Source organism: Panthera leo, chromosome D3 (genome assembly GCF_018350215.1).
Source record: "Panthera leo isolate Ple1 chromosome D3, P.leo_Ple1_pat1.1, whole genome shotgun sequence".
Classification (NCBI taxonomy): Eukaryota; Metazoa; Chordata; class Mammalia; order Carnivora; family Felidae; genus Panthera; species Panthera leo.
Genome location: NC_056690.1, coordinates 13,388,919 through 13,530,896, shown reverse-complemented (window position 1 = coordinate 13,530,896; position 141,978 = coordinate 13,388,919). Strand labels below are relative to the sequence as shown.

The 141,978-nt window shown below is 49.7% G+C and overlaps 3 protein-coding genes across 9 annotated transcripts; 2 read left to right on the top strand and 1 right to left on the bottom strand.

Annotated features, from left to right (window-relative positions):
• Nucleotides 1-2,749: 2,749 nt before the first annotated feature.
• On the top strand, nucleotides 2,750-3,025 carry HRK (harakiri, BCL2 interacting protein). The gene has a single exon (XM_042910293.1). It carries the CDS (start codon nucleotides 2,750-2,752, stop codon nucleotides 3,023-3,025), a length of 276 nt encoding a protein of 91 aa, XP_042766227.1.
• Nucleotides 3,026-26,728: 23,703 nt separating this feature from the next.
• On the bottom strand, nucleotides 26,729-96,764 carry RNFT2 (ring finger protein, transmembrane 2). Of its 2 annotated transcripts, none has more exons than XM_042910834.1 (11): nucleotides 96,706-96,764; nucleotides 94,893-95,071; nucleotides 94,294-94,352; nucleotides 88,904-89,382; nucleotides 88,433-88,509; nucleotides 84,685-84,785; nucleotides 80,969-81,122; nucleotides 41,536-41,685; nucleotides 40,165-40,230; nucleotides 39,935-40,036; nucleotides 26,729-29,168 (listed from the first exon to the last, which is right to left on the bottom strand). In XM_042910834.1, exons 2-11 carry the CDS (start codon nucleotides 94,914-94,916, stop codon nucleotides 29,034-29,036), a joined length of 1,347 nt encoding a protein of 448 aa, XP_042766768.1. In that variant the 5' UTR covers nucleotides 94,917-95,071; nucleotides 96,706-96,764; the 3' UTR covers nucleotides 26,729-29,033. The 2 variants fall into 2 exon arrangements, with proteins under 2 accessions (XP_042766768.1, XP_042766769.1); XM_042910835.1 differs by lacking the exon at nucleotides 26,729-29,168 and adding an exon at nucleotides 32,456-32,583.
• Nucleotides 96,765-97,032: 268 nt separating this feature from the next.
• SPRING1 (SREBF pathway regulator in golgi 1) lies at nucleotides 97,033-125,853 on the top strand. 6 transcript variants are annotated; one of them, XM_042910564.1, is made up of 5 exons: nucleotides 97,033-97,229; nucleotides 105,726-105,882; nucleotides 109,418-109,569; nucleotides 110,180-110,293; nucleotides 125,688-125,853. In XM_042910564.1, exons 1-5 carry the CDS (start codon nucleotides 97,116-97,118, stop codon nucleotides 125,760-125,762), a joined length of 612 nt encoding a protein of 203 aa, XP_042766498.1. In that variant the 5' UTR covers nucleotides 97,033-97,115; the 3' UTR covers nucleotides 125,763-125,853. The 6 variants fall into 6 exon arrangements, with proteins under 6 accessions (XP_042766498.1, XP_042766494.1, XP_042766495.1 ...); XM_042910560.1 differs by lacking the exon at nucleotides 125,688-125,853 and adding an exon at nucleotides 114,258-114,865; XM_042910561.1 differs by lacking the exon at nucleotides 125,688-125,853 and adding an exon at nucleotides 114,258-114,865 and having other exon boundaries at nucleotides 97,033-97,293.
• Nucleotides 125,854-141,978: the final 16,125 nt, after the last annotated feature.

Sequence of the window (141,978 nt, the reverse complement as noted above, 5' to 3'; positions counted from 1 at the left end):
GTGTTATTTACTCTCCCCAAGGCTTTGCTTTTTCTGGACAACACTTAACATCAGCGATGGAACAGCCAACTCACAATAGGGGAATCATGTATCATTGAGGGTGTGGGCCCTCCAACATTCTTCAAAGCACACTGTTTAGCTTACAAGATCTACTTTAGAATATTAGTAGTCAACATTTTTTCTTAAGTAGGCTTCATGCCCAGCGTGGAGTCCGACGTGGGGCTTGAACTCATGACCTGGAGGTCAAGACCTGAGCTGAGCAGGTCAAGGTCTTGAGCAAGGTCAAGACCTTGCTGAGCTGAGCTCAAGCAACTGAACCGCCCAGGCACCCCCAGTAGCCTGTATTTATTAGATGCGAACAATATGCCAGACACTATGCTCAGGGCATTACAGTACGGTCTTATTTAATTCTATAAGGTAGGTACTATTACTGTTGCCACTTTACAGATGGGGAAAACGGAGGCTCCGAAAAGCCTTATCTCAAGGCTAAGATCTCCAGTTGGCGCCAAACAACTCCAGCATGAACAAATCAGGGGCTGTCAGATGCGGAGTGCGCGGGTGTGTGTGACTTCTCTTTTCTCCCACTCTCCATCACCCTTCTCTTTTCCCTCTGTTGAGTGACACATCCCCACGGCCAAGGCTGCCCTCTCTTCGCTACAGAAAACATCCAAGCGGCTGGGACCCAACCCAGCGCCACCTCGCGAGCCTAGCATTTCGAGGGGCAGGCTTCCAAACAGGGTAATAATCGTCCCATTAAAATTAATGTCCATGAAGTGAGCCGTTAAAAGCGTGCAGATTACAAAGGGGGGGAGGGAATTGTTCAGTTTAAATCCAAAAGGCTTTTCAAATAGACACTGTATCTTCATTCTTGGAATGCTACACCGGGCGCTGGATCAGGTCCCCTCTGCACAGACTAGGGGGGATTAAGGAGGTGAGTCCCCAGAGAACGAGAAAGTGGTTCTGGCCAGGAGCAAAGGGAACCAAGGTTTATCCAGGGCCCACTGCATGCCAGGTGCTTGGCATACATTTCTCTCATTTAATCTCTGCCCCAGTCCTGGGAGGGAGGTATTATTATTCCCAGATTACAGGGGGCAGTATAAAACCATGGTTGAGCGCTTAGAGCCTGCAGCATGCCGGCCTAATTTAGATCCGGGTTCACTCTTCACCAACTCTGTGAACTTGGGCAAGAGGCCTTGACTCCCCGTGCCTCAGTTTCTCCATCTGCAAAGTAGGCCAGTAAGAGCACCCCTCCGACCCCAGAAGTGTTAGGGGATTTACTTTAGGCAGCCAGGCAGGGACCTTACCCCAGTAACCTGCACAGAAGGCGCTCAGAAGGTACATTTCGGCCCTTACTAAGTGTAGCAAAACGCACTGGGCGAGGGCAGCGCCCGCCAAGATCACACCGCGGAGCTGGGATCTGAGCCCCGACCACGCTGGAGGCCAAGGGGAAATCTCTCCTCGTGATAAATGCAGACCCAAACGTGTTCATGGTCTTGAGACTCTTTTCCAAAAGACCCAAGGACTTGGGCCTGGGCGACACTCTGCCCGAGGGAAGGAGAGACTCAAAGTTTTTTCATCAGGTTCCAGAGAGCCGGCTTGGAGACGCCTCTGGCGCCTCCAGTTTTCTGAATCCCAAAGTTATCCGAATCCCATTAAATTTAAGAAGGACTCATTATCTCCCCCCAAAATCCTGAGTGTCCCTCGCCCATCTGTATCTTCAGTAGCAGGGACAACTCCAGCCTCTCCAGTCTAAAGGCTCCTGAGCCCCTCCCCCTCGTCGGCCCCAGAGGGTCTGTGTCTCCACTGCCCATTAAATCGGGATCGCCGCTAGAAACTGGAGCCCCGGCAGGAAAACAATATTCACAAGGAAGCAGACAAAAATAAGTTACCTTCTAGAAAGCCCTTTGCGAGGGTCTTTTCGGGTGCGGTGCGTCGCGAATGCGCGCCTCTGCGCCCCTCCCAGGCTAAGGATCGACCCCTCTCACCCCACCACCCCCCCCCCCACCTCCATCAAGCGCTCTAGAGGCGGTGGGGGCGCTTAAGGGTCTGGCCGGGAAGCTCAGAGCGGGGTGGGGGCGTGTGTTGGGTGTATTCAAATCCGAAGCCTATAGGTGCCGAGTCAGACCTGAAAGTGGGCAAGTTGGGTCGCATCTGGCTCTCTCGGGAGATTTTGAATCAACCCACCTCCCCAAAACAAAACAATAGCCTCGGAATATTTTTGAATAATGCAGCCGAATTCGACACCAGCTCCATCCAAAACGGCAAACCAGCCTGCTTCCCTCGCCAAATCGGAACCGGAGCTTTATTCAGGAGAAAGGGAAGGAGAAGGCCTTCCCGCGCGCTCTCCGCCTCCGCGGGGCCCCACGCGACCCCCCAAGCCCGAGACCTCCCCGGCGGGGGCCTCGCCGCGTCCCCGCGCGCCGCGCTCCTCCTCTCCCAAACGCGCGCCCTCTCGCTGCCGGCGCCGCTAGGGTTAAAAGTTACCTCTCGGTTTCTTCTGCCTGCAGCCCCCCCCCCCCGGGGGCCGGATGATGTAACCCCCCTCCCCGCGCCCTCCCCGCCCCCCTCCACCATGTGACACTTTAATTAATAATAGCGCCGTCAGCACAACAAACGCACAACACAAGGAGAAACTTGGTGTCCAGGGGAGGCCCCCGGCGGCTGCAGCGCGGCGGAGGCAGGCGCAGAGGCCGGAGGGAGCGGAGGCGAGGGGCGGCCCGAGCGCGGGGAGGGAGAGAGGCGAGCGGTCATGTGCCCGTGCCCCCTGCACCGCGGCCGCGGCCCCCCGGCCGTGTGCGCCTGCAGCGCGGGCCGCCTGGGTCTGCGCTCGTCCGCCGCGCAGCTCACGGCCGCTCGGCTCAAGGCGCTCGGCGACGAGCTGCACCAGCGCACCATGTGGCGGCGCCGCGCGCGGAGCCGGAGGGCGCCGGCGCCCGGCGCGCTCCCCACCTACTGGCCCTGGCTGTGCGCGGCCGCGCAGGTGGCGGCGCTGGCGGCCTGGCTGCTCGGCAGGCGGAACTTGTAGGAACGCGGGGCTTCTTGGTGGGGCCGGAGCCGAGACCCAGCCGGAGAGAGCAACAGGTACGCGAGCGAGCGCCAGGGCGCGGTGGCTGGAGACTGGTCACGCAGGGCAGGCCGGGAGCGGGAGAGCGACAAGTTTGCTTTCTTCTCTTCCCATCCCTTTCTTCCTCTGCTCCCTTCTCGCGCCAGGATCGCCGCCCCCCTCGCCTCCAGCTCCCATCTCTCCTTCCAAGTGTCAGCTCAGCTATTCCCGTCCTCCTCTCTCGACTCCTTAAGCGCATCTTGCCACTCTCTCCAGTGGGATGGCTTTGGGAGGACTTTGCCCCCCCCCCCCCCCCCCGCCCCGTAATGCCCACCGGCGCCGCAAGTAAACACACAATGCAAGTAAAAAGCGTGCTTGCTAGGAGTGCGTAGTTGCAAGCTACGCCAAAGAATTCTAACCTATCGCGGGTTCAGGGCAGGTCTCCCGTCCTCTTCCAAGCCGTCTGCTGCTCCTAAGTCGCCACTGTCTCCAAACCCTCTTAAGTGGCACTTCCCTCGTTTCTGTTCCTCGTTCTCTGGCGCCGGGAGCGCCTCTCTGGACTGCCTCCCCCTCCAGGTTTCCGCTGGAGCTGTCTTTCCCCTGCGGCCCGCGCACTTTGCAGTTTTCCTCTGCTTTGCCAACTTTTTCACTCCTTCTGCAGCGAGGTGTCCCGTTGAAGGAACTGGGCCTCCGCTTCACCAGAACGTTGGAGCTGAGACGAAGCAGGAGGTGCCCCCAAAGTGGGCTGGGATCTGAGGCTGTTAGGGAAACTCCAAGGGGAAACCTTACTAGAAGAGCATTTATTGAGCTCCTTCTGGGTGCTAGGCCCTAAAATGTTTAGGGGGGGAATGTTTGAAAGCTTGCGGTATGCTAGGCACTGCGTGCTGGTGGGCGTGGGGAGTATCGAACGCCCAGTGTGTTCGCTACCAGTGGGAGAAAGGCACTGAGCATCTTCTGTGCCCTAGGCCCTTGGGGTTGGGGACTTACTGAGCACCAGCTGTGCGCCTAGGGGAGCAGCCGTGTAAGGGACTGTCTTCTCAGATTCTGGAACAGAGCAGAACTGCAGAGAATGGGGAAGGAGAGAAAATCAGCCCGAGCCCACCATAGGTGGGTCTAGGGCTGGAAGGTGAAGGTCGAAGCTGAGAAAGCCAGCTGCCCCGGGTGCCACGACCCCACAGATGCCGAGCGCTCGGCCCTGGCCGAGTCCTGGCCGAGCCCCGCCGTGCGCCGACACCCTGGGAAGCTGGCGCGGCGCCCGCGGAGAGAGGCGGCAGCCGGAGCGTGGGGGGTGACAGCGCCAGGGGAGCTGCGGGGGTGCGCAGGGTGTGAGCCGGGAGCGCGGGCGACAGATGTCGCGTGGGCCGGCGCAGCCCTGGCGCTGGCGAAGAGAGGTGCGTGCTTCGGGACGCTCTCTGCCCGGCCCCTGGAGGTCCCATCCGGGGCAGGTCGAATCCCAGGGGCAGGAGCCACCTTCTGGACGGGGCGCGTGGGATGGGGGTGGGGCAGAAAAAGGGAGTCGAGCGAGAGGCGCGAAGCCCAAAGCGTGGAATTTACGCAAGGGCAGACAGAAAGCGGAAGGAGAGGGAAATAAAAAGCGGGCGGCGAGACCAGGATAGAAAGATGAGGGAGCCGGAGAAAAAGAGAAACGGCTTGGAAAACAAATTGCAAGATAGTGGGGATGTGAATTAGAAGCAAGGTGCGAGCAAGAGGAACCCAGTCAGAGGACTGGGACGCGGCTTCCCACGGTCTTGGGGTCCAGGCGGGGCTGGGAGAGCGCTCCCTTCCCAGGACGGGGCGGTGCGGGCTGCTGAGCGCCCACCCCGGGGTGGGGGGCGGAGAACGGGCCGTGCGCGCGTCGGGGCTGGGGGTGCTCCCGGGGCCCGCGGTGGAGGCGGCCCCGGGAGGTGGCGGGAGACCTCCGAGAGGGCGCGCGGTGAGGACGGAGTGCGCCCCTGTGCGCCCAGGCCGGGAACAGGGGGCGGGGGTTGGAGCTGGGAGACCCGGGTCCACGCAGCTGGGGAGGGGGCCCGACGGGAGCTTCGCGGCGGCGGCAGATAGATAATTGCCGGTGTAGGATGTATTGCCCCCTCCTCCCTTCGCTTCTGCCCCAGAGTTCCGGGCCGCTTCTCGACTCCAGATCATCCCTGGGTTCTTCTTTCCCCTCCTGAGTCCCGCCCGGCCTCCCCGGCAGCCACACCCTCCCGAGTTCTCCCTCCTCGCCCGCCCTGACCCCAGAATGCCGTGGGCTTCCCCGCGGCGCCGCGCCTCCCTCCGTCGGGACACCAGCGCTCGTGTCCTGGGGTTCGCCAGGCGTGGGCTCCCGGCCTCCGTCCCCCTGTCCGAGGAACTCGCGTTCCCGGCCCCGCCGCCTACCAGCCTGCAGCTCGCTCGGGCCTTTCGTGCGCGTTTGGCTTACCTGGGGGGACACCCGTCTTTTCCAGGCCTCTCCGGCAAGTTGGGAAGAAGTGAAAGACGATCCATTGGAGAAAGACAATTTGTTGAGTTCTGTCTGTGGTCCTCTCGGCTCTTCCTACCCGAGAGGGAAAGTGGGAATGCTCACGGGATGGCTTAGGAATTTCAGGGAGGCCTGAGTCAGCCCTGTGGGGCAGGCCCTTCTTTTAGGCGCTAAGGGTGACCTTGGCAACGATTTCAACAAGCTTATTTTGAGCTGCTGCTGTGAGCGGGCGGTACTTTTCTCAGACGCCATCATTAAACAAACAAACAAACACCCCAGACTCAGTTTTCCCCATATGTAAAATGGGGACCATGATAGTCCTTGGTGGCAAAGGTGTTGTCAAGAGGGTAAAATGAATTCACCTACAGAGGGTTCTAGAACAGTGCCAGAGGCATGAGAAGTAGATATAAAGGTAAGCTGTCATGCTTATGATTGTGCATTTAATACCTTTCTTTCCCCAAAGAGACCACTTTCTATTGTTGGCAATTGCTGGCAATTCCCCACCATCCCTACATGCCCTCTTGGGGACTCAGAGCCAGATAGGCCATGATAGTACAACGGTAAAGAGCATGGGTTTAGGGACCGGATGGGACTGGACTGAAGTCCCGGCCCAGGAACTTGCGGCCCAGGAACTTGCCGGCACTGTGACCTTGGGCAAGAATCATAACCTTTCTGAGCCTTTATCTGTAAACCGGAGCTGTGGCTCTTCTAGAGTTGTTGAGGAGGCTGATGGGGGGAGCATCCATTTAAAGTACCCGAGGCAGCGCCTGGAACTTAGTTCACTCATCAGAGGCCGTTATGAAACGGGTCATGCCATTCTGATGATTTCAAAGGGGAAACTGAGGCAGAGAGGGTTCACTGAGTCCCAAAGGGTTGGTGGCAACATCAGAAATGGAATTGGGAGTTTCTGTCTCTGAGCACACAGTGCCCCGGCCTCAACCCCGCCCGGCCCAGATGACTTGGGGGTGCAGGGGAGAAGACGCTGGCAGAAAGCAGAGGGGGGTGAAGAGTCGTGAATTCCTGCGCTAGCCAGATTCCCTTTCTCTGAGAGCCTCAGGGGAGTCTCCTTGGAGGCTGAGGAGGCCAAGGGGAGATGGGTGTGATTGAAGCAGTCACTGCAAAAGGTTCCAGAGAGAACAAAAGATGCTTTCTGGTGAGCACTGGCTGGTGGAGGAGGGGAGGGAGGCAGAACTGTGCCCTGGGAGGGGGCAGGGAGGGAGAGAGAAAGCAGCTGGGGAGCCTGGCTGGGAGAAGGGGCCAAAGGTGGGCAGCCCCTTGCCTTGGGATGAAGAAGAAGGGGAGAAAGAGGACTCCGCAGGCCCAAGAGGCAACACGGTTGGGGACAAGGAAGATAATGGGCCAGCAGCAGCCTGCTTTAATGAATTAAAGCCTGGCCTGCCAGACGGGACGTGCTCACTGGTTCTTGGCAGGTACTTTGGGGACTAAGTGGTTAAACCTGGAGGCGCCTCCCTGCAGCCTCCCGCCCAGCCGCTGCACCCCTGCCAGGATTACTTCTAGAGCCTGAAAGCCTAGGCCAGGGGAGGGAGCAACCCATAGGGAAGGAGACAGCTGTTGGGGAGGTACCCCCCGGGAAGGGGCCAGATGTGCAGGACCTTGGCAGCCTTCCCACCACATGGTCCCTGTCTGGAGTCACCCGCTTGCCTAGGGACAGGCCAGGGCACAAGTGGCTGAGCTGTCGTGTAAAAACAGCCGTACCCCGGGATAATTAAATACACCCCCAGAGGTGGGCAGGGTGGATATGGCAGTTTCTGGCTTTTGACAGTCGGCTTTTCAGACCTACACTGGGGGTAGGGAGGGAGCAAAGCGGGGGCTTCTCTTTCCCCTCTGGTCATCCCCAGTGTGACGTGTGATAGGATTTCATGGGAACAATGGGATGCCCCACAGTCCATGACTTGCTTGTCACATAGTAGGCATACGATAGCTGTGTGATGAATAAATGAATCAACCCGAAACTATTCAAGGTAGGTATTCCCCAATTCAGCTGCTTTCACTTACTCAACAATTTGTTACTATGTACCTACTGTCTGAAGGGCGTGGTGGACACAGGGAGGACACGGACAAAGAAGTCCCGGCCCTTTAGGGGCAAGAGACAGATGATAAGTTAGATGACAGAAAGATTGTTGTGGTTATTATAGCTGTGTAACTACTCCAAAGCTCAGTGGCTTAAAACAATTGTCTGACTATGCTTATACATCCTGTGGGCTAGGGATTCGGATACGGCATAGCAGGGGCGACCAGCTCCAGGCTGGTTGGGGGCTGGAATCACGGTGGGCATGGGGAGGAGGTAGTGGGGATCTTCGCTGCGTCTCCTTTGTGGCCTGGGCTTTTCCAGAGCCTGGCAGCCTCACGGTGGTTGGATTCTGACGTGGTGACTCAGAGCTCCAAGAGCGAGTTTCCAGGGGACCCAGGAGAAGCTGCTTTGCCTTTTTCTGACCCAACTTCAGAAGTCACTTAAGTTAGAAGTAAGTCACAAGCCAGCCCATATTCAAGGGGAGTGGAATTAGACACCACCCCACGGGGGAGTGGCAAGGTTCTAGAATAGCATGTGGGACTGGAGATAATGTGGCCATTTTTGGATTATGCAATCTCACACAGATAATTTCAGAAAGTGCCAAGGACTCTGATGGTGTTACAGGAAGGTCATGTAATAGAGAGCCCAGGGGACTCCTTACCTGCCGTGGTTAGGGATGGCCACTTTCAAAAGGAGCCAGGGGACCGGTGACTGGAATGACAAGAAGGAGCCAGCCATGTGAAGGCCTGCAAGAAAGCTGTTCCGGGGAGGGAACAGCAAGTCCAGTGGCCCGGGAAGGGAGACTTTGCACGGTGTGTTTGAGGAAGAAACAAAACCTGAGTAGTGTGGCTAATGCCATATGAACTTGGGGAAGGAAGGGCTGGCTAATAATCAGGCCATGGTGGGACGGCCAAGTTTGGTTCTAAGGTCAATAGGGAGAAGGGGGTGAGAAAATCAAGCTCGGAGACTCTTTTATCGGTAATGGCGCACGGGCAGGTGCGTCGTAAGGTGGGGATTAGACGTGACTCAGGAAAGAGGGCAACATTCCATCACCAGCTACAACAACATGCACACTGGGATGCAGGGAGGAACGAGTCCCAGCTCCTGGCCTCAGATGCTCCTAGACTTCAGGGGCTGGAGATCCTGGCTCTCTCACCGCAGCAGCCTCTCGGTGGAAATGAGCTCGTTCACCTTCTGCCAGGGTCTGAGAGGTCCTGATTCCTCTACCAGCTCACTGATGCCCATCCTTTGGTGCCCTCAGAACGCTGTGGCTCCTGGCTGGATTTCCATTACGTAAGAAATGCCACCAATCAACTCAGGATCATCTCCCTGCCTCCTTCCTGCCCTACAATGATGTCCCTGCTATTGGGTGGGGGAACATGAAATGAAGTTACTTTGGGAAACTTTATGTAATATCCCCATTAAAAAATATCTTGGGGTGCCTGGGTGGCTCAATCGGTTAAGCGTCTCGCTCTTGATTTTGGCTCAGGTTGTGATCTCCCAGTCTGTGAGTTCAAGCCCCGTGTCTGGCTCCTCACTGACCACCAACATTGTGGAGCCTTCTTGGGATTCTCTCTCTCTGTCCCTGCCTCTCTCTCTGCCCCTCCCCCACATTCTCTCTCTCTCTCAAAATGAATAAACTTTTAAAAAGTCGTAAAAATAGCTTTTTCTTGATTACAAAAAATATTACAAATTCATTAACAAATATTTGGAAAACGCTGAATAAAAGACAGTTTTTGTTGATTATTTCCATCTCACTACCCACTGTTCATATTTTCTTCTTTCTTTATTTAAAAAAATTTTTTTTAATGTTTATTCATTTCTGAGAGACAGAGACAGAGCACACGTGTGGGAGGGGCAGAGAGAGACAGACAGACACAGAATCCAAAGCAGGCTCCAGGCTCTGAGCTCTCAGCACAGAGCCCCACGCAGGGCTCTAACACATGAACTGCAAGATCATGACCTGAGCTGAAGTCAGACGCTTAACCCACTGAGCCCCCCCAGGCACTCCCCACTGTTAATATTTTCAATAGACTTCTTTCCATTTTCAAAAGGACATTGATGGGTACTTTCACAAAGGGAATCACTTGCTCTAAATATATTCTCTGTAATCTGACTTTTCCATCATAGCACAGACACGTCTCCATGCCTTGAAATATTTTCTACGACACACTTAGAGGTCACTTACTGTTTCATCATTCTGCTGTCCTGCCATTTATGTTCCCAATCCACTATTGTTGGGCATTTAGGTTGTTTCCAACATGATGATGAAGCATCCTTGTATATTACTCTTAGGGCACATCACAGATGATTTTCTTAAAAATGCCTACAAGTGGAACTTTGATATCAAAGCATATGTAAACATTCATTACAACAGTTGTCTAAAGGGTATAAAACCTTTTTTTTTCCTTTAATGTTTAGTTTTGAGAGAGATAGAGAGTGCGAGTGGGGAGGGGTAGAGAGAGAGAGAGAGGGGGAGAAGCAGAATCTGAAGCAGGCTCCAGGCTCCAAGCTGTCAGCACAGAGCCAGACACAGGGCTCGAACCCATGAACTGCGAGATCATGACCTGAGCTGAAGTCGGACGCTTAACCAACTGAGCCACCCAGGCGCCCCCTTTTTTTTTAAAATAGGCTTCATGCTCAGTATAGAGCCCAATTCGGGGCTTGAACTCACAACCCTGAGATCAAGACCTAAGCTGAGAGCCACACAGGTGCCCTGGGGGGATAAAATCTTGTGGTTAAGGTCCAGAGGGTTTTCTAGACAAACACTGCCATTTGTTCCCATATGTCATTCATGTCACTGGCTTCTATATACAAGATGGGTTTAAGCTTGGCTCTTGAGGTGGCTGTTTCCATCCTCAGCTAAATCTATGTTGTTTTTTTGTGGAATGTTCTTCGTGGACCACACCTCTAGCTATTGTTGGAGTGCCCAAGAGTAGGGATGACTCCTTACATGTCCATCCCAACGTTGGGAAAGAGCTCCAAGTCTGAGCAATGTTCCTAAGGGTTTGGAGAGCTTCCCTGCCTGCCTGGCTCTACCTATCACCATGGTACAGCCATGTAACATGTACATCTGATATTCTTGGATCTAGCACATGGTGCTTAATAAATACTGAAGGATGCTAATATACACTGATGATGGGGAAACTTAGCTTTTGGTAGGGGGAGGTCTTCAGAGAGTGGGAATGTGTCAGGGGCAACGGGATGGATTTAAGAAGAGGTCACTTTCAAAGACAGCCCAGATTTGAAATGTTTTAGTTGGCACACCACGGGCTCCAAGTCTTGATTCTGAAATTTTAACCACTGGTAACTGTTCATCCTGTTCACCCAGATTTTTATGCGGAGGCAGGACAGCTTGGTGGAAAGTGACACGAACTTTGGAGTCAGGCTGACTTTTGGATCAGGTCCGAATCTGCCATTTACCAAACGTCCCTTTACCTTCTGAGCAGAATGAGGCATGTCACTATGTTGAGAAAATGGTAGAGAATGGTCAACGGTAGTGCGGGATATGTGTCGTTCTTATTTGGGATAAAATTCAGTCCTTGGGTCCGTATTCAGAGTATGGTGGGGAACTCATACTGGACTTTTGCAAGCCTTTTGTTTAAAGCCATTGCCAGTCTTGCCTCCCCCACTCTGTGGCTCACCAGCAGCCTGCTTAAGCCGCTGTGCCAGGGCTGGGAGAACCTCCAGAACAGGACTTCCCAACCTGGGCAACGCTGGCTTCTAGGTCTTCTGAGAGCACCAATCAGGTCTATTTTGCCCACCATTGTATCCCAGCCCCCAGCATGGTGACTAGCACAGAGCAGGCATCCAGTAACTACTGAATGAATGAATGGATAAATGGATGAATGGATGGGTGGATGGATAAATGAATGAATTGGGGGGACACCTCAAGGAATTTGGGAACTCTCCAAAATTCCACATGGAATTGGCTGACTTCATACTCCTCTGTTTCTCCCTAGTTGAGAGGGAAACCAAGGCTTTGATCCAATTCTCCTAAGATCTATGACCATAAAAGGTCACCATTCTAGAAATATAGCCAGAGCTAGACAGGACTTTAGAGACCACCTGGCCCAACTCCCTCACTTTCCAGACAGGGACACTGAGGCACAAAGATGGCTGCTGAGGGTTAAGATGAGGTGGCCTTCAATGCCAGCTGACTCTAAGAGTTTGAACAAGTTTTCACACCTGGTGGTCTCCCAGCTGAATCTGACCTGCAGTTGCTTTTTCTTTCTTTTCTTTTTTTTTTTTTTTTTGACTACCGTGTCTTCCCCCACCCCCACCCCAGCACTGAAAAATCAGGCACTTTCTTACAGAAGTCTGTACTTCCAGTTTTTCTTGAAAAAAAAAAAAAAATGGAAAGGTCTGACAAGACTGAGTCTGTATTCCCACGTGGCAGCAAAAGCCTGGATGAATATCAGAAGCCCCTTTAGATGGGATACAGACTCTCGGGATACCCCGACCCCTCCCGGGCACACTTCGCCGGTCCCAGGCAAGCATTTAAATTTGCAAGGCCTGCTTTAGGGACCACCTTGTCAGACATCCCAGGATGCATACACCCACCCACCCACATACCCTATTTTAAATAAGTGAGATCATCTGTTCATGTTGCTCTGTAATCCGCTTTTTCCCCCCACTAAAAATAGACTGCCGAGCTCTTCCTGTGTCAACAAAGAAAGGTTTCATCACCCTTTTGAATGGCTGTATGATGCTCCATTGTTGGATGAGCCATGATTCACTTACTCGGTCAACCCCCACCCCCCGCCCCCCAGGACATGTACGCCGTTTCTCATTGTCTGATAGCATGAACAAGGTATATTCTGGTTTGGACAATTTTGCAAAAAAAAAAAAAAGGGGGGGGGGTAGTTCCTAGGGGTGAAATTATTGGGTCAAGGAATGTGCGTGTTATAACAGGTGACTCATCTGGGGAGACACTCTAAGGAGGGTCTGCCCATTTGGTGTCATTTCTCTGCTGCGTCGCTACCTCCCCACCCTCAGGGCCACCCGTCCGGATGTCTGGTTAGCGTGCATACAGTCCACCTGCCGTCACTCGTAGTGGACAGAAGCTCCCAGTTCTCTGCTCTCTCCTCACAGGCTTTACGTAATCAATAACGACTCGCCGAAGCACTGGTAACTGCCCGGTGATAGCCGTGGTATTCACTGGTGGCCCTGATAACTAGTCCCTGAGAGCAGGGTGCCAGCGGCTTCCAGAGGCTGCCGGGTGGCCTCTTCCTCTCTCACGTCGTGCCTCAGAGCCAGCCTCCTGCCTTTTTGATCCCTTCACCCTCCCATCTCCTTGGCACCCACCGCCCTAAGTGGGCAGCATGAACTACAGGGATGGAGGCTGAAGTGAAGACACAGACCAGAGCAGGCGTCCCTCCAGGAGAATTCTGCACGGAGACCTTTGTCCCCATGATTCTTAGGCGCTGGGACTGACCGCGGGGACCATCGGAACTCCGCGGTCAAAATAAGCGCCCTGAAACCAAAGGCGGAGAGTGGGGAAGTTGCCACCCTTATTCCCTCGTTCACGTACCCACGGTCCCCCGGCAGGTTGAAATGGGCCCCTATTCTGTGTAGGACATCGTGCTGGGCTCTGGGCATCCAAGGACGAAGGGGAGAGACACGGTGTCTGTTAACGCACAGAGAATATTCTGGGAGGTGTAGCCGTGGAGTGAAGGGGGCTTTCCTTTCATTTCTTCATCCTTCTCTGCGGTTTGAATTTGTAACTTAACGTGTGTGCAAACAGCAAGAGCAAAAAAAGATGTTTTTAAAAATGAAATATTGGGACCTCCTAGGAGGGAAGCCAAGAGTCTTCATCTCCGATATAGGAAGAAGGGGTGAGCCTCCCGCTTGCTCTCCTGCGTCAGTGGAGCTGGCCGTTCACCGCTTCCTCACTTCACGCCCACAACAGGGTGACAGGACCATGGCCCAGGGAGGCAGGACCCTGAGGGGCCATGTTCTCCCCTCTCCCCGCCTGCCCCCTCCATTCGGTGGGTGCAAAGGGGAAACAGGGACATTTTTTTAAAGGCAAAGTTTCATGTATCTCTTCAGCTGTGAGCTTTGGTTGTGAGTCAGCATTTGAGAAGGTGTTTTATGAGCCAAGTTTGAGGAAAAACATCTCAGGGAGTAGGACAGTGGGTCGCAGGGGATGACAGACTTTGTTTTTTTACAAATACAGCTGAGGGGCACCTGGGTGGCTCAGCTGGTTGAGCGTTCAACTCTTCATTTTGGCTCAGGTCGTGATCTCACCGGTCGTGAGATCGGGCCCCGGGTCGGATTCTGCGCTGACAGCAGGGAGCCTGCTTGGGATTCTCTCTCTCTCTGCCCCTCCCCCACTCACACTCTCTCTCTCAAAATAAATAAACGTTTAAAAAAATAAAATAAAAATACAGCTGACTCTTGAATAACATGGGTTTGAACTGCACAGGCCCAGTTATATGCAGATTTTTGGGGATAAATTCAGTCTAGTACTGTCAATGTATTTTCTCTTCCTTACGATGTTCTTAATATATTTTCTTTCCTCTGGATTGCTTTATTCTAAGAATGTGGCAAATATGACACATATAACACACAAAATAGGTGCTAATTAACTGTTTATGTTATGAACAAGGCTTCCAGTCAACATATGAGTAGTTAAGTTTTAGGGGAGTCAAAAGTTATATGGGGATTTTCAACTACGTGGGGCGGAGGGGGGGTGGGGTCAGCGCCCCTCACCCCTGCATTGTGCAAGTGTCAACTGTAGTTTTATTTTATTTTCATTTTTTATTTTTTAAATTTTTTCTAACATTTATTTTTGAGAGACGGAGTGAGACAGAGCACGAATGGGGGAGGGTTGGGGGTGGGGGACACAGAATCCAAAGCAGGCTCCAGGCTCTGAGCTGTCAGCACAGACTTGAACTCATGGACTGTGAGATCATGACCTGAGCCAAAGTCGGCCACCCAACCGACTGAGCCACCCAGCGCCCCTGTAGTTTTAAATTATACAATTACTACTTGTTCCTTGAGAGGAAACAAAAAAGAAAGAAAAATAACAAATGATACAGAAGTGTATAAAGTGCTCTTTCACTCTGTCCCCAAAGTCACTCTCCTGTGTAACTTTCAGTCTGGAGTACATCGCAACAATCATAATAGCAGACCTTACTATGCGCTGAACTTCTAAGTGCCTCACATATGTTAGTAACTTTTAGTCTTCACATTGACACGGTGAAATTCACTGTTCCTCCCCCTACTTCCATATAGGGCACCTCGGGGCCCAGAGAGGTTAATAACTGGCCCAAGGTCACACAGCTTTTAAGTGTCTGAATCAGGATTCCCACTCAGGTGTTGGGCTCCAGAGTCTTTGCTCTTAACCATTATGCTATTTTGCATATCTGTGCACTTTTTTTATATGGATATATAGAGATATATAGATATCTGTACATATGTATAGACACATACACGTATACATATTCATTAAAGGGAAGAAGATCTGAGATCATACTATTTGGCCATTTGCTCTTTTCAATTAAGAATCATAACATGGGAATGCGAACTGGTGCAGCCACTCTGGAAAACAGTACGGAGGTTCCTCAAAAAAAATTAAAAATAGAACTGCTCTATGACCGAGCAATTGTGCTGCTAGGTATCTATCCAAGGGATACAGGTGTGCTGTTTCGAAGGGACACATGCACCCCCATGTTTAGAGCAGCACTTTCAACAATAGCCAAAGTATGGAAAGAGCCCAAACGTCCATTGATTGATGAATAGATAAAAAATTTGTGGTATCTATATACAATGGAGTATATAGCAATCAAAAAGAATGAAATCTTGCCATTTGCAACTACGTGGATGGAACTGGAGGGTGTTATGCTAAGTGAAATTAGTCAGAGAAAGACAAATATCATATGACTTCACTCAGAGGAGGACTTTAAGACAGAACAGATGAACACAAGGGAAGAGAAGCAAAAATAACACAAAAACAGGGAGGGGGACAAAACAGAAGAGACTCTTAAATATGGAGAACAAACAGGGTTACTGGAGGGGTGTTGGTGGTGGGGGGGATGGGCTTAATGGGTAAGGGGGATTAAGGAATCTACTCCATCGTTGCACTATATGCTAACTAACTTGGATGTAAATTTAAAAAACAAAAAACAAAAAAGAATCATAATATACTTTGGGGCCCCTGGGTGGCTCAGTCAGTTAAATGTCTGACTCTAAGTTTTGGCTTGGGTCATGATCTCGCGGTTTTGTGAGTTTGAGCCCCATGTGCTTGGGATTCTCTCTCTCTCTCTCTCTCCCTCTGTCTCTGGCCCTTCCCTGCTCATACTGTCTCTGTCTCTCTCAAAAATAAACTTAAATTAAAAAAAAAAAAAGAATCGATCCACCTCCTTCTCATTTGCATGTAGCTTAATGTATTCATCCAGTCTCCTGCTGATGGACATATGGGTTGTTTCCAAACTGCTGCTCTTATCGACAAGCTGGAGGGAACACCCTTGACCATATTTAGGTGACTACTTCTGTGCGCTAGGTCCCTAGGCTACCGTGTTCCCTTTAAGATCCCCAGAAGTGTAGGCACAGGCCCCCTCTCTGGGTGTAGGATGTGGTTACATGGCACCACTGGCCACACAGAGGCGTCCTCCTGACGTCCATCTGTCACTACCGACACCAACCTGCAACCAGGACATAACAGGCGTGGCAATTTGTCCATTTAAGTGCGCCGGGAGGCCCTTAGGAAAACACGTTATAGGCTTAATGATTTACAGGTAGGAAAAGTGAAAATCCTTTGCTGGGCCTACCTAGTCTTGCAAGAAGATGCCATTCCTTCTGTGGATGGAGCAGATTAGTGCTGTAAAAATAGAGGTTCCTTACCTCTCCTGATGCCATTGTTATTTTCCCTTCATCGCTTTCAGTGGACATATCTATGCAGCCTCACTCTGCACAGCTTTGGGGTGCAGGTCCCTGCTCATCACGGTCCCCGGATTGAGCCATATGTGTCTTGACCTCGTGCTCTGCTCTGGCCCTTTCCCCACATAAATGATACTTCCTTCTTCCAATTAGTATTATTTTAAGAGAGCTCGAGCAGAGGAGGGGCAGAGGAAGAGGGAGAGAGAATCTCAGGCAGGCTTCATGCCCAGCACGGAGCCCAACATGGGGCTTGATCTCACGACCGTGAGATCATGACCTGAGCCAAAATCAAGAGTCAGACGCTTAACCGACTGAGCCACCCGGGCGCCCTCCTTCTTCCAATTATTGAGAAAATATGAATGCATATCTTAAAGGTCCAGTTCAAATCTTGCTTCCGGTCTGAAGCCTTCCCGGTGAGCACAGCCACATCCTGACTTCTGATAGTGGTAGACAATGGTCTTCCACAGTTCTGGCCTCTGACATATCCTGTCTCCCAGAAAAAGACTGGAGGCAAATCGAGGACAGGTACCGGCCTCATCCAGTGCCCAGAACGATGCTTAGCAGAAAGTCAACATGCTCAGTAGCACGTAGATGTGGTTCCTCTCTCTCCCTCCGTCCTTCCTTTTTGTGTGTGCTGAAGGCAGTGTCATCCTCTTAAGCTAATGCTGCAAGGTTCCACTGATTTTTTGAAGATCGGTGTGAGTACGAGCCAACAAAGCGAGCTTTTGTGAATTGAGCGTGTTTATCAACTGAGTTGGTGGACGACTGATTGATTCGGCATCCCCTGAACGCATAGGGTGGCAACACGGTAATACAGAAGTCCTGCTGTGCTCTGCCCTCATGGGATGAAAGGGGAAACGGCGTTCGTGGTGACAGGGGTCCTCTGCCTCCACCTGAGCAGGTCGGGGCAAAAAGGACCGAGGTCACTGATTTGGATGACCGTCCGCTAATGTAGACTGTCGGGTCCATGGGATTAGGACTCCCTTCGTTCGTGCAGACATATATATTGGGTAAGGGTCCAAGTAAGAGGCAGAGAGTACCCCAGGCTGGTAACCAGAGAAGAAGTTAGTGAAGGTTCGGGGACAGAGTGTAGACAGGGTTTAGGAAACTAAGGAGGAGTAACGCAGTACTACAGGGCTGGCCACAGAGGAGAGCCGTCCTTCCCGGCCTGAAGGGCTGAGGTGAGGCACTAGGGCCTGGAGTCCAGCCGGGGAGCCGAGCCCAGCGGGCGCTGTGGCCCGACAGGGTGGGAGCCAGGGGAATACATGCCCAGGTCTTGGGCCCCATTAGGGCCTTCTGTTGAGTAGACCCAGCGGGAAAACCTATGGGTGCAGTTCGTACAGGTCAATATGCCAGGTTCTTGCCAACGTAGAAAGTGGTCTCTCTCCCACCTTGTCTCCTACGCCGCTGGATTTGCACTGAGTGAGGTGCTGTCGTCTGTGAACTTACAGCCCCTGCTAACTCTCCAGCCTCACCCCTCCCTGGCCCCGTGGCCCAGGCTGTGCTGACACCTCATCAGGCGCCTTGACCTCGTCAGGGCATTTCGCTGCTGTGTTCTCTCCCTTGTCCTGCTTCTTCCCTTCTTCCCGGCCACCTCTCCGTCCCCTTCCTCTGCTCCCTCTTCCTCCTTCTTCTGACATAATTCCCCTGCCAGAAAAATCCATCCTTTTGAAGTGCACAACTCAGTGTTTTTTATTTTAGTTTGTACTTCCAGAGTTGTGCAACCAATCCCACCATCGATCTTAGAATGTTTTCGTTTCCCCAACGCAAACCCTGTCCCCATTAGTAGTGATGTCCTAATTCCCTCCTCCTCCTCCTCACAGCCCTGGACACCCACCAATCTACTTCTGTCTCTAAAGACTCGTCCCTTGTGGACATGTCCTATACGTGGCATCATACAATCTGTGATCTTTTGTGCCCGGCTTCTTTCATTTAGCATAATGACCTCAAGGTTCATCCAGGTCTCGTGCGAGTCCTTTTTATGGCTGAATAATACTCTGTTGTGTGGAAATACCCCGCCGTATTTATCGGTTGATGGACACATGGGTTGTTTCCGCTTTTTGGCTATCAAGAATAATGCTGCGGTGAACACTGATGCCCAAGTTTTTGGATGAAAATGTTTTTCGATTCTCTGGCGTATGTACTATTTGGGTGGCCCTTCCTGGAATGCCTCATCTCATCCTGGCTAATTCCCTAGCATCCTTCAGTGCTCAGTAAGGGTCTCTGCCTCCTTCTCCCAAGAGCTCTCTCTGACTCCCCCTTTCGCTTCTGGGCTCCCCTAGCTCGTGTCTATCCAGATTGTGCTTCACACGACACTGCCATTGATACCGATTTCTTCTCATCTCTTTCTGGTGGCTTCAGGGCTCCTGAAGGGCAAGAACTATGTCACTGGATTTATAACACCTAGCATAGTTCTTGGTATGTTTGGCAATGAACAAAGGAATCAATGAGAATAAAGACTGTCCTACAAGTCTGCCTTGAATATGAGTCTATGAAATGAATAGATGAAGGAGGAAAAAAGGCAGCATGGTTCTGTATTCTCTCTCTTTTTTAAACGTTTATTTATTTTTTTGAGACAGAGAGAGAGATGGAGCATGAGCGGGGAAGAGGCAGAGAGAGAGAGGGAGACACAGAATCAGAAGCAGGCTCCAGGCTCTGAGCTGTCAGCACAGAACCTGACACAGGGCTCGAACTCATGAACCGTGAGATCATGACCTAAGCCGAAGTCGGATGCTTAACCGACTGAGCCACCCAGGAGCCCCTATATTCTCTTTTTTAATCACAGAAGATGCTTATGTCCAAAAACAAATGTGTGTGTGTGTGTGTGTGTGTGTGTGTGTGTGTGTGTGTTTTCAAATGTTTGTTTAGGGAATGCGGCTGGATGGATGGGGCTTTGGCTGGGGTGGGGGCGGGGATGGCCACTAAATCTAGCTTCTGGGGGAACCTTTCCTCCAAATCAAAGCTCTGTCTCTCGCAGCTCTCTCCCATCCCCCTCCACCTTCCAACATCCAGGGCTGGCTGTGCAGAGGCCCAAGGCACTGACGTCATCCCCAGCAGCTGTCTGCACGTGCCTACTGACCGAAATACAAATCTTTATTTCTGCAGGTTGGTGAAAACCCTGTGTCCTTGGAGAAAGCTGGTTCCCATTTTCCTGAGGGGGAGCCCAGAGCTTGAAAGGCCGCAGTTGGCGCTTCGAGAAGGAAGTGGAGAGGCGTCTGGAGCCATAGTAGCAACGGCGGAAAGGGACTGGGGAAGCCCTTTGCATATCCAGCTGCAGAAACAGACACCCCAATGCTATTTACATACAGCTCTATATATAAAAAAAGAAAATATGAATATTACTACTCAGTGCATGTCTTGTCGAGGACACGGTCCCCTCCCTTTTCTGCACCTTCCCGTGTGAACTTTGATGCTTCCGTGTCTGGGGCACCAGAAGTGAGGTGCGTACTGTGTACCTGGAAAATCTGCAAAGACTGGTGGGAATCAGCCCCAGAGTCGACCAACCACCTGGGGAGGGATGCTGGCGGAGCGAGGGGGAAATTGCAAAAGGCAAAATAGAAAGAAATGAGGAAAGTAAGGGGGGGGGGGGGGGGGGGGGGGGCGGGGCGGGGGCAGCTCTGTTAGAGGCAGTCTGGGATTCCTCCGTTTGTAAGTCTTGACAAGTCCCCGCCTCTCTGTACCTACCCAGGTAGATAGCCTGTCCCGCTAGCACATCAAGACAGATGGGATTTATTTCCCTACCAATCTGGTGTCTGGTCCTTCACTTAGATTTTGCTGGTGCTAAGTGTGTTCTTGCTGGCACTGCTATGGAGTTCTGCGGCCAGACTGCAAGGCCAGGGGACAAGAGAGATGTCTATTTTGCTGTTTCAGATTCATTTTTTTTTAAAGGGACAAGTCGCAAAAGTGCCACTTGGGAGTCTCTTCTCTTTCTCTGTGGGGATGAAAACCCAGAGGTGTTTTGGAGCAAACCTTGGGGCCTGGGAGGGAGGAAGGGAAGGCATGGTATTGAGTGGCTCCCTGGTGGAGGCCTTTCTACCGAGGTGGAAAGCTGACCTCATATGTGACTTGTCTGCTCTGTCCTCTACCCCCACAAAAGTGTCCTGGGAGTTCAGCCCACAGCCTCCCCCACTCCCCAAGGGGATTTCAGGGCTTAGGTTTTATGGATTAAAGAGCCAAGAAATGGCTATGTTCCGGTCAAGGGTGATTTATAAGCAAGAGGCACTGGGGGAGGGAGCGGGTCATTTAACCGAAATGCACCAGCATCTCAGTGACTGACAGAGGATCTGATTTTGTTTTCCAGGATAAGCTCCTATTTTCAGAAGTTTCTAGAAGGGCTAAAAAAAGATGTGTGCTGGACTGAGACTTGGCTGCAAAGACTCTTCAGGGAGCAATGATTATTTTTTTGCTTTCATTAAAAAAAAAAAACAAAAACCCAGGTATTATTCCTCTGTGCTGAGTCTCCCACACTGCCATGTGCAAAGCTGAGATGGTGGGGCACCAGGATGCAGGTCACAACCCAGTCCCTATGGACAGGGGGTCCGCTGGGCTGGTTAGCAGACACCCTTGCAGTTCTAAGAGGCCAGCAGGGGGATCAGCCGTTGTTAAGGTTGACATGGGGCTGAATTATTCCCCACAGGCTTTGTTGAAAATTACCAGGTCCTTTAGAACGTAGGACCTTTTAGTGCTGTTGCAAGCTGGGAGCTGTCTTTCTTTCTTTCTTTTATCCATGCCTTATGTTTTCCTAAATGGCCCTTTAAAGAAAAATGTAACCCAAAGCTGCTGCAGGTGAGGGCGGCCCCCCCACCCCCACCCCCAGACAGCTTGTTGAGAAGGAAAGCTTGTTGATAGAGAACTTGCTTCCTTTCCTCGAGGGAGCCCTCCCCACAGTTATGTTTCCAGGGGATGGGTGTGCAGGCAGCGTCTGCCCAGAGCAGCACGCGACATCCCCACCAAGCCGCGAACTTAGAGAAGGCAAATTAATTAGAATGATACGAAACACAGTCTCTGCTTCTGTATCATCACTTTCCAAGCCAGACACTAGAGTCTTTCCAACTCACCCCATTTTCTGGGGAGGGGGTTTCCATTCCTATAATGATATGCGGTCACGGCTCTCTGCTGCTGTAAGCCTCTACCTTCCACGTGGCAGTGGGGCCATGCTGCCCATCTAGACACAGGGGAAAGGGGGAAGGTCAGAGAATCCCTTTTTCAACCCTGACTTGCCTACTAGCTCATGACATTTCCACTGGAGGATCCAAACTCCAAATGCCGGGGTTGGTATTTGGGGCAATTTTCATTTCAATGAAGCCGCACTGCTGAGAGACCTGGGCACCCATGACCCTCCTGGTGGAGCTTTACAGCCAAGTCCCTTGTACATAGTCTCTTGTATTAATAGAAACTGTGTATTTACCTAATCCCGGCTTTTTTCTTGCACATCATTAATTTGAGTGCACTTCTCGACTGCCCCGATTTTTGACAAGGGGTTGTTTTTAATGCTTGTTTTTATATGAGATTTGACTTCTTGATGGACATTTGTATTAGGAAATTGAAGCATGATATATATGTCTATATTGTCTCCACCGTCTCTGAGGCTGCATTACTTGGATTGCATGAGATAGTGGGGTGGTGTATTTTTTTTTTAAATATTTCCACAGTGTGCAAAGTGCTGGCACCATCCCTCCCTCTCTCCCCCGCTTTTCTCCGGCTGCCAAGGAGTCATTGATTTTGATTAGCTTCACTGCAGAGCGTCTGTGAAGAGAGGGAGAGGGAGGGAGGCTTTGAAATAAATTTTAAAAAAGACCTCATATCGGGTTTCAGCAGACAGCAGAGTGTGTGTGTGTGTGTGTGTGTGTGTGTGCGCGCGCATGTGTGTCAGTGCAAAGCAGAGGGAGGCCTCTGAGATCATCGTTTAGGTAGGTTGCTGCATAATGAGGTGAGGAGCAAACAGAAGGGCCTCCTTCCTGATGGTGCTCGTTTGCTCTCAGAGGGTGGGGGGTCCAGGAGCCACAGGGACTGGAGCCTCCTGGGGCTTCAACATTCCCACTCCAAATTAGATCCATTCCCTCCTGGAAGCTTCTCTCCCCTACCCCAGCCCCCATTAGCAAATAAGATCTCTTATCCCCATTTCAAATTTAGGGTTCCACTTCACGTTCCTTCTGGCACAGACATAGCCTGAGTAGCAGGTTTCTGGGGGGGAAGCCCAGTTGCCTCTAGCTGCTGTCCATGGTCCTAGGCCACGAGCATCTCCTGGAACCCAGTCTCCCCCTTCCCGCCACCTTTCATTGGGATACTGGAGACTTCTTTTCCACTTCTTCCAGTGTCTCATTTAAGAAATTCTTTCCTCTTTTAACAAGAAGGTGGTGATTTAAACAATACTGTCACAGAACGATGGAACTGTGACTTTGGTTTCATAATTTATGTAGCTGATCTCATGTACTATTATCACGTTTCTGACAGTGATAAAATATCACTTCCCCTAGCTGGGAAATTGGAGGAGTCTTCTTCTGATCCCACACAGGTATCTTTTGGGGACACTGGTTTGCCACTGTGGGCGTTTTGAGTGTCCGCCTGGTATCAGAAGCTGCAGTGACCAGAACACAGGTTTTGCTGTTCTGTGTTGATTCCATTTCTTTTTCTGGATCTTCCCTTAAGTCAGCCTGGGCCAACTGCAGAGTCAGAAGCTGCCTGGGAGGTGCGGGGGCGGGGGAGGGGGGACAGGCTAGACACCCTGGCCTAGTCCCGTAGGAGCTGATGGAGGATATGGGTGTCAAAGGTACCATTTTAAAGCTCAAACCAAAAGGTTCTTTTTAAAATACTAATACCTACTTATCGAGCACCTGCAGCGTGCCCAGTTGTAGAATCCGGTCTGGGAAGAAACTCCGGTACGCAGCGTGGAGGGACAGCTCTGCTTGGCACCAATGTTAACTGTCCCTTTCCAGTCTGGTTCACAGTCAGTTCTGTCAGGTCATACCCGTGACCCCAAGCCTTGCTGGCAGATTGTTCTATAGTATTTATATTTACTGAGCATCATACTATCATGAAGGCAATTAAAAAGCCTGTGATCTTAACTCACTCCCAGCACACGAAGACTGGTTCTTGCTGCTTCACAGAGTAATGAAAGCCACCGTCAACGGCGTGCTCACCACCCCTGAGCACTGTGCTGAGTGTTTTACGTGTTTCCCCTCAGTTATTCCTCACACCCACTCTGGACGACAGTAGTTATGATTCCCATTTTACAGTTGAGGAAGCTGAGACTCAGGGAGGTTTTGCAACTTAGCCTAAGGCCACACACAGAGAGTGAGGTGGCTGAGCCAAGATTTGGACTCAGGTGTGTGTGACCGCCCCCCCCAACCCCCCCCCCCCCCCCCCCCCCCCCCCCCCCCCCCCCCCGCGCTCATGAGCTAACTGCCCTGCCACACTGGATTCCCTCCTGAGCTGGCCTTACTAGTTCAAGGACAAGTACAGCCTGGGGTCCAGCAGGGAGCAAGGGAGCCTGACTTAGGTCCACCGTAAGGAGTGTTGCATTTGGGGGATGTTCCAGGACAGGCTGGATGGTTTAGGTGGGGGTTTTATGTATTTGTTCCCTGCCTTTTGTGTCCTTAATATCTATAGGTCCCTGGGAGAAGCATCTAATTGGCAAACAGGGCCTGTTTAGCTGACTTCCCAGGACATGGGAAGCTTTTCTTACCTCCCCTACCTGAACGCTTAAGTTCCTCCCCCCAAGTTGTTTGCACTGTAAGTGCCCAGGAGCCTGTGTGTGTATGTGGCAGGGATGGTCATGGGGGTGTCTGGAACCTCGGTAAGGCCTCTGGCTCAGCCAGAGAGGCAATAAGTTTGGGAGCATTCCGTTCTGGGCTCTAACCTTGCTGGTTTGTTGTGCTCTTTTGTAAGAGGAATTTCATACCTTGGAGACGCTTTGTACATATTTGTAATGACTTTATTAAAAAACTGTTTGTGCACTTCCAGCCAAAGTCCTTTGCGTTTTCATTTCCTTTTGAAAGGTTGGTCCCCAAAGATTATGGGAGGATCTGGCTGTGCACCCCAACCTTCCCTGGGGCAGAAGGCCACACATCTCCCTTCTCTGCTGTATTTCTGAGAACTCCCCAAGGGGAGGGTTGGCCCAAACAGTACCCTTGGGTTGGGTGAGAGGTTGAGGGAACTTGCCTGTCGGTTCAAGATCAATGGCACCATGCAGACAAGCTGATGGCTGTGCAGACTGATGTCTCCTACTATGGGCACATGGGCCTCTCTGGGTTACTTTCACCTCTGGTCTAAGATGCTCTGAGCGATCAGGTTGTGGTTTCTTCCTAAGAATGGTGGGTTGAGGACAGGTTGCCTTTCTAGATAACAGGCGCCTTCATTTTCCCTGGGGGACCCACCCCTTCCCCACTCTCAGGCCATGCGACTCAGAGGAGTAGACCCTATCCTCCCACCCACCTGTGCCCCACAGTTAGGGCTCTACACCTGATGCAGGCCTGGCCAGCAGTGTTCCAGGTCCCAAAGGCCAAAAGGGATTGGTGTGGGGACAAATTAACAAGTCAACCTCAGGACTCCTGCTAGAGCTTTGGGGAATCAGAAGCTCTTTGCTGGGGTTGTTAAGCTGGTAGAACATAGGCATATACATATACATATACATATACATATACATACATACATAGCTTCTGGAGGCCATCTTACTGCTGCATGGGATCTGTCTGGAAATCAAACTGTCTCAGAGGAAAACAGAATGGAGGGATGGAAAGACAGGGTTCTAATATCACTGGAGCCATTGAATCCAGTGATACCCAAGGCCCATATGGTTACATGAGCCAAAGAAAGCCTTTCTCTTATTTAAGCCATATTTGAGTTGGTTTTCAAATGATGGCAACCAAAAAGGTCTGCCTGATGATGTTTTTGTGACTGGTTTCATAATGTTGTCCTGAGAGGCATGAATTGTCACCTAATGCTATTAATTTCCAGGGTGCCTGGGCAGCTCAGTCGGTTAAGCTATTAATTTGCATTTTAAATATCCATCATAAGCTGGCATCCAGGCAAACTCTTCTTGAATCATCAGCTCATGCGTTCCGGGTCCATCCTCTGGTTAACCACTGTGGTGGGCCCTGTGGGTGCCCTGTCCAGATCCCTCCTGACCGGATCTCCCAGTTCTGTGTCCTGTCCTGCACCTTTGTGTGTTCTGTGACACCTGACACCTGACACCCTCAGGGGCTTGGGGCCTCCTCAATGGAGAGCTTAAGTACCTGAGAAGCACCCCCCACCCCCACCCCCGCCAACAACCCATAGCCAAGAATTGACAGTGTGCCAGAAAAAACCTCAGGGTGGGACAATCTCTGAAATGTAGCTGAATTCTCCAGAACTCTGTGGGACCACCCTGAGCTGGGACTTCTCTGACAGCCACCCTCTTGTTTGGCTTCTTCCCCCTCCCTTACTGGCTTCTCCTGAGAGCGCGTCCTTAATAAATCACGTGCAACTCCACGGATCTGCTTTGGACAGATCCAGACAACCACCCACTGCATGAATTGCTTGTCCCCATTTCTCCTCAAAACAGTCCACCTGGGTTCAAGAGGCAACTGGAGACTCAAGACCACGAACCTAAGTTTCATCGACAGAGGATATTTATTGGCGGAAGGGAACTTAAGGGGACATTAAAAACACCGAAGGTGGCTCTGTTCAGCCCAGAGCAAAATTACTAAGAGATTCTGGGACTCGCTTTACATTTCTTCTTTCCAACCCCAAGTCTTAGCCGCCCGGTGTCTCCAAGCATGTCTCCCATTCTCCCGTTATGAAGGTAATGAGCCTGTCACATCCAGGTCCAAAGCTCGCCTTCCTATTCTCACATTCATTATGCTCAAGATCTTTTACATTAAGACGGCCATTTCCAAGAGTGTCAGAAACCTCAGTCAGTGGGTCACAAAATATTAAAAGCAGGATACCCAACCTGCTACTCGGTTAATCCTGCTTCTAACCAATGAGTGCAGAGCCAGGATGGGCCATGGAGAGTGGAGCTGTTCTTTCCCAACAACGACTTTTGGCTGCTTTTACCCCATAGTGGGGAATATAGGCAGCCTGATGTTTGGACAACTCCTCACTGGCTGCTGTTTCTCCTTAGGGTAGAAGTGAGATCCTCCCATCCAAAAGAAAACCTCCAGGGCGCCTGGGTGGCTCAGTCAGTTAAGCGTCCGGCTCCGGCTCAGGTCATGATCTCGCCATTTGTGAGTCCGAGCCCCATGTCGGGCTCTGTGCGGACAGCTCAGAGCCTGGAGCCTGCTTCGGATTCAGTGTCTCTCTCTCTCTCTCTCTCTCTCTGCCCTGCCCCCGCTTGCTCTCTGTCTCTCAAAAATGAATAAACGTTAAAAAAGAAAAGTAAAAAAAGAAAACCTCCAGAACAGAACTTTTCCCCAGAGGGTAGGGAATGAAGAAGTAAAATCCTAAACGAAGTCATCCCACCTGTCCCTGGTATCCCCAAGTGACACTGTTTATAATGTCAGAAACATGGCTTATTATTTGGAGAATATTTAGAGATGTGGGGGGCTTTCTTTTCTTTCCTTTTTTTTGGTGGCATGAGTATAACGGACACAACCATTGGCGTCTCCACCCGTGTTCTACATTGTTAGTTTCCCCGGCTGCGGCAGAAAGTGCACGAGGTTTCTTTATCCTGGAGACGGCTACTGGGGGGCGAAGTGACTTCCCAAAGTCACGCAGAGTTTGGAATCAGAATTCTGCTCTGCCTGCTCTGTCACAAGCTGGCCTGTTAATAACTCTCCAGCTCCAATCTCTTGTGTCTCTTTGATGGCATCTGCAGGCAGGGTGATGTTTCTGATAAAAACCAGTCGCAGAAGCTCCTGTTGCTTCCCTCTGGCTCTTGCCGAAGGTAGGGGGAGCAGAGCAGCCGCATCCCCCCCGGCCCTACTTCCCTCCGCTTCCCCTTCGGACTTGATTATCCAGGCAAGTGGGATTGTAACAGCGCCGCCATCGCCATAGTAACAGAGCTTGAAAGATGCCACGCTGCCCTGGAAGGGACGTCTTGCTGGGTCCCGGGGAAGAGCCAGGGATGTCAGGCACAGGAAAAGGTCCTGGCTTGATAGCACGCGGGGGCAAATGTCCTGCAACTATCAGGGATGGGGTGGGCTTGTTATTACTGGCCGAGGGCGAGGTGGCAGCAAAGTCTCCCACCATTTCTGCTTGGGGCTTTGTTGCTCATCTGCTCACGAGCCACAAGATTGATTTCTCTGTAACGCCACTGGCACCAGCCCATTGTGCTGAGGTTGACGGCGAGTGAACAGAATGGCGAGAGGGGTAGGGCAGGCGAGATTCCAGTAGCTTCTAAGTGATCACCTGTGCTATCCCCTTCCAGATTCAAAGCAGGGAGGGTCTCGCAGGTGGAGAAACTGTTCTCTTACAGAGATTAGTGGCTCTAGTATAGACATTCCAGAAGCACCGAATGCTGCAGTGCTCCACGCCACCACCTTGGCTTGTGGAAAAATCCGTAACATGGATCATTCATTTTGTTCTCAAGGCTACCAGGGGAGAAGACAATGGCCACGGGCGCTGTTGACAAGCGGAGACTTAAGTGAGGGGCAGGACAAGAACAGGAGGAGGAGGAGAGACATGAAGACAGGTGTAGAGACCCCGTGATACCTGCATGGGGACCAAAGCTGGCCATTCTTGATACCCAAATGTGACTGAGCGTTCCAGCCGGAGCCCGGCAAATGAGCGATTTTAAAGACCAACTCTTTCCATGAACTTGGCCACAGCTAGATTTCCAGGGCCAGTGCTCCCCGTTGGCATCCTCAGTGGGGCCCGGATCACTGTGCTATGCACCTGGGCCACTGATGGGAATCAAAATCACCTCTGGTGCTTAAAAAACCAAGCAACCAACCAACCAACCAACCAACACACACCAAGCCTGCTGGGCCCCACGCCTGCCGTGTCTGAGCGGGTGAGCATATGGTGGTTGAGAGTGTGGGCTCTCAAGCCAGACAGGCCTGTTTGGAAACTCTGTCCGCCATTGCTAGCTGGGTGACTCTGGGAAAGCTACCACGTGGAGCTCTGTGCCTCAGTTTCCCTGTCTGTAAAACAGAGGAAACGACAGTACCTCCACCCCAGGGCTGTTGTGACAATTCCAAGAGGTCTTCCAAGCAGATGCTCAGCTCGCACGAAGTGCTTGGGACACTAAGCTATTGCAGGTATAAGGGGCCCAGCGTTGGCATTTGGGAAACGCTCCACAGTGACGCCCATCTGCAGACCTGAGCCGTGCTGGGGGGAAGCAGTGATCTCCAGGCCCCTTCCAGCTTGCAGCATCGGGTGTTAGGCCACCATGAGTTAGAATCACAACAGGCAGGACCTGTCTATCCCCCGTCCCTTCACTTGGAGGGGGCAGGAGACCCTCCCGGGAGGAGGCCAAGTCTGAGCGAGGAGGGTTGAAGGAAAGAACGCCCGCGCTAAGCCGCAGAACAGAAGAGGAAGGTGGAGGTCGGGAGGATAGGGGCCTGGCTCTGGGGGAAGAGGGGGAGAAAGGCAGGAGGCAGGATAGTCAGTGCTTGAGGCCTGTTTTCCAGGAAGTCCCCAGAGCCGGACCCGATCACGCTGGCCATCCGTCAGCTCCCAGGGTGCCTCAGTCTTCCGCCCTAATACACTTGGAAGTGTGCTGCAGTGGCCCCGTCCTTCCAGCAGCGCAGGGTATCCACGGCAACCGAGCGGCAGAGCGGGCAGGTGCGCTCCCGGTCCAGCCAGAGGCAGAGGCACTCCTCACAGAACACGTGCTGCGGGGACAGCGATCAGTACCACTGGGGACACTTCACTGAGTGTCCACAGTGTGCCCGCCTCGGTCCTAGGAGCTGGAGACACAGCAGTGAACAAAACAGACAACTCCTGCCCCCATGGAGCTTGCACTCTAGTCAGGGAGACAACTGGCCAAAGGAAACCCCAAAATGTAGCGGACGGCAGCGGTAAGGGCTGAGATGAAAAGGCCAGGGGGAGGAGATAGAGAACGCGTGGGAGGGCTGCTGTGTTCAGCGTGGCGGGCACAAGACAACTTCACTGAATACCCACGTTTGGGTGAAACCTGAAGGAAGGTGAAGACTGAGCCCTGAGGATCTCTAGGAAAAGAGTGCTATTGGCAGAGAAAATGGCAGAGAAACTCCTGAGGCAGGAGTGCCTGCTGTGCTGCTGAGCCTGGGAGTGGAGGGTGGGAGGGAGAGATGAGGTCAGAGAGGCTATGGGGAAGGTATGCAAAATGCACAGGGCTCTGTGGGCATCATGAGGCCTTTTGCTTTTATTCAGAGAGAAATAGGGAGCCATGGTAGGGCTTTGAGCAGAAGAGTGACCTGAGCAGGATTTATCTTTTTTTTTTTTTTTTTTTGTAAGATTTTATTTTTAAGTAACCTCTACCCAACGTGGGGTTCAAACCCACAACCCTGAGATCAAGAGTCGCACGCTCCACTGACTGAGCCAGTCAGATGCCCCCAGGATTTGCATTTTTAGAAGATCCCTTTAGGCACTGGGTTGAGAACAGAGTTCAGGGGTTAGTAGAAAGGCAAGGAGACTGGAAATATCAATGAGTTCCATCACTTTCTGGCCATATAACTTGGACAAATGACTTAACCTCCCACTGCCTCAGTTTCCTCATCTGTAAAATGGGCCTAATAGTAGTCCACTCATAGGAAGACTGATTAACATTAAAAATGCTCAGACATAACAATTGAAGGCAGTCTACATATCTCAATTGGAGCTTGGATGAGGGGTAAATCATGGCTATGCAGGAGAGTCTGAAGACAACTGGAGAAATCTGAATATATACTATATATTAGATAATATTTTACATCAATTTTAAATCTCCTGGGTGTGATGGTGGAATTACTGTTATGAGAAAGAATGTTCTTGTTTTTCAAAGATGAACACTGAAATATTTGGGGAGGAAGAATCAAAATGTCACCAAATTATTCTCGACTGGTTAAGGGGAAAAAAATTTACATCAAGGCAAATGTGGTAAAATGTTAATGGTTAGTGAATCTAGAGGAAGGCTAAAAAGGCGGCTGTCCATTATATCCTTCAGCTCCATAGTTTGAAATGTTTCAAAATAAAATTGATAATTTAAAATGATAATATGAAAATCCAGATACAGTGCTTCTTAAAAAGTTAAAAAATTTAAATTAGGGGCGCCTGAGTGACTCAGTCGGTTAAGCGTCTGACCGGCTCAGATCATGATCTCATGGTTCATGAGTTCAAGCCCCACATCAGGCTCTCTTCTGTCAATGCAGAGCTCTCTTCAGATCCTCTGTCCCTCTCTCTCTCTGCCTCTTCCCCAACTCACCCACGTGCTTGCTCTCTCTCTCAAAAATAAACAAACATTTAAAAAACTTTAAATTAAAAAGGCACTTAGAGGGGTGCCTGGGTAGCTCAGTTGTTTGAGCATCTGACTCTCTCTCTTTTTTTTTTTTTTTAACGTTTATTTATTATCAAGAGACAGAGAGAGACAGAGCGTGAGCATGGGAGGGACAGAGAGAGGAGGAGACACAGAATCCAAAGCAGGCTCCAGGCTCTGAGCTGTTAGCACAGAGCCCGACTCGGGGCTTGAACTCACAAACCGCGAGATCGTGGCCTGAGCAGAAATCAGATGCTTAACCAACTGAGCCACCCAGGTGCCCCAAGCATCTGACTTGATCTCAGCTCAGGTCATGATCTCATGGTTTGTGAGTCTGAGCTCTGCTTCGAGCCCTGCGTTGGGGCTCTGCTTGGGATTCTCACTCTCTCTCTCTCTCTCTCTCTGCCCTCTCCTCGCTTGCTCTCTCTCTCAAAACAAATAAACTTAAAAAAAAAAAGGCACTTAGAACAATGCCTAACAAACGGTAAGTGTTCTTTCTATAAATGTTGGCTATTACATAGTAATAGTTACTCTTACATTATAACTGTTTATTATTTATTATCTGTCTCTCCACACCAGACTTAAGCTTCTTGCAAACCCATTCCTAGCACCTAGCATTCTTGGGTGCTTAATTGTAAACTGTGCTCTAAAGGAGAGCTCTACGATGCTCTATACAATGGGGACTGGTCTGATCCAGGGGGTAGCCCAGGAAGGCTTCCTGGAGGTGGGCACACTTGTGTTAAGACCTGAAGGATGTTTAGGAGTTGACTGGGTGAAGAGAGGGGGGTGGGGATAGAACATTCCTGGTGAAGGAAACAGCCTCACGGAGCTCCTGGGATGGGAAGGCACTGAAGGCCCTCAAGGACAGCCAATGTGGCTATGGCAGAAGAGTGTAGGGGAGTGGGTGACAGGAGGTGAGCAGGCCACACAGAGCCTTGAAGGATGTGCCTGGACTCTCCACATGGTCAGAAGGGCGGGACCTAGGGGTCAGCAGGTCCAGCAGCTTCTCTAGACTCCCACCCAGGGCAGTCAAGGCCCCCCATAATGGTGCCTTCCCTCCTTCGTCCTCATCACCCCCAGCCCCAGGGAGCCAATGTCACGGACACACCAGATGACGTGCAACGCAGAGTTCACCCGTACTGCTAAGCCTCTGGGCAAGCTGTGATGTCTGTCTGGGGGGCCCCTTCTCCATCCTTATCGGCTGGTGGACGCTTACTTCTTTCAGAAGACTCAGCCCAAGCAGTCACACCTCCCCTGTGTGCCGTTCCCCGTCCCCTGTCCCCCCATCCCTTCACTGTATCTCCTGCACACATCTAAGTGCTGTTGTGCCCTCCCCTTCCAGATCCCTCCTGGGGAAGACCTCTCTCACAGCATCACACTCACACCGCCGGAAGGATCTGCAAACTCCTCTGTCTTGTTCACTGGGTTAAGGGGCTTCTGGAGGGGCAGGGGGCCACGATTCCAACACAGTTCTGAGCGTGTGGCAGATGCTTAGTACGGGTCTGCTCCACGAATGAACGAGACTTCTCTGTGTCCCCCAGGAAAAGGAGGCACTTACATAGAACAAAGCGATACGATCTCTGTTCCCATGATGCTCAAGACTTGGGTCAGGTGAACAGGAAATGAGCAGCTTTTCGTTCCTTCATTCAGAAAAACGTTCACTGAGGCTCTCACACGTGTCATTCAGTAATTCTCAAACATTTTGGTCTCAGGACCCCTTTACAGCCTTAAAAATCACTGATGATCTCGAAGAGATCTGTACATTGTGGGTCAAATCTGGCTGTATTCAGGGTAGCAGACATTGAAACCAAGATCTACTGAAAACACAAGAAGATGAAAGGGAACACCAGGGTCACACTTTGAGAACCACTCTTCTAACTGCTTATTTACCAATTTCCCTGCCCTCTGGGTGGTAAACTTCATGAGGCAACTCTCGTGTTCCCACTGCCCGGCCCTAAAGCCTACACAGAGTAGGGACTCTGTACAGACAGCTGACAAAGGAATGCCTTCCCAGGTAGGTCAGGTGGGAGATTCTGGAGATACCAGGATGGTGAAGACCTGGTCCCTGTCCTCCAGGAGCCCACAGTCTCTCCATCAAAGAAATGGGCAGGATGGAATCTACTGCCAAATAAAGAGGTGCAGAGAACACACATTAATCCAGGGAACTGGCTGGAGGAGGTCACAATCCTGGACCCACTTCCAGCATCTGGAGAGAAGGATGAGCCCCTGCAGAGGGAGGGGAAGGAGGGGCTCCTTCTGGGCTGGGGAGTGTAGGATTGGGTGGGTTTACGGTCAGTGGGGAAGGCAGGTGGTGCTGGGTCATTAGCTGTTGGAGCCCGTGGGGGCAGATGGGCCACCCTCCCCTTCTCCTGAGTTCCATCCAGACTTCCCAAGTCCTGCTCCAAGACTCGGAGGTGGGTAAAGTGAGCGCGTGGGTCAAGAGCTCCCACAACCACAGCAGCTAACCTCCATGTGACAGAGGAGGCTCTGGATGGGAGACGGGCATCTCTTAGCCCAGCACTTGATGTTCAGCATGAGCTGCGAACAAAGGAAGCAGCCAGGCCGAGTCCAGGTGGATGTATTCAGGTGAGGAGTACAGGTAACGACCACAGGCCCTGTCCCTCACTGAGCACAAATGCCCTGCCGGGCACTGCTAATGTCCTTTACACACTGTCTCCTGACAGCTCACAGACCATGAGACTCAGAGAGGGAGAGCCACCAGCCCAAGGGCACACGGCGGCTAAGCAGTGAGGCTGGATTCAATTCAGGGGTGCGGCAGGCTGACTTCTATTATGACTCCCAGTGATTGTCTCCTCCTGGGATTCACACCTGTGTAGTCAGTTCCCTCCCCTTGGGGGCGGCTGTATTTAGTGATTTCCTTCAGACCAACAGAGTATTGTAAAGATGATGGGATGTCACTTCTGAGATTAGGGTACAGAAGACTGTGCCTTCCATCTCGCTTGCCCTCTATCTCGTGCTTTTCACATGCTCACTCTGATGAAGCCAGTGAGACAAGGAAGCCAGGGTGGCTTCTGGCCACGAGAGCCATAGAGCAACTGAGGCCCTTGGCCCTACAGCCCAGGAGGAACGGAATCGAGCCACCACTGCGTGACTCTAAGCCTGGAAGTCGATTCTTCCCCAGGGGAGCCACAGGATGACAGTGACCCTGGCTGGTATCTTGACCGCAGCCTGGGAGAGACTCTGAAGCAGAGGACCCAGTTGTGCTGTGCCTGGATTCCTGACTCGTGGAGACCACAAGATGATACATGCTTGTTGCGTTAAGCTGTGACGTTTTGGGGTAATTTGTTACGCAGCAAAGGATAACTGATACAAGAGATGTCTGACTCCACAGTAAACACTCATGCCCATTCCGTTCTAGGACAGATACTGGTCACACATGGAGAATGTGGGAAGGGGTGTTTGTAGTACTTGTGAAAAATGACATTACAAAAGTGGTGTTACTACCAGACCAGGGACACACACACACACACACACCCCTAATCACAGATCCTCTTTTTTTATTTTTATTTTTTTTGAGAGGTTGGGGAGGGGCAGAGAGAGAAGGAGAAAGAAAATCCCACACAGGCTCCATGCTGTCAGGGCAGAGCCTGATGTGGAGTTTCGGACTCACAACGGTGAGATCATGACCTGAGCCAAAACCAAGAGTCGGACGCTGAACCCACTGAGCCCCCCAGGCGCCCCACCCCCCAGATCTTCCTTAATCACACAAACCCAGCCGGCTTTGTCCAGATTGAGAATTAAACACTTACACCGAATATCAGCATGAGACGCTGTGCTTTTCAAAACCCACACACAGATATCCATGTCACCTTACTTGACTGTACTGAAAAGCCTGCAAGCCGCCCTGGGCAGGGATTTTCATTCCTGGGTGACAGAGGACACGGAGGGCCAGTGCTGCCATGACATGTGTTGCTCAGGGTTGCAAAGTTAGTGCCGAGACGCTGTCGGTACTCGGAAAGTACCTGCTGAGGAAATGCGTGGAGGGAGGAGTCCGCACAGGTGCTAAGTCCAATCCCAGCTCAGCTGCTCAGCCATATCCCTGGACTTAGTGGCACAGGGGACAGCACGCAGCTAGGAATTTCTGGGAAAAGGTCTCTAGTCTTCTAATGTGGCCCTGAGGCCATCTCAAAGCAAGAGGCCGCATCTGGTGGAAAGGTCCTGGCCTCTGGAATCAGGGGCCCTGGACTGGAATCTGGTTGTGCTGCCGAGGAGCAGGGGGGCCTTGCTTTCACCTTGCTGAGCCCACCCCCTTCTCTGTAAAATAGGGTCACTGTTTCCCCCACAAGGTGTCTGTAAGGATGGAAACGGGTAAGGCCTAGTATAAAGCATTAAGTGTGCAGCAGCTGTAAGCCCTCAATCAATAGGAGTCGCTGTTCTCTTGCCCTCTTTCCTTTACACTATCAATACTCAAAAACAAAACCAAATCAAGTAGTGACCAAGAACTAACTACACTCCGACTTTTCTCTTTGGCAAGAAATCCTTTAAATAAGCCGAGTTTCTGACTTTGTGTTCAAAATGCCCTTCCCTTGATCCCCCTGCTAGCCTGGCAGGAGGAATGCCACAATACTTGTGGAGTGACTAACCGGACAGGTACATTCTATCTGAGCAGAAAGTTCTAACCTCTGGGCATGCTCAGTGTCTGCCTGACTAGCTTAGACTGACGATCTGCTTCCCAGGCTCTGATTGGCTGGCGGGGAGCGGTAGGCGGGGCACGTGCTTGAGTGACACACTGCTTAATTTGATGCCTCTTTGAAGGGGAGATAGGATGTTCCTTTAGCCTAGCAGTCTCTTCATCTACCCACTCATTCATCTGTTCTTCGGTTCATCTATCCATTGATCCATCTATCCATCCATCTATCCATCCATTAGTCTACCCATTCATTGCCTTAACTACCCACCTACTTACCTACCCATTTGTCCATCCATTCAGTCACCCACACACTTATACCTCTATCCACTCACCTTTGTATTCATCTATCCACCCCTTCACCTGGCTACAATCCATCTCCATCCCAACCATCCATCTATCCGTCCATCTATCCATCCATCTATCCATCCATCCATCCATCCATCCATCTCCATCCCAACCACCCATCGATCTATCCATCTATCCATCCATCTCCATCCCAACCATCCAACCATCCATCCATCCATCTCCATCCCACCCATCCATCTCCATCCCACCCATCCATCCATCCATCTCCATCCCACCTATCCATCTATCCATCCATCTGTCCATCTATCCATCCATCCATCCATCCATCCATCCATCTATCCATCCATCCATTCATCCATCTCCATCCCACCCATCCATCCATCCATCTCCATCCCACCTATCCATCTATCCATCCATCTGTCCATCTATCCATCCATCCATCCATCCATCCATCTATCCATCCATCCATTCATCCATCTCCATCCCATCCATCCATCCATCTATCCATCCATCCATCCATCCATCCATCCATCTATCCATCTATCCATCCATCTCCATCCCATCCATCCATCCATCTATCCATCCATCCATCCATCCATCCATCCATCCAGTATTTACTGAGTCAGTACTGTGATTCTGCTGCTAACAAGACAGACATGGTCACCACTCTCAAGTGGCCTATGCTTTAGCGAAGAGGAGACAGACCTTACACAAACAGTTGCCCAGTTAACTAGCTGACAACTGGGATAACTGCTATGAGGGAAAAACACAAGGATCTCTGGGAACATACCACTGGGAGCACCAGCTAGTCTGAGGAAGCAGAATCAGGGAAGACTCTGACTAAGGAAGAAGCACTAGACTCATTCATTCATTCAAAGCACTTAGGAATGAACAAGGGAGGCCCTTTTGCCTGTGGAAATCGTCTCCCAGGCCCAGCTCACGGCAGCAGAGACTGGTTTGGCCAGGACCGTGGGCTCCAACTGCCACTGGCTGTGGCTGGTGCTCCCGGATCTGGGACAGCCCTCACAAGAATGTGAATCAAGTTTTGGGAAGATGTCATGGCACAAGGAGAAGAATGGGAGAGAAATAAACACACCAAGGCTGGGAGAGATTGCCAGAAAGAAGCAAGACTTGCCCGTTGACATCAACATCAAGTTATCACTGCCACTGAAAAGGTTCTACAGATGGGCTCTGAACCACAGGAGAAAGGTGCTCGTAATTAGGGAGATGCAGATTGAAACTTCACCGAGATAGTGTTTGTCACCTGCTGGGTTGGCAAGGCTCAGAAAAGGCTTGTGTTGGTAAGTGAGGGGAGCCAGAGGTCATGTCTCGCTCTGCCCTGGGAGCGTAAATGGATACACTCTTTATGAAGGGCAATTTAACAATATCTGTCAAAACTGGATACCCTTTGACCTAGTAATTCCACCAGGAGGAATTTCTCCTACCAAGGGCTCGCACAGGTGGGAAGTGGACTGTGTGCCAATAAGAGCAGGGAGTTCATTGAAGCCTGACCACGTGCCAGGACGTAGTCCTAGAAGCTTGAATTAACTCATTCAATCAACACGATGGGCCCAGGTAGGTACTATAGATCTCCCCATTTCTGACCTCTCATGACAGCCATTGTAATAACATCATTGTAATAACAGAAGCTTCTAAGCTATGAAATGCCCTTCCATAGGAGAAAGACAAAACAAAGGGTGGTCCGTCCGTGAAATGGGACGATCTGCAAAGAAGGACCGATCTCTTAAGAGTTTCAAGTCAAAGAGGAAAGATGCAGAACACAGCTTGGGTAGGATATGCTACAATGTAGCATTGTTGTTTTTTTTTTTTCCTTTTTTTTTTTTTTTTTAAGTAGGCTTCATGCCCAGTGCAGAGCTCAACACGGGGCTTGAATTCACGACCCTGAGATCAAGACCTGAACTGAGATCAAGAGTCGGACGCTTAACAGACTGAGCCACCCAGGTGTTCCAATGTAGGTCTTTCTGAAAAAGACGTGTGTGTGTGTGTGTGTGTGTGTTTAAATTCTATAAAGCATCTCTACAAAGATATAAAGGGGAGCTGGGGAAGGGTAGGGGGCTGGTCACTATTCCCCTTCTTGTATCTTTATTTAAAATTTTTTTTCTTTGTTAATTTTTTTTGTTTATTTTTGAGAGAGAGAGAGAGAGAGAGAGAGAGAGAGAGAGAGAGAAACAGCGCGAGCAGGGGAGGGGCAGAGAGAGAATCCGAAGCAGGCTCCAGGCTCTGAGCTATGAGCACAGAGCCTGATGCAGGGCTTGAACTCACAGACCCGGAGATCATGACCTGAGCCAAAGCTGGACACTTAACCAACTGAGCCACCCAGGGGCCCCTTGTATCTTTAAAGTATTAAAAAAAATAAACTTTTGTGGCGTCTGGGTGGCTCAGTCGGTTAAGCGGCCAACTTTGGCTCAGGTCATGATCTTGCGGTTCAGGACTCTGAGTGCTACGTAGCGCTGTCTGCTGTCAGCACAAATCCCACTTTAAAAAAAATACAACTTATTGTCAAATAGGCTAATATGCAGTGTGTATGCTCTTGGTTTTTGGGGTAGATTCCCGTGGTTCATCGCTTACATACAACACCCAGTGCTCATCCCAACAAGTACCCTCCTCAATGCCCATCGCCCATTTTCCTCTCTCCCCCAACCCCCCATCAACCCTCAGATTGTTCTCTGTATTTAAGATTCTCTTCTGGTTAGCACAAACCCCACTTTGGATCCTCTGTCCCCAGCCCTCCATCCCCCGCCCCCCGCTTGTTCTCTTTCTCCCCCTCTCTCTCAGAATAAACTTTAAAAAAATAAAAAAAATAACTTTTAACCTTGGTATAATTTTAGACTCGCATAAAAGTTGCCAAGATGGTGTAGAGACTCCTCATACAGCTCCTCACCAAGTTTCAGTTCCCCCATATCATCATCTTGCTTTACTGTGTGGTACATTTGTCAAAGCCGAGAAGCCCCCCATGGATATATTACCAATCACAGAACTCTGGACTTATCTGGATCTCATCAAACCAGTTTCCCTACTCATGCTCTTTGTCTGTTCCAGGATCCAACCTGCTGCATTAAGTTCCTGCGACTTCCTACTCATGCATTCCTCGGTTTGAATTTTGAATCATGCAAATATATTCTCCATTTAAAAATAAAATGAAAGGAAAAACAAACAAACAAAACCTCCTAACATCCCCAAACAGCAAAATAATCAGGAATTCTGCTGATGCCAAAACCTTCACCTCCCACCCTCTCACCCCCGGAAGGTCCTGGTGGCTGCAGAAGTGGGGGCAGGGAGGGAGGGTTCATCCACGCTCCCGTTTCTTCCAGTGGGCAGGCTGTGCCTCCCGCAAAAAGCCTTCCTGAGGTAGAACTCATTGCTCTCTGTCCTGGTCCCCCGGGAAGCTGCATGAATCTCTCTTACACAGCACTTATCACTGCCTGCCTTGTTTCATAGTTATTTATGTATGTGTCTGTCTCCCCACGGGGACCGTGAGCTTCCAGAGGAGGGAACAGGGTCTGTGTGCCCTCTGTCTCCCCTCTCTGGTACCTGACAGGATACTTTGACTCCTATGCACTTGCCGAATTGACATCTTAGCCCCTTGATGTCAGGAGGAGGAGCAGGGGTATGTTTAGGGAGTTCAACATGGGTTGCTATGGGTTGGTGACCCACAATTCAAAATGAGAACAAACAGTAATGGTAATTACAACGAGGATAGTAATTACAACCAGAGGATTTTTTATGGGCGAACAATTCAAATTTAGCTCTTTCTCAGATGATCTCGTTAATTCCTAACAATAGCTCTATGAAGTAGGCATTATGATGCCCATTGTATAAATGAGAAAAACCAAGGCTCAGGGGGAGACGGAGTGATCCCCCTACAGGGTCCGCAGTGCAGCTGGGATTCTCACTCAGGACATTGTGACGCTACACCATACTGAATTTTTCATTTTTGACACTCGGCTGATGAGACCAAGGCTCAGACAGGTGACGTAACCTGCCCAGGGCCACCCACCTCGTAAGAGGCAGACCTGAGGTCTGAACCAGGTCTGACCGACTCCAGCCTTGACCACACTGTTCCCAAAGACCCATCTCAGAGCCCTGAGGTTTGGTCATGGGAGAGGCACATGGGACTTCTGCGTGGGACAGGGCCCCAGAGGTCCCCCCAGCCTCAGTCCCCGATGGCTCCGCCCAGCCCTGCTTACCTGGCACATGAGGACCAGAGGCTCCCGGAACTCAGCCTGGCAGATGGCGCAGATATCGCCGGCTTCTGTGCATTGCTGCCCAGTGGCCCGGACTCCGTAATTCTGTTTAAAGGAGGAGACAGAGGTAAACTCAGCTGTGGATCCTCACCGGACACCCGCAGAAGCACTGTGAGCTGTTTCCAGCTCGTGGCTCCTTCGTCTTCAGTTGGGGCCATTTGAAGTCAACTCACCTGAGAGGTGCAGAGAAGCTTCAGGGCTTTCCTGACTCCGCCCACACGGCCACAGATGTCGAAAGACTGAAAAGAGAGCAGGGTGATGGCTGAAAAGTCTCCAAGGGTTGTTCAGGACCTCTCTTACCACTCCTGAACCATCCCCACTGACCCCTCATCTTTGACTGTGGACATTTTCAGGGCACTCTGTCCCACTTGGAGCTCCTCATTTCTACCAGTTTTGCTTGGCATTCGTCTTGCTGCCTTACGTCAACAGTTTCCCTTGCTTCCTGGACCAGGAGAGTGAATACATGGCAGGCATACTGCCTTTTCCCCTGCCAAGCCCAGCACAGGCATTGCTAATTGATCACAGCACTCTTCTTCTGAGCCAGCACTCCAGTCAGCCACTGCCAGTCGATCAGGATCGGCAGGCAACAGAAGTCCCCAGTGGCTGATGGGGCACGGACTGCCTGGCTAGTCCTGCTGGGGGGAAGGGGAGGGGAGGGGAGGAGGGGGAGGGGAGGGGAGAACACGTGGATTCCCCCAGGATTCTCTAGAGCCAGAAACAGAGAAGGAAGAAGGAAGAGGAGGATGTCTTTATGCCTGGGGTGGGGAGGGAAACCTGATTTGTACCCGTGATGGAAAGAGAAGCCCTGTATCCTGACTGTAGGCATGAGGGCGTGCGGTTGAAGAAGAATGGAAACAAGTCTGGGGGCGCATCTGGGGTAAGAGGTCCAGGCTTTGGAAGCCGACTGCCTGGCTTCGACCCTCACTCCGTGGTCTGTAGCTGAGTGACGCCGAGCGAGTTGCTGCTCTCTGAGTCCCCATCTCCTCGCCCGTAACACGGGAGTCATAATGGAAATGTGTGAATGGAGAGCACACGGTGAGCTTTATGGGCAAGAAACGAGGGTGGATTTAACCGCAAAAAGGAATGAAGTATCGATATATGCTACGACGTGGGTGGACCTCAGACACATGATGCTAAAGTGAAAGGAGCCAGACACGGAAAGACCACACAGTGTAGGATTCCATTTATATGAAGTGTCCACAATAGGGGAGTCCACAGAGACAGAGAGCAGACTGCCGGTTGCCAGCGGCTGGGGGAGGGTAGCAGGCAGGAACGGGAGGGACGGCTTAATGGGCATAGGGTTTCTTTTGGGGGTGATGAGAATGTCTTAGAACTAGACGTGGAGGGGGCACAGCCCTGTGAAGCGGCTCAGTGTCACTGTACCCCGTAAGATGGTTAGTGGTTAATTTTGTGTTGTGTGAATTTTACCTCCATTAAAAGAAAAAAAAGATGCCAAGCTCCCCACTTGCCGCCACCCCCCCGAAACCCAGCAAATGCACGGATCCTCTTCGGGCCAGCCCTCCAGCCCCTCGGGCCCACCTCACCTTGCAGAGGCTGTAGAGAACAATCAGGACCCCTCCTAGGAAGTAGCTGTTGGAAGAGTCATCCCCCATGATGTATTTGTACCACAGCTGGATGGGGACAAGTGATCGGAACAGCTGGCTCAACTCCTCGATGACCAGATAGAACTTTCCCTGCAACCGCACAGAAAGCATCAATTATTATTAGCTGTAAAGACCCAAAGGAGGCAGCCGGGGGTCCCCCAGCCTGGGCAGTAATGACGTTCCAGGTCACAAGCAGGCCATTAATCAGCTTTGGAAAGCACTCAGACCGGCTCCTAATGGGTTTGCGATATGGCCGGGGAGAGGTGGCCCCTGCCCGCCGGCCTCACCCGCTGCCCACCAGCCCCGAGGACCAAAGCTCTGAGGACTGCATTTCAAGGAGGGAGAAACTGGACACTCCTGTTGGGGGTTGCAGTGTGGGTCACTCCCTTGTGCCTGCTGTGGCTTTGGGGGCACAGTCCCTGGCCCTGCACACAGATCGCCCTTGTCTCGAGGGCGGACTAGGGCATCTCGGGTGCCTGCCCTCAGGGGCACGGGCAGGATGGACCACAGGAGGCAGGTAAGGGCGGGTCTAGAGGTGGAGGAGGATGGCTTCTGGGCAAAGAAGAGACACTTGGGATTCAGACGGGGCTGGGTTTGAAGCTTATGTCACTGCCAGTTCGTGAGCCCCAGCTTCCTTATCAACAGAATGGGAACCACAACTCCTTTCTTACAGGGTGGCTCTGAAGGTTCCCGGAGAGAAATGGGAAAAGCGCCTAGCACTGTGCCTGGCACAGAGCAGTACTCCTCAAATTCTATTTCCCTTCTTCCCTCTGCCCTTGGACAAGTCCCTCAAGCTTTCTGTGGCCTGTGCTATGAAATGAGATGAAAATAACCCCACCCTGCTGGGGATAATAAAGTTAAACACACACCTACTTATGACCCAGCAACTCCGCTTCCAGGTATGTACCCGAGAGAAATGAAAATATGCATCTGCTTGTACACAAATGTTCATACAGCAGCTCTATTCATAATACCCCCAAACTGGAAACAGCCCAAATGCCCATCAGTGGAAGAATGGATAAACAAATTGTGGTATATCTGTACGATAGAACGCCACTCAGCAATAAACATGACTAAATGACTGATATACACAACAGTGTGGATGAATCCCACGTGCATTAGGCCCAGTCGAAAGAGACTGTTGATACGAGAAAATATACTGTACAATTCTCATTTCTGTGAAATCCTGGAACAGGTTAACACTAACCTGCAGTGACAGAAATCAGATCAGGGGCTGCCTGGGGTGAGGAGGAGGGGACTGCAAGGGGCATCTAGGAATTTGGGGGAGCAGATAGAGCTATTTTGCATTGCAGTTGGGAGGGTGATTACACAAGTGTACATTCTTGCCAAAACTCACTGAAATATATGCTTCAAATCTGCATGTTTTGTATTTAAATTACACCTCAGTAAAGCTGATTAAAACAAATCAACATAGAAAGAAGCAACCAACCCTGCCCCAGGCATGCACAGCCTTAAAAAGGTGAATAGCATTTGCTCCAGTGATCCTAGTTTTAGGAATTTATTCTAACAAAATAATCAGGGATGTGTGTTGAGATGTGCCAGCAGGAACAGGTGCTGCAGCTGTCTTTGGTTCTTTGTAACAGTACAAACAGAGACAAGTAACAAACTAAATGCACCGTGAGAGAGTCTGGTTAAGAGAGAGATCTACAATGGAAAGCTGAACCGCCTTTCAAACATTATCCTGAAAAAGAGCAACTTTACCATGAAGAAACCCAGCACATAATACCCCGAGTGATCAAGGTTTACTCCAGCAGCAGTAAGTTAGTTACATGGACAGGCTGGACCCCAGCTGTGAGGCACTGAGAAGAACATAGTATCGCTTTTGTGTTTATTCTGCAACAATTTATAAAACCTCAGTGGAGTCATGAACTAACAAGCGACACATCCAAATTGAGGGGCATTCTTTTTTTTCCTTCTAATTATTATTGTTTAAAATTTATTTTTTTTTTTTTTTTTTTTTTTTTAAATTTTTTTTTTCAACTTTTTTTTTTTTTTTTTTTTTTTTTTTTTTTTGGGACAGAGAGAGACAGAGCATGAACGGGGGAGGGGCAGAGAGAGAGGGAGACACAGAATCGGAAGCAGGCTCCAGGCTCCGAGCCATCAGCCCAGAGCCTGACGCGGGGCTCGAACTCACGGACCGTGAGATCGTGACCTGGCTGAAGTCGGACGCTTAACCGACTGCGCCACCCAGGCGCCCCTATTGTTTAAAATTTAAAAAAAAATGTTTATTTATTTTTGAGACAGAGAGAGACAGAGCATGAACAGGGGGAGGGGCAGAGAGAGAGACAGGGAGGCACAGAATCCAAAGCAGGCTCCAAGCTCTGAGCTGTCAGCACAGAGCCTGACACGGGGCTCGAACTCACGTGAGATCATGACCTGAGCCGAAGTTGGACGCTTAACCGACTGAGCCACCCAGGCGCCCCTAATTATTATTGTTTTAAATTAATTAATTTATTTTTGAGAAAGAGAGAGCAAGAGTGAGTGAGCATGAGCAGGGGAGGGGCAGAGAGATAGAGAGACAGAGATGAGAGAATCCCAAGCAGGGTCCACCTGTCAGCACAGAGCCCGACAGGAGGGGTAGGGTTGGGGGTGGGGGCTCAGTCTCATCAACTGTGAGAACATGACCTGAGCCAAAGTCGAGTTGGATGCTTCACCGACTAAGCCACCCTGGTGCTCCAAATCAAGTGGCATTCTATAAAAGAAATGTCCGGCACTCTTCAAAAGCCTCAAGGTCACAAAAGACAAAGGTAAGATCAAGGCATTGTCAGATTGGAGAGGATTAAGGAGATATGACAGATGGATCCAATGTAGGATCTGGGATTCACTGACCCTATTAGTGAGACAAACTGGCAAAATCTGGTAAGATTTGTAGTTCAGTTAATAGCGATGGCAATGACGTTAATTTCTCGGCTTTGCTAATTGTACTGTGGTTGCACTAGATGTTAACATTAGGGGGAGCTGGGTGAAGGGTTTGTGGGAACTCTCAGTACTATTTTGTAAGTACAACTCGTAAGTCTAAACTTTCAAAATTAAAAGGTAAAAAGTCATCCTGGTGAAGACTATCTATTCACTCAAGGAAATGTTCACATTATAGTCCCGAGTGGAAAGGAGACAGAATGAAGAAACACTTGTTTCCTTTGTGTTTTCCTGTTTTTTCCATTTTTTTTTTTTTATATTGAGCATATGATATGTTTACATTGGAGGGGTAAAAAGGTTACAAAAAGATGTTGCGTATCCATCAAATGGATGATGTCTGAGATGAGGGTAGAAACTTTATATCCATCTTGCTAAATTCCATCTTGTTGGGCCTAGGAAGGGGACCTCTTGAAGCAGATGTGCCCACATCTGCTAAGGACCAAGGAAGGGCATCCAATTGTCCATTCATCCCAATGCCTGACCTTTGTGACTGTTTGGCTGAGTCCTTGTTGTGAGGGTCCTCTACCCCCTCCAGACTCCCACCAGCCCCTGACCCATGGATATATTCCCTTCTGGAGAATGCTGGTTCCCTCTGTAGCCTTTAGGAAGGCAGAGGTGACTGGGGAGCAGAGATATGGGGGATGGCCACCATGTTTGTTTTACATGCCAATGGCATGGTGGAAGAGGGAACAATGGGACAGCTCAGTGGATGGCTAGGGCTACTCAGGCTCTGCCCTTGTCCTGACAGCAGCCCCCAGGCTCTGCTGAATACCCATGCATGTCTAAGCTTTGTTTTCCTGCACCACCTCAACCTCAGCTGCCCTATGCTTCCCTCGTTGCATCTAACTGCTCTCACCCAGGGTCTCTCAACTACTCCATGTTCCATCTCATTCTGGGTCAACACTCCAGTCTCTCCCAACACCTCACCTTAATTTGCTCTTGTCACTCCTCCTTGAATTCAGTGAACCCGCAGAGAATTCTCCTTTCCTTTCGTCCTCTCCTCCTTCTCCCCCATCCATGGATCCATTGATGTATCCACCCATCTTTCCTTTCTCCCTTCCTTCCCTCCTTCTTTCCCTTCCATCCACCAATTCCCTCCCCCCACCTTCCATTACTGGACACCCACTATGTACTAGACACAGCACTAGGCTCTGGTGATACTAAGATGACTAAGACCTTGTCCTTGTCCTCAGGGAGCTCACTACCTAATGAGTAAGACAGACACTAGGCAAATCATTATAATATAGTGTGGTACAAGTTTGCTAGAGCTGACCATGAGGGGGCCCCAGAATCGAGGTATGGGGGTGGGAGTGGGTGTAGAGATGTGATTAGGCAAGTCTTTTGAGAGAAGCTATCATTTAAGCTGATCATGGGGTGCCTGGGTGGCTCAGTTGGTTAAGTGTCTGACTTCAGCTCAGGTCATGATGTCACCATTGTGGGTTTGAGCCCTGTGTTGGGCTCTGTGCTGACAGCTCAGAGCCTGGAGCCTGCTTCAGATTCTGTGTCTCCCTCTCTCTCTCTCTCTCTCTCTCTCTCTCTCTGCTCCTCCCCTGCTCTCTCTCTCTCAAAAATAAATAAACATTAAAAAAAAAAAGTTCATTTAAGCTGATCTTGAAAGCCTTGCTACTCAAGGCTTGTAGTCCCTCAATGGACAGCGTCACCACCATCTGGGAGCTTGTTAGAAATGCAGAATCGCAGACCTCACCCCAGACCTGCTGAGACACAATCTCCATTTTCAGTTTCCCAGGTGATCTCTGTGCACATAAAGTTTGAAAAGCACGGTTTATTGAATAAGAAGCAGAATGATGAAGGAAATGTGAGGAGGATGAGGGAAGGCAGGTGTTCCAGAAGCCCCAAGGTGACAGAAAGGACAGTCAGTGCCCCCCCCCCCACCCCCACCCTGTGCCATCTTGGTGGGCAGCCTCCTGCTCTGTCAGCCTGGCCTCACAGTGGGTGAGGACACAGCCACCTCATGAAAGGTCCTGTGTCCCTGTGTCTCTGGAAAACCCCGCAGGATGGCATCGGGCTGACTCTGGGGACAGGCTCTGCTGTCTCCTCTCTGGCAGATCTTGTACAACCAGACTGGCTCGGTGGTTAAGAATGCTGCGTTGGAAGCCAGACAGCCTGGGGTCAGGCCCAGTCACCCACCACCTTCTTACTACTGCCTTTATTCAGCTTTGGTCATCGTCTTTGGATCTCCAATTCTCAGGCTCTGTTAGCCACGGGCTGGTTCCCTGGTCCAGATCCCCAAGCTTCCCACTTGCCCACGAGTGGGTCTGGATCAGAGGTTGACAACATTTTTCCGCAAAGGCCCAGACTGTGAATACTTTGGCTTTGCAGGTCATACGGTCTCTGTGACAACTATATAGGTAAACACACAGGCATGAGTGTGTTCCAAGAACACTTTTATTAATGAAAACAGGTGTCAGGGTCCATGTGACCGGTGGCCTGTGGCTTGCCAACCCCGGTCTAAAACTGTCAGAACCCAGGGGGCACCTGGGCGGCTCAGTCAGTGAAGCATCCCACTCTTGATTTCAGCTCAGGTCATGATTTCTCGATTCGGGAGATCGAGCCCCGTGTTGGGCTCCGCTGCTGACAGCACAGAGCCTGCTTGAGATTCTCTCTCTCTCTGTCTCTCTCTCTCTCTCTCTCCCTCTGCTCTTCCCTATCCTCCAAAAGAAATAAATAAACTTAAGAAAATAAAAATAATAAAATGTCAGAAGCCAGATAAGTCAAACCATGGCAGGGACTCTAACACATCCCCGGAATTTCACAGCATTTTCAGACAGCAGCTTCTTCGCCCTTCCTTCTGTTCCTTTACGATGTAGACCATGCTCTTCCCCTGCAGATGGAGTACTGTCCTCTACTCTTTAGGGAGTGAGCTAACACCTGTTCATCTTCCAGGTCAGCTGTCACGTGCTACGGAAAGACTTCCCTGAGTCCTCCGTTAAATCAGGTACTCCTGTTACACCCACCAAATCACTCCTTTCTGAGCACTTCCCACGATATCTAAGAAACTATGTTAGTGTCTGTCTCTCCCGCTGGACTGGGAGCCCCATAAGCACAGAGATGATTTGGCTCCTGGAGGTCGTGTTCCTGGCATCTAACACATAGTAGATGCTTGCTTAATAGCTGGGGACCTTTCTGAAGCTCGAGATTCCACCCTTATTACTCATGTCAGCATCTTGGGTTTACTGATGGAGAAGGAGAGATGGAAGACAGAACTTCTGTTTAGAGGCGAGCACCGATGTCACAGAAAAGAAAATAAAGAGACTTGAGTGCCTGTGTGGCACCCATGCCCAAGGTAGCAATTAGCTGCTGGGGGGCGGGCCACTTGGAGAAGGAGATACAACCACCGGGGAAAACCGGGCATATCCCAGTGAAACCATCTCTCTCTAATTAAGCAGCTTTGTAATTCCAGGTTTCTTAAGCATGTTATTTCTGACGACCACCAAATGGAATGTGTGGTTTCTCTGGGGTGTCAAGGAACGAGGAACGCGATCAGATTGTGAGCCGTCTGGCCCCCCTGCCACCCGTGAGGGAGAACGAGCGAGAATGGGAGCAGACTTCTCTGCTGGGATTCTGATAAAGGGGGGCGGGAGCGGTGGAGACGGGAAGGCGGATTCTGTGCTGGCTTCGTTACTGCTAGGATGGGTGGGGGTTGGGGGGGACACAAAGTGAAATGGGAAACAAGGAAACAACAGAGGCTGACTCTGGAGGGGGAGCTGGTAAATGCAGGAGAGCGGGCTGCTGAGAAGCATAAGAAATGAACAGAGAAAAGGATTTTTGAGAAAGAACCTGGGTGGGGGAGAGGATTTGAAGAACTTTGGGGGTGAGGAGGGAGGGGAGACATAATCAGATAGTCGTTAGCAGTGTTAATGTATAAAGAATGGGTAGACAGGGATGAAAGGTTTTTTTTTTCTGCATCAAAATTCATAACGAATACTGACAGCTTTGCCTGTTTATGACTGTGTTTCATACAGCCTTGTCTCATCTGCAGGAGCAAGGACAGCACAGCAGTTAAGGGAATGGGATCTGGGGCTCCAAGGTCAGGTCTGCCACCTACTAAATTGATTTTAGACAGTAATTTAACCTCTCTGAGCCTCAGTTTCTTCATCTGTAGATGGGGTTGAATACACACACACACACACACACGCATACATGCAGTAGTGTGAGGCAAACCAGGTCTCCATAAACAACAAAATAAGGCCCTGATTTTTGTGTTTGTCAATTTCTGTGGTGTAAATACTCCCACAAGGCCAATTCAAGCTACCAAGGGTTTAACAACTGCTTGCAAGTTTCCTGAAAATTTAACCATTGGCCCTCAGAAGCCAGTGCAACCTGGCTCCAACACACCAAGGTGATCGTGAGAATCACACCAGCAAATAATCCTAACATACAGGTACCCAGGAAGGGCTCCGTGTGTGGTCAGAGCTAGTAACGAATGTCATGATCATCTGAGGATAGGGGCATTATTAACGCCAACTTCTTCTGGAGAGGAGAAATGTCAGGTTCAAAAGAACTAAGGGACACTCGAATGAGGTGAAGTGCTGTCTGGATCTTATGGCAGATAAGAGGTAGATAAGGCCACTGCTTCGTGGCCTTCCTCTTGCAGTCAAGTGTCGTGAGACACCCAAGCTACAAGGAGAGATTTATGTGAAGAGGTCCTACAAAGAGGGAGAGGCTCTGAGACTACAGGTAGGGGCAAGAAGCAAGGAACCCAGCTAACAGTGAGAACTCAGGTCTTGGGTGCAGGACCCTGGGTGGATCATTCCAGCCGCTGCAGCTGAGGCATCACACCTGGGAGTGAAGAAGCCATCTTGGATGGTCTGGCCCCAGCAGAAACCAGCCGGAGACCAGCTGTCCCTGGCGAGCCCTGACAGAACTCCTGACGCAGAATCTTTTCTGCTTTGGGTCCGGCGGGGGTGGTCTGTGAAGTCCAAATCATCTTCATAATAGTACTGACACACATTTGACACTTTTGTGGCTCTCTATCAAGTGTGCAATGGGGTTTTTCCTAAGGCTCATGACATGTGATTTACAACAAATAAAATGCCAGGAGCCGGGTGCCTGAGTGGCTCAGTCAGTTAAGCATCCAACTCTGGTTTTGGCTCAGGTCATGATCCCAGGGTCGTGGGATCGAGCCTAAGTCAGGCTCCGCACTGGGCATGGAGCCTGCTTGAGATTCTCTCTCTTCCTCTGCCCCCTCCTCTGCTTGCACACAAACACACACACACTCTCTCTCTCTTAAAAAAAAAAGGGGGGCGCCTGGGTGGCTCAGTCGGTTAAGCGTCTGACTTCGGCTCAGGTCATGATCTCACAGTCGGTGAGTTCGAGCCCCACGTAGGGCTCTGTGCCTACAGCTCAGAGCCTGGAGCCTGCTTCAGATTCTGTGTCCCCCTCTCTCTCCGCTCCACCCCTGCTTGTGCTCTGTCTCTGTCTTTCAAAAATGAATAAACATTTAAAAAAAAAGTTTAAGTAATCTCTACACCCCACGGGGGGCTCGAACTCACCACCCCGAGATCAAGAGTCACATGCTCCTCTGACTGAGCAAGCCAGATGCCCCCCAAAAGGTCACAGTTTTAATTTCTAGGACAGTGAATGTGGATAGCTGTAACTCATGCAAACAGAAGTTGCTTAGGGTCCTTAATACTTTTTTTAAAAAGTGTCAAGAGGACCCGAGTCTAAAACATTTGAAAACCCCTGAGAAGCACCTGGCACAGAGTGAGTGTTCAGTCACTGACTATTACGTGTTTCTTGGAGTAGGCTGTGAGCTTCGTGAGTGTCGAGAACCCTAGCTTGTTTAGCATCTTTCCCCTACGCCTTGTCAGGGTGGGTCTCTAGTGTCTGGCTGTCACCCTATCCTTTCTCACCTACTTCCTTAGTCCTAGAGTCCTCAAATTTGTAACTGGAGGCACAACCACCTTGAACAAAGACTGTACCTCCCAGCTTCCTTTGCATCTAGATGCCACTTTGGTCACTAAGATACAGTATACGTGTCATGTGACTTCAGAGAACCTTTCACTGTATTCTTCCCCCTTTCCTCCATCCTGCTGTCTGGAACTTGGACGTGATGGCTCGTGTTCTAGTTGCCATTTTGGACCATGAGAAGTCCCGCACCCTAGGATTAGTGAAGCAGTGAGCTGGAAGGTGTCACATTACCCAGTTCGGGTTGCTTGCTTTTGGGCTTCACATGAGAAAGAAGTGCACTCTTTTTACATTTAAGCCACTGTTATTTTGAGCTCTTGGCTGTTATTAGCTTATTCCAATTCTAACTAATACAAAGGCCTTGGCATCTAGGAGGTGATCAACGAATGTTTGTTGAATGCATGCATGAGTGAATGAATGAATGAACGAACGAACAAGTGAATGGGTGGGCTAAATGTCTGTGGCCCAAATAGCTAGGTTTTTCACAGGGCTGGCTCAGCTCATAGAGAACCCTAATGCTGAAGGTGCTAGGAACTGAGGCTCTGCGTACATGGAGGGGTTTACAAGATGATGAGGCTAGGAGGAAGGGGGGCTGTCCAGTGACCGCTGGGCTGAGCACACGTGGGAAAGACGCGCAGCGCAGAAAGAAGGAAAGGAGGACTATGGTAACAGGTGGGGGTCCCAGCTCTGCCTCCTCCAAGCTGGTAAGGCCCTGGAGTCTGAGCGAGTACAGTGGTGAAGATGCTCGAGTCCGATGACCTGGCTTGAATTCTGACTGTCTCTTACCGACTGACTTAGGAAGTCACTTCAGCCTTCTATGCTTTAGTCTTCTCGTGGTCAAATGGGGCTAAAGGTAATACATACCTCCGAGGTTTGTGGGAGGATAAACGAGCTAATGCAAGCAAAGCATCGAGTCCAGTGCCTGGCCCATGGGTGCACCACTGCCCCTGCTAGCAGTGTGGTGGGTGTAAAACATCTTTCAGATAAAATGAATTAACTAAGCCTGATTAAATAGGATGACAGTAAATGAGGCAGGCAGGATGGAAAAGAACCGATCTTCATATGTAACCATTTGTAATGTAAAATGGTGTTAAAAGTGCCAAGTGTGAAGTCAGATGGCTGGGGGTGCGTCCTTCGTAAGCTGTGTGGCTTTGGGCAAATTATTCTCCTTCTCTGGGCATCAGTGTTGTTTTGTGTGATGGGGGTGTTAACCCACCTCTAACATCCACACTGCTAAACACTGTTACAAGAACTACTGGTATAAGAGTCTCTATTATAGTGTCACTTTCGGCCATAAGTGACAGAAAGCTAACTTGAAGTAGGTTATAGAAAGATCGTGATGTACTGGGTCACAAAATTGCGAAGGCAGGGGTGGTTCTGGTGCCAGTACAGCTGGGTCCAGGAGTGCCAACAGAGTGGCGTAAGATCTCTATTTCTATAGTTCTTTCCATCTCTCCTCCTCTTTCCCAAATCTCTCGGCTTGTCTCTGCTGCCCTTGTGTGTAAGCTTCATGCATTCCTGCCAAGGACAGGCCCTCTCCAGGTGGTGGTGATGATGATGATGATGATTGTAATTATTACTATTTTTTAGTTCTTACTATGTACTAGGCATCACTCTGTACGCAACACTTTGAGGGAGGTGCTATTAATGCTCCCACTTTACAGATGAGCCAACTGAGGCCTAGAGAGGATAGGTAACCAGTCCCAGGTGACACGGGTAGAAAGTGCTGGATTCAACTATATCTGGTAGGAGAGATGACCAGTGGCAGCCCCAAGCCAACATGCTTACAGCTTCAACTCCAACATGAAGAGAGACCTGTTTCTCCCTGGGTCCATTCACCAAAATGAAAGGGAAGCCTCCATCCTTGGAACCAAGTTCAGAGCCCAAAGGAGGCCACAGGCTTCTATGATTGGCCGGGCCCGGTCACATGGTCAAGGGTGGGCGGGGCGCCGGGACCCAGGGTCCCCTCTGAACCGCAGGGAGAGGGCTAGGAGACTCCCCAAACAGGAAAAGAGCCTCGGGAAAAAGAGGCCAGAGAGCTTTCCCCAAACTAGCACAGAGCCACACGGGGTCCTCCTTGCAAAGCCCTCCTTTCCCGTGGGGGGGAAATAAGCGGGAACTGCAACCAGCCTCCAGGGCCATAGGGGCCCGGGCAAGAGCAAAAGGTCCCCTCAGCCTCCTCTGCGGTTTTCCCGCATTGCTTTGCTCGCCTGCACTGCTGGTTAGCATCTGATCGCCACCTGGACGGGTCGCACTCCCTGCGCCGAAACGGGCGGGCTGGGCCGGCGCGAGGAGCTGAAAACAAAGACTTGTTTTCCTGGGAAGGAGGCCTGTGGTCTGTTATGATGGCAGGCTGCTCGGGGACCGCGGAGCCCTTCAGGGCAAAACAGAGGAACAGCGACCTCTGAAGTGCGGTGCCATCAGCCGAGGGGTGGGCGCGCCCAGTCTTCTCCATCTTGAGAAGGCTGCGGGTGGCGAAGAGCTTGGAAACTGACTTCTAACAGCGTGGCCGTGAGTGGTGGGAGAAAGAAGTGTTGACAGGACTGGGGGCAGAAGGAAGGCTAGAGGCGAGTGCAGGCAGGGAAGAGGGAACGAGGGCAGAAGAAAAGAGGAGAGACAGAAGAAAAAGGACACCCAGGCCCCAGAGACCATTCGAGGAGCGAGGAGCCGAGGAGGAGGGGCAAGGAGAAGAAAGTAATCTTCTTATCAAGCACTTGCCATGGGCCAGGAATTGCACATCCACTGCTCCCCTGGTGGCTAGTTATGATCCATTCCCATTTCTCGGATGAGAAAGCTCAACAGAGGCATGGGAGGGAGGAACAGACTGTGGAAGACTAAGCTACAGGAAGAATGACGAGAGGGGAGAGAAAAGAAACCAGCAGAAAGAGAACTAGGGCTGGCTCACAGTGGGGTGATAAAAATCTCTCTGTGGAACACTTAGTACCTGCGTGCTGCTCTCAAACTCAGAGAAGGACCCCGCTATGATGAGCCACGGTTAAGAGGTGAGGAAACATGGGCTCAAAAAGACAGCAGGTTGTTCAAGTGCTAGACATGGGAGAGCTGGGGCCCCAATCCAGTCCGACTATCCATTAGATAGTGCTCTGACCCTAGGAGTTAAAATGAAGTGTGGGGAGAGAGAAAGAAAAGATAGGAGGTCTGTGTGGGGGAAGAGAACCGAACAGGGATGATAAAAGTCAGAATGATGGGTACCTTGGTAGGGGTACTGACCAGAAAAGGAGGAATGAGAGAGGCTTCTGGGTGCTGGCAATGTTTTATACCTGTGCTGCCCAATATAGTAGCCAGTCGTCACATGTGGCTACTGAGCATTTTAAATGTGGCTAGATCCGAATGGAGATGTACTGCAAGTATAATATACACAGATTTTCAAAGTCTTAGGAAAAAAACAGCAAAAAGGTAAATAAAACAGCTCATTAAAGTTTTTGCACTGACTCCCTGTTGAAATACTAATTCTTTGGAGATACTGGGATAAATAAAATATATTATTAGAAGTAATGTCACCTGCTCCCTTTTTACTTGTTTATTGTGACTACCAAGAAATGTGAAGCTATCTATGTGGCTTGCATTACATTTCTATTTAGGAGCGCTGAGATCTGGAAACATATGGACATACATATACATATTTTACATATAGATACATAAATATGTAAAAATTCATCGAGGCTGTAAACTTATAATTAGATCACTTTACAGTATGTAAGTTGTGCCTCAATACAAAAAAAAAAAAAAAAAGAAAGAAAGAAAGAAAAAAGCAGAGAGGAGCGAGCCAGGACGGATTGAGGCTGAGAGCGCGGCAGGTGGGGGGCGGGGCCAGAGGCCGCCAGTTACCCGGCAACGGGCGCTGCCGGTGACGTCACCGGCCGGCGGCAGCCATTAATCCCCCTCCGGGCGGAGCGGGCTGGCCGGGCGGCCTACCTCCTCCTCCCCGGGGCCCGGATGAGATCACCGCGGCGGGCGACCGGCTGTCCCCGCGCTCCCAACAAATCGACTCCTCGGCGAGCGCCGGCATCTCATGATCTCATGGCCCCGCGGGACGGCGCCGGCCGATGAGGTCACAGCCCCGCGCCCCCGGCCGCCCGGGTCTGCGCGCCGCCGGCCCCGGGCCGGGGCCTCCGCGTGCCCCGCGCGGGTACCGACTCCAGAACCGGCCGCTCTCAGACCTCTGTGGACAAAGGACGTCGCTATTTGCGAAGGGCAAAGCCGCCTTTTCCATTCTTTCGCGCGTCTTCGCAACCCCCAAGTACCAGCAGGGAGTGACCGCACCAGCTCCCCTGGCCTTGGGGTCAAGAGCGGTGCCAGGCAACCTGCCTGAGTCATTTCACAGCGCCCAGGGAAGGAAGTGCTGTTCTTAGCTCTGTCTTACCCGGGAATTGAGGCTCAGTCGGCTGAGGGACCTGCCCCAAGGTTCCCCAGCTAGGAAAGGGCGGAGCAAGGACCTGAACCAGGATGGTGTTTTGCCTCTCCTTCTCTGCACCTTTGTCCTAGTTCCCGCTCTGGTGGGGTGGGAACAATGAATGGTAAAGGCCACGCTTGCTGGGTGCCCCACGAAGTACTTGGACACTTTATATTAAAGGTCACTATTCCACGTGACAAACCCACTGGAGAAGTGTTATAGGACTCGTTAGATGAGTAGAGGGGGCTCAGAGAGGTGAGATGGCAGGCTGCAGAGCTGGGACGTGATTCAGCAGCGCTGCCTTTGTATTACTCCACCACACCACTTTCTCCAGAAAAAAGACGAAGACTTCCTGTTGACAGTGGACAATATACCTTCTCTCCTCTCTCCCACCCCCAGGGTCAGCCATCAAACACGGAGGGGCCGACAAGACCCTTAGAAAGCTTCACAGTTCACTTCCCAGCAGTAGATTCTCCATCACAAACTGCTCACTAACAGACCTCGGCAACATACAATGCCATGGCAGACAGGGAGAAAGGCAAATGACCCTGAGCCCCTGTACTGAGCCTGACATGGATGGACTCAGAGCCTACTACCAAGGGCAGCGCTGTGAGGGGGCAATTTCCAGCTCCATTTTGCAGATGGGAAAACTGAATTTATTTTAACCAAAGTCCGATTACTAGGAAGTACAAGTTTCAGTTCCAGTACGATTTGGGCAGACAATGCCCTTCCCATTTCCCTAAATGGGTCCTCCACGAATTCTGTTTTATTTTCTGCCTAGTGCTTACCACAATTTGAAGTGTTATGGCTGCATGTTTGTTTAATGGTGATCTCCCAACTAAATAAAAGCAGGGATCCTGTCCGTTTGGTTCACGGCCTGTCATACAGTAGATACTTCATATTCCTGGACTGAACTCAAAGAATTGGTGGCTCAAGCTGGTGGGCAGGGCTGATGTTCAAACCCAGGTCTGTCTGAGTATAAAGTTTGGTCTTACTGCGTTCTTTCTAGGAAGTCCAAGGTTCTTGGTTACAAGTACTTTCTGCACTGTTCCTCTGGTGCTCATCAGAGCCTATTAATTCTAAGTTTATTACGGTGTCGACAAACTTGATGTTCAGGTCTCCCAAGCAGCAGCGGCCTTGCTTGGTAAAAAGAGAGAGCAGAGGAGGAATTGGTAGGAAGTTAGGTATGGAAGGCAATAGGGTTATACATGCTTATGCCCGCTCTGCTCTTTAATAGCTCAGCAAGAAAGGAGACAAAAAAGCAGATGGAAGGACAATGAGGGAGGGGTAACAGCAAAACTCACTTGTTTCTTGTGAGCAAAGGGAGCGAGGGAGATGGATGGAAGCCAGGATGTATGCACGGGGAGTTTCTAAGGTGCTATCCATTTTCTACGTTTTAAACATGGTTATTTGTTATTATTTTTTATACCTTGTATGGGTTATTTAAAGAAAGTCACAAACAGAAAGTTTGCCCACAATTTTAAACTGCCGGTAACAATCTCATGAGCCAGGGGGCAAATTAGTACCCTTAATTTGTAGACAGGGAAACCGAGGCTCAGTTTCAAAGAAGTTCACCATTTTGCCTAAGATCACAGATCTAATAAGTGGCAGATGTGGGATCTGAATCCAAGTCTGTCTGATGTCAGCATGGATGCCCTTATCCACCACCACATCCTGCCTTCTGATAACTGGACACTCGATATTAAAGACCAGAGCTGGTTAAAATGTGTCATCTTCTCCCTCACACCCCCGATTTCCTACAAAGGTCCCCTCTCCTCTTCTGGCTTCTATGCCCAGGATGAGGAGGAGGCCAGAAAGCATGCCAAGGGCTGGGATAGGTCTCTGGTGCTGTTGCCCCAGGGGCCAGCACACAGAGTCCTTAGGGCCTGGCTGTGGCCCCACAGGAGTCACTAGCCTGGGAGGAGAACTCTGCCCCTCAACAGCAACAGGCAGGCACCCAATTTCATTGGCTGTGGTTCCCCTGATTTGAGAGCTTTGGCCCCATGAACAGGAAAGGGCTCAGGCTACGTGTCCCAGCAACGTGCACATCAGGAGCTTCCTTACAAACAGGGCCCTGCTCCCTGGGACCCAAGAGAGGCCCAATTATAAGGTGTTGATGATTAAGCCTGAAGTGGCCTGGGACCCTGTTAGCTGCAGAAAGGCGGATTCTTCCTTCTGTCCCGGTCCCAGGTGGATGGATGTCCTTACCTGTCCTCATGTCAGCTACAGTCTTAGGTGCAAACGCTCTGGGTTACAACTGCCCAAGCCTGTCTCCCTCCTGGGTGTCAGGTGGAAGGAAGAGAGACAAGCAGAGATAAGCAGAAGGGGCCTTCTTCCTGGTGGTCTAGAGCCCATGACTTAGAACTAGATGGACATGGGCCCCAATGGCAGGTCTGTCCTTTCGCTGGGAGGTGTCTTTGCCCAAAGGCGACATCACCTCTCTGAGACTTGGTTTTCTCATCTGCAAAGTATGTTTGTGTGTGTCTGTGGGGGGTGGGGGGGGGTGATAGGCTGAATACTGCTCCCCCAAAGATGTCCACATCTCAATCCCTGGAACCCATGTTAACTTGCAAGGCAAAATAACTGTGTAGATATGATTAAGTGAAGGATTCACAGCTGGGGAAATTATTCTAGATCATGTCTGAGCAGATGTGACCAGGTGAAGGATTCTGAGATGGGGAGATTATTCTGGATTATGGGGGACAATGTAATCACAAAAGTCCTTGTCAGAGGGAGGTGGGAGGGTCAGAGTGAAGGGAGCAGAGGTTGGACGGATGTGCTTTGAAAGTAGAGGAAGGGAGTCAAAGCCAAGGAATGCAGGCAGCCTCTACAAGCTGGAAACAGCAAGGAAACATTCTCCACTGGAGCCTCCAGAAGGAGCTGCCCTGTGGACACTTGGACTTCAGTTTAGCCCCATGAGGCTGATTTTGGATTTGTAACCTCCAGAACCGTAAGATAATTTGTTTTAAGCCACTCAATTGGCTTACATTTGTTACAGTAGCAATCGGAAATTAATACAGGGAAGAAATCGTTCCCGTCACAAGGACAGTGTCAAGATGAAATGTGCAGATAACCTTATTTTAAGGTCTCTCTCCTGGCTCTGAGTCAGGATGGGAGGAGGCCAGAATGCAGGCCTGGGGCTGGGACAGAGGGGAGAGGCCTCTCTGACTGTATCTCCTACCACCAGGACTGGCTACATAAGTTGTAATGTCCAGTGGGAAGTGAAAATGTGGCGCCTCTTGTTAAAAAATCACTAGGAATTTCAAGGCAGCAGCAGCAGAGCATTAAACCAAGCATGGGGCCCTTTTGCACAGGCTGCACACCCGGGAAGCTGGCCCTGCCCCGCACACTGCTCTGGCCATCCTGCCTTGCTGCTCCTTGAGCTTGCCAAGCATGCTTCAACCCCAGGGCCTTTGCACATGCTATTTCCCTTGCCTGGAATACTCTTCTCCAGATGTATGCATGGCACACTCCCCTGCTTCTTTCAAGTCTTTGCACGAATGTCAGCTTCTCAGTTGAGGCCTTCCCCGACCACCCTATTTAAAAGAGCAGTGCCTGTCATAGCATTCCATTTTCTTTTTTTCCACCTCACATACTGCTTTATTTCAGCATCTTGTTTACATAAGTACGTTGAAAGTGGATATTGTGCCTGTTTCACTGCTGAATCCCTAGGACCTATATAGTACAAGGCCTGGCACAGAGTAAGTAGTGAAAAAAAAGACCATTTGAATGAATGAATGGATGGATGTAAACAGAGTAGGACCCGTGCTTGGCATGGAGCACGCACACTGTAATTAGCTTCTGTAATGTTGCAGTAACATTAACATTTACTCCTGGGGGTGTGGGGGAGGGGTGGTATCAACCCTTCCAGGGCCCCCCTCCTCTGCTTACTTTATTTCTTCCTTAAATAAGAATGTTTACTGAGCTGCAGTGACTGGAATGCTTCATTCACAGGCATGATCTTGTTTAATCTTCATACTGGTATGATTACTATCCCCCTTTTACAGATGAGGAAACTGAGGCTTAGAGAGCCTGCTCGCCCAAGGCCCCATGGCTAGTGAGTGGAGGGTCCGGGATGGAACCTGCTTGTCTGACTCCTAATAGACCCTCTCCATTGCCTGCATGCAGCCTGCTTGAGGGCAAACGTGCCTTTGCCACATTCCCAGTTCCTTATTAGTAACTTATTAGTAACTCAACCTCTGTTTTGAATGTACCAAGCACCAGGCTAGGGATAAAATGAAACATAGGAGAGACCCGGCTTCTGCTCTCACCAGGCTTCAGGTGTTTGTGTGTGTGTCACGGGGGGAGACAAACCAGCGATCAGAGCCTCATCTGCTGCACACAGAACAGAAATAACCCAGGCACCATGGGGGGCACACAGGTGAGTCAGCAAGCCCACCTGGGGCCAGGTTAAGTCCCGGATTCCCAGGGGAAGTGAGATGTAAACACAGATGTGTGAGCGATTTGAGGTCAGCCAGATGCGGCTGGGGTCAGGGGACAGTGTTCCCGGAAGAGGGAACGAGGTGACATAACAAGAGTGTAACTGAATGTAGGAGGAACCAAGAGAACTTCAAAACTGGCAAGTGATGGATGGATGTCAGGCCGGAAAGAGGCAAGGGCCAGGTGGGCGTCAAAAAGACTCCCTTGCCTCTGAGCGGCTTCAAGATTACGGACAAAGCGCAGAAACCCTAGGGATGATGGTTTCCTCCTCTTAAAATAGGAGGCCTGGCTGCAGGGAGCCCCTGCCTCACCTAGTGAAGGGACAAGTGTGTTCTCAGTAATGCCAGGCCCCAGGGGCCTTACAGCAAGCCAGTCAAGGCCAAGCCCACGAGGTAACAGACAGCATGCCCCTGCTCTCCTCCACCACCTTGTGGCCCCCGTGCACCTGTGCTGCCATCACTCAGCATGTGTTCATGAAAGGCTGCGATGTGCAAGGGACCCCAAATGTGTGCACAGCAGGGAATAAGAGAGGGGTACTATCTCCCTGTCTTGTTCTTTTTTTTAATTTTAAATTTTTTTTAAACGTTTTTATTTACTTTTGGGAGAGAGAACGCAAGCAGGAGAGAGGCAGAGAGACATGGGGACAGAAGATCTGAAGCAGACGTTTCGCTGACAGCAGCAAGCCTGATGCCGGGCTCGAACCCACGAACCGTGAGATCATGACCTAAGCCGGAGTTGGTCGCTCAAATGACTGAGACACCCGGGAGCCCCTTATTCTTGTTTGTGTGTGTGTGTGTCTCCCCCTACCTCTCTGTCAGCCTCTTGAAGGCAGGAAAGGGGCTCCTCTCTGAAAACTCTCTGCTAAGCCTTCTTAATACATGACCTTGTGTGCTCCTCACTTGAGCTCAAGGTTCCTCCTTGAGGCGGGTAATACTATCGACCAGTTCTATACACAGATGGGGCTATGGAAGCTCTAAACTGTGACCTTGCTCACCTGAGGATACACACCCAGTGGCAAAGCCAAATTCAAACCCAGACGGCTCCAAGATCCTGTCCAGGGCTGGGCACAAATAGGTAACTAGGAAATGTAACACTTCTTTCCTTCTTTGGGCCATTCAAGGTCTGACCTTGGCACTTCTGGGCCTTGAGGAGAAGAACCAAATTTTAGTGGGCTCTCAGTCTCTGAGCAATGAACCTGGTTTTTACCTCCAAACTTCAACCTCCAGCAGAGTCCTGACCCATGGCGGCCGTGACAGAACGTACAAAAAGAAAAAACGTATACACACATCGGGCATCTAATACCCGCCAGAAATGGCTGAAGGGACCTCCACCTGTGTTTTATTTACTTAAAATTTATTTTCTAGCTCACCTTAATTCTCCCCTAAGACCCAGAGAGGTAGGTAAACAGCATTATCTCCTTTTTCACAGGCGAGGAAACTGAGGCACAGAGCAGAGAGGTGACTGGCCTGAGGCGCTACCCATGGGAACGGCAGGGCCAGGGTTTGAATTTGGATCCGCCTGCCTCCAGAGCTAAGCACTTCGCCATGGACTCTGGGACCTTTCTGGACAAGCCGATGGAGTGGAGAAACGTTAAGCAAGTGGTGGGCTCTCCTGGGCTAAATCTCAGTTCCAGGCCCCTTCTTTCACCCCAGGGAAGGAGGAACATCTGGGGGAAGCGGAAGGGCAGGACAGCAACCCCCCCCCCCCCCCCCAGCCCTGGAAGCCAACACAGAAAACCTCCAGGCCCCCACCTGGAGGGAGGATGGAAGGGGATGCCTCCAAGGCCACCTCAGGGAGCCTGGCTGCCTCCCTAATCATTTAGCCGGAGAAGAGCACAATAATCACCACTTAGCAGGCTAATTAATCCCCGCAGCACCCCAGAGCAGGGGTTTGCCGCTGCATGCATACCCATAATGTCGCTTGGAAAGGCAGGGCAGGGCCTCGGGCCTCCCTGCCTTGCCCTGAGTGCACCTTCACACCGACCATGTACACGCACCCATCTGTTCGTTTAAGAGTCACTGCACACCTGCCGTGTGTCACTGTGCCTAAGCGCGAGCATGGCAGGTGTCACCCTTGCCCTCCTGGAGCTGAGAGTCCAGTGGGGAGGGGATGCGCAGCAGTTACCGGGAAACATGCACACGCCAAACTGTTTCCTGCTGCCGTGCCATGGCTCTGGCTGTCCCTTCTCTCTGGCGTGTCCTTGTGGCTTGGCTTTGCCTGGCCAACTCCTACCCCTCTTTAACCCTCAGTTCTGAGGTCACTCTATAGGACTTCGCTGGGGGCTGGTTTGGTTGCTCCCCCTGTTTTCTAAGAGGGCCCTTAAGTCACTGCTTCCCTGGCCTGCTGCCCCATCAGACTGTGAGGTTTGAGCTTCAAAGTCCGGGGTCTGGGTAGCCCCCACACCTAGCACTCTGTTGATGCCCAATAAGTATTTGTACAATGAATGTACGAGAAGATCCATCACATGACCTGAAACTAACTTTGGGGCCTTGGTTTCCCCATCTGTACGATAAGGTCTTTCTGCATCTAACAGCCTGTGGCCAACAGGGCAGAGGCGTAATTCAATCTCTGAAGGACCGGAGGGGCCTTTGGAATGTCCAAATTGGGCATTAATCATCATCATCGACCCCTGCTAATGTCACAAGCAGGCCAAAGCCTTGTGAATCCCTCCGGCATCTGCCAAGGGGCTGGTGTATCCATCAAGGTCTCTGTACCTGCAAGGAGCTGAAGCTGGCTTTGGCCCACCTACACAAAAAAAGGGACTTTGGAGGGATTGTGGCTTATCTCAGGCTTCAGAGGAGCACTGGACCACCAGGCCATCAGCCCGAGTGGAAGGATCTCTCCTCTTGTAACTTTCACATATACACGGATCGCCTGGGGACCTGGTTAGAAGGCAGACTGACCCAGGTGCTGAATGAACACAGCCAACTTCTATATTGTTCATATCCTGGGATAGGGCGCTGGAGCGGCCCCGCTTGGGCCAGGTGCCTGTGCAGGATTTTCAGCGATGGGCAGTGGGGTAGGGGCACTCAACAGCCATGACCTTGGTCCCCATTCCTGTATACCCACGTCTTCCCAGAGAAAGATGGGCCTTGGGATGGGGTGGCCACCCTAAGGGGGGGTTGACTGCAGCTGGGGCAGAGCTGGGCCAGCTCTCTCCACAGTGACCATCTGAGCTGGTGAAGGGTGTCATCTTTCAACCTGGAAAGTGATTTCCAGAGGCCCAGTGCACGGTGGTGGGGGGTGGGGGGGAGCAGAGTGGCAGGAGAGTTTAAATAGCAGCTGTGTTCCTAATTTCCCCAGGAGGAGGCCTGGCCGCCCCTCCTCCGTGCTGAGTGTTGGCCATTAAAAACAAACAGTATCATTTGGTTCAATGTAAAATGAATTAAAGGAAATTAAACTGCGGGGGCCATGTGGCAAGCCTTGTCCTCCATTGTCTGAAGCCGTTTTTCATCTTCCCCGGTGAGGAACAACAGCTTGGGGGGTGTGGAGCAGAGCAGGACCAGAAAAATAAATAAATAATGCACCCCCCCCCCCACTTTCCCCCACCTTACGGCATGGCAGGAGGGGTTTGGGAAATCTCAGGTGCCTGCCCTGTCCCTCCTGGGTCCCCTGGTGGCAGAATGTAGCCTTTGAGAGTCTCCCAGGGATCACGGTGAAGGAAAAAAACAAAGCAAAACAAGAACAACAACAGAAAGTGATGTGCAGGCCCCGGGGACACAGCAGGGCAGGGTGGCAGAGGGAGGAGGTGATGGACCGGCGGCTGGCTGTGGCTGGAGACAGGGTGTGTGGGGCCTGGACTGCTGGGGAATGATTCCGACCCGTCTGCAGCCTCACAGAATATTTGCTGTATCATCTGTGTTGGGGGAGTTGAGTCAGGAGGGTGGGGGTGGTGAAAGATGGGCAGAGGGGACTGTGTGATGCTTGGAACTGGGGGTTCTGGAAGGAGGCTGCCAAGTTCAAATCCCAGCCCTGCCATTTACCAGCTGTGTGATTCTTGGCAAGTTACTTACCCTCTCTGTGCCTCGGTTTCCTCATCTGCACATTGGGGATTAGAGGAGAATTAACCTCAGAGGATTGTTATGAGGATCAGTTTATGTTTATGAGGCTCCTAAAATAGTACTAGGCGAATTGGTTGCACTCTATTCTATTCTATTCTATTCCATTATATGATATTTTAGTATGATTGTTGGTCCTTGGGGCATCTCTCTTGGGATCCGGAAGACCTCACCTTAGGCCACAGCTCTGCCACAGACTTGCTGTGTGACCCTGCGTAAGTGAACACACCTTGATCAAATGCAGTTCACTCCAACAATGCAAGGCTTAACAGGAAACCTGATAATACAGTTCTTCTTCCTCTAACAGATCAATGAGGAAAATCAAATGATTTTTACCAAGTTCAACACCTAGTTTAAAAAAATGTCAATGGCAGCACCTGGGTGGCTCAGTCGGTTGAGGGTCCAACTTTGGCCCAGGTCATGATCTTACAGTTTGTGAGTTTGAGCCCCACATGGGGCTCTGTGCTGACAGCTCAGGGCCTGGGGCCGGCTTCGGATTCTGTGTCTCCCTCCCTGCCCCCTCCCCCACTCATGCGCATGCTCTCTCTCTCAAGAATAAATACACAGTAAAAAAATGTTTGTAATCAATACATTGGACTAGATGGCTACTTCCTTGACGTGATAAAACGCTGGCCTCAGCCCCCAAATGGGCGTCTTGTTTAATGGGGGATTGCAAGGACAGTTTCAGGCTTCAGGTTAGGCTCTAGCATCGGGTTATGCAGTCAGATGCTGACCCAGAGGCTGTTGCCAGAGGTATTGTGTAAATGTGATTAGCATCTACAATCAGTTGACTTTAAGTAAAGGAGATTATCCTCAATAATCTGGGTGGGCCTTATCCAATTAGCTGAGAGGCCACAGAGGTCTGCAGATGCCAGAATGTTCCATTTTCTTTTCAAGGAACAACTGAAGTTTAAGACCTAGGCTTCATCTCATGTTCTGACACTGATTGGTGGAGGCTGTCGGCACTGTTGCACTGAGAGAGAAGAACCTGGGTGAAGCAGGGCCATGATGGATTAGGGATGCCTGACACAGGCTGGTAAATGGGAGCTTTCAGGCTGTTATCTCAGGGCTTCAGCGCTTCTCCGGGGATTAGTGGGTACCTGAGCTACAAACTTCAAGCAGAGCAAATAAAGAACAAATCCTAAAGAGGAGTGTGAGCCTAAGAAGTCTTGCAGACCACTTGTTGCCTTAGGGTGAATCTAAAAATTAGCCTGGCAGGGGCACCCGAGAGTGGCTCACTTGGTTAAGCCTGGGACTTCAGCTCAGGCCATATCTCTTGGTTTGTGAGTCCGAGCCCACCCCCGCATCTGGCTCTGTGCTAACAGTGCAGAGTCTGCTTGGGATTCTCTCTCTCTCTCTCTCTCTCTCTCTCTCTCTCTCTGCCCCTCCCCCACTTGCATGCACGCATGCACACTCTCGTGCTCTTTCTGTCTCTCTCAAAAGAAAACATGAATAAACTTTATAAAAACATTAGCCTGGCAATTTCAAAAAGTCAAGTCCTTAACAATGACATTTAGTCAAACTCACTTCCGTTGGTTTCCAGCACAGTCTCTGGACATAGTTCACCCCTTGGGGTCTTCTATTTCCCAAAGTGTCTGTCTGCTGTAGACAACGGAGATTCCCCCTTACACATAGCTTTCTTGCGAAGACCAAATGAGAAGGAATTAGGAACATAAATAGATTCAAACTCCTGATCAGGGTTAGCTAACTTTTTCTTAAAGGTCCAGACATTAAATATTTTAGGTTTTGTGGGTCATACAGACTCTGTCTCCACTGCTCAACTCTGTCTTTGCAGCATGAAACAAGCCACAGACAATACTTAAATGCATGAGCATGGCTGTGTTCTCATAAAATTTCATGAAAATAAGCACTGGGTCCACAGGTTGGGGTTTGCCAACCCCTGAACTAGATTTTACAGTATATTGTGCTCAGTAAAAGGGTTCGGTGGTTAACAAGTTGGGGAAATGTCAAACAAAGTGAAATGAATTTCTTGATTGCAGGATTTCTCAGAGCCTTTACTATGTTAGCAAGCAAGAAGGGTAGGGGGTGGGAGTGTAGATTATGCTCAGAGCATCTCCCAAAGTTATCTGATCACAGAACACCTTTTTATAAAACACCCATTAACGTCTCCCTAAGGCCCCAGGACTGGATTCAGGGAACGTCTTAGCGTGGTGGCTGAATTGAAAGATTTTTCCTGACCTTCTGGATACCCTGGTGAGCCTGATCTGCCATCAGGGTGGGTCAGAGTGAGCGAGGCCCTACTGCATGGGTTCAAATCTCGACTCTGCCACTTTCTAGCCCAGTGGTTTGGGGCAGGTAATATCTGTTCAGCTTCCCCACTATTTCAGTTTCCCCATCTGTGAAATGGGCGCAATGAGGGTGCCTATCTGCCAGGGCTGCTGGTGGATTAAATGGAGTAGCCCATGTAAAGTGTTTAGTGCAGTGCATGCATCCTGAATATGCCTTAGCTGCTCTTTTTTTAAATAATTTTTTAAAAGTTTACTTTTATTTATTTTGAGAGAGAGATAAAGAGCAAGCGGGGGAGGGGGCAGAGGAGAGGGAGATGGAATCCCAAGCAGGCTGCACGCCGTCAGCACAGATCCCCTTGAAGATCTCATGAACTGTGAGATCATGACCTGACCTGAGATTGAGAGCCAGATGCTTAACCGACCGAGCCACCCAGGCGCCCCAACGGTCCAGATGATTACCAAGCAGCGCAGGATGTACTGGGCTGAGGGGATGAAGGAAAATGAACGAGGGCAGTTACCACTGTCTTAAGGGGGCGGGGGAAACTGATATTTAACTTGAGTCCTGGAGAATCACAGAATCAATGGGTCAAAGAGGACAAAGCGATTCACAACCGTTCAAGGTGTCCTTAGAGGAATCTCTTTGAAAATCCTTAGTAAATCTAAGCCGTTTCCACAATACAAAAGTCCAGGTGACCCCCACCCCCAAAAAGCTAACTATTAAATACTGCATAAGCCATGAGATATGCAGTCGAGTTGTCACAACACCCTTTGAGGCGGTGTGTTATGCGTCCCCCAGATTTCCCACCATGATCCTCAGGACTGTACTAAGATGGGCTATCTCACCGGGAGTCTGTTATATTACAGGAGGGAAGGGATTTTGCAGATGTAATTAATGTCACCCATCAGTTGATTCTGGGTTCATCAGAAGGGAGACTATCTGGGCGGGGTCTAATCTAATCTCATGAAATCTTTCACTGCCGAAGGGGAACAAGTCAGGAAGATACGAACCAGAAGTATTCTACCCGCCATTTCTAGCTTGGAGGTGGAGGAGGTTACAGGAAAAGACCAGAGTGGTCTCTGGGAGCTCAGAGTGACCCCCCGCCAACACCCAGCCGAACGGGGACTTTAGTCCTACACCCACACAGAACTGAATTCTGCCAACAACCTAAATGAGCCTGGAAACAGATTCTCCTCCAGAACCTCCAGATACGACCAATACTTTGATTTTGACCTTGTGAGACCCTGCAAAGAGAACACGGTCAAGTCCGCCTGGCTTCAGACCTACAAAACTGTGAACTAATATACGAGTGCTGTTTGAAGCTTCTAAGTTGGTAATTTGTTAGGCAGTGATTGAAAACTAATAGCGGGGGCACCTGGGTGGCTCAGGCTGTTAAGCATCTGGCTTCGGCTCGGGTCATGATCTCACAGTTTGTGGGTTCGAGCCCCATGTCGGGCTCTGCACGGACAGTGTGGCACCTGCTTTGGATTCGCCCTCCCTCCCTCTCTTCCCCTTGCACTCTTGTTCTCACTCTCTCTCAAAAATAAATAAACTTAAAAAAGGAAAGAAAGAAAACTAATAGTGGGAGGCACTATTACTATCTCATTTTACAGATGAGGAAATGAGAGCAAGCAGAGGTGACGTTTCAGGGTCACACAGAGGGCCAATGCTAGAGGGTTTCCCAAACCAGATTTGAACACAGGCGGTCTAGCTTTTAACCAGCATGCTGTGTCCTGTCTATGTATCTGCCTGAAATGATCTCTAACATGGGGGTCGAAGCTGCATGCAGAACATTACTGTTTGATCCTATAAAGACAGGTAGGAGGAAGGGATACATGCATTTGCTTGACTATGTATAAGACAGCCATGGAAAGATCCAGGGGTGATTATTATCTCCCAGGAGGTAAAACGGATGCCTGGGGGCAAGAGAGCAAAGGGGATTTTTCACCAGAGGCTGTTTTTTGGTGTTTTCATTTCCGAATCCTGTGACCCTGTAACCTACCAAAAAAATAAAGATCCCCAGTAATTAGAGGGATGGCAGAAAGGTGGGACACATCTGAGTGAATGCAAAAGCACTCTCGAGAGAGGACAGAACCGCAGGGACACGGGTGCGTGGGTGTGTTAGTTTTCTCAGGGGCCGCCCTGACCAACCGTCACAGACTGGGTGGTTCAACCAACAGATGTATTTTCTCCCAGTTCTGGAGGCCCGACGTCTGAGACCGAGATGTCTGCAGGGTTGATTCCCTCTGAGGCCTCTCTCCTTGGTTTGCGGGTGCCTGTTTTCTCCCCGTGTCCTCACGGGGTCTTCCCTGTGTGTGTGCCTGTGTTTGTGTACAAATGTCCCCTTCTGTAAGGACACTGGTCAGATCAGGCAGGGCCCAACCTAATGACTTCATTTCCACGTAACTGCCTGGCTAAAAGATCTTTCTCCAAACGCAGTCATGTTCTCAGGTACCAGGGGTTAGGATTTCAACATCTGAATTTTGGTTGCAGGGGACACAATTCAGCCTAGAACAGCAGGGGAGCTGACTCAGGGCCATAAAACAAACATTCAACCTGGTGTTTCTCAACCCCGGCACGGCTGGCACTTTGTTTATTATTATTTTTTTTTTTATTTATTTTTGGGACAGAGAGAGACAGAGCATGAACGGGGGAGGGTCAGAGAGAGAGGGAGACACAGAATCGGAAACAGGCTCCAGGCTCCGAGCCATCAGCCCAGAGCCTGACGCGGGGCTCGAACTCACGGACCGCGAGATCGTGACCTGGCTGAAGTCGGACGCTTAACCGACTGCGCCACCCAGGCGCCCCTCGGCTGGCACTTTGGACGGGACCATTCTCGGTTGTGTGCTGAGGGGCTGTCGTGTGCCCTGCGGTACGTCTCCCAGAATCCCTGGTCTCTCCCCACTAAAAGCCAATAGCAAGTCCCCCCAAACCCATCGTGACAACCCAATGTCTCCGGAAATTGCCAGATGTCCCCTGCCCCCCCACCACCTAGTTGCTAACCACTGGTTTAACCCCTTCTAGCACCCCCTGTGCAAGAATCTGGGGCAAATGCAGCTGGCCCTTCCAGAAGTCTGCACTTTCGTACACAGGATGATGTGCTGCGAGAACTAGAGCCCAGGCCTGGGACACCCAGAGCTGCCCTGGAGTAGACAGATGTCTGCTGGGGAGGGGAGGGCAGGGCAGGGCAGAGAGCGGACGCTTGACCTCCAGAAGGGGCGGGGTGGGGTGGGGGGAGACTCAGCCGATGGGGAACCTCTCTGAGAGCAAAAGTGCTGGGTTCAGGGCCCAGAACATAGAGAGATTTTAACGGCACAAAAAGCCTCATGAATCGTCTTGGCTCTCACGTCAGAGAAAACCACCTTTCTTAACTTTCGTCCACCCTCCCTCTCTCCCTTTTCCTCCCCTGCACTTGGAGGTGAGCCAACGAGGCTGATATCTCATGGAGTCTCACCCTACTGAAAACTCTTGTCCCAGGGGTGTGGCTATGCAGGCCAAACAGGAAGTTCAGCTTAAGAGGATTTTGGACTCAGGAAGGGCTTCTTTCCTATCATGGAAAGGGCAGAAAGGTGGGCAAATGCTGGGTTCCTTGGAGAAAAGAGTTCAGCGAAGGCTTTCCTTGCTTTAGACGCAGCTGGCCCTAGGAACTACCGAGCAGCTATGTTGGTCTTCTACTTTCTGAGAACCTGAAGAGCCTAAAAATGACCACTTTGGGGATGAGGAAGCTGAGGGCTCCAAAGAGTGAAGTCACTTTCTCAACGCTGCGTAGGGAATACATCACGGAGCCAGGATTTGAACGCTGTTTTGTTCAAGGCTGGTGTTTTCTGATCTGTGGAGCTGCCCCACTTACTAGAGCCAAAGAGTCCTTAGACAAGCGCCTGCTTTTATCTTTTCCCATCTGAAAAAATGGGCAGAATGGCAGCTTCCTGCTACCCAGACCATTGGGAGGTTGAATAAATCCTGAGCTCAGAATGTTCTACAACAGTGCTGTCCAATGAATGTACTACTGAGAACTGGAAATATGGCCAGGGCAACCGGGGAATCAAGCTTTAAATTTAACCGATTTACATTTAAATAGTCACACGTGGGGGTGTCTGGCTGGCTCAGTCTGCAGAGCATGCGATTCTTGATCTCGGGGTTGTAAGTTCGAGCCCCACGTTGGGTGTAGACAGTACTTAAAACAAAATAAAATCTTTATTTAAAAAGGAAAATAGCCACATGTGGCTTGGTTGTCTGCCATATTGGAAAGTGCAGCAGAATTCTGGACCAAGACTATTTCACTTTAATAAAGGGAAGGAGCAACGCATACAAGCCAGATTTTTAGTTATTACTACTTAATAGTAGGAGTTCAAGTGTGTGAGATACATGTTTCTGGGACAAGATTTTTTACCCTTTTAACTAGGTCTTGATTAGGTTAATATAAAAACAGGTTTCATACTTATTTTTATATTCTCAGGTTCTAGGATGGCCCTTGTCAGCCGACAGGTCCTGAATAATGTCAGGGGGCATTGCAGGGGTGGGAAGAAGTCACCAAGAACTCTACGTTCTTGCGGAAGGAAATAAAATGGGGGTGTGGTAATGCAGTTTGAGGACAACCACTTTCAACAGGGTGGTTAGGGAGGTGACGTGGTCTCAGAGCAAGTGACACTGGAGCAAAACTTGAATGACAGGAAGGAGACAGTCATGGGGACACAGGGGGAGAAAACTGCCCCAGCCGGAGAGAACAGCAGGTGCAAAGGGCCTGAGAGGGAAGGCCACTTGTGGCTGGTCCAGAGCGAGCAAGGGAGATGGTCACCAGTGATGAGGTCAGGCAGGTGGGTAGCAGCCAGGTGGGGCAAAGCTAAGACACACGGGTTATAGAAGTCATCTGGATTCATAATACAAGTGGGTGCTCTAGACACCCAGCCGGCGTGATGGTTTGGGGTTGAGATCACCAGCCAGTGGTGGCCACCCTTAATCCCATCCTCATCTTGGCTGGCCGATGAGCCCGGCTCTCCTGGGAGGCCCAGGCGAGAGAAGATCCCTGACAGACCCTCCGGCGTCCCGAGGCATCTTGCAATTGGTGGCTCACCCGGTCTCACACGTCGGGGACCGCAGAGCCATCAAGCAAATCCAAATGCCAAAAGCCCTTCCAGGACGACGATTATCATATTAAAAACCGACCCACCCTCTCAGTGGATGGCACGGAGGCGCGGGACACAGCATCTGTGCTGTGAGCCATTAGGGGTCCCTGACAGATGTGCTCTTTCCCCCTCCCCCCCCCCCCCCAGCTGCAAATGAAGACCTGTCCTTTTCTTCTGCCCAGACAAGGATTGATGAGGATTCGGAAGAGCACTCAGACAGGCAAGGAAAGGCTGTGAACCTTTTCCAAGCCTGCAATTTATCTTGAGGAGACTATTCACATCACTTTTTACAGGCTGGATTATGCTGTGACCTGGCACATTAATCTCACCGAATAAAATAATAATAATCAGAAAAAGGGAGCTGGACAGTTGCCAGCGAGGCATTAATAACTGTCGCCCACACCTCAGCGGCACAGGGAAGGGGTGCCAGGTCACATCCCCACCCTCTCGCCCCCAGAAATGCCCGTCTGAAGTAGAAGGAAGTGAGGGAGCCACGGTCTGTACTTGGGGGGAATTTTATATAGATATGAGGGCCCCTCTCCTTAATCAAGTCTGAGCAACTTCCCAAACAAATCCAGGGAACTTACATAGGAGGGAATATGGCCTAGAAGCTCAGAGCAGGGGGTTCTGGAGTCGGATTCCCCGAGTTCAAATCCCTGCTCAACCACTTTCAAGCTGTGTGGCCTTGGGTTACTTCCTTAACCTCTCCCTGGGTTTGTTTTCTCCTCTGGTAAACAGGGATAAAAACAGCACCTGTCAGGAGTGTATAACGGCACAGCCGTTGTGGGAAACAGTGTTGCAGTTCCTCAAGAAGTCAAAGAATTATCACATGACCCAGCAATTCCACTCCTAGGTATGTGCCCAGGAAGACTGTGTTCAAACAGATACCTGTACACAAAGGGTTGGCACAGGACTAGTCACATAGCCAAAAAGTGTCCATCAAACCCAAATGTGTATCAACAGACGAACGAGTGAGCAAATGGTGGTCAACCATACAACGGAACGGTATTCCGCCATAAAAAGGGATGAAGTGTACCTGTTCCAACATCGAGGAACCTTGAAAACACCATGGACAGGAGAGGGAAAGAAGCCAGGCACTGGGTCACAGAACGTGTGATTCCACTTCTACGAAATGCCCGTACCAGATAAATCTCTGCGACCGGAAGCAGATTAGCAGTTGCCAGAGGCTGGGAGTGTGAGGGGGGCAGTGGCTGCAAACGGGGAGGGTTCCATCAGGGCCGATGAAAACGTCCTGGAACTAGAGACAGGTGGTGACGGTTGCACAAACTGTGACTATGCTGAACGCAGACGGCTTTGGTATACTTTAAAATGGTTGCTGGTTAATTTTACAGCGTGTGAACAGGACTTCAATACAAGACACACAAAAAAACCAACAGCACTTGCCTTGGGAGACAGATGTCAGAAAGAAATGAACACCTGGCCCATACAGAGTGCGGACTCCACACGCGCGCGGCTCCTACTGCTAGGTGTTAACTATGAGGTTTGCAGTCTTCGGCATGTGATTTCACCCAGTTTCCGCTCTGTGACAAGAGACAGCAACATCTACCATTCCAGGATTCAGACCGAATGAGACAATGTCTTCAGTTGACTATAAAACGCCATGGGTGCGGGGATCTTTGTCTACTTTGTTCGTGGATATATCCTCAGTGCCTACAACAGTGCCTGACATGTAGTTGGCATTCTGTCAATACATCCTGAACAAGTGGCAGACTTAACCTACTGCCTAGCTCCTGGTAAGTGCTCAGCGATGCTTGGCCATATTTATTATTATTGGTTTGGCTCCTAGGTAGCTTTAAGGCTCCCTATATGGTCCTTTCCAGCACACAGAAGTGAGTACTACTCTGTCTTGTGGGTTTCTGTGTCTTCATGACAGAGGTGTTTGGACAGCTACCAAATACAACAGGTTTGAGCAGAGTTGGGAAAGGAATTTAAGTTCTCCTTGCTGCTATAAGAGGAGGTGATGAGAGTTAGTGCAGCTGGCTAGACTATCAACTCATTCAATCACCCATCCATCTACCATCTATTCGTCCATCCACCTATCTGTCCATCCACCTGTCCATCAATCCTTCCACCCACCCATCCATCCACCCACCCATCCATCCACCCACCCATCCACTCATCCATCCATCCATCCACCTGCCCATCAATCTATCCACCCACCCATCCATCCATCCATCCATCCATCCATCCAAATATCTATCCATCCATCCATGCGTCCACCCACCACTCACTTGCCTACCCATCTATCCACATATCCACCAACTTTCCCATCCAGCCATCAAATTCATCCACCTACCTATATATCTATTCACTCATATATTCATCCACACATCTACCCATACATACTTACAACAAATGCTTCTGAGCGCATATCAGGTGTTGGTGTCCCATCAACAAACAAGCTAGAGGCATTCATTTCTGCTATCACAGAGGTGACAATCGAGCGGAGAAGGCAGACAATTAAGCAAGCAATGACAGTCAGGATGATGAGTGCTAGAATAGGGAGAGTATAGAGTCCTCATCAGGGGCACCATCCCTAGCCTGAAGGGGGCAGGGAAGGTTTCTAAGAGGCTGTGATCCAAGGAGCAGGAGTTAGTTACGACACGAAGCAGAGGAAGGGCCTTTGAGGAAGACGGATCAGCAGGTGCAGTGGGTAGGAGACAGGATAGCACATAACCCACTCTGGAGACTGTGCAAGTTAGTTATGCAGTATCTCAGTGCCTCAGTTTTCTCATCTAGCAATCGGGTTAAGGAGAGCATTTACCACATGTCGGAATGGTGCTAGTTGCTATGTGTAAAGAAATGAAAGAAGTAGCATCTGGCTGAAGCACAAAGACTAGAGGGAGGGGCAGGCGGGGAGGAAAAAGCAATGAGGAAGCATGAGGACGGGTAGGCGGGACCAGCGGCAGAGGGCTGCAAAAAGCCTTGCCTGCCTCCTCTCCAGGCAGTGACCGACCTGCCCCTCATTCCATCCATATCCGTTAAGTCTTTTGATCTTTGCAGCATCTTAAAAAGAATTTTGTTAACATCTCAACTTCCCACCGTTAGAAACATGTTCAGGGGCACAAAACGACTCCCGGAAGGCCCCGTGGCTAGAAAGTGGCAGGGTCAGGAGGGGCCCAGGAGCTCCGGCATGTGGTCCACTCGCTGCCTGGCAGCTGATCTCCTGAAGCGGCCACGGCCGTGGGAGCTGGAAGACGTGCATTCCTATTCTGATTCTTTCACTGACTGGCCGGGTGTCTCAAACCCCGTTCAGCCTCAGTGGAGTAAGTGAAAGAATGGCTCCTCAAAGGCACCAGGTCCTAATCCCTAGAACCAGCGAAGGTGACCTTACCTGGAAAAGGGGTCTTTGAGGACACAATCAAATTAAGGCTCTTGGCATGAGGAGAACATCCTGAATGATCCAGGGCCCTAAAAGCAATCACCTGCATCCTTATAAAAGACAAAGAAAGGGATACTTCACACACAGAGGGCCACGGAGGCAGAGATGGGAATGACACGGCTAAGGAACACCAGCAGCCACCAGAAGCTGGAAGAGGCAAGGAACGGATCCTCTCGTCACATCTGGAGGGAGCGCTGCCTTGCCGACACCCTGATTTCGGCCCAGTGACGCTGACTTTGGACTTCTGGCTTCCGGAACTACGAGAAAACAAGTTTCTGTGGTTTCAACGCACCGGGCACGGCACCGACAGGATACTCAAACTGAGTTTTTCATCTAGAAAGAGGTGCTAATGAATTCCCTCTCACGGGGGTGATGAGAGCCTGAAGTGAGTCAGGACACGGGAAAGAATCCAGCAAGAACCAGAGTGTGCTATAGGTGCTGAGTAACTGCTCAGTTAGCTGCCTGTTTTCCTTATCCTTCTCCCACGCCCACTTTGAGGCAGAGCTGGGGCCCTTGAGGATGTGAAGTTCTGGGCGGGAACCCCAGCTCTAGTGTGAAATGGTCACAGCGGTGGGACTGAGAAGCCACCTGCCCCCTCAACCTCCCATCTCCTACCCATCAATGAGAGCAATGGTACCCACCTGAGACGAACAGCAAGGGGCTACGTAAGGTAATTCGTACACGAAGGGCTCTTAGCAAACTTTCAGGCACACGGTCGGTGCTCAATAATCGCGAGCTCTTATGACTCCAGGCGGTCAGTGCTGAGCGAGCTTCCCCGCTTGGCTGGGTTCATGTCCCTTGCCCTCGATGGACATCGAAACGATTTTCCATCTTATTTCTGCCCAGAGATAAGCAACCAGGAGGCACGGGGGCGGGGACGGAGTGAAACTCCAGTTTGTCCACCATGTCCCTCACCCACCAGCTTATAGAGCCCTGCTCTGCCCAGTGCCATGCCGGGTCCTGCAGACAGAGTGGAAGGTCAGAACAGGCTTCTGGGATATGGGGAGGTGGAAGTGAACCACAGATAATCCCAAAGTGTCACAGTGCTAGGAAGGAAAAGGTTCAAGGATCTGGAAGTGACTTTTTAAAATAAGATTTAATTAATCTATTTATTTTTATTATTTTTATATAACTAAACAAATTTTTTAATGTTTATTTTTGAGAGAGAGAGAGACAGACAGAGTGTGAGCAGGGGTGGGGCAGAGAGAGAGGGAGACAGAATCTGAAGCAGGCTCCAGGCTCTGAGCTGTCAGCATAGAGCCCAATGTGGGGCTCGAACCTGTGATTCATGAGATCATGACCTGAGCCAAAGTCAGACACTTAACCAACTGCTCCACCCAGGTGCCCCTTTATTATTTTTGTCAATGTTTATTTATTTTCGACATAGAGACAGAGCACGAGTGGGGAGGGGAAGAGAGAGAGGGAGAATCTGAAGCAGGGTCCAGGCTCTGAGCTGTCAGCACAGAGCCCGATGTGGGGCTTGAATCCATGAACCGTGAGATCGTGACCTGGGCTGAAGTTGGACGCTCAACTGATTGAGCCACCCAGGTGCCCCTATTTATTTTTAATTTTCATTTTAGACAGAGAGAGTGCAAGTGGGGGAGAGAAAATCTCAAGCAGGCTTCATGCCCAGCACAGAGTCCAATGTGGGGCTCGATGCCACGACCCTGGGATCACGAACTGAGCCAAAATCAAGACTCAGACACTCAACTGACTGAACCACCCAGGTGTCCCTTGAGATTTTATTTTTAAGTAATCTCTACACCCAGTGTGGGGCTTGAACTCACAACCCCAAGATCAAGAGTTGTATGCTCGGGGCGCCTGGATGGCTCCGTCGGTTAAGCGTCCGACCTCAGCTCAGGTCACGATCTCGCGGCCCGTGAGTTCGAGCCCCGCATCCGGCTCTGGGCTGATGGCTCAGAGCCTGGAGCCTGCCTCTGATTCTGTGTCTCCCTCTGTCTCTGCCCCTCCCCTGTTCATGCTCTGTCTCTGTCTCAAAAATAAATAAACGTTAAAAAAAAAAAAAGGAACTTGGGTTTCAAAATCAAAAAAAAAAGAGTTGTATGCTCTACTGACTGAGCCATGTAGGTGCCCCTAGAAGTGACTTTTAGTGGAGGCCCCAAGGATAAGCCTCTGACCACAGCAGCCCACGCCAGGGAGGAGCTCGGACCGAAGCAGTATAGATGCGGCAGTGGCTCCTTCTCTTAAAGTGCACGATTTGGTAAGTTTGTTATATGTACACACCTGTGAAACCATCACCACAGTCAAGACAGTGAATGTATCTGTTACCCCCAGAAGTTTCCCTGTGCCCCTTGGTAATCCCTTCCCTCTGGGAGGTCCCTTCAGCCAACCACTGATCTGCTTTCTGTCACCATAGGCCAGTTTACATTTTCTAGAGTTGACACAAGTGGAATCATAAGGTACACTCTTGGTTGCTACAGTTTCCTTCACTTAGCATAACTGTTAAGTATTTTAAGATTCATTTATGTTGTATCAATACAGTTGACCCTTGCACAATGCAGGGGTTTAGGGGCACTGACCTCTGTGCAGTCAAAAATCTGCATATAACTTTTGACTCCCCAAGAACGTTACTAACAGCCTACAGTTGTTGTTGACTGGGGGGCTTACTGACATCATAAAGCCGATTAACATCTGTTTTGTATGTTGTATGTATTCTTACAGTAAAGTATGCTAGAGAAAAATAATATTAAGAAAATCCTAACTAGGGGCACCTGGGTGCCTTAGTTGGTTAAGCACTGACTTTGGCTCAGGTCATGATCCCGTGGTTTGTGGGTTCGAGCCCCGCGTTGGGCTCTGGGCTGACAGCTCAGAGCCTGGAGCCTGCTTTGAATTCTGTGTCTCCCTCTCTCTCTGCCCCTCCCTTGCTTGCGCTCTCTCTCTCTCAAAAATAAACATTAAAAAAAAAAAAATCACAAAGAAGAGAAAAATACATTAATACCATGCTGTATTTATCAGAAAAAAATCGTGTATGAGTGGTTCAATTCTTGTTCATGTGGTTCAAGGGTCAACTGTAGTTCATCCCTTTACATTGCTGAGTTGTATTTCGTTGCATGGATACACCAAAATTTGTTGATCTGTCTGCCTATTTTTTTTTAGTCTTTATTTTTGAGAGAGAGACAGACAGACAGACAGAGTGCAAGCCGGGGAGCAAAAGAGAGAGAGGGAGACACAGAATCCAAGGCAGGCTCCAGGCTCCGAGCTGTCAGCACAGAGCCCGACGCGGGGCTCGAACTCACGAACCATGAGACCATGCCCTCAGCCGAAATCGGATGCTCAACTGACTGAGCCACCCAGGCGCCCCATGCAGAGGCCTTTTCACGGACACATGGTTTCATTCCTCTTGGGTGAGCACCTACGGGTGGGAGGGCTGGACTGTACGACAGGTTATGCTTAACCTTCCAAGAAACCTCCAAGCTGGCTTCCAAAGTGGAGGTGCCATTTACATTCCCGCCGCAAGTGTGAGTTCCAGAAATATATCTATCGGTCTTTGCCCACGGCTGTGCCTGTGCGAACAGCTGTGCGGTCTGGCCTTTCCATGTTGGCCACCACCATGGATGAGTGTGGCATCTCACACACTGATTTTCACTGTCATTTCCTAAAGACTAATGAGGCTGAGCATCTTTTCACGTGCATATCTGCCACCAGGAGATCTGCTTTGGTGAAGCGTGTTTAAGTCTTTTAACCATTTATTAATCGGGAAAGAGTTGACTACATCTGCTCTTTACAAAGGTGTGGGCAGGTAACCAGGGTGGAGAAACTTCCACAGGTGGGGAGCTGTTATCCCCCACCGCGCCTGGAAGCAGTGAGCAGAGAGTGTAGTTACTAGACCTTGACGGAAGGCTGTCTGCAGGGGGCTGCCCACGATGGGACCTGTGTGGTCAGAACTGTCTCCCACAACTGTGAAAGGGGATGGTAGTAATTAGAGTACCTACTTCATGGGGTGGTGCGGACTCAACGAGCTAATGCGTATACAGCACTTAGAACAGTGCTGACCCGAAAGATGAGCTCAGGGAAACGCGTTTTGGAAATGTGACCGCCAGAACCAAAGAACAATAAATTCATGTGGCGGTTTGTTACGGCTGCCATAGAAGACTAACACCCTAGAGGAATAAATACCTCTGCCTCTCTCTCCTTTCAGGCTTTCCCCTGGTGAACCCCGCTGGAAGCTGGGGGCTGCGGGAGCCCGCTGGTACACTTCACCCAGGTCAGCCTCCAGGGCAGACAGCAGGGTGGGAAAGAAACGTGGACAGTGTATCTGGAGGGGCAAGAGGAAGACACCCAGCACAGTTATTCTCCCCATTTTACAGATGAGGAAACCGAGGCACGGAGAGGTTGAGTAACTCATCCAAGGTCACACAGCTGGTCATAAAGACAATACTAAGAAGCGATGTGAATCACTGAGTGCTTGCTATGTGCCAGGCGTGGGGAAAAGCAGTTCCCATCTGCTACCAGCAATAGTTCTTAGTACTTAGTTCTACATACTTAGAAGGAAGGTGCATTCTTGTTATCAGTTGACAGAGGAGGAAATTAAGGCTCAGAGAGGTTTTGTCATCTGCCCAAAGTCACACAGCTCGGAAGGGGGTAGCTGGCACCTGAATGCAGTCGTGCTCAATGCCAAAGTCCACGTGTGGAACCACTGGGCCATCCTGCTTCCCACTGTCAAGTCCCCGCCCCCTACTTGATACATGGTGTGAGCTCAGGGGGCAAATGGTAACGGTGACGGTGGTCTCCGAGGGGCAGGTGGGGAGGCATCTCAGGACTTCTTGAGGTCTGTTGTTTCCCTTCTGTCTTTCTTCTCCATTTTGTCTTTATGCCATTTTAGACCTCCTGGCATTGCCTCTGGCACCAGAGCTGTGGCTTTATCTAAGGAAACCACAACAGCTGAGGGTTTTGGGTCAACCGAATAAACCACATGGTGGGGGAGGGGAGTGCGATGTGGAGGGACAAAACCAGACTCAGACTGCCCTGGTGTGAATAATAAGAAATGTATCTATTGGTCTTTGCCCCCGATTGCTGACAATGAGCTCCTAAATCCCCTGGAATTTCCTGGAGTATCTTTGGGTCTAATAAGCTGACTCCTGGTGGGCTCCTGGATGGGAGCTGGTCACCAGAAAAACCAAGCCATGATTAGAAGCTTAGGACTTTCAGCCCCACCTCCCTTATTCCAGAGAGGGGAGAGGGGCTGGAAATGGAGCTTATGATCCACCCTGCCTGTGTGACAGTCTCCACAAAAATCCCAATAGTGCAGGATATTCTGAGAACTTTAGGGATGGTGAACACGTCTACAGGTCAGGAGGGTGGTGCACCCCAAAGCATGGGGACAGAAGCTCCTGTGCTCAGGATCCTTCCAGACCTCGCCTTCACGCCTCTTCACCTGGCTGTTCATCAGCATCCTTTACCATATCCTTAATTATACAATAAGCAGGTAAACGAGTGTTACGCCTGAGTTCTGTGAGCTATCCTAGCACATGACTGAACCCACGGAGTGGGTCGTGGAAACCCTGATTTCTAACCAGTCGGTCAGAAGCACAAGTGACAATCTGGACTAGAAATGGGTGTCGGAAGTGGGGTGGGGACATCTTGTGGGACTGAGCTCTTAACCCGTAGGACGTGATGCCACCTTCAGGTAGACAGTGTCAGAATTGAGTTGAACTGTAGGACACCCAGCTGGTGTCGGAGAATTGCCTGATGTGTGGGAAACCCACACACGTGGGGTCAGAAGTACTGAGTGTGTGAGTGAAGAAGGGACACAGCAGTGTTTTTCCTAGACCTCTGGCACAGGGCTTTGGGCGCCCTCAAGATGGATGGCCCGTTCCAACCTGCTCTCCTGCCAACCAATGCCTGGGACTAATTCTGAGCTTTCTTTTTTCTCTTTTCTTTTCTTTAACGTTTATTTATTCTTGAGAGAAAGACAGAGAGAGAGTTTGTGAGTAGGGGAGGGGCAAAGAGAGAGGGAGAGAGAGAATCCCAAGCAGGCTCCACTCTGTCAGCACAGAGCCCGACACGGGGCTCAACCACACGAATCATGAGATCCTGACCTGAGCTGAAATCAAGAGTATGACGCGTCACCGACTGAGCCACCTGGGTGCCCCAAATTCTGAGGTTTCTGAAGTTGAAAAGATGGCTGCTTTCACAGAATGGAAAGGAGGAGTCTCCAGAGATTCTTTGGTGCGTCTGCCTCTGTCCAGATTCCCTGCTACAGGTGTTCTCGCAGAGGCACAGGCATTCATTACACCCTAAAGATGCTGCCTTTTCCTAGCTCCGCTCAGTCCTCTGAATGACAATAGTTATCCCCCAAGACCTCTCCACCCCAACACCTGTCGGCACGCCTTTCCCTGCAGGCAAAGCACCACAGCCACCACGCCTGGTCCTGTGTCCACGGCAGACATCACTAATCGATCATGGAGCTCATTTCTTCTGAGCCTCAGAACGCTTGCCGTTAAACAAACAACACTCCTGAAGTCACAAGAGTGGAAACCTATGAAAGCCACCCTTCCCTGGGAGAAGCAGGACGTGTCAACATACTTTTTTCCTTTCTCAGGTGAGATTTAGATGAAAACTGCATCAAGGGCAGTTTTGAACAATGAAACTTAGGCAGTGCCCTTGGAGAGCAAAGGACGGTGGTGACAACGAGAAGCCAGGCTCAGACTCAGGGAATTGTAAGAGGTGGGTGATGGGCTCTGTTTATTTTAAACGCTGACATCCGCTCCGCCCAGGCCTATTCTTTCCTCCTCCAGAAGGTGCCCCGAATCCCCTGCATGATGGGCGTTAATGGGGCTACCTCGTGGCCGCAGCCAATGCCTACCTTGGACTTGACAGCCAGGATGATCTTGGGCAAGGCCACGACCAGGCACTTGAGGGCGATGGTGACGTACTTCAGCACGAAGTCTGCGATGCCCACAATCCACAGCAGGTCGAAGAAGTCCAGTGTCTCCAGGTTGGGCTTCAGGAATATGAGGCTGGTGGGGGTTGGAGGGAGAGAGTCAGGATGCTCATTTAGGATCCCGGACCCTTGGAAGCTCTTTCTACTCACTCTGGGAGCTGTGTGAATATAACCTGTAGAAAGAGCACTGAACAGGGAGTCAGATATCTGTGTCCTGTTTCTGAATTTGCTACTAAGTTGCTGTGTGACCTCAGGTAGGTATCTTAACCTCTCTGAGCCTCAGTTCCCCTGAAGGCTATGCAATAAGATTGGCCAGGAGCCTCATCAGTTAGGGTTTCCTCCAGTTTTATGAGTCCACCACAGGCTTCATAAGAGGAAGCAAAGGGGAGGCAGGCAGGTAGGCTGGCCAGCACGACATACGGAGGAGAGAAATTGATGTGCAGACACTGTGCTAAGCTACTTACTCACTGTACCCCACTGTCCTCCACAGTGGGCACTGCTTATTCCCAATTTATAAATGAGGCACAGAAGGTTGGAGAGGTGAAGTAAGTTGCATGAAAAACATACGGGCATTAATATCATACCCGAGTTTGAATCCGGTTTTCTCTATTCATTGGACCCTGGGCAAATAATGTCATCTCTGTAAGCCTCAGTGTTTTCACGTGCAACATGGGACTCGTTCCCTCCTTCATAGTGTCATTGGTGGAATTCAGGAGAACAGACGTACGACAGACCCGGCCGCGCAGCAGTGATAATAACAGCAACCCACGAGGTAGGTACTATTTAATCTGCCCCATTTTGCACATAAGCAAACAGAGGCACAGAAAGATAAAGTAACGTGCACAAGGTCCTACAGATACTAAGGGACAGAGGTAGATTCAGACCCAGGTATCCCGGCTATAGTTCGTGCTTTTCCATCTGTATCCACAGCGGCGCGACTCAGAGTATGTAAACCCGTTCTACCCATTTGGGACCAGGTAAGTTAACTCTACACTCAGTTCCTGTACTTCCCTTGTTAAACACAGACATCAAGCCATTCTCAAACTGCCACCGGTCCATGGACCACACTCTGAGTAGCACTGCTTTCTACCCCCAGAGGATGATGAAGTTATTTATAATAACAACGTAAGAGCTAAAATATCTTGGCTGCTTACGTCATCATGCTGGCCTCTTCTATACACTTTACATGTCTTAACTCATTTCATTTTCCTACCTCTAGGAGGCAGGCACTGTGATTATTTCAATCTGAGCTGGGGAAGGGGGAGCCCTAAGAGGTACAGTCACCTGCCCACAGCTCTTGGCTAGAACGGAAGCCAGAACAGGAACCAGCAGCCAAACTGTGCTTGTCCACTCACTTTTCCTCCTGCTGGATTACAGGCTCTGAGCAAAGGCTACACCAAGTCCTCTCTGTCCACTATAAAGTAAGGACCGGTGCACACAGCCCAGCACGGATGCTTTCTGAATGCTTCTGACATACTCTGCTGGGCTGGCAGGAAGTGGTACAAACTGGGATTGCTTATTATAGCCTCCTAGGAATGAACTGGTCTGTTTTTTTTTTTCTTTTAAGTTTACTTATTAGAGGAGGGGGGGAGGGAGGGGCAGAGAGAGAGAGAGAGAGAGAGAGAGAGAGAGAGAATCCCAAGCAGGCTCTGCGCTGTCAGTGCAGAGCCTGAAGCAGGGCTCGATCCCATGAACCATGAGATCATGACCTGAGCCGAAATCAAGAGTCAGATGTTTAACAGACTGAGCCACCCAGCTGCCCCAAACTGGTCTGGTTTTTACTTTTATTTAAAAAAAATCAATTTCTATTTATAATAAAGAGTCTCAAAGAGCTAGAGTAGGGCAAAATCAATAAAGACAATCAGGGGCGCCTGGGTGGCTCAGTCGTTAAGTGTCTGACTTTGGCTCAGGTCGTGATCTCGAGGTCCATGAATCTGAGCCCTGCGTTGGGCTCTGTGCTGACAGCTTGGAGCCTGCTTTGGATTCTGTGTCTTCCCCTCTCTCTCTGCCCCCCACCCCCGCTCACATGTTGTCTCTCTCCCAAAAATAAATAAACGTTAAAAAATAAATAAACAAATGAAAATAATCTATTTTGGCAACCTTACCCGATACCCTCTGTGTCCTTTCACGTTCTAGCCTTGCCTCTAGAGGACGCCTCGCGTCCAGGTTTGAGTGGCCCTCTGTGTTACAATCCAGAAGGGTCCGGCAGCCCCAGGTGCCCTTTGCCTCTGCTCCTGTCCCTCCTGGGATCTTGGGCTGGTTAACTGGCTTCTACACTCTGCTTCTCTGTTACGCTTCTTTGATGGCAATACATTAAGATCTGCCTTCCACTCATCTCAGAGACACCAGCTGGTCTCAGATTCATCTGTCTGGGTTTTAGTTCACCATTTAGGGGATTTTTCCTGTTTTGGCTTTTGAAGGAGGGGCGGGACCAAAGTGTTTTTGTAGAATTGATCACTAAATCCACTTATTTCTAACTACCCTATAAACTTTCATGGACTGATGTATTTTATTATCAGTTTCCCTCCTCGTTAGGCACCACCACCAACAGGTACATTTATTATAAAAGGTAATTTATTATAAAAGAATACTATCAATCAGGATAGGATTATGATATATCAATGTTTCCGTTTACCCAGTACTTTTCATGCACTATAGCATTGGGCCTTCCTAACAATTAGCCTGTCAGGTGGATAAAGCAAGAATAACCTGGTCCTGGTTCTACCAATGAGGAAACAGGGCGAAGCCTAAGGAGGTTCCATCATTTGTCAAAGGTGGTGAAGTGGAAGGACGCTGGTCATCAGACTGCAAATCCTAGGAAGATTCAGTCTTGCTGGTAAGGGCCGCCTACCCGGACTAAGACTCATTAGGAAAAACTTCATTACGCCTCAGTTTCCTCACCCGTGAAATGGGGCCATCAATACCCTGCTGGGTCACTGAGAGGGTAAAATAAGGTGATGCCTATGGGTATCAAACACATAGACCATTGACATCATTACGGAAGGGGTTCAGCTTTGTTGCTTTTCTCCTAAGCTTCTCTCTCCCTCTCTCTTTCTGTGCTGCCAGTTTGACTCAGCTCTGGTTTGATGGGAGCATGGAGGTCTGAGCCTGCGAATGTGATCATGCCCAGAGAATGGCATGAGCTGGAAATTCATCCAAGATTCTGGGAAACTCCACCTCCTCCACCCTCCACCCATCAGGACCTTGATATTCTGGGCCAGACAATAACGCATTGTGTGTGATGAGTGTTGATGCCTTAAAACTAACTCTCCAAATAGCTTTTATGGGGTGGCCACAGAAAGAGGGGAAACTTCCCATTCCTCAAAGTCCATTTTTAAAACAGATGTACATGATTTGAAAGCTTGGCTGGAGTTTCAACCCAGTCCTACAGGTCTTTACTGGCCGACCCTCCCCCACCTCCCCACTGTGTGGTTACTAGAAAACGTAAAATCACACACATGGCTTGCGGTGTATTTCTACTAGAGAGCTCTGCTCTGGCATGCGTGTATACAAGAGGGTGGAATTTAAAGGTTACGTGACACAGAGCCACTGCACTGTTGCCAAGTGAAGGAGTTGTGTGTCCCAAGCAAAGTGCCCCCCACTTTCCCACTAGGGGTCAGAACCCCTCCCCTGCTCACCTGTTGTACAGCTGTTGGGAACTGAATGTATAGAGCACGTATAGGGTGTTTCCTGCCAGAAAGGCCAAGATCCACAAGATGACCAGCACCGATCTCTTCTCCTGGAGACAAAACAAGAGATTTGTAGGGATGCTGCAATGCCAAAGGTGCACATGGCAAAACATTCCAGAATGTTCTCTGACAAGTGCCAATTTCCCCCTTTCTCAAAGGTTTGGAAGAAGCAGGGCTGATGGTGAAGGGAAGGGTGCTGGAATCTTCCCATCCCACTGGAACCCAAGGGGTGGTCACAGAGAAGGTGACAGAAATGTGGACACATGGGGTGCCCGGGTGGCTCAGTCGGTTAAGCATCTGACTCTTGATTTTGGCTTAAGTCATGATCTCATGGTCGTGAGACTGAGCCCTGCCTCGGGCTCTGTGCTGGGCATAGAGCCTGCTTAAGATTCTCTCTCTCTATATGATTCTCTCTCTATATATATCTCCCCCCCAGTGCCCCCCCCCCCCCCCCACACACACAAAATGTAGAAACCTGCTATGTGAAAAGGCAGGAAGGCACTACAGTTAGCAGAAGATTCTGGAGATGGACGGCCTGGGTTCAAACCCTTCGTCTGTAATCGGAGGGCTGGGCAAGTTACCGAAACTCTCTGCATTTCCCTCTCCTCATCTGGAAAATGGGTATATACTGTGTCTCCACAACGGAGTTGTGAGAATTGACGTGCACGAAATGCTCAGAACAGTGCTGTATGCAGTAAATGTTAGTTCACGTTTAGTGTAAAGGACTGAGGCAGAGAAGGTAAAGAGCTCTTGCTCAAGGGCACTTGTTTGAGGTCTCTGTGCCCTCATTTGAGGATGGGAGTTTTGCTAAGGATTAACTAAAGTTTTAAAGGTAAACATTCAGTCTACCATGGATTCATGTTTCGGGCTCAGTGAATGGTAGGACTATTATTCAGACTTTACAACCCAGCAATAGATTCAGATCTACAGGTTGGCAAGTTCCGCTCCCACTTTTTCTAGGACTTCTGGGCTACTATCCTGGCCTGGCCATTCAATACAGGGTCATAGTTATAGGGTTAGATTCAAGTTTGTACACAAGGCCATCAAAGACTCTGCCCAAGTCATCCCCGCTTCTCTCTCCAACCTCATTTCTTTTTTTAGAAAAAAAAATTTTTTTTAATGCTTATTCATTTTTGAGAGAGAGAGCATTAGCGGAGGAGAGGCAGAGAGAGAGGGAGGCACAGAATCCAAAGCAGGCTTCAGGCTCCAAGCTGTCAGCCCAGAGTCTGATGCGGGGCTCGAACTCATGAACTATGACATCATATGAACTATGAAGTCGGACGTTTAACTGACTGAGCCACCCAGGCGCCCCTCTTTTTTTTTTTTTTTTTGATTTTTTTTATTTTGGGGGGGAGAGAGAGAGAGAGAGAGGGAGAGTGGGAGTGGGGGAGGGCAGAGAGAGAGGGAGACACAGAATCCGAAGCAGGCTCCAGGCTCTGAGCTGTCGGCATAGAGCCCAACATGGGGCTCGAACTCAGGATCCATGAGATCATGACCTGAGCCAAAGTCAGATGCTCAACCAACTGAGCCACGCAGGTGCCCCTCTCCAGCCGCATTTCTGATGCGTCCCCAGGAAGACGAGAAGGAAAACCTACTTGGTTTCCTATTTCCCAGCAGCTTCTCCAGCTGAGAGCGATCCCAAGGAATTTGTGGAGAAGGCACAGAGTAGGGTGCATGCATTCTGGGGAGACATGCACACAGACCCCTGTGCTGCTGACTCTCAAAAGCTCATCTTTTCCTGGATCAGGGTGGCTGCGTTGCTGGAATCAGATGAGGTCATAACTCTCTCAGTGTAACCTTCCCTGCGGTTTTGGTAAATGCTCCACTGTCTCCAGACACAGATCAGTGCTCCGTGCACGGTTACAAAACACATTTCCATAGAGTAGACAAAATAAATGCATCTGCATCCACCCATTATTCCAGGCGTGGTCAAGGTTAATGACCCTAGAAACCACCTCCAACCAACCCACGGCTCTTATCAATGTGAATAATCTACTCAGCAGCCCTTCTTACTCCAATAAATAATGGATTCCAGCCTAATCCTCCTGTAAATCCAAACCAAAGGAGGAATACAAAGAGAGAATTAGCAATGCCCTGGGAAGCCAAACTCTGAAGGACAAAGGGGAGAGTTCTCTAGCAGTAAGTTGATATTTCTAAACTTACTGAGGGTCATGCAGAATCTGTTTTGCAGAAAATATGTACAGATGGGCAAAACATCACCTGTGTCTTCATAGGGCTCAAGGATCCCTGCCTGGAATGCCTATCGATGGATACAGGCACTCTTTTGCCCCCTAAAATGTAAGCCAAGGCACCACTTGGATGTTACTGCATTAACAGAGACAGCCAGTCCTAAAAGTGCCCCACTGTGGCGTTGATCAACCTGCTGTTCTAACAGCAGCAGAAAGGGGTGTGCATGAGGAAGAGGAGACCAAGGGTGATGAGGAAGCTATGGCCCCATGCCCAACCCTGGGCCTCAACATGCTCAACCCTGGGCCTCAACATGCTCATGTGTCAAATGGAGACCGAGCTGCCCTCATAGAGGCCCAGATTCTTCTGAGAAAGACCCAGAGAAGGGTCAGGGAGGATGGTGGCTGTTCTGGGATCACCTGCACCGCAGAAGGGGCATGCTGGTTACAAGCAGCTCAGTTAAACGTTGCCTCTACGGAAGGCCCTGTGCTAAATGCCTAGGCACTATCTCATTTGAATGGTTCATCTTCTAGAGCGGCACCTGGGACTGAGATCACCAAGGTAACCTATCCAAGGGCCTGTGTGCAGGTGGCTGGAGAAGCTGGGATATCAGCCTGGGGTGAGCACAGCCTGTGGCCCCAAGGCCCCGGTTCAGCCTGACGCCACCACTTTCACGGACCGTGTGACCTCGTACGCCAGGCACGTAGTGTCCCTGAGCCATCGTTTCCTCACTGGGAAAATGAGGTAAGAACAATTCTGCCTCCCTCCTGGGCTGCCGGGACAAATCTGCAAGATGAGCTGTGCCGTCTGCCCAGCTCTGCGCTGGGTGTGGTTAGCGCCAAGCGGATATTAGATGGCAATTCTGGATGATGCTGGTGTGAAGCTGGAACGCCGGCGGGATGGCCTTAACCGTGAGAGAAGCCAGGCAGACGAGGGTGCCGTGGGCAGGCGTGGGGGCGAGACGCTGCTGTCGGAAAGGTTGGGAGAAAGATGGCAGGCGATGTGTCCGGGGGGGACAGGCGGAAGAACAGCCTCTCACAGGCCTCCCGTAGGTGTCCCCGTCCTCATCCCTGTAACCTGTGGATATGTCCGCTTACATGGCAAAGGGCATTTAGGTTGCTAACCAGCTAGCCCCGAGATGGGGAGAGACTCCAGGACTGTCCAGCTGGGGCTGATGTAATCACAAGAGTCCCTAAGAGTGGAAGAGGAGACAGAAGGAGAAGGGACTAGGGGCAGGTGGGCACAGAGGTGGAACATTGGTTGCTGGCTCAAAGGAGGAAGAAAGGGGCCATGAGCCAACCCTAGCACCTGGGAAAGGCAAGGCAAGGGGATCACCTCCAAACCCTCTGGAAAGAACAGTTGTGTTGACACGTGACCCTCACCTGGAGAGACCCACTTCAGACTTGCGATCCACAGAACTATAAGGGGGTAAATCTGTATCATTTTAAGCCGCTGGGTTTGTAGTCACGCGTTACAGCGACCTCGGAGACTAACTCTCCAGGTGACTCACCTTCAGAGAGACCTGTTCTCGCAGCGTGGAGTTGGCATAGGCAAAGGTGCTGGCCATCCCGATGCACACGGCAATGCCTGTGGGACAGAGGAGGGTCTGACACCACCCACTTAGACGCATCGGGCCTGGCCCTAGCTTATCGGGGACCGTGAGCAACATTAAAAGGTCACTACCCTCTATTGCTTCACACCCACCAAGCAGCAAATTTTCTGCTGGACACATGCCAAGCTCCCCAGCACAGAGGAAGAAACAGGCTCAGAGAAGGTGACTGACTTGTCCCAGGTTGACAGAGCTGGTCAACCAGGACTGGAACCCAGGACTCACTCAGAATCCCATAATCCTAAGCACCGTAAGCACCGTGCACCATGGAGACCTCTGCTGCCTTGTCCTGGCACTCGGGGTGAACCCCTCCTGCCCCCGACCCGGCAGGTGAAGCCCCCGGTTGACACACCCGGGACCCGCTGGACTCACCGAGCTTGTGCTGGAAGCACACTTTGGCCAGGAGGATCAGGATGAAGGGCAGGCCTTTCTGGAGCCAGCAGACCACGGCCTTCAGCTCGGACAGGGCAGGGGCGGGCGTCCCTGGCTGCTCGTCGCCCCCCTCGTCGGAGTGAGCGCGGTGGTCCCCACCCACGTGCTGCAGCAGCGAGCTCCCGCGGTGGCCGCCGTGATGGAAGTGATGGAGGGGCTGGCGGTGGTGGTAGGTGCCCCCCTCGCCCCGGCCCCCGCCCTCCTCCCTGGACGCTGGCATCTGGATGAACACGTCCCCGCCTCCGGCCGATGCCCCCAGCACCAGGCTGGATGGGAATGGGGCGGTGGGGAGGCTGCTGGCAGGGAGGCCGGGGAGGCTGGAGAAGAGTGCAGGTGGGGAGGCCGCCTCTGCCTTCAGACTCTCAAAGACGCCGCCTTCATCCACGCTCGCCTCGGAGCTGAGCGCTTGGCTGCGATTTCTGGGCCAGGAGGGAAGAGAGAGCCCCACCAAGTCAGAGAGATAAGCACCCCAGTGGAGGATGGGTGGGGGGTACAAATAACAGTACCAATATTGTTACAGGCTGAATCGTGTCCTGTGTTGAAGCCCTAACCTCCGGGACCTCAGAAAGTGGCTGTACTTGAAGACATGGTCTTTGTAGGGGTGATTAAGTTAAAATGACGTCATTAGGGTGGGTCCTGATCCAATAGGACTAGTGTCTTTATCATTATTTTTTTTTAATGTTTATTTATTTTTGAAGGAGAGAGAGAGAGACAGAGCATGAGCAGGAAGGGGCAGAGAGAGAGGGAGACACAGAATCCGAAGCAGGCTCCAGGCTCCAAACCGTCAGCACAGAGCCCAACGTGGGGCTCGAACTCATGAGCTGTGAGATCATGACCTGACCAAAGTCGGACACCCAACCGACTGAGCCAAACAGGCGCCCCATGACTAGTGTCTTTACATGAGGAGATTAGGACACAGACACACAGGGAAGACCCCGTGAGGACAAAGGGAGGAGGAGGCCATCCACAAGCCAAAGACAGAGTTTCAGAAGAAACTGACCCTGTCCACACCTTGATCTTGGACTTCTAGCTTCCAGAACTGTGAGACAATAAATTGCTAATTTTTTTTAAGTTTATTTATTTTCAGACAGAGAGAGAGAGAGGGGTGGGGGGGAGAGAGAGAGGAGAGAGGGAGAGAGAGAGAGAGAGAGAGAGAGAGAGAGAATGAGAATGAGAGGGATAGGGGCAGAGAGAGAGAGGGGAAACAGAGAATCCCAAGCCCCAACTTGGGGCTTGAACTCACAGACCTGTGAGATCATGACCTGCGCCGAAATCAAGAGTCTGATGCTCAAATGACTGAGCCACTCAGGCACCCAAGTGAATCCCTAATGTTTAAGCCACCCAGCATGTGGTACCTTGTCACAGAAGCCATGTAAAACTAACACAATAATAGCAATAGGGGCATAACATTTATTGAAAATGTACTGTGTACCACTTTTCTAAGGGCTCCTCATGGATTATATCATTAAACCTTCCAACCAACCCCATGAATTAGGTACTAATAATACCCCCATCTGAAGATCAAGAAACCAAGGCACAGAGAAAGTTACATGTCCTGAGCCACATAGTTGGCAAGAGACAGAACAAGAGAGATTCAACTAGCTAACTCCAGAGCCTGCTTTCTCAACCTCTATACTTTACAGAAAAGCTAGCACAGAATCTATGATCCCAGAATCCAGATTCCAGAATCTATGAACCTCAGGAACTCAGAGACCCCTGGCCCTATAATCTTCAATGACTCCCAGTTTCCAAGACGGCCCAGCCTCTTGGTCACTGGCTGGTATTTGGAGAGCAACACACAGTATTTGAAGTAAAGTAAAGAAGAATCAAGAGAGAAGCCCGCGTTCAAACTCCAGCTCCACCCTTCCTAAAGATCTTTTTTTTTTAATGTTTGTTTATTTTTGAGAAAGAGAGAGTGAGCGAGGGAGGGGGAGAGGGAGACAGAAGATCCTAAGCAGGCTCTGTGCTGAGAGCAGAGAGCCCAACATGGGGCTGGAAGTCACAAACTGTGAGATCATGACCTGAGCTGAAGTTGGACGCTTAACCGGCTGAGCCACCCAGGTGCCCCTCACCCTTCCTAGAGGTCTTACCAACCCTGCACTGTTTTCTCACCTGAAAAATGGCATAAACATCATCCATCCATACAACTCCTGTGGGATCAAATTTAGAACATCCTTTTCAATGTACCTAGCACATAGCAGGTGCTCAATACATGGGGATGATTACCTCTAATCCCTAGGGAAAGACCCCCAGGGCCAACTGCCCTCTCTAGTTCCAAACAAAGCTTGCTGTATTGGAATCCAGCAAAGGATTCTGTGGTTTTTTCAAAGTCATCACTAGAGGAGCAGAGAGCCCAGAATAATTACCCCATAAGAATGGAGAGACCCCCGAACTGGGTACACTTTCCATGATCACGAGGACCTGGAGTTCTGGATGTCTTCTGTCTTGGGCTTGTCTTCTTTTCAAATGGGACCATTTGAAATTCAGTCTACACCACAGATATAAGTGGAGCTGATTTGCTATATGTGCATGTGTCGGGGGGAGGAGTGAAGAGCCTCCCTCCCCTTCCCTCCCTTCTCTCACCCTGCAGTACGGCCCCCAAGGCACCTCCCAGACCCCTATGGTACTTAAAATACACCATGACCTTCCTGAATGTGAGAGCTGAGTCTCATTCATTCTCTGGACCCCACAACCCAGGGCACACAGTAGGCACCTAATCAATGTGTGCAAGCTATCATCCAGGCACATCACACTAGACTCTGTATAATCTACTGTCCACTCAAGAGACCAGGATGCTTTTTAAAAAACACATAGATGATTATTTCCCACTAAAAGAGCTTCCCATTCTAAACTTCCTGCAGGCACAGATAAACACCCTCTACGGACAGGGACTAATGTCATTCCTCTTTTACGGATAAAGAAACAGACTCAGAGCTTCCGAAAAATACAGGTGCCTGAGGCCCTGTGTTAACCAACTGAATCAAAACCTTTGGAGGTGGGCCCTGACAGCCCTCCAGGTGATTCTAATGGTCACTCAGCACTGGGAATAGCACTTTAGACAGGGCCCTGCTCCAAGAGGTCAAACGTCATGATTGTTTGTTCCTACTGTCTCTCTCCTGCCCAACACAAATGCACCTGGCACACAGAGCACGCTCAAAAAATACTGTTTGAAGTAATGACCGAATGAACATACTAAAGGCTCTGAGAAGGCCTGCAACTGCATTAAAATTTTTGATTTTGTTGAAACTTCGTGTTTCCCAACCTTATTTGACCATCGAATTCTTTAAACTATTCACATCTTATAGGACACTTGTGAAACCCAGCAGGGGAAATGCTGACCTGGAGAAATCTCAGGGTTGGCGTCTCTGGCTCCACAAACTTGACCTGGGGGGAAAGTTATAAACCCACCCCACGGCCCATCCCTGCTGGCTCCAAAACCCAGGAGATGTATGGTCTTACTACCTGGGCTCGGGATAACATTAAAGTAATATTAATAACAACAACAACAACAGACACCATGGCTATGACCCTCAAGGGGCCGTGAGCTTTTTCTGCACTTCAAGAAACTGAGCTCAGAAAGCAGGAGTCCTGGCAGGTGCCCATGCTGACCCACATAGGGGCCAAGCTTTCTCCCCCATCGGGCCATGGAAAGCCTTCCTGGCCCCCTGTGAGCTCACCAGCCTGGAGTTCACTGGGCTCAGGGGGCCTGCAGTACAATCAGGGAAGACTCAACCCACCAAGGAGCTTTTTATAGCTGGCCTCCATTCCCTGGGCCTCTCCCTGGTATCCAGCCGAGATTTCAGCCTAAATGGGAAAGCATATTCCTTGGAGGGCAGAGGCTTCCAACTTAACCACTTAGGGGCCAGAATGTGAGGCGGCCCAGGAGAAGTAGGTCCACCCAGATAGGAGGCAGTCGTAATGCGGTGACTGAAAGCATAGACTATGGCGGGCAATGGACTAGGGCCTGAATCTCAGCCTGCTGTTTCCTGGCTGTGTGACTTCTGGTAATTTACTTCCCCTCTCTGAGCCTCAGTTTCTTATCTGTAAGAACAGTGATAAAAATAGTCCTGACCTCGTCAGGCTAATGTGAGGGTGGCACAGGGTAGGCACACAACACACCGTGGCCGTTGTTTTTCTGCTGTGGTCTCTGCCCCCAAAGACCTCATGGTTCACTTGACAGCAGATGGCAATTGTGTCTTCAGAGGCTAGGACAGCTCCAAGAGGCACACTTATTACGCGCTGGATACCGTGTTCCTGCATTTTCATGCTCGTTCACTCATTCAGAAACAACCCTGAGTTTTATTATCCAGACTTTATGGATGGGGAAACCGAGGCTCGGGGGTGAAGCTGCTTGCCAAAGGCACTGTAGGTGCAAAATGGCTAAGCTGGGGTTTTGGCTAAGGGTCATCTGACTTCAGGTCACTGCTCTTCCTGGCAGAACAGGCAGGCTTGATGCAAAACTCAGTCTTAATGGGACCAGTTAATACTCTTTGGGATTCTGTAGTCAACCTTGGGGTTGTGGGGGACCCAGAATCGGAGGCGAAGGAGGAAAAGTTCAGTTGCCGGCTCCTTGGACGTATGTGCCAGCACAGGGGGAGAGCATCACAATCTAAGAACAGGTCCCCATGGTGTGTACTCTCTTGGATTTCACCAGACAGTAATTCTAGCTCGTGAGGGTTTTAACCGTGTTTTCTTAGATTTTCTTGGTCTATGTGGCCTCTGTTAGAGGGCCAAAGTAACAGCCAAAGTTGTTTGTATCCCCAACCGCTTCCTTATGTGCGTCTGGCACACCCAGCCAATATTTCCCCTGCTCTAAATCCCCAGGGCCAGGTACCAGAAAATTAGAGAACACCGCTATAGCCCAGAGCCTGGTGACATTATTCAAGCTACGCAATCCTAAGCCGTTTCCCCCTGATGCACAATAAAAGCTATGGCCTCTGTTTACTCTTTGCTTCTTTCTGCCTCCTGACTGGTGCTTCCCCACGTGGCCCTGCCTGCTAAGGCGTGTCCCTCTCTCCCAGGAAATGTAAGCAACAGAAATCTTCTTCCACCTCTAGAAGTTAAAACCTATGGGAACAATCTTGGATGCAGTGAGTCAAGTGAATCACCTGTCACACAGGCTTAGGGAATGACCATCAAAGCAAGAGCAAGCTGCGATGCATTGAGAAACATATGCCATCACTGGGCAAAGCAGTCTCCCACCAGATCTCCTTTGCTCATCTAACAAATAACCCCAGAAGCAGGTGTCACTCAATCCAGATTTGGAGTTGCCCCTGACGACCCGAGCCCGGAGCCTCCGGGTGGAATGGACCCGGGGGAGGTCTACCTACCTTTCAGGTGGACCGTTATCCGTGTTGCTGCTGTGGCGTCTCTGCATTTTCCTTAAGACCTGAAAGTCAACACATGGAATGAGCTAGCGTCTCTCAACATTCCCATTGCCCGTCAGATTGCCGAGGCAGGTGTAAACAAATATGACTCCTATCTCACATCCCCAGGCCTCTCTCACATTCTGCAAACCCTGTTTGCATCTGTTATGTCATTCAACCCTCCATTCAACATTCGATCCCAGTGAGGAAAGTGTTATCACCCCATTTTGCAGATGAGGATGTTGAGACCCAGGGGTGGAGGGAGTCTTCACGTGAGAGGAAGCAGTGGACCGTGCAGCAAAGAGGTGTCGGATGACAGGAGGTAAGCAGCGGACTGGCAGTACAAGACATGGCTTCTGGACCGATGCTGCTCCTAATTTGCTGTGTGACCTTGGGCAAATCAGCAACCTCTCTGTGGCCTCAGATTCCCCATCTGAGGATGGGGAATGGGGGGTGGGGGGGTGGGGAGCGGGTGTGGAGTTGCCGAAACCCAAAGCTTCCTTCCAGTCCTCCCGTTTAATAAAGTGGTAATAAGGATGTGAATTCTCCTGGAGACATGTCACCTGGTTCACGGTGAGGAGCCACATGGACTTCAGAACTCCATGTTGATTGATGATGCTTGAGGTGGGCCTTCAGGGCTCCTGATGGGATGTGACCGCTAGAGTCCAGAGAAAGCAAGCCTCTCCCTCCTCTTTCTCTGCAGAGGGATGCACAGGTCACCAGAGCTCATCAGGTTCCAAACCTTGAACGGAACAGAACACTTCAGGGAACAGTCCATGCGATGGCTTGAGCCTGACAATGTCTTAGGGCATCACGGTAGCTCTAAGCATATCTCTGGTTAGCCTCTCACTGATCCCTCTTTAGGACTCCTGGGGATGTTATCTCAATGTATTTTGCTCTATTGTCAAACTATGAGTCCTGATTGGGGAACACAGAAAATATGTTTTAGGCCCTCCAATGGCATCACACTGCAACCCAAATAAAATCCAAACTCTTTATGGCCTACAAGTTTGGCCTGATGCAGCCTCACCTGTTTCCAATCTCATTTCCCTCCACTCTTCCTTTAACCGCTTTCCTCCAGCCATACTGGCCTTTTTGTTTCTCATACTTGCTGGCTTGTCCCTGCCTCAGGGCCTCTGTTCTTGCTGTTCTCTCTCCCTCCAATGCTTTTCCTTCTGTCTGGCTCCTCAGGTCACATGTCACCTTCTCCCAGAGGCCTTCTCCTCTCACCCTCCTGACCCACCTTGTGCCCTGTCTCATCTTCTTCATAGAACTTACCATTTACTTACATGTCTGCCTATTTATCATCTGTCCTCCATTAGAATGTAAATTCCACAAAAGCAGGCACCCTATGTCTGGTTCACGCCTGTACCTCAGCATCCGGAACACTGCCTAGCACAGAGTTGCACTCAACAAATATTCGAATATTTATTCAACATTTATCTATGGGTCTCAGTTACTTTTTTTGTACACCCCCTTTTCCCTCCCTAGAGAAATAAAAGCCATAGACTTTCCATGAATAGGTTTAGCCCCGAAAAAAAAAAAAATATATATATATGTATATATATATATTTTATTTTCATCAGCATCAAAGATGCTAGGTTGAGTACATCATAATTGGTTTTGCATCATTTCCTAATCATGACCACCTTCTTCAGGGGGCAGCATTGGCGTTACTAGGTCAGCTGATTAGGGAGACAATTCAGTGGCTAAGCCTCTCTTCTCTTTTGAAAACTCAGCTAAGAAGTGGGTCAGTATCACCATCTGCACATATGAAGGAATGTTCATTATGTAAATATTTTTCAAGAACTTGCAATGTCACCTTAACGCCCCCTCCCAAAGACGCCCCCCCCCCACCATCACTTGCAAATCCTTGGGGGAAAAATACAGCTCCCAAAGTTTCCACTCACGAATTTGACACAGCTTCCAAAATCACATGTGCAAGAGTCTACTTTGAGATGCTCGCTCAATTTTGAGGGGCTTCAGGTTCTCTGTTGGAAGCAGGCCACACGTAATTATTCCTATACTGAATTCCAGAACAAAATTCTGCATGTGGGATGCATCTGAATGACTGAATGAAACGTCTCTTAACCTTCTGTTCCATTCATTGTTCTACATCCCCATGAAGAATTACCCTGAGATTTTTCAGTATATGCTTCGTTTTCAGTTGCGCCCCCGGGGCCGTTACATGCACCGAAATGCACGCGAGAGCATCTCCTGCGTTACATGCACTGGAAAGAGGCAGGTGCACTTTGGGAAAAAAGCCGCTAGCGTCTCTCATTTCTGCAACCAACGTTCAGCATAAAACGCCCTAGGACTGCAAGGGCAGGAGGCTATACGAACCATCCCCGGAGAAAAAAACCGCGTTCTTTTTACCTGCCCAGACAATTCGGCAATCACAGCGGCATCATTCACGTCCTCCCAAGCCAATCACGCGCGCGGCCCGGGTAGCACGTGACTTCCGAGTGCTTCCGGCCCCTTGTTGGGTTCTCTGTCAGGTAGCCTTGGCCAGGCGCTAAGACCGCGGCGCGGCGCGGCTACTCTTGCTGTGCGCACGCGGTTGCCCGCCCCCTTTTCGGGATTCAGCCAATAGGAGCCCGTCGCTCCTCAGGGACCAATAGCGAGGAGCCGAGCGAGGACGCCTGGCCCCTCCGAGCGGAGCGGAGGCGGGGCGTGGGGAGGGGTCACGTGGGGCGACGCGGGGTGGCTGCCGGGAGCTGGCTGCACCGAACGCCGAGGGGCCGGCGTCCGCTGCGGTTAATGTGTCCGCCGGCCGTATAGGGGCCATGCCGCCCGGGCCCCGGGCCTTCCCCGCTGTGCGCCCCGGCCGCCGCGCCCCGCGTCCGCGCCGGCATGGTGAACCTGGCGGCTATGGTGTGGCGCCGGCTCCTCCGGAAGAGGTGGGTGCTCGCCCTGGTCTTCGGGCTCTCGCTCGTCTACTTCCTCAGAAGCACCTTCAAGCAGGTCAGTGGCTGCCCGCCGCCCTCCCACCTTTGCTCTCCCGGCCGCCTGGTTTCCCCCGGCTTGGGGGGAACCCCCTCTGCAGCCGCGCTGCCGGTGTGTCCGAGAGTCCGGTGCGCTGGGACTGAGGATGGACGAAGGGACCTGCCCATTTCGTTGGTGCCCGGGCGAGAAGGAGCTGCTAGGCTAGGGGTACAGGTGGGACTCGAACCCAGGTGTGTCGGCCCTTAGCTGTGGTTATTACCCTTACTGCCATCAGCGTGCCTTCTACCTGCGGGGTCCAGGGCTTAGAGGGGGCGTGCGTTTCTTGTTTCATTCTCCTGGCAGTCCTGAGGGATGGGTGTCTCCAGATTGCAGGGGGGAAACTGAGGCTCAGAGAGGCGGGGGTGGTAAGAAGCCGAACTGCGAGACCAGAGCTTGCGTGCTTCGCCTGCATTTACTCTGAGGGCTCAGCAGTTCATCCGGGAGACCCAGCAGGACCCACGAGGTAACCTTCTGTGCATAACTTGGTTGGATGGAATTTTCTTCTTACCTCCCCGTCCCGTTAGTTTTTCTTCCCATGTGAGAATTTCTGGGAGAAAAGGCAGGATGCTTTGGTGAGAAATGCGGCCAAAGCAATTGAAAGTTTGTTCGGACGTCCGCTTTGAGCGTTTGGGTTTTTAGAAGGGGTGCGCATACCTCACAGCGTAATCAGGGACGATCCGGTTTATGCTGTTGCTCTGATGTAGTTATTAATAAAAGCTCTTTTTTTGACTCCCAAGGGTCAAGTTCGTAAATAAAATATATTAACGAATAGCAAATAAATGAACTGTGTGGTCACCCTAGTTAAATGGGATTGGTGGGAGAGCTGAGTAAAGTGCAGATTAGAGAACGGTACCCCACCTCTTACCTTAGGCAAACAGAGAGGCTGAGTGTTGTGAGCCTCTTATATTGACTGGGACGTGTTGGTGACATGCATGAACTAAGTGCTTCAGGGACTTGTGTTTTCTGCAGCCTCACAGATATTTTCTCGTGGTCACATGTTGTTCCTTCTCTGTCTGGTGGACCACTGAGTGTTATAGTAATCTTAGACTCAGATCTCTGCCTTTCTCTCTGACCCAGTGCTTAAATACCAGTTGCATGCTCTTGATATCCCAATTTATAACTTTAGCCTAGACCTATACAGAAACCCTCAGTTCTTTTATCCACCTGCCTACTTGACATCTTCTTGAATATGTCGTAGGCTTCTCATCCTTGGCCAGAACAGAACTTTTGATCCTCCACCACCGACACTTCCTCTCCAGTCTTCCCAGGCTCAATAAGTGGCATTACTCTTCACCAGGTAGTCAAGCCACAAATACTTCCTTTTTTCCCTCGCTCCCCACATCTAAAATACTGCGTCTACCTCCACAGTGTATCCTGATTCTGTTCCTTTCTCATGATTGTCACTGCTGTCACCCTAGGTGGGACTACCTTCGTGTCTTATCTGGACTCCTGCAGTAGCTCACCAGCAGGTATCTGCTTCCTTTCTTGTCTGGCAGTCTGTTTCTCTACCCAGCAGTGACAGGGTTGATAATCTAGGGGGTGGGGGGGGAAAAAAAAATCACAGCAGTCCCCTGGGTACCAGGGTCACTGCATGGTGAGTTTTTTTTTTTTTTTTGTCACTTCAGCACTTCAGGCCAGACTGTTACTGTCTCAGGCCACACCAGGTGACACAATTTAAATTAAGGTTCCTTGCCCATAGATTTTGCTTTATTTTCTTTGTAGTAGGAATCACTAACTGGACATTTCTTGTTCATTTACTTATCTGTCTTCCCTCTCTCTTCCTTCTAGAAGGTAATTTTCTTGAGAACAGGGACCTTGTCTGTGTTGCTCATAGAATCTCACCCCTGAGAATATTGCCAGGCACTTAACGGGCACTCAGATATGGGTTGAACAAACGAGTGAGGCGTGCGTCTTTTTAATTGTGATGACTTTTCCTTCCTTCTCGAACTCATTTTTCATGTCTTGACTCAGATGCCGTCTGCTCTGCGATCTTGCCTACAACCCCCCCCGCAGCCTATCGAACACGAAGAAACACTTTCACGGTCGCCTCTCTCTATCCCTGCCCATCAACTCCTGGCAACCACTAGTCAACTTTCTATCTCTACAGATTTGCTGTTCTGGACGTGTCATGTAGATGGAATCATACAACGTGTATTCTTCTATGTTTGGCTTCTCTCAGTTCGAAGCCAGTGACTTTAAGTTTTATCCATGTTGTAGTATACATTAGTACTTCATTTTTATGTGTGAATAATATTCTGTTCCAAATACAACAGAACATTATTCACAGTTTAGATGTCCGTCTTATTTGGAAATATGTTTTCAGTTCTCTTAGGTATGGTCCTCGGAGTGGACTTGATGGGCCACACGGTAACTCCATCTTTAACTTTTTGAGGAACTGCCAGACTGTTTTCCAAAGTGGCTGCATCATTTGCAATGACCTTTTAAGAAACCACACTTGTCCCCCCACCCCCCCCAAAAAAAAGAAACTACACCTGTCAAGTTTTGACGTAGTACTAAAGAAGATCATCTGTAATTATTTGACAACACCATTAAACTATCCCTCCCATTTCCAAAGACACATCTGCAGGAGGTAGATTTTCTTCATATGCTTCAACCCAAACAACATATTGCAACAGATTGACTGCAGAGGGTGATGTGAGAACCCAGGTGTCTTCCATTCTGCCAGACGTTAAAAGGGTTTGCAGAAACGTAAAAGCATCTTCTCACCAAATTTCTTTCTTGTTTTGAAGAAGATTTTTTTCATAGACCACAAACAAACAAAAAACACCTGTTGACATGTAATAGGTTCATTGTTATTTTTAAATGAATAGATAATTTATTTAAAGTAATTTAAGAATTTTTTTTTTTAATTTCCGATATGATGAATATCAATAGCCATGATCCTCATGAACCACCATATCGAGATTCTCCGTGTAAAGAATATAAAGGGTTCTCGGGACCCACCTCGGAGCCCATTCTGGCTGATGCCGTCTTACATGCACTTGCGTTTGCTTCTCTTGCTCTCTGCTCCCTGCAGTTCTGGTCGCTGGCGCTCCTGTGCGACACGAGGCGAGTGTGCTTCGTTTTGCCTGGCCTCAGGTTCGTCACTTGTGGAACGGAGATGTGGTATAGAATATATGGGGCGGGGGCGTGTGTGTTGGGACTGAATTGAGAAGAGGCCACGAAAAATTGTAAAGCTCAGTATGGTCCCAAGCTCTGCCTCAAGTGAGATCCTGAACTCGTGGAGCAAATGCAGGTGCTGTTTTGCCTAGAGAATAGCTGATTATCCTCTCTTGCTTTGAATTCCTCTTTTCTTTGGTTTTCACGTTAATTAATGCTTTGGGGGATAGTTTAAATTGTAGCGATAGAGATGGGAGCTCAGGAGAAATTAGTGACAGTGGTGGGAATGCCACTGGGGGAGAGGATTGGGTGCCGAGTGACTTGGGTGTGTTTAACAAATGTTCAGTGAACCCCAGCTGTGCACTAGGTGCTGTCTGCTAGGTGATGAAGATGGAGGGCGGGGTGGTAAGGCCCAAAGCAGACAAGGTCTTATTCTCCGAGAGCCTGTATTCTACCAGGGAATAAGGGAGCAGAAATGGCAAATGACCAGAAATGTTGCAGGCTTATGATACGAAGAGAAAAACAACAAGATGTTGTGGTAGAAGGTGGGCCTGACCTTGTGGGGCATTTGAGCTCAGGTGGAAGGGTCCTTAGAGGTCCTCTTATGTAAATAAATGTCCTCCTGATGTTCCAGTAGAGCAGTTCCTGTAAGTTTCCGGGCTGTGTGCATAACTCTTTGAAAATATGTTAACATCTTTAGCTTTAACGTAATTAAGTACGTAAGTTGCGGTAGACTAAGAGAGTAAGTTCGATATTTCTGAAGTGTCATACATCCTAAGAGCTGCTAATGTTTTTGTTTTGTTGTTCACTGATTATCAAGATATAAATATTTTTCAGAAGGTTTGTCAAGTACTGCCCAGGGTAGAGGAGGAAGACAGTGACCTGTAATTTCATCAACCGTGGGACGTTTATCTCATTTGACCATTATGATAACCTCTGTAAAATAGGACAGTTATTGAAGTACTCCTTTTTAAGTCAGGCTAAGTAACATATGTTAGTAATAAAAGCATTACAGTAACTCCTTATAATTTATGAAGAAAGTTCAGATGTTATTTTGTTTTGCTCCTTTTTGTTCCTGCTCTTTTCTTTGTACCCTAGCGTACCCTGTGTGGACATCCATTGTGGTTAATTGCACTGATTTCTGTGCATGCTTCTTTATCGACTGCTCTGGGGACTCCTTGAGAATAGAGAGCCTGACTGCCTTTGTCTGTATATCCTCAATGCATTGTAAGGACTTGTTACCTTTGCGGAGGAAACACACACACAGGTGCATGCACGTGTGTATACATACAGGCCTAGAATTGAGACAACCTAGTAGGGTAGATCAGTTTGGTAGGGGCTTAAAACCATGGAAGGGATCCCTTCAGTGCCCCTCCCCCGCCACGCTTGGTGAGACTGGACCCTCAGAAAAATGAATGTGTGTTAATTCATTACATAAGTCACCATGTGTTACACTATCTCTTGTATAGCTTTTTTTTTTTTTTTTTTTTTATTGTACAACTCTTACCCAGTCTTTTTGGCAAGGTCTTAAATATTCATGTTTGAAAACAAGTTCAAGTGCTGGAAGAATTGCCTTCCTGTTTACCAGGAGTGTAGTTATGTGGAAGAGGTCCTTCTGGGATGCACTTGGCTGTGAACACTTGTTTTCTTTCGGGAAGACTAACAGGATAGTTTGAGAGTAATGTTAGGAGTGCTTTTAATCTTGTTGTGAGATCCAGTGTACTTTGACCAGCTGCTTACTAGTCTAAATGGCTATTAATTTATCTAGGGCAGCATTCGAAGCTCAGTTTTGATTGGACATAGCTTGACTATGCAGCTAACTGATAGGGTCCCAGCAGAGCAGAGGAATATAAATGTCCAGGTAGTTAAACTGTATGTAGCTAAGTAATTTGCCCCATATTCCCAAGGCTTCTGCACTTAGCCCCTCTTCTTGCACCAACCAAGGAGTATAGATGTTGTTTATATATAACCCATCCTGTTCCTGCCAGTGCCAGTTTTTGCCTATAAATGAAACAAAAGGGAGAGGCAGAATAGAAATTAAAGCCACTAAGTGTGACTGTTGTGCAGTTAGTAAATTAAAGAACAAAATCCAGTACTGGTGCAGTGGTGGTAAAATTGCAAAATGCTGGTGATGTTACAAATGGTGTTTATAACTTTGGGGAAGTTATTTGGCGCATATAGCATTAACTGGTTTTGATAATTATTACTACAAGTTATTGAAGAGAATAAACAAACTTTATTGCAATGCTACCTCTGATAACAAAGGTGTTATTCTGTAGAAGATGTGTTTACTAAATTATGGCATGGGAACGTGATAGGTTATTATATAGCCTTGAAGATGTTCTTGTCAAGATAATGTAGGTACTTGGATGGCTTACCATCCAGTTAGTATCAGGAAGAGTTGAATGCAAAGCCTCCTACTTTGTACTGTAAACGCCAGGGTCACAGGCTAGAAGTCAATGTATAAATATTGATACAGCTTTGTTTAAGCAGTGGGATTGTGGGCAGTTTTTGTCTTTAATGTTGGTAATCATGCTTTTTTAAAGTAAAATTTTTATTTTGGGGCAATTACAGATATAAAGAAAAGTTTCAAGGATAATACAGAGTTTGTGTAGATCCCTCAGTGTCTTCTCATATTAATGATAATTATGCTTCTATCATTTTATTTTAAAGTGAAGATATCCCAAAGATGACAAAAGGTGTTAACAATCACCTCTGTCCCTTCCACGTCTGTAGCATATCTTTCCATACTTTTATCTCAGCTCTTACAAACTTGTATGTGTATGTTATTATAATTGTTATAGTGTGTGATAATATGTATGTTCTTTTGTAACTTGCTGGTATCACTTAATATATTGTGGGCATGCAGTGGTCTACACACAGTGGTCTCTGTATTAAAATCAGCTGGGTGGTTTAACAATACTGATTCCTAGGTCCCATTCACAGAGATTTTTACTCAGTCTGAAGTTGGGCTCAGGAATCAGAATCTGTTTTAAAGACCCTGTATAATTTAATGTGCAAGTTCAGATTTAAGAACTTACTCTAAATAAGTATGTATCATTCACATCTGAGTTGTTTGTAGTGGCCAAAGCTATGCCAGTGTTTTTCAGTCATTTCTCCGTTGGGTTTCTAGGTTTTTCCTACCATGTAAACAGTGCTGTAGTAAACATCCTGGTGCATCCTTACACAGTGGTACTTTCTATAGGATAAGCTCAAAAATGTGTTTATGGGGCGCCTGGGTGGCCCAGTCAGTTAAGTGTCCGACTTCAGCTCAGGTCATGATCTCACGGTCTGTGAGTTCGAGCCCCGCGTCAGGCTCTGTGCTGACAGCTCAGAGCCTGGAGCCTGTTTCGGATTCTGTGTCTCCCTCTCTCTCTCTGACCCTCCCCCGTTCATGCTCTGTCTCTCTGTCTCAAAAATAAATAAACGTTAAAAAAAAAATTTTTTTAAAAATGTGCTTGCTGTGCCAAAGGAGTGTATGTGTATGTGTATTATTTTTTTTAATTAAAAAAATTTTTTAATGTTTATTTATTTTTAGAGAGAGAGAGAGTGTGAGCAGGGGAGGGGCAGAGAGAGAGAGAGAGAGAGAGAGAGACAGATTCTGAAACAGGCTCCAGGCTCTGAGCTGTCAGCATACAGCCCAACGTGGGGCTCGAACCCATAAGCTGTGAGATGATGACCTGAGCCGAAGTCAGACGCTTAACTGACTGAGCCACCCAGGCGCCCCTTTTTAAAAATTTTTTTTAATGTTTATTTTTGAGAAAGAGCACATGCACAAGTTGTGGAGGGGCAGAGAGAGAGGGAGACACAGACTCCGAAGCAGGCTCCAGGCTCTAGGCTCTGAGCTGTCAGCATAGAGCCCAACGTGGGGCTGGAACTCACAAGCTGTGAGACCATGATCTGAGCTGAAGTTAGACACTTAATCGACTGAGCCACCAAGGTGCCCCTGTGGATGTGTTTGTTTTAAATATTAATAGCTTTTTTCCAGATTGCTTTCCTAAAGAAATCTCAGTAACTATAAAGATCTGTTCCATTGTTTTAAAGTATATATCATTTGCCATCAAACTTTCAAGGTTAGTCCCTTTCGCTGGTGACACGTGATAGATCATTAATGGTAAAAGCCACAGAATTCTATTAAAAAGGTAGAATGTTTAAAGTATATAAAAAGCCTTTGGGAGAGAGTCTTATATAATTGTTTTGTTTTCCAACAGCAGGTTAAAGGATTCAGAAGATGGCTATCTCATGCTTGGCTTGTCTTCTGGTACTCAGGTGCCTTCCCCTTAGTTTCTGTAATAGTATAGGAAAAGCAGTTTTGAAAGCTCGGCTGCAGCTTGGAGGCTAGGAGAGAAGGTGCAGGGGCTTGCCTGTAGAGCAGCAAGTCCCTTTGCACATGTAGGTAAAGGGCTGGCCGGCAAGGATGTCTTATGTAAAGAAAGGTATGTTGTAAGGGTTGCATACTCACTGTTTTTTCATAGGAGAAATTTGCGAGTTGACATGCTTCTTCTTGCCCCTAAAACCAACCTCCCAATTCAGTATCCCCTGAGTTTACCACTGAAGTACTCGTAATGGAAGTGACCTTGTGCTCCAGATGAGTCCAGGTATTGTCTGAAATGACCATTGCAAAATTTTGTGAAGTCTCCTCTTCTATTTTAAAAGTGTATTCACGGGGCGCCTGGGTGGCTCAGTCGGTTGAGCGTCCGACTTCAGCTCAGGTCACGATCTCACAGTCCGTGAGTTCGAGCCACGCGTCGGGGTCTGGGCTGATGGCCCAGAGCCTGGAGCCTGCTTCCGATTCTGTGTCTCCCTCTCTCTCTGCTCCTCCCCCGTTCATGCTCTGTCTCTTTCTGTCTCAAAAATAAATAAACGTTAAAAAAAATTTTTAAAAGTGTATTCACATTTTACCTTTTATTCCACAATGTGTTTGTTTTGATATAAAAATAAATTATTTTATCGATGGCAAATCATTTAAGGTTTAAGACTTTTTCCCTCCCAAAGTTTTGCATGGAATTAACACTTTCATACATGTTTACAATGTGCATGTAATCCAGGGGCCGTTAATGTAATTATGCCAGTTTTGAAGCATAGCCTTATTTTACTACTTTTCCTACAGGTTTATTTTGCTTTTTATATTTTGACTTTGGCTCAGACTTTGCTCCAATGGGGGTGGGGGTGACGGTTCCTGTTGGGCAAGCTTTTTTATATTGTTTCTGTCTTGTTATTGTAGTTTGTATGAAAAATTGGCACAAATGCAAGAAACGGTACTTTAACCTTTCTGTTTGTCGTCTCTGTAGGAGGAGAGGGCAGTGAGAGATCGGAATCTCCTCCAGGTTCAAGACCACGACCAGCCCATTCCGTGGAAAGTGCAGTTTCACCTGGGCAACAGCAGTCGGCCTGGCAACCAGTGCCGGAACTCCATTCAAGGGAAGCACCTCATCACGGACGAGCTAGGTAGGGCTGGCTCCCATCCTCTCTGCAGCCAGCGATGGATTCCAGTGGGAGTCCATCGCTTGGGTTTTATACAGAGCCTTGTCCCTTCCTGCTCGTTTCCAGCATTTCTCACACCTCTGTGTCTCATACCTTACTCATCATTCATAATCCCCCTCACTGTCAGAGAAGTTTGGTCCTGGTAATTCTGTCTCTGAAGCATTGGACCCTGCACCAGTCCCTAGGCTGCTTCCTGCCGGTCTTGTCCTGGCCCCAGGATATTCAGATCTTGCCAGTGTTCTCTTCTCTGAATGGTGAACTCTACAGGGTAACCAGCATTCCTCCTTGGTGACCTACATACTATCCCCATGGTTCTGGCACTTCGGAAATGTGCTCATTGACTAACTGGGTGATCTCACGTGAATTATAAACATATTCCAAATGTGTTACTCTTACAGTGAAAATGGCTGCCTGTCTGCCTGGGGGTTTTCTCCCACAGTTTTCTTGCCTCCTTTTAGTCTATAAGAAAGGCGATTCCTGTGCCGTTGAAGTAGTTGGATTAGACCACTGCTCGGGGGCTCACTACACAAAGGCTGGCCCGGTCTTCCCAAAGAGGGTCTCTCATGAATGTACAACCTGCATTAAGTGAGCTCTTAACTGCATGCCGGGCACTGGGCTAAAACCTCTCTTTCAATATCTCATCTGATTTTTGCAGCAGTCCTGTGAGGTGTGGGCATTGTTCTTATTACTTAATAGGTGAAGACACAGGCACCAAGGGGCTAAGGAACTTGCCGACAAGGACAAGGACTCTTGTAAACCATGATCAGGATACCATGATTACATCAAAAAAGTAACACTTTTCCTTAATGTCAACTATCCACAAACAGTTTTTCAGAGTTCCCTGCTAGTTCTACAGATTTCTTTTTTTCTCTTTTCAGTTGGTGCTTTGGAAATTATGCGGTTGGTTTGTTTGCAAGAGTAACTTGTGCTCTTATTTCAGAGAACCTGAGCACAAGTGGGTTGTGACTCTGGCAGTACTGAAATTGACCCAGGCAACCTTGAATTAGAAAACTCCTCTGTACACACTGACCGACCAAAATGCAGATGCTCAGTCTTTAACATGACAATGGCCGTGCATTTATTGTTTCTTCAAAAAAGTTTGCGTTCCCAGCAAAATAGAAAATAAATAAATAAAACCTTGACGAAAAGATCTCAAAGGTATCAGACCAGATGAGGTTATTTGGAATTGAAGGAAGGGATCAGAGGCAAACCACCCACCTACGGTGGGAGAGCTGGACAGTTTTGCACAAAAATGCACTCATGCTCCAGCAGTGATTGCCAATGTCAGCCTCCACCTCTAAGATCACATTGAGAAGGCAAATAATACCGCAGATAGCTTCTTTTTGTGTTCTGTTTTGTTTCTTAAAATTTGGCAAAGGCAATTTACTTCCGTAAGGTGATAGAGCCAGTCAGTGGGCAGACCCCAGGCCAGGACTGAACTTAGAGTCCAGTCCTTTTTTGCTTGGAGACTGTTTTGTTCGTATGACACCCAGTGAGAAAACATGAAGTCTTAACCCCCTGGGTCTCCTAGTTAACATTAGGTTGTGAGTGACAGCCGTTTTTTGTTGTAGCTAACAAACGAATAATTTCCCTCTGATTAATTCATGGGAGACAGAGACTCTCAGATTTCTTAAAGTAAAAAGTTCCAAGAATCAATCAATAAAAATCCAGGAGCCATAGTTTTTATTGTACCTTTATGACTGTGAGAAGCAATAAACAGTACAAAGAAAACTTGGAGGAATTTATGTCTTTCAGCAAGCAGGTGCCACCGCAAATATTTCCAGGGTAACAGTTATTAAATAAGACAACCAATTAGAATGGCAAGCTTTTCCAGGGTTAGGAGTTAATTTCTCAGTCAATAGCAACACACTCTGAGGTTGTGATCTTACTGGACTCTTTGTTGGAAACAACATTTGCATGAATAGATTTACGATGCAAAAGGAGAAATCTCGATTAGCTTTATTTTACCAGCAGTCAGGAGGACTTGTGGTTTCAAGGCTAACTAGGTGCAGCTGGCACTGGGGCGCAAAAGGCACGCAGTGGTGCTGACACAATACGGGAGAGAGAAAAGGGCAGAAAGATAGTTTTCACAAGTGGAGTTTAGGTTACATTATATTTTACGTCTTCCTGACACAGAGGTAATAAGGTTGGAGGGTAGTTATTTGGGGCAGAATTTTGAGAAACACGCTGGCCTGTTTGACTTTTGTTTGTTTGTTTGTTTATAATCCCAGTGGGGAAAATGAGTAAGAATAGTTGGGAATCCCAGAAACATTTACTATGGCGTTCAAGGCTTCTTTCAACATGGAAGACAGAATGGCATAGTTAGAAACAGCAACACAAAGTTCCTAGTTCTCAGGGAACTGGGGTCTGGTTCTTTCCAGGCTCCAGTTTTCCAGGTGTTAGGTGCGGGTCCTCTGAGTCTCTTCCATTGTTATTTTACTGGTGCCTCCTGCTCCTGCACAGGCTGTGTTTTCCAGAGTAGTTTCAGAAAACGACCTTGTGCTTCACCGAGTCTCATTGTCTGAGGATTAAGAAGCTGGGGCATTTGGAAAGGAATGACGCTAGCGACAGCTGCTCCACACCTTGGGCACCTGTGGGCACCTGTGGGCCCGGGTGGAGACCTGGGGGCTGGTTGCACACACCTGGGAGTTTCCCAAGGGCCATGTGGTGTCCCTCGTGCACTTTTCTTACATTTTTCTGTCCCGCTCCCAGAAGGTTGTAGAGAAATGTCTGTTTAGCAGCTCTGAACAATAAATTGGTTTTTGTAAGGAGATTCTTTCCTTCAAGTTGAGGATGGGTTTGATTGGGGTGGAGGGAGTGTGTACAGATGATGGGATTTATGAGGAGTGGAGGGAATTAGGATTTTTCTCCCTTGGGTGGTAGAGAACTTGTATTCCCTAACGCTGAGGGCTAGTTGAGTCCCCGGCCTATATACTTACAAACAGCCTGAATCAATTTATGAAGATTAGGTAGGACTACGTTTTAAAAAAAAATCTTCCAAACTACTGAGTAAATAAATGCCAGGCATTTAAAATATATTTGTAAAGGGGGAGGGTTGGTTGGTTGGTTTTTTAATCCAGACGGCTCCGACTTTCAGGAATGAATGCCTTGGTTTTTTTCTATTTTCTGTCTTTTTTTTTCCTTTTCTAAAAACAATGCCATTTTTCTTCGATCACAGGTGAAAGAGTAGCTTACGTTGGTTAGGTGTGACTTGACGTGGTGATTAAATCAAACACATGACAGCAGACCGAAAGGTCGCTTTAGGTGGGTTAGAATGTATAGCCTGCTTACAACGTGGGAGTCCATGCTGCCTGTAAACGCCGCACGTAGAAAGCTCTGGTCCCCTTGTGTCTGACTCCTGGCCCTTTGGTGCCTGGGACGCTCCAGACTCCACGTTCTGTCTCCGCGTTCTCTGCGCGCAGTACCCTCATTGTGGTCACCCCGGTAGCGAGGTGCGAGAACTGCCGGCTTTGTACTCAGGTGAGTCTCTGACTTCCAGGATACATTTGTGAAAGGAAGGATTTGCTGGTGAACGGCTGCTGTAACGTCAACGTCCCCGGCACGAAGCAGTACCGCTGTGACGGCTGCCTGCCCAACGGCTGCTGCAGCGCTTACGAGTACTGCGTGTCCTGCTGCCTGCAGCCCAGCAAGGTACGCGGAGCCGCTCCCCTCCACGTCCCCTCCTCTCTCTGTTTAGGATGGGACTTCATGACGAGCACTGACGTCTCCACGTGCAGCTGTTCTGAAGGTAGAACTGAGAGGGCACCTGGGGATCTCAGTCGGTTAAGCATCCGACTCTTGATTTCAGCTCAAGTCGTCGTCTCACGGTTTGTGGGATGGAGCCCCGCATTGGGCTCCGTGCTGACAGTGCGGAGCCCGCTTGGGATGTCTCTCTCTTTCTCTCTCTCTCTCTCTCTCTCTCTCTCTCTCTCTCTGCCCCGCCCTTGTGGGCTCGCTCTCAAAATAAATAAACATTAAACAAAAAAACGCCGAGGAGGGAACTTTGAGATGTCAGAAATTGCTGCTGTGAAGAAAGGTTGACAGTGAAAGGAGGTTCCCAGTTAGTTTTGCAGGATGGACTGATGTATTGCTCATCAGATACCTGACGCATAGGGTATAGGGCTCGTGTGCGTTTGAGCTTGCTGTCTCCCTCCCCACCCCCCTTCCATATCAGCAGTCTCTTAGTTCAGGAGAAATATCCAAGGTTACCTTGTGCTGCTGAGTCTGAATTTATTACAGGTACTAACTTTTGTTTCCATAGCAACTTCTCCTGGAGCGCTTCCTCAACCGGGCAGCTGTGGCATTCCAGAACCTCTTCATGGCCGTCGAAGATCACTTTGAATTGTGTTTGGCCAAGTGCAGAACCTCATCCCAGGTCAGAAGCTGTGATGCCTCTAGCTGGGGGATGGGCGAGTGGGAGTCAGGGTTTAGAAGAAAACTCGAGAATACGCAGTGGAGGCCTCTTGGCAGAGTAATAATGGAGAAGAGATTTAAGCGAAGCAGCGTCGAGCTTTGTTTGGTGCAGTGATAGTATTTAGAATGTCAACAGGAGGTTGCACACATTAGGGAAGTAAAATATTTATATTAAATCAAGGTCTAATCAGCTTGCATCTCCCCTATCTGATTGGCATGTCTGCCCTTCAAGTGGGAGCTTAAAATTATTTTTAAGTCTGGGTGGAGTCCTCGCAGTCCGGTTCCTGAGAGCAGTTCTCTCCCCGCGTCTTTGACTGAAATGTGACTAAGGCTTTCCAGCAACCACTTGTTCAGAGGAAGTAGTAATTTGTTCTGGGACAGAGTTGTGGTTTATTTTAGGATTTGAGGGGGCAGGGCAGGTGGGCATTTAAAAATACACGAATCAGTCTGCGGGTTGTCGAGCTCTCGGTACTCAGTAGCATGCTGTCAGTAAATGCTTTGCTCTTCGGGCACTCGGCGCTGCACCTGCCGCGGCAAGTGTCTGCACGTCTGTGCCTTCGCATCGCTCTGCAGCCTTGGCTGTCAGCTTGTGTGGTCGGGTGTTGTCGGGGCTCGGGTCGTAAGATCAGCAGGCGTGTATTGTGCAAGCACGCTTCTTCTGGTTTGTGTCCTTGGTGTCTCCAAGACTGCTGGCTTCGTCTGAGATAGACTTGTCATTCTCTGCGACTCTCGTACCCTTGGCAGATTTCTGTAGACCACCTCTTGATTTTATGCCAGTTTGTCCGTCTCTGGTCTGCTCTCAGAGCACTCAGAATCACTGGGTAAATATTTCAGGGATTATAATGAGCATTGGAAAACATGAAGAAATTCCTGATGGTCTTGTTTTGCTGGAAGAGCTTTCCACTTGAATGGGCTTTGAAGGAAATGTGGAGGAAGGCTGAACACATGACTCATTTTGATTCAGATTCTCTCTCATTCTGAGAAGTGGTAGAAAAGGCGGAATATTTTCTTTCCTTAACCGATAAAACCCAGACGCTATTTCCAGTCTTAAGGGAAGATGCTAACTTTTCTAACTATCTTTTTATTGCAAAGAGAGGGATCCTGGTTCCCGGTTGATTGCAGTATCCCAAAAAGGAGATTTGCTGCATGTCTATAAATTGGATTAATACTTACAATTTAGCTGCTAAACATTGGTTTTGGGCTAATTAGTGAACTCCAGACTAGCCAACAACTCAAGTTGCTTGTATGAAAACAAACTGCTGGAAAATTAGCCATCGGGGATGATGGTCTGTTAAGTCACACTCTCCGTTTGCTTAGCCAGATGAGGCTTATGTGGTATTGTGGGGCTGGGCTCATGTGCCAGACCTCGAGGTACATAAACCTTCATGAGAGCCACGTGAAGTGGTATCTCCTTCGTCTCTGCAGGGCTCAGGACCAGGAACTGCATTTCTTTGGAGCACAGAAGTCAGGAGCAAAGCACCCACTGGATCTTAATCTAACTTAAAATCATTTGCAAAAAAAATGATTGTCTCGAATTGCCCAGGTCATAGCTAGGCTGTTTAAAAAGAAAAAAACCAAAACAGCAAAAAAAAACCCCTCACTGTTGACGTAAAAAGAAACAGTCACATAGTGATGTTCTGCCCATTTTCATGCTCTTCGTTGGCATTCTGTGTTGAGCTTCCACCTTTGTTTCAGACAAGTGCCTTGGAGCCTTTTGGTGGCATTTGGAGATGGCCTCGTCCAGGCTCCTGCAGGGGGTGACTGCCCGCAGTCCTGCTCTGATCTCCACTGTTCCGCGAGGGAGAAATGTGAAACTCTGCTCTCTCTCATGGCGCTCTTATCTTCCCTTTTGCCAACAGAGCGTGCAACACGAGAACACCTATAGGGACCCCATAGCCAAGTATTGCTACGGAGAGAGCCCTCCTGAGCTCTTCCCTGCGTGACGGGCACAGAAGACGACCCGTGGGCGACCAGGCACCGCCGAAGAACTTGTGGCCCGAAGCCACGCTCCAGTGATCTCTAGTCCGCTTGGAAGAAGAGGGTCTTCGTGCTTTGACCTTGGCTTTGACCACTTCTTGTGTTGTACTTTTGGCCTCACTCTCCACTGGGCTTTAACCCGTGACACTGTTCTGTAAAGCAGCTTGGAAACGCCAGCAAGTCACGTTCAGGAACAGACTACGGGCGAGCTCGTGGAGGCGTGGGCACTCGGGGACACTTCTACCATGGGAGACTCATGGAACCCTTCACTGTAAAGTTATTTATTGCATTTCTTTGGAGTAGTGGGAAAGTGATGATGTTTGATAGGGGAGGATGCCTTGCCTTGATAGTTGAATATATTCAAGGAAATTCTTGTTGTTGTCGTCGTTTTCTTGTGTTCTTGAGTTTCATGAGCTAAGTCATCCCTTCACCCAGATGAAGTGTTTCGCCCCTCTGAAAGCGAGTGATCTCTCAAGGTAGTTATTTTTGGTTTTGTTTTCACAGCATCTTCGGGTGTGGGCTCTGAACACCGTATCCTGACGTGTAAAATTGCCGATAGCTCAAAAGATACTATTCCATTCCCGCTCCGTACCGTGTTCCTAGCAGGGGGCACCGGGTGCCCTCAGGTTTTCTCGTAGTGGTATTTGAATATGCTTGCTTACCTCTCTGTGAGCACTGTTACGACCAGAAGTTCGGGCTTGTTGTTCTGGAGGATTTTGTTCTCGTTTCCCATGCCGCCGTTGAAATGATTGTACTCCGCTCAGCCGTGGCACGCTGGGAGCCTCAGGAACGTCACCGCGGCCTCCTCTCCTCTCCTGTTGTGGAAGCCCGGTGTCAAGGTGATTGCTACGTGGAGACACATCTAGCAACTGGCTGTGAGAGTCATCCTCATTGCTGTCAGCTTCGGGACACATAACGGGTTCAGACCTTCACTTTCCTTCTGATTTGCCAGGAAGAAGAAAGCCCGGGTTTCTGTCAAGGTTCTGTAAGAGACTTACTCCTGCCCTCAGTGGGACGAGTCCGTGAATGCTGGACATGCGGCTGTGCGTCCACATGCTCGAGGCACCCCCCAGGATTTCTCATGTGACACTGATTCTCTCAAGCTCAAGGTCTCAGATCTTTGGTCCTCAAAGACATCCTGCCCCTCAAATAGTATGGCTCTTTGCTCTCAGGAGACATTAACGCACAGATCTTTCCTGGAGACCCTCACTTGGGCAAGGTATTTTTCATTTTTTGGTTGTTCAAGTTGTTGACCTTGGAGCAGGGCATTAGTTCTACAATCCACTTTTGAGATATACGTATATATATGTACATAGGTATATGTGCATATATATATATATACACATAGGTATATGTATATATATATATATATTTTTTTTTTTTTTTTTTTCCAAGCACGGCTTTTTCTTTGGACTGTGTTTGCCTTCCAGTGTGTTTCTGCAGTATGTAGCAGTTAAAATTTCCCTTAACTTCCTATTACATCTTATATTTATCTTCCCAAAGTGGTTTGTCCCCCTAAATAAGCTTTCTCAGGGGGTGAACTGTCTGGCAATTGGTTTTTAATGTTTTTTTCCCCAGAAAATCTATTTAATTTGCATTGGACTTTCTGGATTCTGTGTGTATTCACGGTGCTAAATCAAACTTCGTCTGTGAGAGAAAGGTGCATGTCTGGGTGTTTTACCATCTCATTCTTTTTGGTGACTCAGTCTGGTGTGGGAGTCTGTCTTATGTGGTTGTCACTGGTGTCAGTCTCTCCTTGGAGCTTATTTGAACTTCTGAGCAGGGTAACATAGACTGAATGTGCAAACAGCGCGTATCGAGGACCAACCCACACCTCTTTACTTCGTACTTGAAATACCGAGGAGCGCGTTCTGTGTTTTCAGTGCTTTCACAAACAGTACCTACAGCTGTGTGAGAGAGTTAAGCTCGCGTGTATGCCCACCCCACAGATGAGGAAAAAGAAGCGAAGCGACTTCCCAGAGTCCCTACTGAGATTTGACCACAGAACGAGAACAAGAACTTCATCTCTGGCTTCAGGTCCGCTATCGCCTCTCGCCAGCTCCACCGCCAGCTCTGCCATGATCATCCCCCCCACCGGTCCCCCCCCTTGAGAGTGTAGATTTCCGTTGTCCAGGTCAAAAGAGAGGAGAGGGGGCCTCAGTAGCCAAATTGGGTCAGTAATTTGAAGGTCATTTTCATTTGGCCCTGGAATATGTTTTGTTTGTTTGTTTGTTTAACTTAAGTTCACTGGTTTGGAAACTCACAACACTGCAGACTACATAATGAAGTCGTTGAAGGACTTGGGACATTGTTCCGCCTCCCCAGCCTTCCAGCCCAGAACCTCTCCCTGCTCTGTACGCTGTGGTTTGTTTTTCCTTGACTGAGGGTTTCTAGAATCAGGGACCTCACCTTAGTTCTGCATGGCCAGAGTTTAGCAAAGCACATGACACATGCTGGGATTTTAGGGAAACCTGAAAGAAGGGACAAAAATACCTTTAGTTAAAAAAAAAAAGTTACGGGGTGCCTGGGTGGCTCAGTCGGTTGAGCATCCGACTTCGGCTCAAGTTATGATCTCACTGCTTGTGGGTTTGAGCCCCGCATTGGGCTCCGTGCTGACAGCTCAGAGCCTGGAGCTCGCTTCGGATTCTGTCTCCGTCTCTCTGCCCCTCCCCCCCCCCCCCCCCCCTCTCTCTCTCCCCCTCTCTCTCAAAAATAAATAAACATTAAAAAAAATTCAAAAATTTAAAAAAAGTTTCTGAATGATGAGTGTTTGGGGCAAAAGGTAAGAGGACAATTTAGAGCATTTCCCCCAGTTCTGAATCTTAATTGCGTTGCTTGTTGCTGGAGCGCAAAGATCTGTCCCAACAGGGAAACAAACAGCAGAGTGTGTCAGGTGCCGAGGCAGGCAGGTACGAAGGAGGGGTGAGCTGCCTCCACCAGGCCGGGGCCTCAGGGCAGCCCTGGACCTGGCAACGTGGGGCTGGCATCGCATCGCGGCGGGAGCTCGACACCTCTTGGAAAGCGGGGGTTAGGGTTTTAGAGCCTGGACGTCAGCTGTCCATATGCTCCTGAAGGCGGACTGCAGGCCTCCGGGAAGTGCCTCAGTTGGTGTGGCTGCAGAGAACCGTGGGCTTGGGCAGTGCCACCTGCAGGATCCCCAGCGAGGCTTTTCCTGGCGTTGGGATTTGCAGATAAATTGTACACGTGCCGAGATGTTGCTTATTGTGGTGCTGGCGGCTCCCTCGTGGGCGGGAGAGAACTCAGTCTCGTGGTTAGTGACTGCTTGCTGACCGGGGGCTCTGGGTGGTCTCCTCTCCCGAGTCCCAGGCCCTTCACCTAGAAAGTGGGGTCACCCGTGTGAGGTATCCGCGCGAGTGAAGCCTAGTGCTCAGCACAAAGTCCGCCGTCTGCAGCCCAGCAGGGGGACAGTGTCAGGTGGTTACAACGCGGGGGGCCGTGGGCCCCTCAGGTGGAAGGGTGGCGATCACAGAATTCCCGGCATTATCTTTATTACTAGTTTTAAAGGAACTCATGCTCACGATGAAGAACTTCAGATAACTCAGAAATATGTAAAGATGAAATTAATAGTCACCGAAAATCCCATGACCCAGAGATCAGCCCCAGTCTTTTTCTCTTCTCCCATGACTTTTCAGGCAGAAACAGGCGCCCGTTTTCCTCTTGAAGACAGTCCTGTAATGGACATCCTCCTATGTGAACATATAGGCCTGTAATAATTGTAATGACCACATGGTGTCAATTTTGTGGATTACAATAATGTTATTAACCCCCTGCTGAGGACACTTAGCTTATTAACATTTGTTTTTTGGCTGCTACAAACAATGCATTGATAATAGCACTTTTATTTTTTTTTCAACGTTTATTTATTTTTGGGACAGAGAGAGACAGAGCATGAACGGGGGAGGGACAGAGAGAGAGGGAGACACAGAATCGGAAACAGGCTCCAGGCTCCGAGCCATCAGCCCAGAGCCTGACGCGGGGCTCGAACTCACGGACCGTGAGATCGTGACCTGGCTGAAGTCGGACGCTTAACCGACTGCGCCACCCAGGCGCCCCAGATAATAGCACTTTTAAATGCGTGTTTGTATATTCATCTGATAACTATTTTCACCAGTTTTTACTGTGACCTAAAAATTGTGGGAGTGTCTTTTTTTTTTTTTTTTTTGCCATGCCCCTGAGACCCTCACGTTATCATTTAACTCTGCTGATGGATGTCAGTGTTCTAATTTGTATTTATTTAATTGCTACTGACATTAACTCTTCCATGTACTAATTGGCCATTCTTCAAATGTAGTGAACTGTCCCTGACCTTGGCCAACTTTTCTTCCTTAGCATTTAAAAAATTTGTTTTTAATGTTTATTTTTGAGAAAGAGACAGAGTGTGAATGGGAGAGGGGCAGTGAGAGAGGGAGACACAGGCTCTGAAGCAGGCTCCAGGCTTGAAGCTGTCAGCACAGAGCTTGATGTGGGGCTCGAACTCACAAACCGCTAGATAGTGACCTGAGCCGAAGTCAGATGCGTAACTGAGCCACCCAGGTGCCCCAACTTTTCTTTCTTTTTCTTAGCATTTTTAAGTGAGGGCTAACTTTTCCAGTTGACCTAGGACAGCAATGGCGGGGGCACTTCTGTCCCCAAAAGGACCTTTGGCAAGGTCTGGAGACATTTTTGTCACAACTGGGGGAGGATGGTGCCTCTCGTGGGTGGAGGCCAGGACGCTGCTAAACATCCTGCCACGCACAGGTGGGCCCCATGACATGGTTTACCTGGCTGCAGATGTCAGCGGGGCGTAGGTGGAGGCCCTACCCTCAGGTCACATTTCCCCCTTAGGTGGAACAGAGAAGCTACCAGGAGCTTGGAGCTGACTTTATTATTTCCCTGCCCTTGCTTTCAGCCGTGCTAAAGCGCCGCTGATTAAATTACCCTGGAATCCCAGGGGACCTGCTACTTCCCTCACTGGTCTCTCCCAGCCCAGTGCTGCCTCCATGAACAGCATTATTACTCTGCCATGATGTCCTTCGCACACTAGTGTGATCCCAGAGCAGACGCTCCGCTGTGGGATGGCCTGCAGGTTCACAAACAGTCCCCTCCCCAACATGACAGCTTTGTTCTCCAGGTCCCCCCCCGCCAGCAGCTCCTTGTGTGGGGTGACTGGGGGGGTAGAGGGAGTTGGGAGATGCCGCTGCAGATTCCGTTTGCTCTGCTATAAGAAGGTGCCGCACAAGGATATAGTAACGCTTTTCTTGCCAGTGGATCATGAGGGTCTTTCCTACACGAGTGCTTTCCCGACTGCGTGGCTTGTGGGCACATTGCCTTCGAGGCGCTTCTGCTTGGATTTGTCCCGCATGGTTTGTTATCAGGGTGCCGGAGCAGCCGTGGGTGCTGGTTTCCCTGTTCCTGCGCAGTCACGCATCTGCGAAGTTCCTTGGTCAGTCTGCTTTCACAGGCACCAGGAGGGATCGGGGCTGGCGGTATGCGGAGTGGGGACAACTGTCCCAGGGGCCCTTGTCTGTTATTTTGTGCGTACGGCTTGATTCCTATCCAGCGATAGAGCTGAGCTGCTGGACTTTCTAAAAATGAAAGGCCAGCCTTTAATATTATAATAAAGAAACAAACGTTTTTGAGACGGAGAAAAGTTCCTTCGGCTTTGGACTTTTCTAATTTGTTGACTTTGTTTTTTTGTTTTTTAATATTTATTTTTGGGAGAGCGCAGGTCGGGGAAGGGTGGAGAGAGGAGGACAGAGGATCCGAAGCAGGCGGTACGTTGACAGGCTGACAGCAGCAAGCCCGATGTGGGGCTCGAACTCACGAACCCCTCAGGATCATGACCTGAGCCGAAGTCAGATGCTCAACCGACTGAGCCACCCAGGTGCCCCAGTTTGTTGACTTTTTACGCAAGGTGGAGCAGGCAAGCTCTGGTCAGCTTGCCGTCCGGGTTGTCACGACATCAAAAGTTGTGTTGGCTGAGTGAGAAACGGTTGCGTTGGCTCTCAGTGAAATTTGGGGGTTCAGACTATGTCGGCCACACCCCACTGTTACTAAGGGCGCTGGTGTGTGTAAGCAGAACACCAGCGGTATGAGGTGTGTGGGTGGCTGCCTCATTTTATTGACAAGCGTGCAGGCATTAAAGACTGGGAGTAAAGTAATGTTTTCTGGCGTTGCTTTCCTCATTGGTGAAATGAGGGTGATGGCTAAGGTATCTCGCAGATGGGAAATTCTGTTTGGGACCAGCCAGAGATGCCGCCGTGTGTGAAAGCAAGACCGGAACTCGTGTCTCCCAGCCTCTGGATCCTGGGCTCTGATCCTCACAGGGCAAGCGGACCAGCCATCGGAGACCCGTTTTCCTGAAAGCAGGGCTTCCCCCTTCTCTCGCGAAGATTTCAACCGGGGCTCACCGCTTTCTGCCTCTTCCTCCTCGAATGTTAAATAGACACTGTATTCTTCTCTGCTGGGACCGGCTTCTCATGGATTGCTGCTCTGCACCTGTGAAAACAGCTGTTGTGTTTTCCATCATAAGAAACAGCTGCCTTTTGGCAGGGAATCACAGAGCTGTATACGCGGCTGTGCCTGAGTATGGTGCTAAGTTATTCAGGTGTGCTTAACCTGAGTTACCCAGAGCATCTTGGAATTCCGAAGAAGGGCTTGTGTAGTCGTTCCTCGGTAAAAGGTCTTCCTTTCATTTCTTTTTGTGATTACAAAGTAGAAACCTTACAGTATAGGAAACTACACTGAAATTAAATTGTGCCAAACTAGACTCCTAGGCCCCAAAGATAACCATGTCATTTTCGATGTAAGTTTTGCCTGTATTTTGTACATAAACATGTTATTTTATGTTAGTATGCCAATCAAGTAGAATCCTGTAGATAATATTTAAAAATAAACAGTCCCTGTTAGATTGATGTAACGCAATTATAGCTAATTGTAGAGTAGGAAAGTGCAGGTTTTTGCTTCTATGATCCGGCCTCTGAAATAAAGCCAGGTTAGAGGCTTCGAAAGCCCTTTCAGAGTTGCACACGAGGATGGCTGTTTCCATGCGGTGGCTTTTTGTTGTGCGCAAGTAAGTGGTAGGCGCTTCGGCTTGTCCAGAGCGGACCTGCACGAAGCCTGCCGGGGACGGAGCCTGGCCCAGGCTTCCCCTTGCGAGCTGAGAGAAGGACGGGGACGAGCCCGCCAGATCTCCTCATACGCAGGCCATTCAGATGCAGAAAGGAAGGGGAAGCTATGTGAAAAGTTTGGGTAAAGATGTGTGGATCGTCTTACTGGACATCTGGTGTGGAGGAAGGATGATCTGAGCTCAGGGCAGCCCAAGTGTCCCCCGAAGCTCCAGCTCTGCTTTGACAAGTGTCTGGCAGTGTGATGGTTTCTGAGGGCACGAGGGACCTCTGCTTTTAAAGATACTCCCATGTGCTCCATGGAGCCTTCCGGCAGGCACTGTTTGAGGCTGGGATCCGCCGTGCTCGCTCTCCTCGTGTGCTGGACTCCATTTCTCCTGGGAGGTCTGCACCGGGCAGAATTCGGGGATGCCCTCGGAGCTCAGTCCCTGACACGTGTGCCTGTCCTTGCTTTGCCTGTGGCCTGCTAAGTGCCAACTTGGAAGCCCGAGATAAATAGTCTTGCAGCAGCTCAGCAGTCGGCTGGGCTCATTTATTCGACACAAATAAGCTCATTGACCTGATTTAGCGCAGGGAGGAACTGTGGAGTTAAGTCAGATGAGATCTCAAAGCCCTGTCTCTCGTCTGCAGCCTTCGCAGACCCCCAAGGACAGCCGCCTGGTTAAACGATGCTCGTGGGCGCCATTTCAAGGGCAGAGGGGGAGAGAGGATGGAGAGGTGGAAGGAAGAGGGATGGAGAGGAGAGAACGAGGTGCTGGTGGCACAGACACCAACAATTGCTCTCTGTGCCACTTGGTGGCACCAATTCCATAGGTTTTTCTGTCCCAGCACACCGCTAGTCAAGCGACCGAGGGCCTGGAGCCCGCGTGGTCTCCCTCTCCTTAAAACAATGAAGCGGTTTCTGTCGATGGGGAGCCCGCTGCCGCTGAGGACACATCGGGGCTGTTGATTTTGTGCACGGACACCCTGGAGAGCAGCCTTTGATCTGCCTCTGGTGCCCATGCTACCCACTTTCTTTTTCCTCCCCATTCACCGAGAGGAGAAGGAGAGAGGTCTCTTAACCATCCTTACCCAGGAGAGGACAGCGCCTTGGAAGCGCTCCCAGTGTCCCGTTCTGCATCCGTCTTCTGAGGCAGGTGCTCTTTCTCCCCGTTCTGTAGAGGAAGTCTTGGATGCACAGGTGAGCTTCCTCGGGCCACGCCGTGGGACGCTGCAGCCACATGCACGCTTGAGATCTCCAAAAGGTGCGCGCAGGCTGAGTGGGCAGCACACGGCCTTGGCAGACGGTGATAACAGCAACCCTCTTCTAATCATTTCTGGTGCTAGAGGCCTATTTAATCCTGACAACCACTCCTATGAGGGAGGGAGGTCGGTCTTTTCATTCCCGTTTTAAGGAAACGAGCCCGAAGATTCAATACGTTGCATAGGGACACACTGTCTTGTTTTAAACGACCAAGACTGAACCCAGACCTTTCTTGTTTTAGCCCCTGTGATGGAGTAAACGCCGCACGGGGCTCTGAGCATGAAAGGCAGGGGGCAGGTGCCGGGGGAGGACCGGTCGGCATTCGCTCTCACATTTGCACTTTGGCCCCAGGATTGGATCATCCTTGATTTAAGCAAAATGTTTCACCTTTTCGCTGCTGGTCCCTGCCGGAAAGGGCTTTTGAAGACTGTACTAGAAGGGGAACTTAACCCTTTCCGTACTAGTGAGAGGGCTGTGTCTTACTCTCCACCAGGCAGAGTCCTTGTAATGGGCTGCATTGTGTCTTCCCACCAAATTCATATGCCTAAGTCCGAAGCCCTTGTACCTGGGAGGAGATGAGGCCTTCAAAGAGGTGACTGAAAATGAGGCCGTTAGGGTGGGTTGTAATCTGACAGCACTGGTGTCCTTACAAGAAGAGAGAGACACCAGTGGTGCAAGCAGGTGGCCGTCTGCGAGCCAAGGCGAAGGACCACAGGAGAAGCCAAGCCTGCCGACAGCAGCCTGAGCCAAAGGACAGCACGGGCAGGGGAAGACACGGCTGCACCGCTGGAGTCGTTCTGGCTCCGCGTGTCTCCTCCCTTCTGGGCCCGTTGGCCCATCTGTGAGTGGGGCCCACGGTCATGCACAAGGAGCCTTCTGGCCCCAGCCCTCTAGGATTGTAGGCGCTGGTTGCCAGGACCTGCAGAGGTTGGTTGAAACCAGCAGTGTCTAACCAGAAGGGGATTTTACGCCCTAGGAGACATTGCCAGTGTCTGCGGACGTTTTCGATGGTCACCAGTGTGTATGTGGAGTCACAACTGGCATCTCCTAGAGGCCGGGAAGGCTGTTCGACGTCCTACGGCGCACAGGACAGCCCCCCTCCACAGACGGTTAGCCGGCCCCCGGAGCCTCTGGTGCCGAGTGGAGAAGGCCTGGGTTAAACCTGCCACCCCTTGAATGGGACTGGCACCACACTCCCAGCCCCAGCCATTCATTCTGCAGGTATTTAACGACGCCTGCCGTGTGCCTAGCTCTGGGCTGGATGCTGGGGAGCACACAGGAGTGGAAGATGACCTTCTGAAATGTAAAATTGAGTGGATCCCGAGCCTCTGGTTTGGGGAATGTGGTACCTGAGCATCCTTAGGTATTGATTTACCCTTAAGATAAAGTGTCACTTGCGTTTTTACGCTCGAACGGCACAGGCACCACATGTTTATTCCTACTTCATTCACAGACCTACACCTGTACAGCTTGATTATTTTCTAAAAGGATTTGAGAAAATACATGTTTATATATAATACTGATTAGTAAAATAGAAATAAAATTAGAACAACTTTTTTTTTTTTTTTTTTTAGTGTTTATTTTTGAGAGACAGAGAGAGACAGCATGAGTGGGAGAGGGCAGAGAGAGAGAGAGGGAGACCCAGAATATGAAGCAGGCTCCAGGCTCCGAGCTGTCAGCCCAGAACCCAACGTGGGGCTCGAACTCACAGACCACGAGACCACGACCCAAGCCGAAGTCGGACGCCCAACCGACTGAGCCACCCAGGCGCCCCTAGAACAACTTTATTTATTTATTTATTTATTTTAAAAAAATTTTTAAAAATGTTTTATTTTTGACAGAGAGACAGAGACAGAGCATGAGCGGGGGAGGGTCAGAGAGAGAGGGAGACACAGAACCAGAAGCAGGCTCCAGGCTCTGAGCCGTCAGCACAGAGCCCGACGCGGGGCTCGAACTCACAGACCGTGAGATCATGACCTGAGCCGAAGTCGGACGCTTAACCGACTGAGCCACCCAGGCGCCCCTAGAACAACTTTAAAATAGAATGCAGACATGCAGTTGAACAATACAGGTGACGCAATTGAGTTTCCTGGCAGCAAGGGCAAAAAGAGAAATAATCCCTCATGTTAATGCAAAGTATTAATGACATAAACACAAAGCATTTCCTCAATGCAAAGTCTAAAATGCAATTTTTGTACAGGCTTTTGACAGAGGATACTGACTGATACTTAGATCTATACTATGTGTAGTGAGCATACCAAAACCAGGCATATTTGGATGTTGGACAGAACGATGAATTAGAAATGGTCTCTGCTTCCAGAAAATATGGTGTGTTGTGAGAGATAGGCAGTTTTGTCACTACCTGCCATATGGGATCATAAATGTGAGGATAGAGGAAGTATTGCTGTGTGGGTGAGGCTAAGAGGGCAGACTTAGAGAGTAAAATGACATGTTTAGACATACGTACTTTTTTTTCCTAATATTTGTAATTTTTTCTAATTACAAAATAATACACTGCATTATAGAAAATTAGGGCGGTATGAAAAAGATTAAAAGCTCTCATGATTCTTTTATCTGTAGATAACCACTCTGGGTATGTGTCTATTTTCATATACACACTTATATATTAATATATTTCACAAAAAAGAAAATTTGGATCCTGTTTTATCATTTTGTAACCAAATGAAGGCCCTTGAATGGGGCTTTGAAGTAGGAGTTGGGAGATCACCAAGCACAGGAAGTGGTGTGCGTGCCGGGCTGGCTGTGGAGTAGATAGCCAGGATCGTGAAGACGGGTGGGGCCCCACATTTCATTTCACAACTCCTGGGGTGGGGGGCACCATTCCCATGGTAACAAAGAGAATGTTGCCCCCCACCCCCACCCCTGGGTTGTACAACCCAGCAGCCCTGTAACTATTTTTGTTTTTTCACTTATCAAGGTAATGGAAGTGGTTTTCTATGTTAGTCTACCATGTCATTATTTTTTTTGTAACAATGTTATCAGGATATACTCACTTACCATACAATCCACCCCTTTAAAGTGTATATACAGTTCAGTGATTTTATTATATTCACAGTTATGCACCCATCACAGTTCATTTTAGACACTTTTGTGACCCCCCCCTCCCCCAAAAGAAACCCCATGCCTATTAGTAGTCACTCCCCATTCTTTCTCCCCCCAGTGACTGGCAACAATTCATCTAGTTTCTGCCTCTATGGATTGACCCATTCTAGAGGTTCCATATAAATAGAATCATGCCATATGTGGTCTTTTGTAACTAGCTTCTCTCAGCATATTTTCAGTTTACCCGTGTTGTAGCATGCATCATCTTCTTTACTATCGCTAGATAATATTCTTTTGTGTAGAAAACAAATGCACATTTGTTTGTGCACTCTTCAGTTGATGCACACGTGGGTGGTCTCCACTTTTTGGCCCTCAGGAGTAATGCTGCTATGAACATTCATGTGTAAGCTTTGTGTAGACATACGTCTTCAGTTCCCTTGGGTGTATCCCAAGGACTGGAATTTCCGGGTCATTTAGGAGCTCTGCGTTTCACCTTTTGAGAAACTACCAGATTGTTTTCCAAGAGAGTTGTACCATTTTGCGTTCCCACTTGCAGTGTACGAGGATTTCCGTGTCTCCACATCCTCTCCAGCATTCGGTATTGTCCATCTTACTGATTATGGCCATCCTGTGTTTATAACGTGGAATCCCGCTGTGGTTTTGACTTGCATATCCCTGGTGGCCAATGATGTTGTACATTTGTATGTCCTCTTTGGAGAGAGGCCTGTCCTCATCCTCCCATTTTTAAGTTGGGTTGTCTTTTTAGTGTTGAGTTGATGGAGTTCTTTACATACAGTTTTGATGTCAGTCCCTTATCAGATACATGATTTGCAAATATTTTTCTCATTCTGTGGCTTGTCATTTCACTTTCTTGATGGTGTTCTTGGAAGCATAAAGGTTTGATTTTGATGAAGTTCAATTTAACTTTTGTTACTTTGTTACTTTGTTTGTTACTTTGTTACTTTGTTACTTTCATACTTTGTTTTTGGTGTCCTGTCTAATACCATTTGCTTTTTAATGTGTGATCATACTCCTTGGAATGGATGTAGCATAAGGGAATAATTATTTGATTCTAACTTGCATTAAGGCATTTGTTTTAAATGATTCCCCCTCCCCCACTGGTGGATAGCTGCAGTTAGACCATAGTCATTTTGTCCCATCTTATAACCTTTTTAAAAAAAAATTTTTTTTTAACGTTTATTTATTTTTGAGAGAGAGACAGAGCATGAGCATGGTAGGGGCAGAGAGAGAGAGAGGGACACACAGGATCTGAAGCAGGCTCCAGGCTCTGAGCTGTCAGCACAGAGCCATACGAGGGGCTTGAACTCACGAACTGTGAGATCATGGCCTCAGCCAAAGTCGGCACTTAACCACCTGAGCCACTCAGGTGCCCCTCCTGTAGTCTTTATAAACACTTCATTGTTCCACATGCTTTTTCTCCCCCACCAATGTGTTCGGCTGTGCTCAGACCTCTGCATAGTGGCTGGGGAGGTGCTCAAATCTCCAGGCAGCATACCTAAGCGTGTCCTCTGCCCTGTCATTTCATGGCCAAAAGTCACAACTAACACAACCTTGCAGGACATGTCGCCATCTGCTGGCAGAGGTGGGAAAGTGCGGCGCCAGGAACAGGAAGATCGCACTTAGAGCACATTGTCAAGGACTACCGGCCAACTCTTTCCATTGGGGCCTACTCCTGTTGCTTTGAAGCTCTTCCCACCTTTGGGGGTAGTGTTTAAATATGAAACCCTTTACTAAACAAAATCTGTTTTCTACCAGGCAAGGAAGCCTGGGTGGTTCTTGCTCCATGGGCGCTACCTGGGGCATGAAAAACGTCATCAACTAGGAAGTACTGTACCACAGGTGAGGGAAGGGAGATGAGTAGGAGGCATTTGTTGTGCCCGACGGGTAACGTTATCATTGTGTTTGTCGGGTCTCCAATGCTCCAGAATCCATCCAGATGTGTCATTATACCTGCTACTTGCTGCCAGCTCTTCTGGGGTAGACTGTGCCCACTTTGCTGATGAGAACAATGAGGCCCTGTGAAGACAAAGAACTGACCTTTGAGGGCTGTGTGCTGACAGCTCAGAGCCTGGAGCCTGCTTCAGATTCTGTGTCTCCCTCTTTCTCTATCTCTCTGTCTCTCTCTGTCTCTCAAAGAATAAAAATAAACGTTAAAAAAAATTAAAAAAAAAAAAAAAGAACTGACCTTTGTATGTTTTCTAGAACAGCATGGGCAACAACCTGATTTTTTTTTTTAATGAATGATAGAACAGCCAGGATGTGAAATCATCAGTACCTAGTATAATGTCTTATACTCTATTTTAATAAGTATTTATTGAATGAATGAAAAAAAAAAACAACTTCTGCATCCCAACTCGTGACCCACCTTCTTTTCACCACACCTAGCTGCTGCTTCTGTCCTAAATGCTGCAGTTACTTCAATAAGTATTTATGATGTTGTTCAATGAGAGAATACGTGTTTTTTGTTTATTTATTTATTTTGAGAGAGAGAGCAGCAGGGGAGGGGCAGAGAGAGGGAGAGAGAATCTCAGGCAGGCTCTGCACTGTCAGCATGGAGCCCAACGTGGGTCTCAAACTCACCATGAGATCGTGAGCTGAGCTGAAACCCAAGAGTCGGGTGCTTCACCAATCGAGCCACCCGGGTGCCCCAAGAGCACGTGTTTCTAATTTATTTCACCCTTCAATAAAAGGAGTATAAAAATGTGACTTGTCAAAAAATGTGCAGAAAAGTTTGTACACGAATATTCACATCAACACCACTCACAACAGCCAGGAAGTGGAAGCCGCCCGAGTGCCCGACAGTAGATAAATGGATAAACAAAATGTGGTACATCCTAAACGGAATACTAGTCAGCCCCCAAAAGGAACAAAGCACTGGCATCTGCTACAATGTGGATGAACCTGGAAAAATATGGATGATGCTAAGGGAAAGTAGCCAGCCACAAAAAGGCCACGTGTTGTACACCTCCGTTTATATGAGATGTCCAGAGTAAGCAAACCTGTAGAGATCAAAGGCAGATTCTTCATGGTTGCCAGGGGCTGAGGGGAAGGGGAAAGATGAGGAGGGACTGCTAAGGGGTAGGGGGTTTCTGTTGGGGTGATGACGATACTCTCAAGTGGATTTTGGGGATGTTGGCCCAACTCGGAACACACTAAGAATACCACTTGAGGGGCGCCTAGGTGCCTCCGTCGGTTAAGTGTCCGACTTCAGCTCAGATCATGATCTCACAGTTTGTGCGTTCGAGCCCCATGTTGGGATCTACACTGGCAACGTGGAGCCTTCTTTGGGTCCTTGGTCTCCTCCTTTCTGCTCCTACCCCTACTTGTACACTCTCTCTCTCTCTCTCTCTCTCTCTCAAAAATAAAAGAAACTAAAAAAAAAAAAAATACCATTTGAAATCGGGTTGCATTTTATAACATATTAATTATATCTCAATAAAACTTTTTAAAATATGCACAATAAAGATTAGCAAAGGGCTGGTGTGTGAGGAGGTTAGGGGATTGTACTTGGGATCCTCACAGAGGAAGTAAAATCCAGTCTGGAGAGCTGGGCTCACCAGGTGGACCCGGGCTTAAACCCCAGTTCTGCCCCTGTCTAGTAGCATCATTTTACATGAATATTTAGTCACTCTGAAGCTTGATTTCCTTCCTTGCAAAAGAGACATAATGCTTTCCGTATAGGTTTTTTTTTTTGGCGGGGGGGTGGATTATATCGACCATGTATATAAACTTTCTTGCACACGCTATGTTCAGCAAATAATCTTTTCCATCTCCCAGCCCTGAGCTGTTATGATTCTGTGGCTTTCAGGCTAGTGAAAGGGCTTTCGACGAAGTCCTTTTGCCTTCAGAAGCTTATAGCGGGCAGTGTGGCTGAGTGGACTCAGAATGTGAAATGAGGGTTTTGGACTGAGCTAAAGGCTTGGAGTCTGTGGTTTCCTCACTTCGGTGCCCTTTCTACCTTAGATGTCCGCTAGAGTCTGCTTCATTCTACCCTGCAAGTTCCTGATCCTAAAAAAATGGCAATTTATGGGTTTGTGGGCCACGTGCATCGTCTTCTACCTTATTCCGAAATGATGGTGCAGGGGCACTTGTGTTCACTGCTGGCTGCCCCTGGCTTCACCGTCACCGGCTCATTCCTCAAGGGACCGATTTGCAGAGTGGCCTTAGAACAAGGGCAGTGTTGGGGCGCCTGGGTGGCGCAGTCGGTTAAGCGTCCGACTTCAGCCAGGTCACGATCTCGCGGTCCGTGAGTTCGAGCCCCGCGTCAGGCTCTGAGCTGATGGCTCGGAGCCTGGAGCCTGTTTCCGATTCTGTGTCTCCCTCTCTCTCTGCCCCTCCCCCATTCATGCTCTGTCTCTCTCTGTCCCAAAAAATAAATAAAAAAGTTGAAAAAAAAAAATTAAAAAAAAAAAAAAAAAAAAAGAACAAGGGCAGTGCTGGGAGTGCGGTGAGCATCAGAGCTTTTCCCGCATGCCCTGTTAAAACAACTCTGTCCTGATGAATAAGGACCCTTCAAGCTACTCCACATAGACAATATGTTGGATAAAGGCAAATGTGCCAGAGAGGCCGGAGGGGGGGAATGTCAGGGGGCTTCTAGAAGCATCTCTGCCATCCCCAGACCAACAAGTCACAGTGGTCCTGCCCTCACACACCTCAGGACCCAGATGAAATTGACCCTGCTGGTGACTGCTGTGCTCCCCCTGTGCTAGGCCTCTGGGTGAGCTGGAGAGCCCCGCACACGTGCTCCTCCTCAAACACCTGCATTTGAGAGAGGCCTCCCCCAGGGGGGTGCCCAGCAGAGGGGAATGAATTCGGAGCATGGAATTTTCACACTGGGTCGCAGGGACTGGGGAGAGAGAAATGTTTGGGATAAATTGCAGGGGGAGACTCATCCTGCCGTTCTTAGGAAAATGAAATAAAGAGGGAGAAGGACTGTGTTGGGTTTTGACATTTCCAAATTCTCACTTTTACATTGAGAAGTAAATTCAGGTTCCCTTTTTAAAAGAGAACTTTGCTAGGGACGCCTGGGTGGCTCTGGCAGTTAAGCATCCGGCTCTTGACTTCGGCTCAGGTCATGATCTCACCGGCTCGAGCCCCATGTCAGGCTCCGTGTGCCGACATGGCAGAGCCTGCTTGAGATTCTCTCTCTCCCCGTCTCTGCTCCTGCCCCTCTCATGCTTTCTCTTTCTCTCTCAAAATAAGCAAATAAACCTAACAATTTTTCTACTGTCAAACTTACTCAAAGGCCTTCATCTGGGGGCTGATGCTCATAACTGTAACGAGGTTATGGGAGGAGTGGAATCCAGCCCCAGCCCCAGCGTGGTCTCTTCTTCCACACGGCCCCTCAAACCATGATGCAGTAGTGTTAGGCCTGAAGTGGCTTAAAATGAAGGTAGTCTGCTTTTTCTCGGGCTCTCAGCCACCTTTTACTGACAACATGTGCACGGCACTGCTGAACCCTGCCCCTGAGTCTACTGTGGAAGTGTGCGCAAGGTTTTCTTCCCTATGTGGGTTTGCTCGTTCTCGTGTTTTGGCCGAGAGTGCTGAGTCGAGGACTTCAACGGAAGTCCCACTGATGGTGTAGACACCTGGGGACGGACAGAGGCACCATCATGGTGGATGATCGTGGTTTGGCTGATGCGAAGAGATGGCTTCTTCCATAAAGGACCGGAGAGTAAATATTTCCAGCTTTGGAGGTTGTATGATCTCCGTTGCAACTGCTTAAACTCTGTTGTTGCAATAGACAGTATATACACCAGTGTGCATGGCTGCGTTGCAATAAAGCTTTATTTAGAGACACAGGTAGAGGGCCGGATTCAGCCCGCGGGCCTTAGGTTGCTGACCTCTGGCTCACCGAACCACCCTCATTGCTCCACCTCCTTTCTGAGTGTTGTCTCTTATTTTAGAGATGAAGTGCTAGAAAAGCTGCAATGTTTTCCTCCGTGCTCCCGGAAATGTTGCTAAATACCATGAAAGGCCACCTTCAGAGAGAAGGACCTCAACCGAGTGGAAGCAACAGGAATTTGGAGTTTTAAACCTACAGCAGATGCTGAGAAATGAAGATTCTGCTGTCTTCCCATTGTCCCTCAACGGAAGGCTGGGCGTTTTAATTAGCTAATGTTGGCAAATTGCTTTGAAGAAAATTGTAAAATGTTTCGTGCTACAAGGTGCCAAGAATCCTAATTAGCTTTCCTTAAAGATACCACCTGGAAGTGTGATGTTTTGTTGCTCGAGGTCCAAGCCAGCAAGAATAACCTGCAGATCAAAAACTGGTTTTTCGGCGAACATAACTGAGTATAAATGGATCTCTGCATCGACGTCACATTTTCTTCCTTCTGCCTAATCTGGTTCCTAGCAGCTGGGATATTAAACCCCGTAAATGGAGGTTTTGAGTTGTTTTTTTTTTTTTTTTTTTTTCCTTTTTTCCCTAAGAGAGCTCAGTGGCGACGGGGACATGAAACAAATTAACCCATCCATGTGTTGCGGCCGACGTTGCCTTTTGGATTTTTTGGCTTGTGCCCCAGAGGCCCTGCCCTGGTGCGTCAAGGTTACAGAGAGGAGGCGGCTGGCAGTCACTCAGTCACAGAGCAGGGCTGGCTCTCAGGTACCCCAGTCCAGGAGAGACGTGTGCATGCTCTTAACAGCTGGGTAATGAATGTGCTCTCCAACATTCCTGTTTCATGCGGTGGCAGCGGCCACAGCAGCAGCACCCGACCTGTGTCACCGTCAGAAGCAAGTGAGATGTAGTTAATATGGACCTTAGCCACCGACGTGCATGGATTTGGAAGCTCCAGGCTCTGATGAAGTCCTTGCCAAACTGGGGGGGGCCGCCCGTGCAAGAGGAGGCAGCCGGGGGTGGGGGTGGGGCTTAGGGCAGGGGTCCCCAGCCTCTGCACTGTTGACTTTTGGGATCAGATGGTTCTGTGTACGTGTGTTGTGGGGGGAGAGGGCCGTCCGGTGCCTTGTAGGATGCTGACCAGCATCCCTGGCCTCTACCCACTAGATGCTGGTAGCAGCCGTCATTCCCCATGGTGATGACCAAAAACTGTCTCCAGACACGGCCTAATGTCCCCTGAGGGGATAATTGCCCCTCATCGAGAAGCCCTGGGTTAAGGGGAGGGCTAGGAGTCCTGTTTTTCAGGGAGACGCTTGGAGCAGGGCCCTAATGGAAAGTGGCTCCACAAGCTACTCCTGCCTCTTCCCTGTGTCTCACACCCTCATGTCAACCATCAGCAGATCCCAAAGGCAGCCCTACCTTGACCGCATGTTGTGAACTGACCACTTCTTGCCGTCCAGCCCCTCCTACTCTCGTTCAAGCCCCTGCGTCTTGAATAGACACGCTTGTGTGACTAGCCTCCCTCTGGTGCCCTGCTCCCCTTTGCGCCCCACAGACTGTTCTCCACCCAGCGGCCAGAGGGAGTCATCGGAAGTGTCAGTGGGAGATCTCATGGTCCTGCTGGGAACCCCCCGGCACCGTGGCACTTAGGTGGAACTCCTGCTCGACCTTAGGTGTGCACTGAGTGCCTGCCTCGCCTCTGCACCTGTCCCCTCTGCCCACAGACGTCCTTCGTCGTCCCAGCTCTCTGCTCAGATGCCCCTCTCTAGAGGCCTTCCCCGACCCCACCTTGAAGAGCACACCTGTCCTCTCTGGGTCAGGGGTCCTCAGCCTCGGCACTAGTGACACTTGGGGCGGGACGACTGTGGTGGGGGCTGTCCTGGGCGTTGGGGGATGTGCAGCAGCATCCCCCCCCCCCGCCCCCGCCCCAGATCACAGCGGCACAGACCCCACCCACCCAACTGCGACAATGAAAAAGGTCTCCAGACATTGCCAGTGTCCTCTGAGGGGCAACATCGTCCTGGTTGAGAACCACCGCTCTCCTCCTCCCGCTTTATTTTTCTTCACCACACTCTCTGGTAAGACATCCAGTCTATTTGTCTTCTTCACTGGAAGGCAAGCTTTATGAAAGCCGAGATTTCGATTTGTCCCCTGCTATATTTCCAGGGCCTAGAATAGAGCTTGGTGCACAGTGGGTACTTGATAAATGTGTTGAATGCTCTGAACTTTGTCCTTCTGAACAACCAGTGGGGCAAATGGCCTCATGGATTTTGGGCAAGACTGGACCTACAGAGTGTGTTTCGCTGGCCACAGACATAGAAATTCTGTGCCTTGGATGCCTGCAAAAGCATCTTTAAAGCACAGAGAAACCTTCTGGAAACCTCGGCCAGGGGTCTTGGTAAAGGGCAGCCCCAGGGCCCTCCCCAGTTCCGTGCTTACCTGTTTTCCGCAGGTGCCCACATGAGCTTGCAGAGCGCATTTGGAGAGACACAAAGCTCTGTTAAGAGTGAGTTACCCCGGATCTGTAAGCAGTTGCCAACTGAAGGGTGGGGAGGTCTGGAGATTCAGAGAACACTCTAGCTTTCGTTTGTGGCTGCGAGTGGTATCTAGAACCTGGTCGATGAAGATGGTCAAGTTCATTCCCCTCTCCCGTGTTACTCAGACCTCCGAAGGGTCAGCCGTGACGTAGCGTGCAGAGCCCCAGGAACGCAGGCGCACACAGTGCGATGGGCTGGGCGCGTGCGCACAGCTGTTTCTCTCTCCCGTGCTGCCGATGTAGCCCCTGGTGTTTGCACATTACCCCCCTCCCCGCCCTCTGTCCCCGGTGGAGGTGGAGCACTCACGGTCAAGTGTAGTGATGAGGAGAAATCTGACTTCAGACAGGTCCCTCCCCTAGCTGCACGACTTTGGGCAAGTTACCTTTCCTAAAACTCAGTTTGCTGATCTGTCCAGTGGGGGTAATACCTACCTCTCTGTTTCGTTGTGAGGATTGAAATGAAATGAACAGCGCTCCTGGCCTGGCCGCTGCCCGTGATCACGAGGAGTAGTTATTCCCCCTTTATCTGGGTTCCCATTTCGCCGGCTCAGCCCCTGGCCTGACTCACCTGCCTCCTGCCTTTGACTCCTGCTGCCTCCACCGTGTCAGGCGTCCTGGCTCTCACCCCCTCTCCCTCCCTTCCCAGCACGCGCATCTCATCACTGTGATTACACCGTATTAGCCCCCGTGATTGTTCCATGCCTTGGCACCTCATTACTGAAATAAAGTTAGCATTAATGGGAGTCCTGCAGCTAATCCCCTCTGCTCACCTCTCCTGAAAATGCATTCCGGTGATTAGCAGGAGAGACACATGCATATATTCATTTTTAAAACTGTTCCCTCCTCCCCCTCTCCCTGCGTGTCTACTCACAGTCACTGGAGATGGAGGCCAGGGGGCCTTTTAGCTGCCAGCCGACAGAGGAGGCAGCGAAATCGTCCTGAACTGGGGCAAGGCTGGGCTTAGGGAGCAGCCAGCTTCTCCCTTTAGAAAAAGGAACACATCCGTTTCCTTTGGGTGGGTACCGTTAAACACAAAACCCACCCACAAAACAAAAGGCCGGGGAGTGAGGCAGACTGGCGGGTCCCAGGCTCGCCACCTTCTGGCTAGGAGACCTCTGTGAAATTGCTTTAATCTTCCTGATGAGCAGTTTCCTCCCCTGGTGAGATCATGCCTGATAAGGAACGGGCGAGGGCCCGGCGCTGCCTCTGAGGCCGGGGCGGTTCACTCTCCTGCCCTGGGCTAGGGAGCCAGAGGTCAGGTGTGTCCACGGGGCTCCTCCTGGCCCCCAGCGCCGGGACAGCCTGTTTCGGTTTCCTTTTCCACTCGGGGACTGCCAGTGCCGTGCAGGCACAGTGAGGACTGATTGCTCAGAGGTGTGGTATCATTCGTCAGGACTTGGGGGAACACTGCACTCACCCCTGGGGGGTCTGCACACCTGCAGACGATCAGATGGCCCTTCCCCGAAGGGCTCAGGGGCCGGCTCCCGGGTCCACGCGGGTAGCCGGCCGCTCACCTTGCGTGCGTTGCCTCTGTCCTGATTGATCTGGGGGCAGGATGACCCTCGTGGAGCTCCCTCTCAGCAGCCAAGAAGAGGGAGCAGAACGGCAGAGGGAGGTGTGGGGCTGTAATGAGATTCACAGGCGCCCTTACTCACCCTGCGTGTCAAGGAGACATTTTCAAAAAGGTTTGACACAGCATCCTCGCAGAGCCCTTTGCCAAAACGCAAGGTGGAGGCCCCTGGAGTACTTTAAGCCGGCTTCTGTTAACAGAGCAGTCCGTATGCATATTATAATCACGCCGCTCCAATTCCCCGTTAAGCAGCTGTTCCCACAAAGAGGGACAATAGCCCAGCCCCACCCCTTTGAGAGCTGATTTCAGTCATGTCTTTGCTGGTGCCAATTCTTTGATCAGTTTTCACTTAGGATCTGGAGGGCATGTTACAAAGTGCTTTGGGCTGGCTGCCAGCAGGCACCTCACTGGAGCATGACAACAGCCCAGAAGTGTCAGCGTGGGGAGAGAGACGGTGCGCACAGGATGCCTTTTAAAAAATAATTATATTTGAATTTTAAAAGCCATCTTCATATATGTTCATAGAGTCATTTATATGGAAAACTATGCCGGTTGCTCTACCCTTTTAATATTTGATGTTCCGTCAGCTTCCTTCACAGTTGGGATAAGCGCTCTGTGGCGCCACGGGGAGTTTTCGGACTCCTGAGTTAGGAAGGAACCGGGAGAGGGCCAGTTCCTGTCATTTCTCTCTCCCTCCTCCCTTGCCCCTTCCTCCTGCACCTCAGCACACACTCTGTTCTAAATGGACTCTGGAGGACGTTGAGGGCCGAGTGGGAAAGGGGGCTGGGGGTGTCCCACGTTAATTCCATTTGGCGGTGGTGGTGTTTTTTGTGTGTTTTTTTTTTTTAAGTTTATTTATTTGTTTTGAGAGAGAGAGAGCGCGAGAGCACAAGCAGGGGAAGAACAGAGAGGGAGGGAGGGAGAGAGAGAGAATCCTAAGCAGGCTCTGCACCATCAGCACAGAGCCCGACCCAGGGCTCGAACCCATGAACCGCGAGATCACGACCCGAGCCGAAATCAAGAGCCAAGCACTCAACCGACTGAGTCACCCAGGCACCCCAAAACTATTTTATTTTTAATTTTTTAATATCATATTTATTTTTGAGAGAGAGAGAGAGCAAGTGAGAGGTGGCGGTGGTTTTTATTTTCATTTAATTTTTATTTTTTATTGCGGTAGAATACGCTCAACATAAAATTGACCATCTTAGCCGTTTTTAGACGTGCAGCGGCACTAAGCACATTCACAGTGTTGCGCAGTCGTCACCGTCATCCATCTCCAGAACTTGTCATCTTCCCAAACTCTGTCCCCATGAAACATGACTCCCCGTGTCCTGCAGCCCTGGGCACGTACCGTTTCACTTCCCGTCTCTGTGGATTTGATGACTCTGGGTACCTCACGCAGTTGGAATCATCCGGTCTTTGTCCTTCGGCGTCTGGTCTCTTTCACCCAGCATGATGTCCTCAAGGTTCATCCGTGCTGTGGCTTGCGTCAGAACGTGCTTCCCCCGTAAGGCCGAACGGCATCCCATCGTACGTCTACACCACACCACGTTTACGCGGACATCCGGGCTGTCTGCCACGTATTAAATCTTACAGGTTGCCAGTCAGCCATGTCAGGTGTTTACTTACGGACCGACATCTAGCTTCCTTCTCACCAGCGCCGTCTTAGAGTTGAGAGAAAGGAAGCCTGGGGAGGTGAGGAACGTCGCGTCTCCTAATGTGCTATTAATTAGTAGAACCGAGGTTGGGTTTTGGGGCTGTCTGACTCTACAAACGATGGTTGTCAAATGTTGGTGAGCTCCGGGATTGCTCAGGGGAATCTACTAAAAATGCAAATTGCCGGGCCCGGTCTTGAGCTCTTTTGGTTCAGAAGGGTCTGGAGTGGGATTCGGGAACTTGTATCTTAACAAGCACCCTACTCTGAACAGGTTATCAGAGAACCAGGACTTGCTCAATATGTTCTATGATCCAGGGTTTTGACCGTCATCCTGTTCATCCTCGTCCCTAAGGGAATTGGAGACAGCTCTCTCCACCCCCCCCACCCCCCCCACCAAAACATTTCAAGATCAGAGAAACGGGGGTTTTCCAGATGAAGCAGAGTTGGGAGAGATGTCCACGTGGATCCATAAGGAGTTCATGCCCGGGGCGTGTGTGAGAGCATGTGGTTTGGGCTGCACGGTCAGCTCTGAGCCGCTCAGCGGCCAAAGCAAAGAGCGAAATAGGATTCGCCACAGATGTAGCCACCTCATCACATAAAATGTGCCACCAGAAGCACAGCTCTTGCGTGCATTTCGGTCTGCGGGTTCCTCATTGAGAAGATGCCGTGCAGTAATGGAAAAGAGCCACAAACACCCGAGTCCGCTTGACAGGACCGTCACGGGGCTGTTTCTTGAGGGTGAGCCAGGGTGTGATACCAAGGAACAGTTCAGTGAGAACAGACTCGGGTCGGGGTGGGGGTGCCTGGCTGGCCCAGTCAGTGGAGTGTGAGACTCTTGACCTCAGGATCGTGAGTTCAAGCCCCACGCTGGGCGTTGGGCATAGAGATGACTTAAAAAACAAAAAACAACAAAACCAACAGGCCTGGAGAAAATTGGAAAATCGGGCCAACCCATTTCAAGGCCGCTTTTGTGCAGGGGTGTAATAGAGTTCTGTGTGTTCTGAACCGGGTCCTCTGGCTCCTTGTCAGCGTAGGGGCCTGCCTCAGCTGCTCCCTTCTCTCTGGTTCCTCTCCCGAGCCTGCAGGCCTTCCCATCCCGGAGAGAGGAGCCCAGCGGGGGGGGTCCTCTGCTTTAATGACTAGGATGCTTGTCTTTAAAGTTTGCAAAGCCCTCGGCCTCCAACCAGTGGCCACTTTGGCCCCCTTCCTTCGGCACGCAAGAAAAGCTGCTGTCTGGTTGAGTGAGTTCTGCTATAAATCAAAGTGTCACCACTTAGCCAGTAGAAGTGATTTAATTAATCCGCTGTGTTGTCCCCTGAGCATCACTCCACCTGACTGCTAATCAACTTCCATCAGCAGGAGGAAAATGCAGGCCCCCTTTTTCTGAACCACATTGCATGAGATGAAGGAGGAGAAGGAGGGGAGAAAAAGTTAATTGCAGCAGGGGAGCTCAGACTGTCACGAGAAAAAAGTCTCTTGTCTGGCATCTGCCTCTTTATACACTGTTGTCCTCGTCTCGGGTGAGCTGCAGGAGAGGACCACGTTTTAGTGATATTAATATAGACATTATCTATTGTCCATATCTATTTATCAGAGATAATATCTTGCCTAGAAACCCATGACAGCTGGCATATTGCAAAGAGGAACCTTTCTTTTGTCACGCACCCGGTATTTAGACCTTTGAAACACACATCACACACACAACACCTTCACCGATAATCAGAAAAGACTGAAAGTTTACGTATCTATCTCTCGGGCGCAGGACCGTTTTTGACAAATGACCACCCCAATTTCCGTCGCGTGCAGGCAACATAAATGCAAGCCATTGCTCTGCAGTGTAATTAGGCAGATCTAGTTAATGCTAGTGTGCTTTGAAGGTGAGACAGGCTATTGTAATGAGAATCCCAAGTCCAGGATATTTGAAACTTGCCTTAAGAGCCTAAAACTTCCTGGAAATCTCTTCAGGAGTGGTACCTAGCATGATGGCTCCATTTTACAGGTAGGAGGAACTGCGGCAAACAAGGGTCAGGGAAATTTCCAGAAAGTTGCAGAGCATTCAGAGTGTCCTGAAGGTGGGATCCATCCCTTGTTGAGGGAGAGGAGGAAGCCCAAGATTCTGTTGTAAAGCATGGGCTTATCTGGAGTGGGATTCTTTTCTGATTACTGTGCACTTATTCTATAAAAAGAAATTTATAGAAAGTCTCTTTAGCAAGATGAAGACCAGAAAATCTTTTATCTGATCCAAAAAATGACATCTTGCATCAATTATACATAAACTTTGGTTTTTCCCCACCAGAGAAAGCCGCCCCCCCCCCCCCCCGCCCCAAGCAAACACGGAGCTCCTGCCCTGCTATGTGGGTGAGTCATTCTGTCTTTAAAGATGGGGATGGGGTGGGGGCAGTGTTGGCCTTCCCAGCATGCTGTGTTGCTGCACAGATGTGCTTGGGATCAGAGCTTCTGCTCTAATAAAGTTGATCATCATATTTTTTTTAAAAGAAAAAGAGGGCGCTGGAATCTAGTTGCACTAATTCTGAGAACCCAGGACATATAAGGACTTCCCTGGGCACATCCACACTTGGCCTCTTTATGTGCACCGCTGGGCCAGGGCCACCCCCAGCATTTTGAGACAGGGTGAATGACAGAGTGCCTCTCTGTTATTAGGAAGTTGAAATGCTGATTAATGCCGCATGGATATCTAAGGCAGCTTCCAAGGGGAAGAGCTGCCCTGAGACAGGGAGGGAGAGGTGTGTGTGTGTGTGTGTGTGTGTGTGTGTGTGTGTGTGTGTGTGTGTTTTCCGCCCGACACTAGGGGGCAGCACAGCCTCCTCCTGCCTTCGGATATGGCTTTTCTCGGGCCTGCAGGAAGGCTAGCGCTGCTGGGCAGAGGCATGCACGAACAGCCGAAGAGTGCCCCCTCCTTGCCTAGGGTGAAGTCCTGCCTTGTCTGCTGCTGGGGTTGATGTCGAAACGGCTGGGTTTGAGGCCCCCACAGAGCTGGGTGGAATTCCGACTGCCACTTGCTGCACATCTGTACGTGTGTCCCTCTCTGGACTCAGTTGCATCTGCAAAATGGGAACACCCACCTCCCACAGTGGATGTCGGGATGAAACGAGATCATATACACAAAAGCCCTCAGCACAGCACTAGGCACATGGGAGCTGCTAAGTAAACGCAGCTTCCTTCTTGTCCTGTGCCTTCCCTTTCTTCCTTTCTCCCCACGCTCCTCCATTCTCCCACTGTTTGACAGGCGTGGACCCAGATCCAGCCATGCCAGCCTCCCTCCCTCCGAGGCAGGCTCAGGGCCCTGCGTCCCCCTCCCTCCCCGTTCTGCCCTTTGGGCTGTTCCCACGTGGACCCCTCGTTGAAGGGCTTCCCTCCACCGCCATCAAATCGCACTCCAGGCTGCCGCCAGGCACATGGGGGCTGGGCAGTGAGCCCTTTATCGATGGTTTGTGGGTTTTTTTCATACACAATTTGGAAACATCTGTTCTGACATTTTCCGGGGTCGCAGACAGGAAGAGAACAAGGTTGATATTTCTCAGGTGCTGGTGCCTTAGTGCATCGGTAATTGGAAAGCAAAATGGTTCCTGTTGCCTCTCCATTTCATCATAAACATTTCATTTGAAAGAGAAGGCAGCATTATTGTGCCCAGGGGTTACATTGTATGCAAACAGGTACGCATTAAAGGCAAGTCTCCTCAGTGAGAAATGGCAAAGCATTATGAAGCCAGTGGCAAAGGTCTTTGTGACTTTCTTGTAGACAAAAGACCAGCCTCTGGTTGCTGACTGCAGCCCTCTTCTGCTTCCTTGAATTGGAAGCATATTTTTCTTTTTTCTCAGTTAACCCCCTTCTGTAAATGAACACGATAAAGTTTGTGCCCAGAGGTTCACTGAGGGTCGGCGAGCAAGTGTATTTGTTCAAAAACCATTTACTGAGCACCTAGTCTGCATGGATCTGTAGCAAGTGATAAATAAGACACCACGCGTGCCCTCTTGTAACGTGATTATAGCGCAAAGTGGTGTCCCCACGGGCAAGTGAATTAACATTACGGGAATGCAAAGAGGGAGTCAGGAAAGGCTTCACGAGACATTTGCCAGGCAGAAGAGGAGGAAGGAGCTTATGGGGCAGAAGGAAGAGCTTCTACCTAGACCAGAAGACGTGACAAGTTGCTGGAGCCATCAAACAGCATCATTGGATAATTCTATATGCCTGTATGCTGACTGCTCTAAAGCCCATCAGCTCATTGAATTCTCCAACATCCTTCAAGTGCTAGCTTGGTATTATCCCTGCTTTTCAGATGATGCTGGGAGGTGCTGCATTGCTTGGCCAAGGTCAAGGCCAACTAACGAGTGGTGAACTGAGATTTCCCCTCAGGTCCGCCGGTCTCCTCCCCACCCCCACCTGCCCACTTTCCCCCGGCAGCGCACTGCTTGGTATGACTCTGGCATACAGGATGAAGCTGCAGAGGTGTGGGGACCGCAAAGGACTTTGCGTGCTGTGCTACAGAGTTTGGACTTTCTCCTGTAGGCAGAGGTTTTTTTTTTTGTTTTTTTTTTTTTTAACGTTTATTTATTTTTGAGACAAAGAGAGACAGAGCATGAATGGGGGAGGGGCAGAGAGAGAGGGAGACACAGAATCGGAAGCAGGCTCCAGGCTCTGAGCCGTCAGCCCAGAGCCTGATGCGGGGCTCGAACTCACGGACCGTGAGATCGTGACCTGAGCTGAAGTCGGAGGCTTAACCGACTGAGCCACCCAGGCGCCCCCTGTAGGCAGAGGTTTTTTAAGTGGACATTGATTCCATTACCCATGGGAGATGGATTGGAGGAACACCCAGTGCCGGACTGCAACCCGGAACCACGACTGCCCGTCGGATTCAAGGGCCGCCCACCCCGCTTCTGGCCCAGCTTCCAGTATGGCTGGCTGCTCGGCTGAAAGAACAGATTATTGGGGAAGATGAGCCTCACACGGGAGGTGGACAGGAAGCCTTTTTCTTTTCTTTATCTTTTTTAGCTAGGGTATGCTTTCTGTTGTTTTGCTATAAAGCTCACACAGGCATCTAAGCGTAAAAAAATTAAATGGCATGAAGGGCTCCTGGGTGGCTCAGTCGGTTACGTGTCTTGACTTCATCCCAGGTCATGATCTCGTGGTTTGTGAGTTTGAGCCCCGGTTTGGGCTCTGTGCTGACAGCTCGGAGCCTGGAGCCAGCTTCGGATTCATTCTCTCTCTCTCTCTGTCTCTGTCTCTCTCTCTCTCTGTGCCCCTCCCCTGCTCACACACTCTCTCTCTCAAAAATAAACATTAAAAAAAAAATTAAGTGGTATGAAGGCAGAAATGAGAGCAAAAGTCTTCTAACTCCTCACTCCCAGGTGTAACCACTGGTACCAATTTCTTGTACAGCTTTCCTGAGATTTTGTGCTATATATGTATATATATAAAATGGTTCAACGTTCAGAAGGGCTTTTCTCTCTCCCACTCCTGCCCCCAGCCTCTCTGCTACCTTCTAAAGTCACCGTTTTCTTGCCTTCAGTCACAGATAGTTTATGCACATGCACACTAAAACTTACATATGTTACTTTTCTTTCCCTGAAGGACAGCAGCTATATAGCATGCTGTCTAACACTGTTCTCCTTCTTGCTCTTTTCTTTTATGATAATATTTTTTAAAAGCCCAACATTTATTTATTTATTTATTTATTTATTTATTTAATATTTTTTTAACGTTTATTTATTTTTGAGACAGAGACAGAGCATGAACGGGGGAAGGGCAGAGAGAGAAGGAGACACAGAATTGGAAGCAGGCTCCAGGCTCTGGGCCATCATCAGCCCGGAGCCCGATGCGGGGCTTGAACTCGCGGACCGTGAGATCGTGACCTGAGCTGAAGTCGGACGCTTAACCGACTGAGCCACCCAGGCGCCCCTAAAAGCCCAACATTTAGATAGTGTTTACCAGGTACCGTGAGTTCTTTTAAGTGCTTTCCGTGCATTATCCCATTGCATCTTATGCCAGGGGCGCTGTTACGGTCTCCATTCTCTGGGGAGGAAACTGAGGCACAGAGAGACTGAGTGACTTACCCAAGGTCATTGAGTGAGTGAGTTATCCCCGACCTGGGACTAGAGCTGGAATAAGGCAGGAGAGGGAGGTGCCGCGGCGTTCAGGTCCAGTCAGACGATGTTCTGGGTATTGCTTGTTTCTCGTTGTTTGTTTGTTTGTTTTCTGCATACGCTGGAGGCCTCTCCAGATGAGCACCTGCAGACTTCTTACTTCTTTTACATGGCTGGAGAATACGTAATTTCAGTTACTTCATCATTTGCCTGCCGGTAAATATTGGGTCGTGTCTGATCTCCTGCAAATGCTGCAGCATCCTTCCAGGTACGTTGTGGAGTGTGCTAGGGCAAAACGTCTCTGTAGAATAAATGGCTGGAAGTGGCCCTGCCAGTCCCCGGATGTGCCTCCTTGAGATCCCACTGGCTGTTGCTGACCAGTTTGCTCTCCCCAAGGCTGCGTGAAAGTGCCGACCCCACATGCTCACCCGTTTCGGACATCGTCAACCTGTTTCATCTTTGCCAGTCTGACGGCTGAAAAATTGACTCGCTCTAATTCCAATACATTAGGAGCAC

What these genes read in the sequence shown, in the direction of transcription:
- HRK (XM_042910293.1), top strand. Translation starts at nt 2,750, where the DNA reads ATGTGCCCGTGCCCCCTGCACCGCGGCCGCGGCCCCCCGGCCGTGTGC.
- RNFT2 (XM_042910834.1), bottom strand. Translation starts at nt 94,916, where the DNA reads ATGTGGCTCCTCACCGTGAACCAG. An exon ending in TCCCAACAGCTGTACAACAG is followed by an intron (nt 81,123 to 84,684) that starts GTGAGCAGGGGA and finishes AACCCCCACCAG; the next exon opens with CCTCATATTCCTGAAGCCCA. An exon ending in TCCTGGCTGTCAAGTCCAAG is followed by an intron (nt 41,686 to 80,968) that starts GTAGGCATTGGC and finishes GTGCGGTTGCAG; the next exon opens with GGAAAGTTCTATCTGGTCAT.
- SPRING1 (XM_042910560.1), top strand. Translation starts at nt 97,116, where the DNA reads ATGCCGCCCGGGCCCCGGGCCTTCCCCGCTGTGCGCCCCGGCCGCCGC. An exon ending in CGCCGGCTCCTCCGGAAGAG is followed by an intron (nt 97,230 to 105,725) that starts GTGGGTGCTCGC and finishes TCGTCTCTGTAG; the next exon opens with GAGGAGAGGGCAGTGAGAGA. An exon ending in AGTGCAGAACCTCATCCCAG is followed by an intron (nt 110,294 to 114,257) that starts GTCAGAAGCTGT and finishes CCCACCCCACAG; the next exon opens with ATGAGGAAAAAGAAGCGAAG.